Here is a 144,179-nt window from a genome sequence, read left to right on the forward strand (position 1 = left end):
TTGGGAGATGGATCAGAGATTGAAGTGTACGATTCACGAAGCTAATATCACTTTAATGGATGGACAACACCGCGAATGGTTTGTAGCATCGCTAATGCTGCATTTGAGGAATGTGTTGTTGCAACATAGGTTAATGAATTAGGCAGAAGCCTTGGAGATCACGATGAGGATGCACAAAACCCTGATGCAGCATCCTAACTTGGGAGTTCAGCAGATCAACACGGTGTTGAAAAACTTATGCCTTAAGATGCAGAGTCTAAAACATGATAGGACAACTCACTCGAAAGTGCGAAAAGAGGTATGGTGCATAAAATGCAAGGGTCAGGGTCATGATAAGGACCACTGCCCTGTGTTCGTGAATTACCTCGTTGGAGGAGGACTGATGCCGTTAAGGCCGAAAGCGCAAGAAGGACCTAGCGCAGCACCTGCTTTGCGGTGCATGATTTGTCAAATAGGAGGAAAGCATGCTACAGACAACTGCCTCTTGTTACAGAAGTACACGTAGAATTCACAACAATCGTTTTGTAAATTTTGTAGATCGGTTGGACATGATGAGTGAACTTGTAGAATCTATGATCTAATGATGGATAGAAATCCCACCTATAGAGTTCTGGCCGAAACACGGCCCCTAGACCAAAACATAGGAGTGGCTCGAACAGGATTTCAGGGGTGCGAACGAGGCAGAGGTGGAGGACCTGGAAGAGGTTGCAAACAACTGATATGCTACAATTGCGTAATGCTAGGACATTATGCCCGTGATTGTATGAATCCAACATGCCCGTCATTCCTGTATTGTACCTTGTTTGATCATGAGACGGAGGATTTTCCTACGCTGATAGCTAGGATACACGACAAGGGAGCACTACCACCTCCCCTGACTTAGAACCTACAAATGATGAGGTTTGAGCCGCACGAGGAAGATCCAAATGTGAACAATGTGCTTCAAAATGGAATCGTGATGGGAGATGATAAAGGAAAATAGCCTGAAGATAATACTCAAGTTTGCAAGGCTCCAACAAAAGAAGAAGAGTTTGATTTGGAGCGCGCTAAGGAAACCTTCATGGAAGCTAAGAAGAGCTTCACTGATGCTTCCACTTCAGGAAGAAAAGATAGACCAGAACCGGAAATGGACCCATCTATGCTTATGACATTCTTGGAAACATGCATGAAGCTACTCCGCAATAGTAAGGCTGTAAAGGGACTACGTGAACTCATTAACAAATGCACCAGGACCATGCCAGGAGAACCACACATAGTCAAGAAGATTGGAAAGCATGTGATGAGGACGGGAAGAGAAATGAGGCTAACCGCACTGATTGGAGAATATGAGATGGACCAAGTAATTATGGACTTAGGATCGGATGTGAATGTTCTGCCGAAGTAGACATGGGAATGCATGGGGAGGCCTACGCTGCAATGGTCTCCTATTCAACTGCAAATGGCAAACCAACAGAAGATAGTACCTATGGGGATATTGTAGGGAATCAATGTGGATATTGAGGGCGCGAGCACACTAGTAGACTTTGAAGTGATAGAGATTTTTGATGACAAAAATCCCTACCCTGCACTCTTAGGAATGGATTGGGCCACTGACATGAACAGGGTGATTAATATGAATAAGCTCAAGATGATTTTTGAGAAGAAGTATTTGCGCATAGTTATGCCCTTGGACCCTGCGGAAGGATCGTGCTACACAGAGCCAGTGCGTGACTATGAAAGTGATGATGATTTGGACTGCATCTACAAAACCATTGTGTGAGAGTAATATTGGGTAAATCCCACCGTGGACAGACAGATCTCATGGGAGCATGAAATCTCCTATACTTCAGATTCAGATGAGGAGATAGAGTGATGGAAGAACTGGTTACATGAGGTAACCATGCTGAACTGTAATATGATGACAAGATCACTGCACTGAGTATCGACAGAAGTGAGGGATCTGCCTACTTATGATGGGTTAAGTGAGGTAGATACTTTCCTAGATAAGTTTGAAAGGGAGGTGTCGAAAAAGCAATTTTTCCAAGCCTTGAATTGGGTACTGTGCACTACACCCACAAGGTGGTGGGGTACGCATAAGGGAAGCTTTGAAGACTTGCGCACATGTAGGATAATGATGCACACATGGTTTGGGAAACCTATAGTGCGATTGGCAGATAATTACAATGGATGAGATGGTCTGAGAAGATCTATCCAGGTGGGTACAGGCATATGGTAAACAACCTACGTGCATGCACATGAGCTTCGCGTTGGGAAATATGGGCAATAAGCATGTGTTGGGGGGGGGGGAATTGCGCGAATGGTTCCTCAAGTTGGAATGACATGGTGTAGAAAGAATGAGCGTGCACAAGGTTATCCACGTAGAAGCATTTAATGAGGTGCGCTAAGCAATGAACAAGGTATATAATGCACAACAAAGTGATTGGGATGTATGCATACCAGCAGTTTTATGGGCTTATAGGGCAGTGGGCAAGAAACTGATGGAACAAACGCCTTCTAGGCTGACCTATGGAGTGGAAGCCGTAATGCCGATGGAATAAATCATGCCTACTCTACACTTAGCAATGCTCACAGGTATGATGGACTATGGACCCTTGGAGGAAAGACTCGCGCGGTTGGAGGAACTCGAGGAAGAATGATTTTTGGCTAGCTTTCACCAATAGGTACAAAAGCAACATGAAAAGGCATGACACGATCGACATATTAAGTTGCACACCTTCAAGGTGAACGATTTGATGTTACTGTATGATAGTAAGTTTGATAAATTCCTAGGAAAATTTAGAATGCATTGGCTAGGACCGTATGCTTTAAGGAAGTCATAGATGGAGGTGTGGTGTAGTTGGTAAAGTTAAATGGAGAAACTTTTCCAGGAAGAGTGAATGGTAGCCTATTGAAGCCATACACAGGTGGCCCAGCTACCTGACTAGCCCACTGAAGCATAGTCTTAGTGCTCTAGGTAGTTGAAAGGAGGCACGGGACTATAAACAGATGTAGGGAATGAAGGAGCAGATACAAGGAAATAGTTCAGATACAACAGTCTCTGAACAGTGCATGCAGGAGATACAACAAGCAGCTACTCAGTGCACTGCTGATCTTGCAGCAGTTCGGACATAGTTGGGAGGTCTTCATGTGAATATCTCCACACCAACAAAGTGACTCGAGGGCAAGTCACGATATTTGTGTTGGGGGCCTGTTGGGCGAGAGACCCCCCAAGGTAAGTTTTGGGGCTTAAAGCCTAGATTTTGACCAAATCCGATGAAAAGACTCCATTTTTTGTGGGCGTAAAGTGTGAATATTGTAAATGAGTCATAGGGTTGTACACCCTCATTTTTGTAATGTAATGTCGGCTTTAGAAATCAACCCATGGTCTGCGGACCATGGGATTGTATAAATAGAGTGAGGCTCTAAGTTGGAAAAGAAAATCAATGAAGTAAGTAAGATCTAATGATGAAGAATTGAGTCTTATCTAAGTGTATATTCGAGTCTTTGGGTTGTAGAGTAGGAGAAGGCTCTATAGCTGAGTGCGCAGCTACAGAGGCCTAGTAGTCTGCAGATGAGTGCATAGACCCCTGAATCTGAGTGCGCAGGGTGAGTCGATTCTATATAGAGATGTTATCTTCGTGTAAACGGATACTTTATCTTATATTCACTTTATGAACACATTCATATAAGTTCGCACATCATATAAACAATAGAAATGCAATTTATATATGATACATTCAATGCACAAAATAGGAAAAAGATACACATAAGTGATGTAAAAACTTCTCTTTATTACTTCTCCAAAGGTTACAGACTCGACTCGCCCTGCGCACTCAGCTGTAGCGGCCTGCACACTCAGTTGTGGACTACTAGGCCTTTGTAAGCTCAACTATAGAGCCTTCTCCTACTCTATGACCCAAAGACTCGACTCTACACTTAGATAAGACCCAATTCTTCATCATTAGATATTACTTACTTCATTGATTTTCTTTTACAACTTAGAGCCTCGATCTATTTATACAATCCGATGGTCTGTGGACCATGGGTAGATTTCTAAAGTTGACATTACATTACAAAAATGAGGGTAGACAACCCTATGACTCATTTACAATCTTCGCGCTTTGTAGCCATAAAACGCCAAGTCTTTACATCGGATTTGGTCAAAATCTGGGCTTTAAGCCCCAAAAACTACCTTGGGGGGTCCCATGCCCAACAAGTGCTCTTCACATTAACATATCATACGAATTTACTAAGCAATACAAATTGAGGACATGAAAGGGAGGGATGAGGAAGAGATGATGGATGAAATGACGCAGTGATCGATATGGTAAGTATGTGAAGTGGTGCTTACATACTCTATCATCATGAAGCCAATAATTATAGGTGGTTTCCTTTATCATTTCATTGAAGTAATGAATTAATCCTACAAATAGAATTCTAGGAGAAGACACTATAAAGACTACCTTTATTAATATATCATAAGGATCTACTTTTAACATGGTCTTGTAATCATAGTATATGTGTAATGAATGGAAGGGAAACAAAGGGATATTGATTTATGAAAGATGAAATGCATGAAATGCATGGAATGAGAAATGGTTAATCACTAATTTTCCTAAACCTTATAATGAATTAGAGAATCTTAAGACAAATTTACCTCAAGTTTTACCTTTGTTGATGATGTGCTCAGTGTTGTAAGATGAAGTGAATGGTGGAATGGCGTGAGCTGATGTGACTACTGATCTGATCTGAGAGGAAGTGCTAGAGCTACAACGGAGGCTGATTTGGATCTGCTGAAGGAAGTTGAGATGAGGGCTGACTTGAAGGTCCGCTTCTCCCACATGTCTAAGGAGTTGTACGTACCCAGACAACTGAGGGAAGGTGACTGCTACTGTAAATTGATAGCCGGGCCGCTATATGGCAGCATTTACTAAAATTGATATACTGATGCAAATGAAAATGGAAATTTTGATACAAAGATCCAAACTACTACAAATCTATGTTGAGATCACAAAACCATATAGTCTTAAACCACTACACACCCATGTGAAATATTGCATATGTGAATAAATGGTGTTGATGTCGAACATAAGTAAGAATCATTGGATTACCGACCATTGAGGAGGGTATTTAACCAATGCGAGATATCCCACCTTTGATGTAAATGGGAATAAAGGCACTAGGTACATTATACCAACCATGAATGGATTTCTTGAAGTCAAATGGACAACACAATTCATCCACCAAGAAACATTAATGTATTTCCTTAGTAGATGACAATGATACATGCCATTAAGGCATGTAGGTTTCCAGATCCCTTATCTAACCCTAACCTTGGTCCCAAATAATTTTTTGATGTCGATGGGACAATACTTGTTGGAAGGTGGGCCTTAAGGGATCCCACATCATACAACACGAGTACAAGACATAATGACTTTAAAGATACATGATTTGAAGAACTCATACAAATTTACAAACTTTATTGGGAACCTTTCCCACCAGTTACCTAGATTTCAAGAAAATTCCATGTCGAGTTGTACCAGACAAACTGGTTTTCACAAAAGGACTTATTTGCTTTACTATTTTCATTTATTTATTTATTACAATACCAACTTTCCTAATGTACTAGAGAAACAGTGTACTCCTTCAAGTGAAAGAGAAATTCCAATGAAGCCATGTGCGGATCAAGTATCAAAATATATTCATGCCCAAGTTTAACGTATAAACTTTAGAAGGTACATGAGCATGAAAAATCAATAGTTTTCAAAGATGTGATAAACAAAGTATTTGAAGATGAGAGTGGTACTTTGACTGGATTGTGATCTGGAACCAATGCTCGATGTGATCATGATGGTATTGGCCAATTTCTTCATTTGGACCACTCTAAAAATCCTCCTTCATCATGCTAAGCAAAATTGGATAATTAGTCTCTGGAAAGCATACAAGACTTGCTACTGGGCATGTGTGGTGAAGTAAAATTATAAGTGCCGACAAAAGTGAATTCCTCTAGCCAGATAATGGGTCTAGCCACAACAGATACATTCTATGGAATATTTCCTTAGGTTAGAACCAATTAAGAGGGCCTACCTCTTAGTTTGCTTATCCTGTTTGATGATGTCCTTGCTTGCTCGCTCAAGTTATTCATCGCTTCCTTCTTCAAGCACCTGAAACAAGTAAAAAACAACAAACAACAAACATGATCATAGACAAATTGTAATTCAACCTGCTTAACAAGTCAAGAAACATTAAGCCATGAATATGTAAGATGAAAAATCATGTAGGAAATCAATCGATAGTTGCATATATTAGTATCAAAGAGAGATTACAACCATTTGTCTTGATGTTGTAGTCCTCCTATCACAAGACCAAGTTCCCACACACTTCTTCTAGCATTCCATGATGGCCTCAATCAACAATAGTAAAAACTACAACTAGTAATAGCTTGATGTGTACTCCAAGCCAAATAGCATTAGCACACCAATCAACACTAACACTTCAAGACTAACACTAGCTTGTGCTTGGGAAAAATGGAGGTTTATATAGGATGAATGGATGGGAGATGGATCCTTTTCTCATGGGAGAAGGGCTTATCCCTTGAGGTAGTTTCATCATTATAGGGGAAAGGAGCCCAAACAGACATCCTTGACCCTATCCCGCCAAACCATTTATGTTAGGGTCCAAACCTAACCCCCTTATTTATGTAATAGGGTCAAGTCATAGTTATAATTAGTTAAAGAGTCAATAAATCCCATATTAATAATTGTAAGTGGTGGACCGACATTTAAAGAAAGGGACCACAGTTAATTGCAAACAGGCGATGGTATTAGAGAGATGGTATTAAGAGAACCATGGTTCTGATCCATGGTATTGCATGTACGAATCCTATATAAAGGATAGATACTCCCCATTAAGGAGCGTCATGCTTATTTTGTAATCGAGCACTACTCTATTGGAGGTTGCCCCCTGGAAGAGGCAAGTGAACATTCCTTTCATCTCTGAATAATAAAATACATGTTGTTATTTCTCATTTTGTTCTGTGTTTTGCGTTGTGTTTCTTCGTATATTTGGTATTTTGGCATCTTCTCATAGGTCAAGAGCATAACAAGTGGTATTAGAGGGCTTTCCAGGGCTGGTGGTATCTCCATTTTTAGCAGAAATGTTTTTGGCTAGAGACGTGTTCTAACGTCTTTAAACCACGGGATCTGTCATTGAGTGCATAAACCTGCGGATTTGAGGAGGTAGGCATGCAGGAAATACAAGAGGTGGTCACACTTGTTGGACTCCTTTGTAACCCCTGTGGGTACCCCTTCGAGTAGTAGCGCATTAGATAGAATCACACACGGAATGTCTTCCATGTACCCTTTGGGTATATCGAAAGCCCCCTAGGCTCACCTGAAACCTTGCCGTAGATCAACCTTCAGTTTTCTTGCTACTAAAGTACATCGAGAACAACGCTTGGGGGGAATACTCACATGTACGATAGGGTGGTCGGGTAGTACGGTTAAGGGTATGGTTGATCCTCCTTAGTTAGTGGCCTAAAAGATTGGGCCGAGTACTACTGTTAGACCCTTATGTATATTGTGATCTCTAGCACCTGACACTCCTTTAGACCATAGTTTCCTCATCTCTTTGAAGATTTCCCATCATCTTCTTTGCCAGATTAGATCTAGTAGTTGGGGTTCTCTCGCCGCCGCAACAATCAGATCCACCAGTTCAGGTTCTACCACCATAGTACCATTCAGATCTAGCAGTTGGGGTTTTGTCACCGTCGCAGTCCAACTCACATTCAGTAGTTGAGGGTTTCGCAGATAGATCTGACCATTTGTGCAGGGAGGCTTGTGGCTCCTATACCCTGGGGTGATTCTCGCAGGACATTGGGCAGGATTAAATTTTCTGGAAATTGGCCACTGCAGTATTGATAAGCAGGGAGTAAAACTCCTTTAGGAGTAAAAAAAAAGAAAAAAAAATCACCAACATTCCCTACAGGGACGCTTATAAGAGACTTAGCCCATAAGAATCAGGATGATGAGTTGGGCGAGGTGGTGCCATTCACTTGTCAGCTTCAATTTTTGGGTGGTCCCAATTTTTTTCAAAGTGATGACAAGTGACCCGGATCTATGTATGGTAGAAACTAGAGCTCAAGCCATGGTCAATGAGAAGATGGAGACCATTGAAAAATGGTTGGAGGCTTTAACGACGCAGATCTAGACATTAACAGACACAACCACAAAGGGAAATTCGATGTTACAATCAAAGGAATATGGTTTTAATGAAGACCTTGAAGGAGAATGTAGCCATCATCTCCACTTCCATGGAAATCACCAACATTCCCACCCTCGACCACTCAAGCTGGACATGTACAAATTTGATGTCTCTAATACGGAGATATGGGTAGCACAAATGGACCAATATTTCACTCTAAATAAAGTTGTAGATGATGACACTAAACTACGTGTGGGAGGCCTTTACTTGGACAAAGAAAGATGGAAATGGTGGTAGTGGCATCAGAAATGCTATCCAAGGAAAATTACTTGGCCGGTGTTCCAAAAATCCATTTGTGACCGCTTTGACCGCGAATCTAATTTTTTTGGTCATTTTACTAAGCTTAGACAGACATGCACAGTAAACAACTATATTACAGCCTTTGAGACATTGGCCTTCCGCACAGAAGGTATGGGAGATGAATTCTACTAGTTTATAAGTGGTCTCAAAGAAGTCATCTAAGCCCATGTCTGGATTCACCACCCATCCACATGGATGGAAGCTTCCATAAAGGCTATCAAAGTGGAATGTGATTTAGTGTCCCAGTCGCCTCATCTAGATTTCATAGCCAAGGGATGCCCCACCCAAGCTCAGGGCACTACCCAAACACTTAAGGTTCAAAAGGTGTCCCCCGTAGAAATGGTTGAAAGAAGAAAGCAAGGATTGTGTTACTACTGTGATGAAAAATACTCCTCGGGACATAAATGCAAGGAACCCAAATTATTTCAAATTGATGCTACTGATCATAGTTCATTTGAGGAAGCCCCACCCTTTGAGGTACCAGAGGAGGAAGATGAGGACAACCAACAAGACAATGAGCTCCCAGTGACACCAGAAGAACCAATTATTTCGCTCCATGCTTTGGTAGGAATTTTTCTCCCCAAACTCTCAAAACTAGAGGTTTTATTAAACATCGCCCTGTAGTAGTATTGATTGATAGTGGTAGCACACATAACTTTATCCATCAGAGAGTCGCTGAAGCTGTTCATTGTTTTGTTAGAGTAGTCTCTAATTTCCAGGTCCAGATTACTGATGGGGGGACAATGAAATGTGAAGGCCATTGTGAAAATCTTAAACTTCATATGGGAGATTACCACCTAGAGACCCACATGTTTTCCATCAACATGGGTCGTTGTGACATTGTCTTGGGTGTTGAATGGCTCCACACAATAGGTCCAATCACAATGGATTTCAAGGATTTATATATGAGCTTTAAGTAGAATGACCACATTCATACCCTCCGCGGACTCTAGGCAAGTACACCTTCTATCATCAACTTGCATAAAATGGAAAAGTTGTTAAAAAAAGGACATCATGGAGTTATCACCCAATTTAATGCCATCCAGGCCATCGAGCCCACTACTCTTCATATTCATCTTGAGATGCAATAGGTCTTAAAGAACCACCCACACGTCTTTGATAAGCCTAACGAGCTTCCACCCTCTAGAGGGGAACATGATCATAGCATCACTTTGGTCCCAGGGGCACAACCACCGAATGTGCGGCCATATAGATACCCTTTCACCCAAAAGAATGAAATTGAAAAAATCATCAAGGAACTCCTGAAAGCTGGTGTCATTCATCCTAGCATCAATCCTTATTCATCACCTGTGGTCATGGTGCTCAAGAAAGATGGGGAATGATGCATGTGTCCAGACTTCAGGGCCCTCAACAAGCTCACAGTCAAAGATAAATTCGCTATCCTGATTGTTGATGATTTGTTGGATGAACTAAATGGCGCTCAATCATTTACTAAGCTAGATCTTCGCTCGGGCTATCACCAAATACACATGAAAGAAGTAGACATTCCCAAGACTACTTTCCGAGCTCATGAAGGCCATTATGAATTCTTGGTCATGCCATTTGGTCTTTGTAATTCCCCATCCACTTTTCAGAGCCTCATGAATCACCTGCTCAAACCATATCTCAGAAAATTTGTACTAGTTTCCTTTGATGACATTCTTATCCACAACCTCACCTGGGAAAAACATCTTCAGCATGTAGACCTGCTCTTGCAACTGCTTCGGAAGCATAAATTATTTGTCAAATTGTCCAAGTTCTCTTTTTTCATGGAAGAAGTCGAGTATTTGGGCCACATTGTGGGGCGTGCAGGTGTCAGGGTGGATCCCAAAAAGATCTAGGCAATGCATGATTGGCCTCAACCAAAGACCTTGAAGAGTTTGAGAGGATTCTTGGGTCTCACCGGCTACTATCGCAAATTTGTCCACAATTATGGTCGCATTGCTAGACCCCTCACTCACCTTCTCAAGAAAAATTCATTCCTCTGGATGGATGAATCACAACAGGTGTTTATGGCTCTCAAATAGGCCATGTGTTCCACTCCCATATTTGCACTACCCGACTTCACCAAATCTTTTATGATTGAATGTGATGCTTTAGGTACAGGTATTGGAGCTGTCTTAATGCAGGAAGGTCAACCCTTGGTTTTCACCAGCCACCAACTAAGTGGGAAACATCTGGGACAATCTAGCTATGAGAAGGAGATGATGGCCATCTTACATGCAGTGAATACCTGGTGACCATACATATTTGGGCAGCGTTTCCAAATCAACACAGAGCATCAAAGCCTCAAATATTTTTTGGAGCAAAAAACTATGCTCGCCATAGTAAAATAAATGGCTAGCCAAAATGCTGGGGTATGATTATGCGATAATGTACAAGAAAGGGTGTGACAATGTAGTAGTGGATGCTTTATCATGCCAATTTGAGGAGGACAACACCCTTCTAGCAATCTCTCTTCCCATTCTAGATTGGATTGAAGAAGCTAGCAAGGAATGGTTTTCACATCCTTCGCTCTCCCAACTCATTAATAACTTGCGAGCAGATCCTAATTCCACAGTGGGATACTCTTGGAACGATGAGATTCTTCACTACAAGGATAGAGTAGTGATATCACCAACATCCACCCTCAAAACATGCATTTTGGCAGAGTTGCACTCATCTCCCACTGCAGGCCATGCAAGCTTTCAGAAGACTTATGCTCGCACTCATCATTCCTTCTTTTGGACAGGCATGAAAACTGACATTCTTACTTTTTTAGCTAAATTTGATGTGTGTCAATGCCACAAAGGAGAAATAGTCAAGTCCCTAGGCAATTTACAACCATTGCCCATCCCTGCCTCAATCTGGACAAATGTTTCTATGGATTTAATTACTGGTCTTCCAAAGGCAGGCAACAAGTCAGTCATCATGGTGGTTGTAGAAATAATTTCTAATTATGCTCATTTTGTGCCCTACCCCACCCATTTACCCCCACTTTGGTGGCTCAATATTTCATGGACAAGATCTTCAAACTGCATGGCATGCCCACTTCCATTGTGTACGATCGTGACCTAATATTCACTAGTAACTTTTGGAAATAAATTCTCAAGCTACAAGGCACCCAAATCCAAATAAGTACATCCTATCATCCCCAAATTGATGGTGAAACTGAAGCAATCAACAAGTGTCTAGAGACCTACCTTAGGTGCTTCACTTCAGAAAAGCAACATCAATGGGTACAATGGTTACCTCTAATTGAATGGTGGTATAATAAAAACTATGATGCCGCCACCAAGATGACTCCATATGAAGTAGTTTATGGTCAACTCCCCCCATTCACCTACTTCTTATATCCTTTGATGCTCGAAGGTGCAAGTAGTGGATCAACTCCTATAGAACCATGCAACCATGCTAACCCGTCTCAAAGATAATCTCCATCAAGCTCAAATCACATGAAGCAACATGCAGACCAACATCGTTCAAAGCGCACATTTCAAGAAGGGGATTAGGTATTCTTGAGGCTACAACCCTACAAGTAAACATCACTCAAAGACAAGGGCCATCATAAATTATCTCCAAAATTCTACGGACCTTATCAAATACTTCAGCGCATGGGAGAATTAACCTACAAGCTAGCCTTGCCACCCACTGCAAAAATCCATCCCATCTTCCATGTATCATGCCTCAATAAAGTGGTGGGGAAGAATTTCATAATTCAAACTAGTCTACCTGAATTGGATGAAGAAGGTTCAATCTAGATCCAACCTGAACAGGTCCCTGATGCACGAGAATGACATCTACATGGCCGCATGATCAAGGAAGTCCTCGTCAAGTGGAAAGACACCTCTCCAGAAGATGTGACCTGGGAACCAGCTACTATTCTTTAGTAGTTTCTACAGCTTCAGCCTTGAGGACAAGGTTGTTTTTATGGGGGAGGGCATGTTAGGGTCCAACCCTAACCCCGTTATTTATGTAATAGGGTCGAGTCATAGTTCTAGTTAGTTAAAGAGTCAATAGAGCCCATATTATTAATTGTAAGTGGTTGACCCACATTTAAAGAAAGGGTGCACAGTTAATTGCAAATAGGCCATGGTATTAGATAGATGGTATTAAGAGAACCATGGTACTAACCCATGGTATTGCATGTATGAATCCTATATAAAGGATAGAGACTCCCCATTAAGGAGTGTCGTGTCTTATTTTGTAATCGTGCCCTGCTCTATTGGAGGTTTCCCCCTCGAAGAGGAAAGAAAACATTGCTTTCATCTTTGAATAATAAAATACATGTTGTTATTTCTCATTTTTTTCTATGTTCTAGGTTGTGTTTCTTCATATATTTGGTATTATGGCATATTCTCGCAGATCAAGAGCATAACAATTTACTAGACTTCTGTTACGAAGCTTCTAGAGCTGGAAGCTTCGGCTCCTAATTTGAAAAACTTTCCATAATAGGACCGAAATGACTGGAACACAGCTTAGTCACTCTAGTCGACGCTATGGATAGTGCTAATCTCTGCACATCGATGTGGGGGAGACAAAGGTCTTTAGTGTCGGTCTTGTAAACTGGGAAAAACAAGATTTTCAGGGGAAATAGTGCAATAGGGAATTGATATGCTCATGAAGAGGGACACAATGGGAGTTTCTTCGTGAAGGAAAAGCATGTGGGGTTCACTGTAGAGGTCCTCTTGGATCAAGGGATGGGGAGTACAAAGACAGTGACCAAATGTTGTGTAACAGACCCCATTAAGCGTGAAGGTCAAGCTAGAGTGAGGGATGAAATGCTTTATTAATCATTGCGAAGAACCGTAGTATGTTGTCGGAAAACCTATAAGCAAGTAAAGATACATATACATAACTGAGAACTTTGTCAAATGATACATGAATTGTGGCATGGGCACAACCACCTAGAGAATGATCATGTAAATGCATCCAGGTATGGACACAACCATCCGTCAAAGAGGATCATAATGAAACCAAGGTATGGCCGCATCCAACCGATAATGAGAAGGATCACCTATGATAACTCATGGTCTGGTCGCAACCAGCCATCTGAAAGGGACATGCATATCATCATAACCATGTCACACCACTTCACAACCTAAACTTTTGTGATCTAAGTCCAGGGTCTTACTCTCCAACACAACCCGATCAAAGTACAAATTCTAACATGTGAATAGATGTGTTGACGTCGAACATGCTATAAAGTTGCTTGATTACCAGTCGATATTGTAAACTGTTAACAAGCGCGAGAGAAACCTCCAATAATGACAATGGTCCTGAAGGTACTATCAGCACAATCCATGGAATGTGAATAGAGGAACTAAATTCGAACACTCGTGAAATCACTCGATGGAAAGCCAATGATGTGAACTTGTCGTCAAGTTCGAAGAACTTGCCATTAGGGCATGTAAGCTCTAAGGTATCGGAAAGGAGTCTCTCGGTCCACATCCCAAATAATGAGTTGAAGTCGACACAAAGTGACCGCATCGAAGGAGGGCCATAATGAATCCCACATCTTCAATACGAGATGAAAGGATGCAAAATGATTTTGATTGATATAGAGAATCAGAGGTAAGTGTAACTGCAGAAGGACAACTCTTGAACATATTGATGACACAACTGGAAGTTTGGCAGCTTTTGGATCCATGGGATCGGTGATCATGATGATGTGGCAGAGATCAAATGGAAGGAAAAAATAAATGACCCAAACCCAGGAAGGTCAACGATACAAATGAGGATGCCCCAACCCGACACGAAGAAAAGAGTGTCATGTTCAAGAGTGAGCTACTAACACAACTGATAGATTTCCAAATGTTCCCACACCATTTCTGGCAGGTACCCCAATTATTTTTTAATCGCAAGCTTGAATGGGATAGCATATGTTTGCACTGTAAGTTCATCCTTCAGACGAATCCAACCTAGTAAGTTTAATGAGCCCTAGGAAGGATAAGCTCACGTTCATCATGGTGATGAATCCAATGTTGTTTAATATTTCAACGAGTCTGACAATGGTGTAACTCGGTATCTTTTTCATGTTTAGAGAGTTTGAAAAAGACACATAAAAGAAAACTCCACATGGTCCCTCTTCGTACGTTTGTGTCTCTCGAGCCCGAAAAGGTATAAAACGATACTTGAGAGAACCACTTGACCATGTCAGTCAAGGAGTACCTTTTTCGTAAATAGTGCATCCCAACCCGAAAAAGGCGTAAACATATACTGGTCACATGACATTTCACATCCATTAACAAGTTCAAAACGACAAGGGCTCAACTATCTTATCATTTTTTAAGGGTCGAAAAAGAGCTTGAAAGTGGACCCCCCATTTTATTCTCTTTTACGAGTCAAAAGGGAAAAATACTTGGAAATATTTTCATATGAGTTTTACGAGTCGAGAAAAGAGATAAAAGGTGACTCATCCTGGAGGAACGAGTGGTACAAATGGTAGCAATTGGTTCCGGTAATGGTGGAACTGCTCAAAACATGTAACAATCAAGAGGTTGGCTAATAAAACCACTCATCATTGTGGTCCCTCAGGAAAGGAAAAACAACCAAGTGAAAGCATATGACTAGCCAAAGAGATGGCGGTGATGGAATGAAAAAACCAAGGCTCATCTAGCAGAAATCAGTTGATAAAAATGACAATCACGAGATGTAAATCCAGCATGGGTTCATTTTTACACAAGCTTGAACCATGGAGAACTTTGCTTGGATTCAGTTTCATGTTTACACAAGCTTGAAACAAAAAAATATTCTTGCTATAAGTTTGCATGCCCCCAACATAATGGCTCAAACGAGGCACATGCCCCCCAAGCTTCATTTCGGCCAACTAGGTGGATGGAATGAAGGTTCACTTTCGAGGTCCTAGAAAGACTCGACTGGGATTTTACGAGATATTAATCAAAGACTCGATTTTTGAAAAGGGAGTTGCTTCATTTATTAACGAGGTTGACACAGTAAAAGGACTATCCTTGGACCCTTGTTTCATTTTTCAATGAGCTTGATAGAGGACAAAGAACTATTCTCACATCTTCTTTCATTTTTTAATGAGGTTGACACAAGACCAAGAACTATCCTCATGACCCTTGTTTCATTTTTTAATGAGCTTGACGCAAGACAAGGAACTATGCTCATGACCCTGTTCATGAACCATATGAGAACATGGCTCCCAAGAGATCTTCACTAGATGGAAGAACAACGCTCTGGGAGGAATACATGCCAATTGGTACCATAGACAGATCGGGTTCAAATGCCCCCAGTACATAATGTACAATACCATCTGTGTGATCATCAGCAGATGGAGAGACAGAACGGGTAGACACATAATTGACCTATGGCAGGGAAGTTACTGCTTGCAAACAAGAGCTGATAGGGGATAATGGTTGCAAAGGAGGTGTCTGGTGACCAATGAATGGCAATTGATCAATGGTCACGATTCTCCGTTCGTTCAGAAAACAAACCACACAAAAAAGTGAAGAAACAAGAGCTCCCATGACATAAACATAGTCACGTCCAAGGAGAAGATTGAAATCTAACATACCTTGGACTACTTTCACATCTATATAGACGGTCTTTCCTCCCAAAGTAATAGGGACCTTTGGAAGGATCCCTAAAGGGTTGACTGGTTGCTCCGTTGAAAGCCAATAGATTTTGGGTGACAGGCACAATCTATGGGGAACCCAAAGCTTGCCAAGTAGTAGAAGACATGATGCTAACATATGCGCCTTCATCTAATATTGTTAAATTTGGAAACTAGGGAAAAACTTTATGTGGGTCATCTTATTCACGGCTGATAATATTTTTATTAGATTCCTCTCGTCGAGAGGTGTAGGATTGATATAAAGATCATTCGATTCCGATAAGTATTCATGGAGATATGAATTTATTTTGATTATGGAATTATTATCAAGCCGACCTACAACTCATGTAGGCTTAGAAGCCGAACAGTCGCATCTATTCAAACACCAATGTTGTGTATAAATATAAGAGGACTTTTCTTCATTTGGACTCACTCATCTCATCACATCTCTCTCTCTCTACTGCACAGAAATGAGTCTCTTCTCTACTGCGCAGAAAAGGGTCTCTCTCTCACACATGTGAAGCCAGAAGCTGTTGAACCTGAAGTTGCAATTGCAGATCCAAAGTTTGACTAGCATTGACCATCAGATATCCTCCTTAGAACTGCGTTGTAGGTCCATCTGGATCTCCTCTGAAAGCCGCAACTTTTGGTGGTGGAATGAAGTCAATTCAACAGATGGTTTGCAAGATATCGACTGCCTTAGTTTGAAACCGAAAGCTACTGAAACTGAAGTTGCAACTGCAGAAGTAAATATTGATCTGCGTGGACAAGAAGATCTCCTCATCTAAAATACATTGTAGGTTCATCTTAACCTCGTCTAAAAGCCACAACTTTTGGTGGTGGAATCAAGTCAATCCGAAGGACGGTTTGCAAGATATCGACTACCCTAGTTTGAAGCCGAAAGCTGCTGAAACTGAAGCTGCAACTGCAGAAGTAAAGATTGACCTACGTGGACTAGAAGATCTCCTCATCTGAATTGCACTGTAGGTTCATCTGAACCTCCTCTAGAAGCTACAAATTTTGGTGGTGGAATCAAGTCGATCCGACAGTTGGTTTGTGAGATATTGTCTGCCGTAGTTTGATGATGAAGCCACTGATGCTAATGCTGTTGATCTAGGGTTTGCTACTACTGATATGAATCAGATTTATTGTACTATTTCTCTCTGTTGAATTATTGAAGATAAAAGAAGATTTGATCAAAGGGTTTCCCCACACATTGTGGGGTTTGTCCCTGGCTAGTCACCACATCTCGTGTCTCTTGTCTTGGCTTGTTTTCTGTCGATCGTTTAATGTTCTATCTGCACTTTACTTTATGTACATGTGATTGCTAATCTGTGGAATATAATAAGAAAAAAAAGTAAATTATTATAAGCATAGAACATACCATAACTTAACAAATATAGTGCCATGTACTACCATATTATAGGCTTGTATTGTGATCTGGAAAGGCACATAAGATGAGAGGCGGAAAGCAGTCCATGGATCCCCATCGCAAGAGATGACAAAAATACTTGGTGGGGTTATCATATGATTGCCCCCATGCTATACAGGAATAGAAGAAGGACTCTCCTAACCAACCAGGATGGGAGGGTCACTCTTCGATTCATGAGAATCTGAGGAGACAAGAAGAACATGATAAGTATGATCACCACTCTCTCTGGGAACAAAGTGAACAACTGAAGGTGGAGCCAAGTCGACACTCTTTTCGATGAATGGTTGGTCAGGAATAGGCACAAGAGAGTCTCAGTCAGGAAGAGCAGCAGGGGTAAGAGATGAATCCAAGTCAATCTCTTTACCAAGTAGGAGAGGGTTAGAAGAAATCGTCTGATAACCAACACTAAGTTGGGGTTGAGGAGTTGTCAGGTTTTCCAAAACGTTGGAAGCTTTATCCATAAGAGGACAAAAGGTGAAGAAGATGCTCTCCTTCACATAACTTACAGGGGAATATAATATTTCCTTTCTTCTTATCATCATTAGCTGAACGCGTAGCATCGACATGATCTCCAGAGGTTGACAGGGATGGTCAGTTCAGGTCTTGAGACCATACCTCTAAGACTCTGGGAATGTGAGGACAGTCTCGAAGGAGATGGTCACCCTTACACAACTTACAAGGAAATATAACCTTCTATGGAGGATCAGAAGGTTTGTCTACATGAGGTGCACTTGGATTAACAACCACATGGTTTGACTCTCGCTTATCTGACTTCTTCTTCTTCTTCTTAGCCTCCTGGTTACTAGACTTGAAACTTTCACTAGGCGTAGTAGAGGAGGATGGTGAAGGAATAGGGGAAGAAAGCAAGGGGTCAACCTTAGAATCATCGTGATGTGATTCAAATGAAGGAGATGTTTGGACAGGAGTCGAGACACTCGGGACCATCGAGGTTGAAAACAACCACACAGGTAAACCAATGGTTAACTTAGGGAGGGACAACGTTGCCATATAAGGAGCACCAACATTTCCAAAAGAAGGAAAAGGACCAGGATTCCCATCCGAGGGGAACCCTTGACTGGTGGACTCTGGAAATGTTGCCATTGGAATCGACCCTAAATAATTACTAAGGGAGATAACTTTTACCAGGAATATTTCACGGTAAGCTAATTTTAGAACACTAAAACAAAACTTTTCCTTTTCATATTTTAAGAGTTGAGAAAAGGATGAAAAGCTACTCTAGTCGCTTTTGAAATTAACGAGCTCAAAAGGACAAGTGCTCGATGATCTTTTCAAACTTAAAGAGTTAGTAAAGATCACAAATGACTACTCGGGATAATCTAGGCAAAATGATTACCATGTAATCGTGAACTGCAGAATACCCCCTGGCGAACCAAGAAGTAAGGGCATGCAATCTCCCCGAATGTTGTGTTTGGTGTATCACGTTTACAAGGCAGCAGACTCGTCTTCCAACAGATAAAGGATTACAAACCTAGAGGGTCTCTTGTTATACTCGATAGTACAGGGAGCAAAACTCCATACTAGCGTTGTCTTATGTCGAAGCTAACGATAGCTACTAGGTTTAAAGACATCAGAACACGTCTGTTTTGAAGAATTTAACATCTATGGATAAATACTAATTCCCTAGATAAGTAGTTGTATCTAGAACAATAGTTTTAAATGTTTTAGACTTTTCCTATAAGTAATAGATAAGATAAGGAGATAGAAGGCCTACGTGTAGTTTTGCTTTCCTCTCGTCTCCCGAGTATCAATTCCGTCGCTCCTTCCTATACTTAATCCACTTGAGAAGTAACCTGTAAAAAAAATAGAAGACAAATAACCGATCAAAGCATATGATCTATTGAATATAAGTGAATGGAATCAGATACAATTCACACACATAAGAATTATGAAATAATACAAACATATGGGAAAAGGGTTCAAACAGTTTATTAGATAGAAGAAGGAATTACAACCATTGGTGTCTGATTCAAAGCCATCCCTCCAGCTTGGATCCCATCCACATCACATCAAAAGCATGACAAACTTGTAGCATCACAATACTTGATTCAAAGCCAAATATCATAACAACATTATCTCCTTAAAATTCAACATAGTCCAGCTCCTGATCACTTAGATGAGTGGTCAAATTAGAGGAAGATGAAGGAGGTTTCATTATTAATGGTGGCAATGAATGACCTTCCATACTTACAATTAGTTCCATGGACGAAGGGATGAGAGGATAGGATGCCCCTTAACTCATTCCTCATCCATTTTTGAGCTCATAGGAGTTGATAAGTCAGGGAAACTTCTAGATGACTCCAAAAGATAAGAATATTCCCCAAACCCTATGTGAATTTCCCTCATTCTCGCCGAGTGCAGGTGAAAGGAAACCTAAGTTCTCTGTAGAGCACCCTGGCAGTGGACTTAACTTCTCTACAACACACCTTCATAAGGGCCTACTTGCGGTGGTCCTTCTAGAGGCTATTTCTGGATGTCTTCAAGTCATGAAATTGTCTAGGAAGGAGGCATTCAAAAGGGTGACCTGTTTTAGAGAATGAAACAACTAAAATTAGGGTTTGATGAGCCCTAAAACACTGATCTGAATGTTGGGATTTGATGTGCCCAAATAGATTTGTAACAGCTGCCCCCTAAAGCATGAAGTTAGAAAAATGCCAATGTCGAATGAAATGCTTTACGATGTGATGAGGAGCTATCAAAGTGGAAGGTGACCTGCATCAATTATAACACATATCATGATATCTGATTTTACATGAATTGTTGAGGGAAGGCATACCCATGCTCAACTTATAAACTTTCATTACATGTACATAAATAGTCGTCTACAAATATAGACCCATGATCGGAATGATCATAAATGTAAAGCCATTGTACATATGATTTAGTACTCCTGAAATTGCAGCCTGAATGGATGAAACTAGATCCGAGGTCTTCAATCTCGTTCAACCATTCGCTCAAGTACGAGTCTTAACCATGTGAATATGTGATCTGAAGTCGAACATGGGAAGACACCATCTGATTACCAACCAATGATGTAAGTTGTTAACCGATGCGAGAGAAATCACCGATAATGATAATGGTCCTCAAGGTAATGCAATACATTTTGCATGGTGTGAATGGATGATTTGATGTCATGCACCATACAAAGTCTTTTGGTCGAAGGCCATTGATGTATGCCTGTTGCTGGAAGAGAGAAACCTGCCATTGATGCATGCAAGCTTCAAGGTACTGAATGGGTGTTTCTAAGTCAACTTCTTGGATAATGTGTTGATGTTGACAAGAAGCGATTTGTCGCAGGAGGGTTTTGATGTATCCCACATCAATGACAAGAAATGAGTGTAGTGATTTTAGAGATGGAATTTGACTGACCACACAAGGTTCAGGAATGGCGATCATGAAAATGAAGGCTTATGGTATTGCAAAAGATGAATTTTGACTCGATGACTTCTCTTGAACATGTTGGCGACACTAAAGTGAATTGGTAGCATTGACCCAAAACAAAGTGATGGATGGTATGATAGACCAATAGTGTGATAAACACCAAGCTAACAACCCAACCCATATAGTCATGGTGATGGAGTGAAAGTGTCATGTTCAGAGCAACTTGCTACCATAAAGTGGTTTCCCCTTTTCCCCTTTCCCCTTTTCCCATTTTCTGCAGTCATTGCTGACTAATACCTCTTTATTTTTATCAAGCTTGAGGAGGATAACATATGCTTGTTGTATAATTTCACCCTTCGCGTGAATCCATCGCTATTTGATATTTTAACGAGCCTAGAGAAGGTGAAACTTGGTCTTGTCTAGATGGACAAGTTTGTCATTATTTGATGTTTTAACGAGTTTAACAACAAGGATAACTAGGCCCTTTTCATGTTTAGAGAGTTTTAAAAGGGACAAAAAGAAAACTCCACAAGTTCTTTTTCGTAAATTAATCTCTCAAGCCTGAAAAAGCATAAAATAATACAAGAGAGATATCAATTCCAATCCGTTAACGAACTGGAAAGGACAAGCGCTCATAGATCTTTTCATATTTAGAGAGTCTGAAAAGAGCTTAAAGAGGAATCCACCTTGAGGAACAAGTGGTGTCTAGGATAGCAACTGGTTCCGGTGATGTTGGAACTTCTTGTAGGAATTTACAGGGTAAGTTCCTCAGAAAGAACACCAAAAGGACACCGCTCACAACCAGATCACAGATCAATACACCAGTATTTTTGACGTGGTTAAAACCCTCAAAGAGGGAAATAGTCCACGGCCTGTGCCAACGTGGCTACTACAGGCAATTTATTAATCAAAGAATGAAAATTTACATAAGCTTCTCTCATGCACGGATTGCTCGAACAATGACCCTCCATGCACTTTAAATAGAACTCATGGACTAATCGGGTGTCAAGCCATGGATCAAGTGTCGGTAATACCGAGGAGAGAGTGAACCGTCGGATCACTACATATCGTGACTGTCGGATTGTAAGTTACAAAATGTACAACGGTAAAGAAACACACTTTACCTAACTCTATACCTAACTCTACTCTAGACCAAGTTGAACTTAACTATATCCTATGTGTCGGAATATCCTAACATCCCCCCTTAAGAACAACTTGGGATAGGATTGAAGGATTTACAAATATGACACAATAGGAGAAGGAAGGAGGCACTAGAGCCTATCGCCCCTTAGTGATAGCTTCCTGAACTCCAAGCATATATCGAAGTTTAGTGAACTTCGCCTCTGTGAGAGCCTTTGTGAATATGTCTGCAACCTGATCATCTGTTGAACAATATTGCACTTCAAGAACATGGTCATGAATGAGCTTTCTGATGAAGTGCATGTGTAGTTCAATGTGTTTGCTGCACTGATGCTGGACTGGATCTTTGCATAGCTGAATGGCACTTTGATTATCACACCAAAGTGTGGTTGGATGCTGCTGCTCAAAGCCAAACTCTGATAGGATCTGACGAAGCCACAAGGCTTCCTTACTAGCTTCCACGGCACCACGATACTCTGCTTCTGCTGATGAAAGAGAAATGGCAGCCTGTTTCTTACAAACCCATGTAATAGGTCCTGAACCAAGAGTGAAGACATAACCGGCAGTAGACTTCCGATCATCAGGGTCACCAATCCAATCAGAATCAGTGAAACCAACTAATAGAGGAGCTGCTTTGGCACTGTAATGAATCCCAAACTGTACTGTACCTTGAACATAACGAAGTATTCTTTTAGCTGCTTTCCAATGACTTTCACGGGGGTTTTGCATAAAACGAGCAACAAGGCCAACAGCAAAGGAAAGGTCAGGACGAGTATGGGTTAAATACAAGAGTTTTCCTACAAGTTGACGGTATAAGGTAGCATCAACTTCAGGAGAAGTACAAGAGACTGAAAGTTTGACTCCAGACTGAAAGGGAGAAGGGGATGGATTACAGTCTTCCATGTGAAAATGACGAAGAATATCACAAGCATACTTGGACTGGGAAAGGGAAATACCCTCCTTGGATTGCAAGACTTGAAGACCGAGAAAATAGTGTAAGTGTCCTAAGTCTGTCATTTCAAATTTCTTTTTAAGGCTGGACTTCACATGGTTTATAAGGTTGGGATCACTACCAGTAAGAATAAGATCATCAACATAACGAACAAGGATGATAAGAGAGTTGCCCACTTTCTTGGTGTAGACAGTATTGTCAGAATAACACCTAGAAAAGCCAGATTCTAAAAGAAAGCTATCCATTTTGGCATACCAAGCCCGAGAAGCTTGCTTGAGACCATAAAGAGATTTCTTAAGTCGACATACAAGGCTGGAGTCTGTTTGGATGAAGCCAATGGGTTGTTCCATATAGATTTCTTCATGCAAGTCCCCATGCAAGAAGGCAGATTTAACATCCATCTGATGGACTTCCCATTTTAAAGAGGCAGCAAGGGAAAGAACAAGGCGGAGAGAGTTCATTTTGGCAACAGGGGAGAAGGTTTCAGTGTAGTCAATGCCTTCAACCTGTGAAAATCCCTTAGCAACAAGATGAGATTTATGTCTATCAACTTTCCCATCTGGTCCATACTTGGTTCTGTAAACCCATTTACATCTAACAAGTTTGCGTCCCTTTGGTAGAGGAACAAGATCCCATGTATCATTTGTCAACAATGAATGATATTCTTCATTCATAGCTGCTTCCCAATGTGGATGGCCTGAAGCTTCGGCAAAAGTGTCAGGATCATGATTTATAGGAGCTTGAGCCAGTAAAGAAGAGGCTCTTTCAAACTGAGAACGTGTACGTCGCTGATCTGTAGGATCACCGGCAAGATCACCTGCTGCATCCCGAGTAGCACGGACCCATCTTGGAAGTTGAGGATCCTGAGAAGGTGGGGGAGGATTTTCATCCTCACTTTCATCATCTGAAGAAGAAATGTTTTCAAAAGTAGAAGAGATAGGAAGAGGTGGCACATCCGCCGGACTAGGCTCGCAGGTCAATTTATTTTCATCAAATTTTACATCTCTTCTAATGATAACATTTTTGGACTTAAATGGAATAAGTCTATAACCTTTTACATCTTCAGAATATCCAACAAAAGTACATTTCTCACTCTTAGGTTCTAAAGCTTTATGCTTTTCATCTGGAATATGGGCCCATGCTTCACTTCCAAAAACACGAAAGTGACTTACATCTGGTTTAATGGAACTCCAAGCTTCTTCTGGAGTGAGATTCTTTAGAACCTTAGTAGGAGTGCGATTTATTATATAATTTGCACAATTAATTGCTTCGGCCCAAAAACTAAGACTGAGTCCTTTAGATTGCAACATACAATTAGCCATTTCCTTTAAGGTGCGATTTTTCCTTTCGGCTACACCATTTTCTTGTGGAGTGTATGGAACAGTATGTTGCATTTGAATTCCATTTTTGGTGCAAAAGTTGATGAATGTGTTTTTAACATATTCTCCACCATTATCAGTTCTTAGCTTAAGAATTTGATGTCCAGATTTTTTTTCAACAAAGGCTTTGAAGGCCAAAAATGTGTTAAATACTTCGCTCTTGAGTTTTAAGAAGTATACCCAAGTGCGTCTGGAGAAATCATCAATGAAAGTTAAGAAATACTTGCAGCCAGAGAATGAAGCAACAGGAAGTGGACCACATAAATCACTGTGCACAAGCTGTAAAGGGGCTGAGGCGTGCCAAGAGGCACGTTTTTCAAAACTGTCTCGATGATGTTTTCCGAGTACACATCCGGAACAAACACCATCTCTGCAAGATACCATAGGAAGACCTGTCACCATATTTTCTTTACATAGATGTTGAAGGGAGCGATAGTTTAAGTGACCAAATCGCTCATGCCAAAGTTTTCTCACTTCATCATTATGAGCAACAAATACTGAGGGAAGATTGGATGACCCAAAGTTGTGAAACTTATACAACCTTGTGGAATCATCAGCAATACCAGTAGCTAGAATCTGTTTAGGATCTCTTAGATCCTTGATTACAACATCATGAGGTGAAAATTCAACAATTTTACCTTCACCTGAATGAGTTATCTGATATACAGATAGAAGGTTGCAGGATAAGGTTGGAACACATAATACATCATTAAACTGACCATTGTCTAGATGAACAGTTCCAGTCCCTACAACATTAAGAGATCTATCATCACCAACATATATATTTTTGGTGTTACAATCATTTAAAGAAGAAAACATGGCTTGGTTTTTGGCCATGTGATAAGAGGCTCCAGAATCAATGAGCCACTCATGAGAATGAGAAGAGGAAGATACATTTAATGCATAACCAGACTGAGATGATTGACAACGACATGCAGAAAGTGCCATTCCTGAAGATGAAGTTGAAGTTGAAGTTGAAGAATGCTCCACATGGATGTTATGTTTCTTCATTGCGGCTTCCAAGGTTTCCATCTTCTTAAAGCATTTAGATTCTAAGTGGCCATCTCGATTACAAAAGTTACAATGTTTATCAGTCTTCTTCCATTTGTTTTTATTGGTCTTATCATTTTGCTGAAATGATCATTCATTTTGAGGCTGAGTTTGCTTAGGACCCTTGTTTGCTTTAGGACCATTCTTTTTAGGATATGACTTCTTAGGATTCTTTGAATTTGGTTGCTGCTGGGCGGCTAACGCTTTCTTGGAAGAGTTTCCAAGATTAAGAAGACCAAGGTGTAAGAGTTTTTCTTGTTCTCTTATTAAAGAATCACAAAAAGAGTCAAAGGAAGGGGCCTTGTAGTCTTTTCCCTGACAAATGAAAGCTTCCCTTGTAGAATGGAAGGTGGAAACAAATACAGAGTAGGTTGGTCCCAACTTAGTAAGGATGGAATAAATAAGGTTACTATCTTCTTTCTTAACCTTAACACCTTCCAAGAGATATCTAAGGGTCTTGAATTTGGACAAGAAATCTTCAATGCAAGAAAAATTATTAGGATCCAATGTAAGCAACTCATTTTCAAGTTGATGGGCTCTAATTTCATTTTTAATCCCAAAAACTTTAGTGATTTGTTCCAATGCTTCATGAGGAGTCTCAAGTTCTGCAATATGGAATCTAAGATTAGGAGAAATAGACATCCCTATCAAACCACGTGCTTGATCTTGTCTATTTTCCCATTTTGCAGCCTTGTCTTCATCTTTTGGTTTCTTCTCTTGGTCTGTGGCTATTTTGTAGAGACCTTTACTTCTAAGTAAATCTTCCATGTAGGATATCCATTGGAAGTAGTTAGTGCTGTCAAGAATGACTTGCCATGGACTTTCCATTTTTTTTTTTTTAAACTGAAGCTGAAGATGCTGAAAGTAAGTGTTCCAATGGATAGATCTCGAAAAACTAGGCTGTTTTAAAAAAAACGGCTCTGAAAAAGGCTTCCGGATGAAGAAGTTATGGCTTTTTGAAACAAATTTGTTGAAGTTGTTGGCAAAGTGCACGAATGTGCGGGAATGAAATAATCCGCCCCCACAAAATGGAGACTTGAACCCAAGACCTCTACTCTCTTAAAATAGCTTTGAACCAATTGATCTATACAAAAAATTTGAGAGAGAGAGAGAGAGAGAGAGGGGGGGGGGGGCCTTGGTTTGCGTGCTTGCCTTGAGAAAGCTCTTTTTCCCTACAAAACACAAAACACAAAACCCAACACGGACATGCAAAGAAAACGAACCTTATGGCTCGATGTTAGCTTTAGCCAAAAAACTAGATATTTAAAAAAAATGAACCTTGCGGCTCAAAGTTAGCTTTAGCCGAAAAACTAAATATTTTTCTCAATGTTTCTGATTTTCCGAGATCACACTAAGGTGCAGGAAAAAGAGCATACGCATGAGAAAAATCCTTCCTTTCTGTTTCTGATTTGCCCAGATCACACAGAGTCATAGGGCAAAGAGCATACGCAAAAATTAAAGGTATAGATCCGGTTAAAAGAAAACTAAATAAACCGAAACTGAAATAAGCAGAGAGAAAATAACAGTGAACTGCAAATAAAGACTGTATACCTCTAGATCTTAAAAATGACGCAGCTAGGGCTACCGGAAACCTTTTCGCGTGAAACGAAAGGGGTTCCTCACTGGAACAGATGCTCCAAACACAACAGAGTAGTCCTCTCGGTCCGAAAGCAGTCAGAAACAACAAATCTAGGAAACGGCAGTCGGATGCAGTTCTACCGGCTTCAGATTTGGATCACCAACGGACGCGGCCCTCAAATAGCTCTGATACCATGTAGGAATTTACAGGGTAAGTTCCTCAGAAAGAACACCAAAAGGACACCGCTCACAACCAGATCATAGATCAATACACCAGTATTTTTGACGTGGTTAAAACCCTCAAAGAGGGAAACAGTCCACGGCCTGTGCCAACGTGGCTACTACAGGCAATTTATTAATCAAAGAATGAAAATTTACATAAGCTTCTCTCATGCACGGATTTCCCGAACAATGACCCTCCATGCGCTTTAAATAGAACTCATGGACCAATAGGGTGTCAAGCCTCGGATCAAGTGTCGGTAATACCGAGGAGAGAGTGAACCGTCGGATCACTACATATCGTGACCGTCGGATTGTAAGTTACAAAATGTACAACGGTAAAGAAACACACTTTACCTAACTCTATACCTAACTCTACACTAGACCAAGTTGAACTTAACTATATGCTATGTGTCGGAATATCCTAACACTTCTCAAAACATGTTCATTTATGTGAAGAGGCTGGCTAATAAGACCACTCATTGTAACTGTTCCTCAAAAAGGGTAAAACAACCAAGTGAAAGCGTATGATCGGCCAAAGGTATGATGGTGATGGGATGAAAACAAACAAGGCTCATCCGACAAAAGAAGTTGATAGAATGGCAATCACGAGGGTTAAAAATGGAAATGGGTTCATTTTTAGACAAGATTGAACCATAGGGAACTATGCTTGGATTCAATTTCATGTTTACACAAGCTTGAAACGAAAACTATGCTTGAATTTAGTTTCATTTTTACACAAGGTTGAAATGAAGAACTATGCTTGATATTGGTTTACATTCCCCCAGCATGATGAAAGGGAGAGTCTCCTGTAACTAGATGGAAGTCACTGCGATGAATCAGGACGGTTATTCAACACCTTTTTGGCTTCGTGCAGACAGGGACAAAGATGAATGGGGTGATTCCCTTCACATAACCTACAAGGAAACTTAACTTTACCACTAGGTGCATGTCCCCCAAGCTTCATTACATTCACCTAAGTAGACTACTTATGGCTATCAGGTGGATGGAATGAAGGTTTGCTTACGAGATCAAGTGAAAGACTCGACTGGGATTTTATGAGATCTAATCGAAGTCTTGAATTGGTGGACCTTGTTTCATTTTTTAATGAGCTTGACACAAGACAAGGAACTCTGCTCAAATTCCTTGTTTCATTTTTTAATAAGCTTGACACAAGGCAAGGAACTATGCTCATATCCTTGGTTTCATTTTTTAATGAGGTTGACACGAGACCAGGAACTGTCCTCGTACTCCTTGTTTCATATTTTAACGAGGTTGATACAAGACAATGAACTATCCTCGGGGGAAATATTTCATTTTTTCAATGAGGTTGACACAGTGAAAGAACTATCCTAATATTCCTTTGTTTCATTTTTTAACGAAGTTGACACAAGACAACAAACTATCCTAATATTCTTTGTTTTCTTTTTCTTGTTTCTTTTCCTGCAACTAATTCTTATACAAGACCTTTTCATTGAATATTACATCTCTGCTCCTAATGATTTTGTGATTTTCATAATCATATAAGCGATAACCAAAATCATTAACACCATATCCAATAAAGGTACATTTCTTTGATTTTGCTTCAAGCTTTGTTCTATTTTCTTTGTTAATGTGGAAAAAAGCTTCAAAACCAAAAGTCTTTAAGAATGAGTAGTTTACCTTTTTACCTGTCGATGCCTCCTCTGGAATACCACCATCCAAGGAACTTGAAGGCCCTCTGTTTATTAGATAAACAACAGTGTCTACAACATCTGCCCAAAATTGTAAAGGCAATCCTGCATGCAATCGGATGCACCTTGCACGCTCCATGATTGTCTTGTTCATCCTTTCTGACACACCATTTTCTTGTGGTGTTCCTGGGAATTTCTTCTCTCTACGAATTCCATTCTCTAAATGGTACCTATCAAACTCTTTGCTGCAATGTTCACCTCCATTATCTGATCTGAGACACTTCAACCTTTTCCCTGTCTCATTTTCAACCAAAGCTTTCCATTTTTTGAAAGTATCAAATACATCAGATTTATTTTTAATACAATAAATCCAGTTTTTTCTGGTTTCATCATCAATAAAAGTAACATAATAACAAGAGCCACCAAGAGATGATACCTGAGCAGGTCCCCATACATCTGTATGCACAAGCTCTAATTTTTCGCTCTTCTTTTCTTTCCCAACTCTAAGGAATCTAACTCTCTTCTATTTTCCATAAACACAATTCTCATAGAATTTTAAATCAACATGCTTCAAACCTGGTAACAAATTTCTTGAGTGAAGAATCTGCATCCCCTTCTCACTGATGTGCCCGAGCCTATGATGCCACAATGTCGTATCTTCTCCTGTAGAGGTTAAAGCATTAACATAATTAGAAATACCATTGCATAAATACAACGTACCAACCTTTCCTCCTTTCACTATTACCAGGGATCCTTTAGTGACCTTCCAGGTTTTATCTGTGAAAGTAGTTATGCGACCTTCACCTCCCAACTGCCCTGTTAAAATCAGGTTTTTCTTCAAATCTGGAACATGCCTTACCTTTTTCAATAACCACTGATTTTCATTTTGTTTTTTTATGAAAACTGTACCCATTCCAACGATTTTACAAGGTTTATCATCACCCAATCGAACTTGTCCAAAAATATCCTTGAACATAATCATGAAAATGTTTCTTATCAGGTGTGGCATGGAATGAGGCCCCTGAATCTATCACCCAGGCATCAATAATATTTTCTAATGAAAGAATCAAAGCATCTTGCAACACATCACTTGTTACATTTGCTTCATGATTAGTTTCTTGCTGTGCATCTCCTTGTTTTCCCTTCCGAGACTTGCAGTCTTTCTTTAGGTGTCCCTTCTTCCTACATTTCCAGCACACTATCACTGATCTGGACTTGGATCTGCCTTTTCTTGACTTATTGCGATATCCTGGGCTCTTTCCTCTTTCCATTTTTCTTCCCCTAGTCTCTAGAGTCAAAGCATTACCTGATGTCTCACCGGAGCTTTTCCGTCGCATTCCCTTGCTAAGGATTGCACCAACAACATCATCAAACTTTAAAGTACTAGATCCAGAGGCAGAGTTACTAACGGCCATAACTAAACCATTCCAAATTTCTAGCAATGAGCATAGAAATAATAGAGCCCTAACTTCATCATCAAAATTTACCCCTAAAGAACTTAACTGACTTGTAACTGTATTAAAATCATTTAAATGATCTGCAACAGATCCACCTTCTGACATCTTCATATTAAATAAACGCTTCATAAGAAATACCTTATTTGAGGCCAAGGGTTTTTCATATAGTTTGGCCAATGCCGACATTAAACCCTGTGTTATCGTTTCCTTTGAAATATTAAATGCTACCGATGCTGCTAGGCACAGCCATATTTTTCCAAGCGCCTTTCTGTCTAGAATATCCCATACTATGTCTGTCATACTTGTCAGCTTCTTTGTCTTTCCTCTCAATGGTAAGTATAGATCTCTCTGATACAGATAATCTTCCATCTTCATCTTCCATAGCTGGTAGTTTTGGCCGTTGAATTTTTTGACCCTAAACCTACCATTTTCCGCCATTTCTCCCACTTGAACCAGGAACCCTTCTCTCCTGCGAGTTTATCAACCAAATAAACCTTCGGCTCTGATACCAGTTGTTAGAAAATTATATATTATGAAGAAATGGAGCACATAAAATATTGCAGAAATATATACACTAAAAATGCATAAAACAAGAGAGACACAAATATACGTGGTTCACCTAGTTTGGGCTACATCCATAGAGAAACAACCAGTCCTTCTTTTATTATATTATCTAGCAAACTGAAGAGATACAACCTACAGTAGATCTGCTGTAACACCCTCTTTGCTCTCAATCTCCTCTCTCTTCCTCACTCATAATACAGATATGCATAGACGCAATACAATTCCCTCATATATAGTGAGGGGTTGCCTTATAGGGAAAAAAACCCTAAATTAAACATAAGTTCTACCATCAGATCATCCGCCTAATGAACAGGCCAGATTGACTAAAAATTACTAGACTTTTACAAGGAAACTTTACATCTATTTTTGGCCCCCAAACCCCCCAGTCGGGGGGGATTAGCCCCCTCGAACCCCCGCAGGGGGGACAAGTCGCCCCCGCACCCTCCCGTGTGGAGGGGTGTGCAGTCTTCCTGGGGTATACATCCAGCTGAAACCTTTGAATACAGAAGATAATCAGGCTCCACACCCAACAAAACAGACCCCTCCATTTGTGAACTTGCCTGAGACATTGCGAGTATTGATAGAGAGTGTTACGTCATCACCCCCTGAAGTTATCAATACACAACAAGTGGTATAAGAGCCGGCATAATAGATGGAGAAACAAGCCAAAGAAGCTTCCCCAGAAGTAGCCGAAGTATTGGCAAAGGTCCCTAAGTCCTCGAGAATGCCGAGACCAAAGCCAACCCCAACCAAGGAGACCATGGAACATAAGAAGGGCAAGCAACTTGTCATCCTAGTGCATGCATCGTCGAGACAAAACCCAAAAAAGTCCACTGCCCAAGAGAAAGGCAAGGCTATAAACCTAGAGGCAGGAGAGGACGATATCGAAGACATCCCCATGGACGATGAGGATGTGGGAGTGGAAATAGAGGAGGTTGAAGTCCAGGGTGTAGACCCTATTAAACGATCGCCGAAATATGTCCCTCTGCACAAGCCTAAGTCTAAGGTCCCCAAGGACATTTATGAAAGTAAGACCCCCTGCAAACCCCATTGCTACTAGATGAGATCACTTTTGACGGTTTGCATTTGGCACGAGTGCCGATTTTGAAGCTCAAAGACTGGGACTTGGTGGACCATGAGAAGTTCCCACACCTCACAATCAAATAGTTGATGCGCTGTGTCATAGGCGCACAGATGGGGATGACTACACTAGAGCCACAGAAGTGGCTCAGTGGAGTAGAGAAGGCATGATTACTCAAGTTTCTTTTGGTGTTGTACTATAACCGCACCCCTATGACAGTTTTAGTCATCAAGTAGCTACTATGCTTGGTGCATGATGGGTGTCGGTGGCTGGAGGATTTGATACCCATCACCGATCTGCTGATTCACCGCATCACACGCCTACCATATACGGGTGAAAATCTAACGATGATTTTTGGTGGCAAGGGTGGTGAACTAGTGCTCATGGAATCAATGAAAGAGAATTTTAAATTGGTGAAAAATTCCTGTGGGTACGCAATCTCCAGCATTTGTGACCCCACTTTGAACGTGGCAACAAAGATCCTACAGGGAAGGTGATGCGAAAGTGTTGCATCGACAAGGTTCGGGGACCTATCGTCACGCTCACACAATAGTGCGCAGAAAGAGTCCAGTTTAACTGGTCAGACTACCTTCACGGCGAGTTCCTGGCCAACTATCACGATGCGCACAAGAAAAGAAAGACGTTCCACTACACGTGGCTCTTTCTCTCAATTGTGCTTGTAGCATGGGAGCTACTGGAAGAAATCCAATTCCCCTCGATTGTGTCGGACCTCCCTGAAGCAGTGAAGTATGATTTGCTGTGGGCAACCAAGGACGTAGATCGCGTTCAAGACAACACAATCTTCTGGATCTTGATGGAAATGAATATTAGGATGGTCATAAATCACAAGCCATGATTTTCACCCACAGTATATTCTAACATGTAGAGCCTACAACATATTCTAACATGTAGAGCTATGCCGACTTCAAAGCGAATTTCCATCAAATCTCAATCAGGGCGCGGAAAGACCCTGTGCAGAAGTAGTACGACTTGCCGTACCCGACCATAGATGATGCCATTGATGCGATGTTGGATAAATGGCTGGTAGAGTAGCACACATCCATAGACTTGTCAATGGGTGGTGTTAGGGCCTAAATCTACCTCAGGCTGAGAAAGGAAGAATCTAGGGTAACATCAAACCACACTTAACCTAGTAGCTAGCCCTACTAAGTTGGGAGAGGGCTCTCTCCTTGTCAATCTCAGAAGAATATGATCAATAGAGCTTGAGATGACTAATTTAAAGATTGATTTTAGGCTAGGTATATGCTCAGAGGAGTTTGATTGAATTTAATTTTGTTTTGCTGGCTCAAATGTGAAAGGCAGATTTGGGTCTGGGGAATGGACATAGTCTTGCAGAGATCTCTATGGGGCAAGGTAGGCAGTTTAGTACTTCAAATTGGGTGAGATGGAGAGCCTTAAGACTGGTGAGGAGTTGGAGAGGGCATGAAGGTCTCGGGGATCGTCTTCAAATAGCTAAAAACATAAATAACTAAACAAACCCTAGGTAGAGCACTGCAACATCAATGAATTCTACCTTTATCCTTGTTTCATTTAGTTAAGATGAACAGAGAGATATAATGGCATACATAAACACATGTAAAATTGAAATTATAGAAGGAAAAACAATACCAAAGAAAGTTTCCACAAGAATCCCACAAAGTGTTGCAAACCCTAGTCTATTCCTTTGCCAAACTGTAGAAATGAATGTACAATAATGCTCAAAGCATTCACAAGAGTCCAAACTTTACAAATGACTGAAAAACTACTAGATATAGGCATGAAACAACTCATGCTAGGCTTTAGGGGTCGATTTCATGAGTTTACGAGCTGTTTCAACAATATCTAAACTAAGAATTGAAAAGTAGGCAGTGGAACAACATGCCTCTAAAACCTAGGAAACTGATTCATTCAGTTGCAAACTACTTTTTCATGATGAATCTACCTCTATGAGTGAAAATTTAGCATAATTACATCAAAATCCATAAATTCACATTAAATTACATCATGAGTTTGACTATTAGAAAGAGAAAAGTCAAATTGTTAAGAAACTAGGTGAGAAACAGAGTTTTTTGGCCAAAATGAGCAAATTTCACCCTATGCGCCACACTGATTTCCCTATGCAAAGAGCCTTTTTGCAGCTAAGATTAGAGGCCTTCCCGTGCACCAAATTTGCTCCAAGTGGGCTTGTTGGAAAGGGTTGTTTGTCAAATTTCCAGAACAAGTAGAATTTCTGAATTTGGCCTCAATTTTCCCCTCCAAAAGTGAGTTCTCCCAACACTGCTTCCTGTGTGTCCAAAAAGGGGCAGAAAGGTCATTTTTGTGTTGTTTTTGACCTTTTTGGAAGCTCAAAACCTGTCAAAATTTCTTGGCCATGTGAGGGAATTCATATTTTTCCATGAGAAATCCAAAAATGCAAGCCATTTTTCAAAATTCTTATCCAACTCAATGCGTAGCTGTGGAGTGATAAAAAGGTGTCTTTTGAACTCCTAATTACCTTCACATTAATTATCAACCCAGAGACGACTTTTTATTTCAAGAGTGTACTCAGTTTGAGGCGGCTATTTACTCAAGAGTAATGTTTTGTAGTATAGTGATTAAAATGTAAAAGTAAATGAGAGCTGGAACAAAATCTAATTGGAGCAACAAGAAACTGAAATGTTCTAAACTGAATCATTCACTCAAACAACCATCAATTGAGGATACAACAACAATAACTCATTCCTCTAGAGATTGATGCAATTGAAATCAAACTGGAACAAGACAATCAATCTGGGAACGAGGAAGCAATAACCAATGTTCTCTACAGTTGACAGTCCTGCTTTAAAGCAATCAAAAGGAAATCGAACTTGAACTAAAGCTGCCATTGAAAGTAAACTAGGAAAACTCTTAAAAGCAAACTAGTGCAATTAATCAATAGAAATGAAAAACAAAGTAAATGGTTGCATGTCTACTACTTAACTAATTCAAAAGGCTAAATCACACCAAGCATTGCATCAGTCGAAGGTTCGGTAGCAATAACCCATCCTTTTCATAACTGATGAGAACAAATCTGAGGTCTGGGAGCTAGGTAGTAGATGCTGGGGCTCACTACAGCCTGAGATCGTCCTTGATGAATATAAATGAAATGGCAAGTAAAGGAAATAACAATGAAATAGAACAACACATCAGCCAAGGGTTTGGTGGCAATAACCTATCCCTTTCATAACTGATGGGAGCAGATCAGAGGTCTAGGAGCCAAATAGCAGAAGCTGACACTCACTACAGTCTGAGTCTGTCCTTAAGAAATGGCAAGTAAATGAAACAACAAATCAGCAATCTTGAAATAGACCAGCAATTGAAATGAAAAAACAATTCAGAAACGGAACATCAACTAAATATGAATGTACAACAATCCAAATCAAGCACGCAACACACTTATCATTAAAAGGGACAGTAATCCAAGCTTCGATAAAATATGCATGAATCACAGTTATAAAGTAACAGCAATTGTAACGGAACAACAATCCCAAATAAACAACAGTCACAATTTAAGAATACATCATATAGTTGTACCGATTTAGGAACATACAGCGCGGTTAATCTGTAATCGAATGACAATCTGTAAGGAACAACAATGTTATATCAATTATCAAAAGGAACAGCAATGCGATACAAAGTTAAAATGATAACATAGCATTCCTGTTGCAGATAACGATAGTATCCAATCAAGTATATCTAATAGCGCTGATATGTAAAACAGTAAAGTGCGCCAGATTACTGCACAGAGTAAAAGAAAGAAATCAAACCACACATGAAGCATAAAGATATAATACAGCAGCAGCGTACTCCACCAGAGGCTGGGCCCTTAGCCGCCAGCGGATGCTGCTGGGTTACTTCAGGATCAAAGATGAAATGGCAACTAGATTTATATTAAAATATCAAAGCAGAGTTACAGTGGATTACAACAAGAAATCTCTTAATCTCTCAGCCATTATCCATTCTCTCTGCCATCCTTAATTCTGAATCTCTAATTCATCCTCAATTCCATCATTCGAATCCCTCTGAAATCACCCCCAAATCATCCCATCTCTGATCTCTGTTTTCATTTAAATAGAGAGAGATATCAGAGAGCAGTTACAATAGAGATAACTACAACATGATTTCTATTACAAAATTAGATTGTTTCCAACCAATTGATAAAAAAGAAGATATATTTCCATCCAGCTTTCAACAAGAGCAAGACGAATTTGGCTTTGCAGCTGAGATTTGGAGGACAGCCGCAACAACAAATCTGAGAAAATCATGCTCAAAGAACCCTGCGTTTCTCTTAGTACAAGCCGAATTTAGGCAAACCGTTCTTCATTAAAGTTAATTGGTTCCGTTCTGGACAAAACCCATGTTCCAGATTTTCCAGATTCTGCTTCATTTGCTCAGAATCTCAACCGCAAAACCGTCACTTCTTATTCCAGCGAATTTCTGAGTTGGCACTTTTAATGATCAAGTCTTCAATCTGGAAATTATCTTGGATGCTAAAAATGGTGAATAATGTTACAACTGATTTATTAAAACTATCATTGATCAAATCATGCATAATCATCAATTTATTAGAAATAAAGGAGAATAAATAATATTCATCCATAAGAGCATAAATCATTTATAAAATGGATTTAAATGATAAATTATAATAGATGATATAATAGAGAAGAGTAAAAATAGATGAAATAAGTGTTACAAAGTGGTCGTATTCATGGCCCAACATACCCCCACACTCAATATGTTGCATGTCCTCATGCAACGAAAACTGAGTATATATTGCATGTCCTCATGCAACCCAAAGACAAAAACCCATGTGTTAACCAAGCAATAAAAAATATGTTCATCTCAGCTCATGAAATGGATAGAACAAATGAATTCTTCCTTAATTAATGAATATTCACTTTTAGTAATCTTGATGAAGGCATAACAATTTTTACATTGACATTCAACTATATGTGTATATGAAGTTGCAACAAAATATGATATAAGTAACAACAAACTTCATTAACCATTTTCTCAAAAACTACAAACCAGCTTTTGTTGAAATTTGGCAAGTAAATTTATAATATATGAATGCCTTTATGATCCAAAAAATCAGACTGTTTTGATGTACGGATCATGAGATATAAACAAAATGGTTGTAGGTGAGAGTGCATGATTTCCGAAATTTTATGAACCAATTTATCTTGAAATTATCTAGGTATGTGTATTTTAATAGTATGTCTATGTTTCCTAGAGATCACAAGCATTGAGTTCATAGTTTTAAAAATATTATGGAAATCAATTTCTACATTGAAATTGTATGCCTTAAATGAGAAAGAAAATAGAAAACATCCATCATGCGTAGCAATTCCTCCCCCTCTTTGAAAAATTAGCATGCCCTCATGCGATGCTAGAAAACAAATAGAGGTGGTTGCTACTATCTGTTGAATTCTATGCTTGGTGTAAAACAACATGGAATAAGGGAGGTGTTGAGAATGAATAAGAATAGCAATGGACGATAAAGAATATGAATGACGTGGTCATAAGAAAGAAATGAAGGAACACTCCCCCACACTCGAAAATGATATGCTGCTGAAAAAGGGGAAGTGGTAAAGATGTGGAATGAAGTATGATAAATAATGCTCAAAATGGATTTTTATTAAATTCTCCTAAATTCGTAATAAATTAGAAAATTATGCTATTTTACCTCGAGTTTTACCTCCAAAAAGAAAAATGTGAAATGACATATATGGATTGGTAGTTGTTGAAGCTGAGTTGGTGCGGAAAGTGATGAAAAGGTGGAATCCAGGTAAGCACACCATGTCTGAATAATTGTTCATGTTTGCGAGCCTCTTCTATTAAGTGCAATAGTGTGGCCATGCTACGAATAGAATTCTACCCATACTTGTTGTTCTCATGTAAACAAAGCACTATTTTGCATACAATGTTCTTGAATCCATAGTGTTAGCTTTGAATAGAAACAGATAAGATGCATGCAAAATTTCAATTAGAAAAACTTATGTATACATGCAATACTAATATGTTGTCAAATCAACAAGGTATGGCAAAGTGTAGTGATCATATTGCATGCAATCCCATAATGCATACATTCTCCCCTCCAATTGGAAAATGGGTTCCATAACCATAAAGCATATGAAAGGGGTGGTGCTGACGGCAAGGCAATGGAATGAACAATATTTCAGTAAATGAAGCAGAGTACACTTATGAATGATAGGATGGTGAAAGTTATGGTTATATTGAGAGAAAAGTGTGTAAAGAGAGTTATGAATAAGAGATAGGATGCTTTGGATTGATGATAGTTTATGCAAAATGAAAAAGGATAACAATATGCTAAAAAGATGCTTTGTTGACAGTATTCTAGCTGAAAATGATGTGATTGATAATAAAACAATTTCGCATGCATAAAGGTTCAAAACAGGGAAAAAGTTAAGGAAATAACTTCTCTTATAAAAAGAAAAAATAAGAAAATGGTATTATAATAATAATTGATGATAAGATATAACTTCAATACCATAAGCAGAGCCGCTGCTGCCAGCAGGCGTTCATAGTCTCAGCAGGGTTGCTTTTTAACCCATATGAGCCAGAATCCTCAATTTATAACTAGAGAGTTTCAGTGCTGTTCTACAGAAGAGATCAGTGTGTTGGTGTGGTAACCAGATAACCACATTGCCATTCACTAGGATGTAGCAAAAGTGATCAGGTCGGCTCGTGATGAGACCTCCTGTTCCAAGGATAATTTGGCTATCCAATGGATCATAACCCTGGTGTGGTGGCCATAATGGGAATGTCACTTTGTTACAGCCTTATGAACATGGTAGGCTGGCTCGTAATGAGACCCCCTATCCTCCATCTGTGAACAAAATTTTGTTGTTATTACATATTTTTATGATAAAATGAGGGAGGCTCAGTACTCCTTAAGAGTAGAGATGGTGGAAGAAGTTGAACATGTCAATAGAAAAATATACCCATAATCCCATTTATTACAGACAGAGAAGATTATAACCAGGAAGGGTGGAACCAGCATGGTATTAAGATGATCAATCAATATCATGTTCAATAGAAAACAATGCAGTAAAATAATTGTGTCCCTTTTGAAAATAAGCTATCATCAAGGAGTTGTCCTGTTAAAGATCATAATGTGAATGATATTAACTCGCTTCAATAGAATCCATAATTCTTGTCCTTATAAAAGTAGTGTACTTCATGCCATAAAAGGGAATTAGTAAAATGTGGTTGAGATGAATTAGGAATAATTCCACAAGAGGAATGAAGGGTTTCTCTCGAAAATGATCCCAAAGTGTTGCTCTTTTGAATGAACAGCAAAAACATTCAAAAAGTGGTGTTCCGTGTAGGGAACAACAAAGAAAATGCACGCCAAAAAAACAAAAATACACACAAAAAATGTGAAAATGCAAATGTCGTTCCTTTGGAAAAAGGAACAACAAAAACTAAAAGTGTTGTTCCTTTAGAAAAGGAACAGCAAAAACGCAAGTGCCGTTCCTTTGGAAAAGGAACAGAGTGTCGTTCCTTTGGAAAAGGAACAGCAAAAACACAAGTGCCGTTCCTTTGGAAAAGGAACAACAAAAATGAAAAGTGTCGTTCCTTTGGAAAAGGAAGAGCAAAAACGCAAGTGTCGTTCCTTTGGAGAAATGTTCTGAAGTCGATCCATGTGAGAAATGTTCTGAAGTCGAACATGGAAAGACATCACTTGATTACCAGTCAATGATGTAAACTGTTAACAAGCGCGATAGGAATCACCGATAATGATAATGACCCTCAAGGTACTGCAGTACAATTCACATGATGTGAATAAAGGACTTGGCGTCGAACACCACACAAAATCTTTCGGTCGAAGGCCATTGATGTAAACCTGTCGCTGGAAGTGAGAAACTTGCCCTTGAGGCATGCAAGCTTCAAAGCACTGAATGGGGTGTTCCTAGATCAACTTCTTGGATAATGAGCTGATGTCGACAAGAAGTGATCCGTCACAGGAGGGCCTTAATGAATCCCACATCAATGACACGGAACAGAGCAAATTATTTTAATGGAGGTGAAAACGATCTGGTGATATAAGGTTCAGGGTGGCGGTCATGAAAGAATGGAGTATAATGTATGGTAGTGGGTGAGACATAGGTGAATTCTCTGAATGACTTCTCTTGAACATATCGGTGACACTGATGTGATGGATTGGTAGCACTAACCCCAAATGTGGATGGTATGGCGTGACCATGTGTTATAGACATTTTTGTGCCTTACAGCTCCAAGCATGAAATGTCCATAAACTAAAGGCTCCTAAGTCTTTAAAAGTGTTGTTACAACTCCTAAAGGAACAAGGTCAACAAATTACAGCTTCTCCCAGAAGTTCTCCACCAGACACTACTCAAAATTGGTCAAAACTAGATCAGGGCACCCTCAACACAGAGGTTTTGACATTCAGCGCAGGTTGTACACACGGGAATTGCGTTTCAGTGCACCTAAATACACTGTGAGGGTGCGCTGATCAGGAAAAGACAAGTGGCGGAGACAGTTTGCGAGGTGGATGATAATGGAATCTTCTAGAAACTTCTCATGGGACACTTTCCTCTCAAAATCGCCCAAGGATGAGTAAGATATCAATGAGATCTCCAAGTGGCATCAAGAACTATCAGAGAGAAGACACTAGTCAAAAACCCAGAGCTGACTCACACCTCTACAAATATCTATATATAGATCTCTCATCCTAGAGATCCAGAGGTTGGGGGCTGGAATTTTGTTATTGCAAAGAATTGCTGTTGGTTTGAGATTGGAATCATTGGGTGCTTAATGCTTTGGAGGGAAGGTGAAGATAGGAATTTCATTTGCTGGGAAGGAGATGCTGGATTGGAGCCCTCTGGGTTGTATCTCTTCCTGAACCTTGTTATTCATCAATAAATCTATCTTGGTTTCTCCTATATACTGATGTATCTTTGATGTATGATTGCATTAGTATGTTTAGTTTATTTCTAATCCTGAACTAGTTATGAATATGAATCTATGTCTTGTGTAGTGTTCTCTTCTTGTGATCTTGCAGAAACCTGTTGAAGCTGGGCGAGTGAGAAGGCAAGTAGCTGGGAACTCTCAAAGAGAAGAGAAACCGGATCGAGGGACAAACGAAAGACACCGATTAGTCCATCCATCTCTCTTCATTCTTAATTCATAAAGGAAGAATACTAGAGTAGCTGTTTCTGTTTGTTGCTAAGGCACTGTCACACCTTAGGTGGATAGGATCGTCCTGCATAAGCATTTTTCCCCACAACAAATTGGCGGCTCCACTAGGGAGATCTGTTTAGTCATTTTATTTGTGTTTCTATCATTGTTTGTTTCATAGACTCAACAGCAACAATCGAACTGCATCTGCTATTCTCAGATGCGAAGTAGACAGTCGCTGCTTTGATCCAATCACTGGATTTGTCTATGATTTGAACAATGGACTCACAAATGATTTGATGATCCTTTGTGATAGATCTTAGTACCCCCTCAAAGCATCCCTTTGATTGCACCTTGCTTGTTGCTTTGATTTGGCCTGAAACTTTAGATTAAATAGCAATCTGTGACCCAGAACCAGTGAGAAACTCTCGTTTCTCCTTCAGCGCGACCCCTGTGAAGAGGTTCTGCATTTCAACGCAGGTCCCGTGAAGGCTACCTGCGCTGAATGTCAAAACCCTTATGTTGAGGTTGCGCTGATCCAGTTAGGCCTTGTGCAGCTGGGGTTCTCTGCTCTGTTTTGCCTTGTTTTGATCTCTGATTTTTGCAGCCTGTAACCAGCATAGGTACCAGTCTGATAACTCCTTTTCCCTGCTTAAATTCCACCTCCTTTTGTACAAAAAGACTGTGAGTGTTTTTATGTGTTTTTGGCATCATTTGCAGTTTTCCTTTGCAAGAGTGAAATAATCGTCCTGTAGCCCTTGATTCAGATCTGTTGATTGTGATCTTAGGAGAGAGTTCATTGGCTGTTTGCAGTTGATTATACATTTACTCTTGCTTATTGGTATGAGTTTGTCCCTTTTAACTGTCAAAACAAGTATTCATTTCGAAAATCGTTAAGTGTTGTAATCTCTTCTACCCTCTCTGATTTCGGAAAAGTAAACTTGTTTGTATTGGTCATTTAAAAGCAAATTCAAAGTTGTACAAAAAGCTTTCTTTGTAGGCATCAATACTAAGAAAGCGGAAAACAAACACCTGCATTGTGCATTTGCATCTTGATAGTTTGCATGTTTGATTTAGGAAAAGTGCATTAGAGTGTGCTGATTGCTCTTTGAGAAAAGATGGTGTCTTTCTTTTCCCTTAGTAGCTAGGATTTTCAAAGTTGAAAAGATATAAAGCTTGCTTATCATCTTTAGACTGCATTTAGGAATTGTATCATACATCTCGTGGTGAACCTCAAAAGGCAAACTTCTAAAAAGATCAACCTAAAATAAATTGAATGAACTTAACAACGCTTTGCAACATAACGCACAACATAGAGGTCTAGGCTAGAGACGTGTTCCGGCGTCGTAAAGCCTGGTGACTGTCGATCTCGTGGATGGTGGGTGATTCCTCCTGAGGGATGATAGCACCAGTACGGATTGTGCTCCCACGTACCGTCGCGTATATATTGGGAGACCCCTATAGGCATAAAACCTTTATCCTTAGGAAGCCGTGTCGGCCGCCCTACTGATCACAATGCACTGAACACAGCATTCAGGAAGATCGACCGCCCGTACCCTAAAATGTATTCTGCGGTTTTGCGAAAAGTTTGGCACACCCTCTATCTAGAACTCCAGAGCAGTTCCTTTTGGCCTTTTTTAGACTCTATAACGGAAAAAGTCCATCCGAGCATTTGTCACTTCGGGCTCGTTAAAACATCGAAGGAGACTAGAGTCATCTTTTGCTTTTTCTCGACTCTTTAAAATTGAAAAAGCAGGTTGTGTCTAAGCGTCGTTAAAATTTATTTTAAACGGAATAATCATCACCATTCCCTCGTTGATCTTCGAAGTTAGTCTCTTTTCATCGTAAGTTCTTGTAGAATCGCTAGAAAATCTTTTGGATAGACTAGATATGTCTGAACAACCGTCGACATCCAGGACTGTGTCATCCGACACAGCAGCGGCAGAGCCTCCTGCTGCTACCCCAACGATGTTCGATGGTATACCATCTTTCCCGGCAAGTTATCAACAACAAGCCGGAGTCCCATCAGGGATTGCTTCGGTGACATGGTTAGTTCCTATTTCTTCATCCGGATTATCATCTGGTATTTCTTATGTTGAAACTCAACAAATTGATCCAATGTGTCTTCAAAGGCCAATGTGCCCTTTAAGTACTGGATTGCCACCATATGGAGGGCAGTATGCCTTTTCATTTTTCCCTCCTGGAGAACAACCATATGGGAGTTTACAACAAAGTTCAGGTCAAACTGGAATTACATCCAGCGGTTGGGTACCAATACTGCCTCAGCAACCAAGGGTTGTATATTCAATGCAACCAGTCCACCCTGTGTCGAATATTCCCACTATACCTACTATGGTTACTGCGTCGCAAGTACAAGCGCTACCTGTTGTATGTCAACCCCAACATCCTCAGGTTGCAATACAACAGCCTCTTGTCTCAACGACTCAATCACAACCTCAGGTTAGTGCCTCCTTATCTGGAGCGACTCAGGATCAAACAAGTACTGTGACTCCTCATCTTGGTCAATCATCCAGTATTGGTCAACAGCAAATGGTTCAACAACCAGAGTTGGTTCAAACTCAACAACCCCCATTCCAGCAATCATATCAAGGAACTGAGCAACAAGTCTTTGTAAGTAATGGGCAATCGCATTTCCAAAGCGGTAATCAACAACCATATTATAATGGTTATGCCCATCAACCTTGTCAAAGTTGCCAGCATCAAATACATTATGCTGGTATGCAAAGACCCACTGCTCAGGCGATTCCATCTTATCCTGGGTATGCTTCGCCTAACCTGAATCAACAGTTGCCCTTTGTAGCAACTCTAGAATTACCAGGTCTAAACCGACTGACGAATGATCCAATTGCTTATGCCCCTTGGTGGCCAGCGATTCCGCATAAACTTCTGTCAGATATTCCTAAATTTAATGGAAATCCGGGTGAAGATCCGTCGAATCATGTGATGACATTTCATCTATGGTGTTCATCAAACACCCTAAACGATGATTCGATTAGGCTTCACCTTTTTCAGAGGACGTTAACTGGTCCAGCGGCAAAATGGTATATTGAATTGCCTAGAGCTTCGTTCAACAACTTCAGTACCTTAGCCACGACTTTCTTAACCCATTTTCAATTACCGATAAGGTATGAAACGGGAACAGAACTCCTAACCAACTTCAAACAGACAACGGCCACTCACATATCTGATCATATACATGAGTGGCGACGTCATCGTAGGATGGTAAAAATGTACGTTCCCGATCAGCTATTAGCTGAATGGTTTATCAAATCCTTACTTCCTACAATCACGGAAGATGTGGCAAAGGGGGGAGTCGTAACGGAAGAGCAAGTCATCGCTTGTGCGTAATATCTGGACTTGGTCTATACTCAGTCTGGCACGTTCTACGACAAAATACCTGATGCCCCTAGACCAGAATTCTCAATTCCTCCTCCTCCTAAATCAAACAATGACTCTCATGCCATCGATGGCGTGATTGGCGCGGCAGACACGAAATCGACAAAGGCTACATCTAAAAAGGCCCGTAAGATTTCCAGTCAAAATGAAAATGAGGAACTTCTTGCCTTGGAAGTAAATGCCATGTCGACCGACAAGGGCAAAAAACTGAAGCAACCAGGGGGCAAGAAGAAAAAGAAAGGGAGAAAAAAGAAGCACGATGAGTCATCTCCTGAAAAAGCTTCTACAAACCCTTCTAGGCAAAGGAAACCCCCTTTCGGGTGTCAAATATGCGATGAGGATCATTGGACGAATGAATGTCCATACAAAGCTGAGCTTAAAAGATTCTTTAAGAGTTCGAAAACCTCAGCAGTATTAACTGATCCATTTCCAAACCCGGGAACCAAACTGGTTGCTAATCAAAATTCTTCTCGATCCCAAGTTCTTATGTTGTCTGTCTCAAAGCAGCAAAATGATGCTTTGACAAGGAATAAAGATTACGAGAATCCACAGCTGTCGAATAACAAGGATAATGAACAACCTAGTAGTTCGACGACAACTTTGACCAAAGTTGTGCCACCCATCATTCCTGAACAAATGATAAAGTCGCCAAAGGGAATAGTACACAAATCGACATTTAATCCTCGTGCAAAAATAGCACAGAATTATAATATAATAGAGGACCTGGCCCAATCATCATCCGCTATGTCGACACTTGAGGTAATGCAAAATTGCCCCTCCCAAGAGCAAGCTTTATTATCAGCAATAGGTGGGATTGGCCCAAGGGATTCCAATCTTGTGGCCTTTGATCATAAAGGATATGACCCTCAGTTACCAGCTCAACTAGCTTTCCTTATTCAAGTGAAAGCCCTCCACAAAACTGTTCATCGAACAATTATTGATGAGGGGGCATCTACGTGTATTATGTCGATGAGTTGCTGGAAGAATTTAGGCTCACCACCCTTGTCGAGATCGTCAACGATGTTAAAAGAATTTGATGGACGATCATACACTCCATACGGGATTTTAAGTAACTTGCAAGTTGAACTAGGGGGCAAAACAGTAGGAATTGATGTTGAAGTAATTGATGGAAACCTCGATTACAACATCCTACTGGGAAGGCCCTGGATATATGCCATGGCCGCAGTTGTGTCGACCTACTTCAGGAAGATTGCATTTCCCTTTCAAGGAGGAATTACAGTCGTCGACCAACAAACTTTCCTCCCCGACAGTTCACAAGTTACGGGAAGCATTCCAATGATCCATGGAAGCAATCATTCGCTTCAAAATATTGGAGTAGGTCTCCTAAAAGACCCTGCCTTAATGGGTACTTTTTCCCTACCGCCTGCAAGTAATCTGGCGGAAGTGGCCACAGTGGAAACCTACAATATGAAATATTCTATATCTAATGGATTCAGAAGATTCCTAAACATTTTGTCAGCGTGGATCATCGCCCTGATAGAAATATTGTAAATACAGTGGGTTCCGAGGACGGTTCTAATCTCGTGTCTACCTCGTTAAAAAATGAAACAAGGAATCATGAGGATAGTTCTTTTACTGTGTCAACCTCATTAAAAAATGAAACAATCCCCTTTCCAAATCTCAATGGTAAACCTTCATTCCAACCACCAAGTTGAATGCAATGAAGCTTGGGGGGCATGCACCTCGATTTGCGTTATCATGCTGGGGGCATGCAAACTTATCGAGCAGTTTTAGCACACAGTTCATGCTCGTTAAAAAATAAACGCAAGATCCGAGCAGTTTTAGCGCATAGTTCATGCTCGTTAAAAAATAAACATAAGATCGAGCAAATGTTTCCACCCGCGTTTAAGCTCGTTAAAAAATTAACTATTCCGGTAAATAACCACCGTGAATGAAATATCATCAGCCGTTAAAGCCTTGGTCGTGTTTGCACCATCACCTCCACTTTTCCATTGGCCGATCGTTCACCTCCATATGATTGTTTACCCATTTTGAGGAACAGCTGCGAAGAGTGATTTCACTAGCCATCCTTGTGACACTGCCGTGATTGGAAAATTCCAACCCGTACCTGGAATCAGCTGTTAACCCGCTTTATCACTCGTTCCTCAAAAGACGAGTCTTCTTTAAGTTCTTTTCATCTGACTCGTAAAATATGAAAAGATTTCCAAGTTTTGGCCTTCCAGCTCGTTAAAGCGACCGGAAGTGCTATCCCTCCTCTAGATTTTAATCTTTTTGGACCTGAGGGATTATTGCACAAAAAGATCGAGCGTTTGTTTTGTTCGGCTCGTTAAAACTATCGAAAACTCTTCCCTTCTGTATTGTTTTATACTTTTTCGGACTTAAGGGATTAGATGACGAAAAAGGACTTTCGGAGTTGACTTTACGTACCTTTTCAAACTCTCTAAACATGAAAAGGACCGAGTTATCTTTGTCGTTAGACTCGTTAAAAGCATTAAATAGCGACAAACTTGTCTTTAGACGAGAACGAGTTTCACTATCGCTAGGCTCGTTAAAACATAGCGATGGGCTTGCCCGAAGGGCAAGTTATAGAACAAGCATATGTTATCCTCCTCAAGCTTGACAAAAATAAAGAGGTACTGGTCAGCAATGACTGGGGAAAAATTGGGAGAAACTCAAGAAAACTTTGATGGTAGCAAGTCGCTCTTGAACATGACACTTTTCCTCCGTACCACAATCGGGTTGGGTTGTTTCATTCACCGGTCACATCACCATGGTCTCGCCATGCCATCCATATTTGGGGTAATGCTACCGATCCATCGCATAAGTGTCGCCATATGTTCAAGAGAAGTCATTCAGAGAAGTCAACCGTGTCCCATCCACTGCCATACATTATCCTTCATCCTTTCATGACCGCCACCCTGAATCATATGTCATCAGATCGTTTTCACCTCCATCAAAATCATTAGCTCCGTTCCGTGTCATTGATGTGGGATGCATTAAGGCCCTCCTTTGACGGATCGCTTCTTGTCGACATCAGCTCATTATCCAAGAAGTTGATCTAGGAACAACCCCTTCAGTACTTTGAAGCTTGCATGCCTCAATGGCAAGTTTCTCACTTCCGATGACAGGTATACATCAATGACCTTCGACTGAAAGATTTTACATGGTGTTTGACGCCAAGTCCTTTATTCACGCCACGTGAATTGTATTGCAGTACCTTGAGGGTCATTATCATTATCGGTGATTCCTCTCGCGCTTGTTAACAGTTTACCTCATTGACCGGTAATCAAGCGATGTCTTTCCATGTTCGAATTTAGAACATTTCTCACATGGATCGACTTGTACTTAGAGTGAAGATCGAACGAGTTTGAAGACCCCGGATCTAGTTTCATCCATCCGTGCTGCGATGTATATTCAGGAAAGATAAAGACATTGACATGTACATCATTGCAGCAGATAATCATCCTACCCAAAGGATGATAATTTCATCAAAATTATCAGTCTACCATCAGACGATTGTCTGTTCTATGTACAGAAAATGAATTTATAAAGCTGAGCATGGGAATGCCCACCTCAGCTAGATCATGAAAGCAGTATGAAAAATAATGTATTGTATTGTATCTTATTACAGGTCTCCTCCCAGCATTGGAAGAACTTCGGATCCTCCTAATAAAGCATTTCACCCGATAAACGGCCTCATACTTTAGGGGGCAACTGTTATAGACATTTTTGTGCCTTACAGCTCCAAGCATGAAATGTCCATAAACTAAAGGCTCCTAAGCCCTTAAAAGTGTTGTTACAACTCCTAAAGGAACAAGGTCAACAAATTACAGCTTCTCCCAGAAGTTCTCCACCAGACACTACTCAAAATTGGTCAAAACTGGATCAGTGCACCCTCAACACAGAGGTTTTGACATTCAGCGCAGGTTGTACACACAGGAATTGTGTTTCAGTGCACCTAAATACACTGTGAGGGTGCGCTGATCAGGAAAAGACAAGTGGCGGAGACAGTTTGCGAGGTGGATGATCATGGAATCTTCTAGAAACTTCTCATGGGACACTTTCCTCTCAAAATCGCCCAAGGATGAGTAAGAGATCAATGAGACCTCCAAGTGGCATCAAGAACTATCAGAGAGAAGACACTAATCAAAAACCCAGAGCTGACTCACACCTCTACAAATACCTATATATAGATCTCTCATCCTAGAGATCCAGAGGTTGGGGGCTGGAATTTTGTTATTGCAAAGAATTGCTGTTGGTTTGAGATTGGAATCATTGGGTGCTTAATGCTTTGGAGGGAAGGTGAAGATAGGAATTTCATTTGCTGGGAAGGAGATGCTGGATTGGAGCCCTCTGGGTTGTGTCTCTTCCTGAACCTTGTTATTCATCAATAAAGCTATCTTGGTTTCTCCTATATACTGATGTATCTTTGATGTATGATTGCATTAGTATGTTTAGTTTATTTCTAATCCTGAACTAGTTATGAATATGAATCTATGTCTTGTGTAGTGTTCTCTTCTTGTGATCTTGCAGAAACCTATTGAAGCTGGGCGAGCGAGAAGGCAAGTAGCTAGGAACTCTCAAAGAGAAGAGAAACCGGATCGAGGGACAAACGGAAGACACCGGTTAGTCCATCCATCTCTCTTCATTCTTAATTCATAAAGGAAGAATACTAGAGTAGCTGTTTCTGTTTGTTGCTAAGGCACTGTCACACCTTAGGTGGATAGGATCGTCCTACATAGGCATTTTTCCCCACAACACCATGGTGATGTGACCGGTGAATGAAACAACCCAACCCGACTCGGACACGGAGCAGAAGTGTCATGTTCAAGAGTGACTTTCTACCAACAAAGTTTCTTTGAGTTTTCTTCCCAATTTTCCCCAGTCATTGCTGACCAGTACCTCTTTATTTTTGTCAAGCTTGAGGAGGATAACATATGCTTGTTCTATAATTTTCCCTTTGGGAAAACCCATCGCTATGTTTTAACGAGCCTAGCGATAGTGAAACTCGTTCTCGTCTATAGATAAGTTTGTCGCTATTAATCTTTTTAACGAGTTTAACGACAAAGATAACTCGTCCCTTTTCAATTTTAGAGAGTCTAAAAAGGAACGTAAAGGTAACTCCAAAATTCCTTTTTCGTCATCTAATCCCTTAAGTTCGAAAAAATATAAAACAATACAGAAGGGATGGATTTTGGATACTTTTAACAAGCCAAACAAAACAAGCGCTCGATCTTTTTGTGTAATAATCCCTCAAGTCCAAAAAGATTAAAATCTAGAGGAGGGATAGTACTTCCTGTCCCTTTAACGAGCTGGAGAGGCCAATGGCTCGGCAATCTTTTCATTTTTTACGAGTCAGTTGAAAAGAGCTTAAAGGAGACTCGTCTTTTGAGGAACGAGTGATAAAACGGGTAGCAGTTGATTCCAAGTAAGGTTTGGAATTTTCCAACCACGACAGTGTCACAAGGATGGCTAGTGAAATCACTCTTTGCAGTTGTTCCTCAAAATGGGTAAACAATCAAATGGAGGTGAATGATCGGCCAATGAAAAAGTGGAGGTGATAGTGCAAACACGACCAAGGCTTTAACGGCTGAAGTACTACATTCACAATGGTTATTTACCGGGGAATAGTTCATTTTTTAATGAGCTTAAACGTGGGTGGAAACATTTGCTCATGTCTTATGTTTATTTTTTAACGAGCTTGAACTATGTGCTAAAACTGCTCGATGCGAGTTTATTTTTTAACGAGATTGAACCCTGTAGTAACACTGCTCGTGATAAGTTTTCATGCCCCCAACATAATGACACAAATCTAGGTGCATGCCCCCCAAGCTTCATTGCATTCAACTCCGTGGTTGGAATGAAGGTTTACCTTTGAGATTTGGAAAGGGGATTTGTTTCATTTTTTAATGAGGTTGACACAGTAAAAGAACCATCCTCGAAATCCACCGTATTTACAGTATTTGATAGAAAATCAAAAACTGAAGGATGATGAAGGTCATCAGGAGTATCTTCTTCACAATCCGGAAGAAGGGAACGATGGTGGTAATCTTCCCATGGTGCCTCTCCTATCATCATTGATTGAATGATTCCTTCGTCTGTAGTATGTACATGCGACCAAGGATCTGAAGAGGTGCCATATTCCTTAGACCTATCTATCCAAACACTCGATGAGCATTGATTTGGGTTTGCCCGCCAAGCCAAGAAAATTGATTGCTACAATATTTCTAAAATGGCGATGATCCATGCTGACAAAATGTTTAGGAATCTTCTGAATCCATTAGATATAGAAGATTTCATATTGCAGGTTTCCACTGTGGCCACTTCTGCCAAATTACTTGGAGGCGGTAGGGCAAAAGTACCCATTTAGGCATGGTCTTTTAGGAGGCCTACTCCAATATTTTGAAGCGAATAATTGCTTCCATGGATCATTGGAATGCTTCCCGTAACTTGTGAACTGTTGGGGAGAAATGTTTGTTGGTTGACGATTGTAATTCCTCCTTGAAAGGGAAACACAATCTTCCTGAAGTAGGTCGACACAACTGCGGCCATGGCATATATCCAGGGCCTTCCTAGTAGGATGTTGTAATCGAGGTTTCCGTCGATTACTTCAACATCAATTTCTACTGTCTTGCCCCCCAGTTCAACTTGCAAGTTACTTAAAATATCGTATGGAGTGTATGATCGTCCATCAAATGCTTTTAACGTCGTTGACGATCTCGACAAGGGTGGTGAGCCTAAATTTTTCCAGCAACTCATCGACATAATACATGTAGATGCCCCCTCATCAATAATTGTTCGATGAACAGTTTTGTTGAGGGCTTTCATTTGAATAAGGAAAGCTAGTTGAGCTGGTAACTGAGGGTCATATCCTTTATGATCAAAGGCCACAAGATTGGAATCCATTGGGTCAATCCCACTTATTGCTGATAATAGATCCTGCTTTTGGGAGGGGAACTTTTGCGGTACCTCAAGTGTCGACATAGCGGACGACGATTGGGCCAGGTTCTCTACTATATTATAATTATGTGCTACTTTGGCACGAGGATTAAATGTCGATTTGTGTACTACTTCCTTCGGCGGATTTATCATTGGCTCAGGAATGATGGGAGGCACAACTTCGATCAAAGTTGTTGTCAAACTACTAGGTTGTTCATTGGCCTTGTTATTCGACGACTGTGGATTCCCGTAATCTTTATTCCTTGTCAAAGCATCATTTTCCTGCTTTGATATAGACAACATAAGCACTTGGGATCGGGAAGCATTTTGATTAGCAACCAGTTTGGTTCCCGGGTTTGGAAACGGATCAGTCAATACTGCTGAGGTTTTTGAACTCTTAAAGAGTTTTTTAACTTCAGCTTTATGTGGACAATCTCTAGTCCGATGATCCTCATTACATATATGACACCCCGCAGGGGGTTTCCTTTGCCCAGAAGGGTTTGCAGAAGCTTTATCGTGCTTCTTTTTTCTCCCTTTCTTTTTCTTCTTTCCCCCTAGTTGCTTCAGTTGTTTACCCTTGTCGGTCGACACGGCATTTACTTTCAAGGCAAGAAGTTCCTCATTTTCATTTTGACTGGAAATCTTACGGGCCCTTTTAGATGTAGCCTTTGTCGATTTCGTGTCTGTCGCGCCAATCACGCCATCGCCGACATGAGAGTCATTGTTCGATTTAGGAGGAGGGGGGACCAAAAATTTCGGTCTGGGCGCGTCAGGTATTTTATCATAGAGCATGCCAGACTGAGTGTAAATCAAGTCCAAATATTGCGCACGAGCAGTAACTTGCTCTTCGGTGACAACTCCCCCTTTTGCCACGTCTTCTGTAATGGAAGGTAACAAAGACTTAATAAACCATTTAGCTAAAAGCTGATCAGGAACATATGTTTTTACCATTCTACGACGACATCGCCACTCATGTATATGATCAGATATGTGAGTGGCCGTTGTTTGTTTGAAATTGGTAAGAAGTTCTGTTCCCGTTTCGTACCTTATCGGTAACTGAAAATGGATTAAAAAGGTTGTGGCTAGGGCACTGAAGTTGTCAAATGAAGCTCTAGGTAACTCGATATACCATTTTGCTGCCGGACCAGTTAACGTCCTCTGGAAAAGGAAAAGCCTAATCGAATCATCGTTTAGGGTTTTTGATGAACACCACAGATGAAATGTCATCACATGATTCGACGGGTCTTCACCCAGATTTCCATTAAATTTAGGAATATCTGACGGAAGTTTATGCGGAATTGCTGGCCACCAAGGGGCATAAGCAATTGGATCATTCGTCAGCCGATTTAGATCTGGTAATTCTAGAGTTGCTACAAAGGGCAACTGTTGATCCAAGTTAGGCGAAGCATACCCAGGATAAGATGGAATCTCCTGAGCAGTAGGTCTTTGCATACCAGCATAATGTATTTGATGCTGGCAAGTTTGACAAGGTTGATGGGCATAACCATTATAATATGGTTGTTGATAACCACTTTGGAAATGTGGTTGCCCATTACTTACAAAGATGTTGGGTCCCTATAATACTAGTGATTACCCCATTACTATTGTAGTTATACCCCTTATTTATATTTTTGTGCCCCTACTACCCCCATATTGTTATTTCTGTGCCCCATAGAATCCCTCTATTGTTATTTTTGTGGCTTTATATTATTATTGTTAGGTCCGCTGGATTATATTGTGACTCCTTAGACTCCTATATATAGAAAGGAGGTTTTGTCATTTGTATCATCCAAGAATTGTTCATTTATGTAATGTAAAGGAGGTTGCCCCCTCGAAGAGGCTGAATTCTAAGGCGTTGATCTATCTTTTCTATCTTCTCTTGAGCTGGTTTCATAACATTTGGCATCAGAGCTTTGGATTCTAGGGTTTTGCTGCTCCAAACAGGTCATCGTGGTATTTTCGCTATAACTTTTTTTCTGTGATGTTTCAGAAGTCGCAAAAAAAACCCATTTGAGAAGAATTGGCGCTAAACCTTGGGTCCGAATTTCAGATCTTTGCGCGTGATATTTTCGGAGATATGATCTAAGGAAGTTGGCCTTTTTGCAGACTTCGGAATTACATTCAAAACAGGTGACCTAGGGAAAATCGTCATAACTCTCTCTCTAAGGATCGGATTGAAATTTCGTAAAAAGTTACAGAAAGAGGACAGACTATAGGTTTTGGTATGTGTGTTTCAGATTCAGAGGTTGAAACAATGACTCGTGGCACATCGTACAAGTTAGCTCTACTGAACGAGTCTAAAAGCAAGTCACTGTGGGAGATTTCACATAACTCTTCCTTGGAGAATCCAATTGGGATCAGACTTGTGGCATTGGAAAGAGGACACAGAAGGCTACTAAAATTTGCAACCTCAGAATTGGATGATCTGAAATTACAGAGATACATCAGATTCAATATCAGGCTTCTATAAAGTGAAAAAAGGTGTGTAGTTTTTTTTTTTAATTTTTGTGTAAGCTTGGTTTAACGGAATTCAAAGGGCATAGTAAAGCATTATTATCGGTAAATGATGCCCCGAGGAAAGAAAATGAAAACACCTAGTAAGGAACCTGAAAGCTCTAGCATGACTCATGAAGAAGAGGAAGAAATGCTACATGATATATCAAAATTACAAGAACAAGTGCAACATATGTCACGCTCACAAAAGCTAACAGAAGCTAAGATAAATGGCGTGGAATCTAAGATAAATGGCGTGGAGTCTAAGATAAAGGGCATGGAAGCTAAGATGGATGATTTGAAGACATATTTGAAGACAAACATGGCAGATTTGAAGACAGATTTGAAGACAAATTTGACAATTTTTCTACAAGAAATACTTACTAATGGTGAAAAGGTTGTAAAGGAAACTCATGATGTGAAGAAAAGTAATGTTAATCATGATTCCATAGACTCTAATGTTGGATCGAAGACCCACCATATTCCAAAAATTGATATGAGGAAGTTTGATGGCAAGGATCCCGCTACATGGATATTACAGATGGAGCAGTTCTTCGATCTCAATAATGTGCAAAACACACAAAAGGTACGTATGGCAACTGTATATTTGGAACCAAATCAGTTTGTATGGTATCAATGGATTTGCTCTCGTAAAAAATTTATCACTTGGGAAATTTTTACGGAAGAATTGATAGCACATTATGAAGATACAAAAAGCAACACTTTTTTTAGCCAATTGATAAGACTCAAACAAAAGGGTTCAGTAATGGAGCACATTGAGGAGTTCCAAAAATTGAACATAAGGGTAAAAGATATTCCAGAGGAGCATAGGATTGATGTGTTCATAAGGTCTTTAAAGAACAATATCCAACATGATGTTCGCCTTTGGGAACCTGATTCATTAGAGAAGGCATTCAGGTTAGCAAGAAAAATGGAAAGTAAAATTATGGCAACTAGGAAGCATACCACTCACAACTATAAAGACGGAAGTGTTGTTGCCCCTAGTCTTCCACAACCTATAAGGTTGACACCACAACAATTGGAAGAAAAAAGAGCAAAAGGGCTTTGTTACAGTTGTGATAGCAAATACACTAAAGGTCATAAGTGTGCTGAGAAGAAATTATTCTATATAGATTGTGAAGAGGAAGAAGAAAAGGAGCAAGAAAGGTCAAAAGAAGAAGATATACCCCAGGAACAAAGCCTAGATGAAGAACAAATAAATCCAACCATATCTTGTAATGCATTGGCGGGAATTACCACTCCTCAAACCATCAAGATAGAAGGACAAATCAAGAAGAAAAAGGTAATAGTGTTGATTGATTCAGGAAGCGCCCACAATTTTATTCATTGTAGGGTAGCAAAAGAATTGAATTGCTTCCTATATCCAGCACCAGAGTGTCAAGTGATGATTGCAAATGGAGGAACAATAAATTTCTCTGGAAAGTGCCATTATATCAAGCTATCCATGGGAGAATATGTATTGACTAGCCCAATGCTTTCCATTCCAATGGGAGGTGCAGATGTTGTACTAGGAGTCCAATGGCTACAATCCTTGGGTACAATAGCTTTTAATTTTCAAGAAATTTTCATCAAATTTTCTACGGAAGGAAAGGAAGTTGAATTAAGGGGTATTGCAGGGAAACCAGGAAAGATAATCAGCTCTCATGGTATGACAAAGCTTCTAAAAAAGGAGCAAAGAGGTGTAATTGCACAATTATGCTCGCTAGATGTTTCCACATTGGAATCATCTATTTCTCCAGATCTCCAAAAAGTCTTGGACAATCATTCCAAGGTATTTGAGACTCCCAAGGGTCTCCCACCTATGCGTGATCATGATCATGCTATTCATCTGATTCCAGGAAGTGTTCCTCCAAACATCAGGCCGTACAGATATCCCTATGTCCAAAAGAGTGAAATTGAACGTATGGTTGCAGAAATGCTAGAGGCTGGTATAATTCAACCGAGTCAAAGTTCTTTCTCAGCTCCAGTAGTATTGGTGCACAAGAAGGATGGATCATGGCGCATGTGTCCAGATTATAGGGAGCTCAACAAGCTCACTATTAAAGATAAGTTCCCCATTCCTGTTATTGATGAATTACTGGATGAATTGCATGGATCAATTTACTTCACCAAGTTGGATCTTCGTTCGGGATATCATCAAATCAGAATGAAGATTGAAGACATTCCAAAAACGGCATTTAGAACTCATGAGGGTCATTATGAATTTTTGGTCATGCCTTTTGGCCTTACCAATGCACCTTCAACATTTCAAGGTTTGATGAATTCAATTTTCAAACCATTCCTTAGAAAATTTGTGTTAGTATTTTTTGATGATATACTAATCTACAGCAAGTCTTGGAAGGATCATGTTGAACATGTTGACAGGGTGCTACAACTATTGGAGGAGAAACAATTATATGCAAAAAAGATCCAAATGTTTCTTTGGAGTCCAGGAGGTGGAATATTTGGGTCATATTGTATCTCATGAAGGAGTTAAGGTAGACCCTAGCAAAATTAAAGCCATTAAGGAATGGAAAATCCCCACATCCATAAAGCATCTGCGAGGATTTCTTGGGTTGACAGGGTATTATCGCAAGTTTGTTAAGAATTATGGGAGAATAGCAGCACCTCTAACAACATTATTGAAGAAAGATTCATTTTCATGGACTCCGGAAGCAACAAAGGCCTTTGAACATCTTAAAGAGGCAATGTGCCAAGCACCGGTCTTAGCTACACTGGACTTCACAAAAACCTTTATTGTGGAATGTGATGCTTCAGGAAATGGAATTGGTGTTGTTCTAATGCAAGATGAAAGACCCATTGCTTTTGAAAGTCGTCCAATCAAGGGAAAGTTTTTAAGCAAAGCTATTTATGAGAAGGAAATGTTGGCAATACTCCATGCACTTAAGAAATGGCGACCCTACCTAATGGGAAGACACTTCAAGGTAAAAACAGATCATGATAGCCTTAAATACTTTTTAGAACAAAGATTATCCTCTGAAGAGCAACAAAAGTGGGTCACAAAGATGTTGGGTTATGACTTTGAAATCATCTACAAAAAAGGGAAGCAAAATGTGGTGGCAGATGCACTCTCAAGAAAGGATGAGGATGTGGAAGCATTGTTGTGTGCCATTTCTATTATCCAACCAGATTGGATAAACGAAGCAAGGGAGGAATGGAAGAATGACGAAGAAGTGTGGGCACTTATTCGAAAGCTACAACAAGATTCCAGTACTTCTGATACATTTAGCTGGCAAAATGATTCGTTATGGTACAAAGATCGCTTATACCTCTGTAAGAATTCCCAGCTAAAACAAAAGATTCTTATGGAATTGCACACTTCTCCCTTAGGAGGGCACTCAGGATTTTTAAAAACTTACCACAGGGTTAAGAAGGAATTTTTTTGGGATGGCCTTAAATAGATATTCAAAAGTTTGTGGCGGAATGTTTGGTTTGCCAGCAAAATAAAGTTGAAACAATTAAGACACCGGGTCTATTACAACCTTTATCCATTCCAAGCCAACGTTGGGAGGAGGTTTCAATGGATTTTATCACAGGTTTACCCAAGTCTGAGGGAAAGAGTGTCATCATGGTGGTAGTTGACAGACTTACCAAGTATGCACACTTTTGTGCATTATCACATCCATTTAAAGCCAGTACAGTTTCTACTGCATTTATGGAAACAGTTCAAAAGCTACATGGAAACCCAAAGATTATTGTAAGTGACAGAGATCCCATTTTCACTGGAAATTTTTGGACAGAATTATTTTCTTGTCTTGGTACTCAGTTAGCTCATAGCTCATCTTATCATCCTCAATCTGATGGGCAAACTGAGATAGTAAACAAATGTTTGGAAGGATATCTTCGTTGCTTTGTATCTGATAAAGAGACACAATGGGTCAAATGGTTGCCTCTGGCTGAATGGTGGTATAACACTTCCTTCCATACAACAACAAAAATGACCCCATTTATGGCACTTTATGGGTATCAAACACCATCCATCACATCATATTTAAGAGAAATTTCTAAGGTTCAGGAAGTGGAACATCACATCGAACATCAACAACAAGTCCTCCAACTCTTAAAGGATAACCTTGTGTTGGCACAAAATAGAATGAAACAACAGGCATATCAACATCGCAGTGGAAGAAGTTTTGATGTAGGTGATTGGGTATTCCTACGGCTACAACCATATAAGCAAATGTCCCTAAAGCAAGCTAAGAAGGATAATAAATTATCACCAAAGTATTATGGTCCGTACAAGGTGTTGCAAAAGATTGGTACTATGGCATACAAATTGGAGCTTCCTGCAGCTTCTCGATTGCACCCAGTCTTCCATGTTTCATGTTTAAAGAAGGTTATAGGTGACAAGATCCCAATTCAAACAATATTGCCAGAACTTGATGAGGAAGGAAAAATTATATTAGAACCGGAAGCAGTCACAGAAACAAGAACTCGACAGCTACGAAATCGATCAATTTCAGAGTATCTTATAAAGTGGAAGAACTTATCCGCTGAAGATTCCACATGGGAGGATGAGAATTTTATGCAGAAGTATCCAGAACTACTCAAGCGTTGAGGACAACACTTTTTTTGAAGGAGAGGGGCATGTTGGGTCCCTATAATACTAGTGATTACCCCATTACTATTGTAGTTATACCCCTTATTTATATTGTTGTGCCCCTACTACCCCCATATTGTTATTTCTGTGCCCCATAGAATCCCTCTATTGTTATTTTTGTGGCTCTATATTATTATTGTTAGGTCGGCTGGATTATATTGTGACTCCTTAGACTCCTATATATAGAAAGGAGGTTTTGTCATTTGTATCATCCAAGAATTGTTCATTTATGTAATGTAAAGGAGGTTTCCCCCTCGAAGAGGCTGAATTCTAAGGCATTGATCTATCTTTTCTATCTTCTCTTGAGCTGGTTTCATAACAAAAGACTTGTTGCTCAGGTTAGTGATATGATTGCTGGAATTGCAGTTGTTGAGATTGAACCAGCCATGGTTGTTGGACCATTTGCTGTTGCCCAATACTGGATGATTGACCAAGATGAGGAGTCATAGTACTTGTTTGAGCCTGAGTCGCTCCAGATAAGGAGGCACTAACCTGAGGTTGTGATTGAGTCGTTGAGACAAGAGGCAGTTGTATTGCAACCTGAGAAACTTGAGGCTGACATACAACAGGTAGCGCTTGTACTTGCGATGCAGTCACCATAGCAGGTATAGTGGGAATATTTGACACAGGGTGGACTGGTTGCATTGAATATACAACCCTTGGTTGTTGAGGCAGTATTGGTACCCAACCGCTGGATGTAATTCCAGTTTGACCTGAACTTTGTTGTAAACTCCCATATGGTTGTTCTCCGGGAGGGAACAATGAAAAGGCATACTGCCCTCCATATGGTGGAAATCCAGTACTTAAAGGGTAGATTGGCCTTTGAAGACACATTGGATCAATTTGTTGAGTTTCAACATAAGAAATACCAGATGATAATTCGGATGAAGAAATAGGGACTGACCATGTCGTCGCAACAGTCCCTGATTGGACTCCGGCTTGTTGTTGATAACTTGTCGGGACAGATGGTATACCGGCGAACATTGTTGGAGTAGTAGTAGGAGGTTCTGCTGCTGTTGTGTCGGATGACACAGTCCTAGATGTCGACGGTTGTTCAGACATATCTAGTCTATCCAAAAGATTTCCTAGCAATTCTACAAGAACTTGCGATGAAGGGAGACTAACTTCGAAGACCAACGAGGGAAAGGTGATGATTATTCCATTTAAAATAAATTTTAGACGCTTTGACACAACTTGTTTTTTCAATTTTTAAGAGTCGAGAAAAAAAAAAAGATCACTCTAGTCTCCTTCGATTTTTAATGAGCCTGAAGTGACAAGTGCTCAGATGGACCTTTTCTGTTAAGGAGTGTGAAAAGGAACGAAAGGGAATGCTCTGGAAATCTAGGTAGAGGGAGTACCAAACCAATCACAAAACTGCATAATACTTTTTACGGTATGGCAGTCAATCTTCCCGAATGATGTGTTCAGTGCATTTCGATTGATAGGGCGGCAGACACAACTTCCTATGGATAAAGGATTAAGCCTATAGGGGTCTCCCAAAATATACTCGACGGTATGTGGGAGCACAAGTCCGTACTGGCACTTATCGTCTCAAAGTGGAGGAATCACCCAACCATCAGCGAGAACAACAGTTACCAGGCTTTACGACGCCAGAATACGTCTCTAGCCTAGACTTCTAAATGTTGTGCATTAAGTTCTAAAGCGTTGTTAGATTCATTGAATTTATTTTAAGTTGATCTTGTTTATGAAGTTTGCCTTTTGGGTTCACCACGAGATGTAGATGTAATTCCTAAAATGCAATCTAAGATGATAAACAAACTTTTTATCTCTTTTATGCAATGAAAATCCTAACTACTAGGGAAAATAAAGACAGAATCTTTTCACAAAGAGCAAAGAGCACACTGTAAATGCACTTTCCTAAATCAAGCCAAACAGACTGTCTATATGCAAATGCACATGCATATATTTGTTTTCGACTTTCTTAGTATATGGATGCTAAAAAGAAAGTTGATGCACAAATCTGAATTTCTTTTCAAGCGACAAATATAAACAAGCTTCTTTTCGAAATCAAAAAATAGAGATGATTACGACACCTTACGATTTTGAAATGAATACTCGTTTTTGACACTAGAAAATCACAAATCTAGACCAAAAGCAATAGTAACAGGATAATCAACCATCAACAACAATCAAACTCTTTCCAACGATTGAAATCGACACTTACGACAGATTCAAATCAAAGGACGACAGTACGATTACGCTACTTTTGCTAAGGAGAACTGTAAATGACTCAACAAACACACAAAAACATCTATAGTTCTTTTGTACAAAGGAGGAGGAATAACAACAAGGAAAAGGGGTTTCAAACAGACATATACTGATCAGAGGCAGCAAAATTCAAAGATAGAACTGGAAAGAATGAAGCACAAGAACCACAGCTGCACAGGGCTAGTCTGATCAGTGCACCTGTAACACAGAGAATCTGAAATGCAGTGCAGGTTGCCCTTTCGGGAAGTGTGCTGAAATTCAAGATCTCTTAACAATACCTGCACTGGGCCAGAAACGAGACTCTGTCCGGGTTCTGGGTCACAGTTTGCAGTTCAGTCTTTGGTTTTTGGCCGAGTAAAAAGCAATCAGTAATTCAACAATCAGAGGTCGATCTAAGGAGGATCTAAGAGCTATCACAAGGGCAATCAGATAGTTTGTGAATTAGTTGTTTAAATCATAAACAGATCCAGTGAATGGATTGAAGCAGCAGATGTCTACTTTGCATTTGTTATGGCAAATGCAGTTCGAATGCCACTTATAAGCTTATGAAACAAACAAACAAAGAATGATAAACAAACAAACTAATTAGCTCCCCAGCGGAGTCGCCATTTTGTTATAGGGAAAAGTGTCTATTTAGAACTGCTCTATCCCACTAAGGTGTGACAGCTGCCTTAGAAACAAACAGAGAAAAACTACTTTTGTATTTCCTTTATGAACTATAGATAAAGAGGAATAGAAAGAACCAACCTGTGTCTTGCGCTAGTCCTTTGATCCAATCCTTCTCTTCTTGGATAGTCTCTAGCTACCTGCTCCCTTACTTGCCCAGCTTCACAAAGTACCTGTAAGATCACAGAAGAAGAAAACTATACAAAGACATGGATCTATATTCATAAACAACTTAGGATCAGATTTAAGTTAACCATACAAATGTAACAAGCATCAATGATACAAAAGCATGGATGAAAACTCAAATAGCTTTTATTGATAAACAAGAAAAGATACAGGAGGAGTTACAACCAGTGGTTCCTGAACCAGCATCATCCTCCCAGCAAAGAAGCCCCTCTTCACCTCAAACAAAGCATATATCACCCAACAATCTGATGTTTGTCTCAAAAAACCAACAACAATTCCTTACAATATGCAAAATTCCAGCCTCTAAACCCCGGATCTCTGGGATGAGAGATCTATATATAGATATTTGCAGAGGTGTGAGTCAGCTCTGGGTTTTTGATTAGTGTCTTCTCTCTGATAGTTCTTGATGCCACTTGGAGATCTCATTGAGCTCTTACTCATCCTTGGGCGATTTTGAGAGGCAAGTGTCCCAGGAGAAGTTTTTGGAAGATTCCATGATCATCCACCTCGCAAACTGTCTCCGCCACTTGTCTTTTCTCGTCCATCGCACCCCATAGAAGGGCTTTTTGAAATGCAACACACTTCCCATGTGTACAAGGTGCAATGCATCGCACTCTGGCCATGGAGCAAGTGCAATGATCCAGTTTTGACCAGTTCTGAGTAGTTTTTCATGGAGAACTTCTGGGAGAAGCTGTAATCTATTGACCTTGTTCTTTTAGGGGTTATAACAACACTTTTAGGGACTTAGGAGCCCTTGGTTTATGGAAATTTCATGCTTCGTGTTGTAGGGCCCAAAAATGTGTATAACACTATAGGAGTTGTAGGCCTGCACGTCACAAGTTGGTACAGCATCTACCAGCTTGGTTATCAACATGTCAGAGGCTGCCGATATGCTACGCACGAAGGCTTCCAGTGAACTATTGTTGCTAGATGGAGCATTGACAACAAAAAATGAGGCTGATAGGCCCATAGTCAGCGCCTTGAAGGGAGTAGGATTGAACTTGGTAGCGTTCCCGCGTGAAGCACTCCACTCCTTGCAAGATGGATTAATTGTTGAGATGAGGGCCCATGAGCATCATGCCCTCCAAGTGATCAGTGAGCATAGAATAAACAATGAGTAGATGGCCTTACAGAAGAATTCTTCCATCGCCGCTGAGGCTGAGACAACCAACCAGAATAAGAAGATCATATAGGTCATAGAGGAGACCTGTAGAATGGTCCCTGAATTGGCTATTTCGGAGGAGGAGCTAGTCAAGGTCCGCATTCGTAAATTGGCCACGGGGGTGCGTGACACTCGGACGAAGATGGCGTGGGTTCAGTTGGAGCTGAACTTGCAGAATACAAAGATCCAGTTGAGGGCTCAGTTGTTACAGATCCATTTAGGCACATCAAATCCCAACATTTAGATCAGTGTTTTAGGTCTCATCAAACCCTAATTTCAGTTGCTACATGCCCTAAACAAGTCACCCCTTTGAATTCCTCCTTCCCAAAAAGTTTCATGACCTAAGACATCCATAAATGGTCTCTAAAGGGACTAGTGTAGGTAGATACACTGCTTTGCAGAGCACCTAAGCCCTCTTTACGTTGCGTTGGGCAAATTTGAGTGAAATTCAATTGGGGTTTGGGGAATATTCTTCTCTTGGAGTCATCTAGAAGCTTCCCTCAGCTACCTACTCCTATGAGCTCAAAAATGGATGAGGAATGAGTTAACGCGCATCCTATCCTCTCATCCCTTCCTCCATGGAACTAATTCTAAGTATGGAAGGCCATTCAATGCCACCATTTATGAAAAAAACTACTTCTTCTTCCTGTAAATTGACCACTCATCTAAGTGATCAAGGGCTGGCTGGACTATGTTGAATTGTAAGGAGATAATGCTGCTATGAGATTTGGCTTTGAAGCAAGTATTGTGATGCTACAAGTTTGTCATGCTTTTGATGTGATGTGGATAGGGATCCAAGTTGGAGGAATGGCTTTGAATCAAACACCAATGGTTGTAATTCCTTCTTCTATCTAATAAAGTTTTCGAAACTTTTTTCCATATGTTTATGTTGTTTCATAATGCTTATATTTGTGAATTGTATCTGATCCCTTTCACTTATATTCAATAGATCGTATCCTTTGATCGGTTTTTGTCTTCTGTTGTGTTTATAGGGTACTTCTCAAGCGGATTAAGTACGGGAAGGAGTAACATAATCAATACAAGGGAGACGAGAGGAAAGCAGAACTACAGGTAGACCTTATATCTTATCATCTTATTTATTGCTTATAGGAAAAGTCTAAAACAATTTAAACTGTTGTTCTAGATACAACTACTTATCTAGGGAATTAGTGTTTATCCGTAGACACTAAATTCTCTAAAACAAATTGGCGACTCTGTTGGGGAAACTACCTTTCCTTGTAGCTTATTCACCTCCTAATACACTCTTGTAGACCCTGCTTGTGTTCATTGACTGTATTTCATCTCTTTTGCATTTAATTTTGGTCGAAACTTGAGGTTAGATGACTCTTGAGTGGCCTCTTAGAAATCAGCGCAAGCTTGGTTAGAGGACAGTGCTCTCTAGAGCAACCTTTAGTGAGAGACAGTGCTTTGCAGCACATTTAGGCCCTCTTTGACATGTGCTGATCAAACTTAGGCCAAATTCCCACCTTTTGAAAGTGATGTTTCCAACTTTTCTCTGTTTGTTTACTTGCTGATTGATTAATGAATGTTATGTCTCAGAGAACAAATTTCTATCTCCTTGTCTAGCCTTACTTTGACCTGATTGATTAATCTTTCTTAAATGTTTTCTTTGTCATTATCAGTCTATAGTAAAAGTTAGAATATAGTTTATTAATCTTTGTTCGAAAGAAAGTGTCGTAAAGTTTTCTTTTCCTTCGAAACAGAATTGTCGTCAAAGTCTTTGTTCTTATGAAATATTGATTGATTGTATGTGCATATTTCCTTTTGTTCATATTCACATTAAGGAAATTGAAAAGAAATACATGGATGTTGCATTGAGAAATTTTGTGTGTGCTCATAGGGATAGCTAGGGAATTTGTATTAGATGTGCTCTTTGCTCTTTGTTAAAGATTTGATTACTCTATCCCTACTAGCTAAGGTTTCCATTGTTCAATTGAATGAAAATAATGCTTATCATATTAGTTGCATTTTAGGAATTGCAAATATACATCACGTGGGAACCTTGAAAGGAAAATTTTAAAGAAGATCAACTTAAAATTTATCTAAATTTACCTAATGGAGCATTGTCACCTAACGAAAAACATTTAGACGTCTAGGCTAGAGACATGTTCCAGCATCGTAAAATAAAGCAGTTGTCGCTAACTTTTCTGCAATACATCCTGAGTGCGATACCTCATTCCATGTACGTGTGTATATCATAGCTCATCCATGTACCTTCAGGTATATAGGGCGGTATTACAATATGTAAAGTATATGGGAATGCTCTCACTGTGAGGTTTTGCATTAGACAACGCTTATACGGACTTGGCCTCCATGTAACTTCAGGTATATATGGGAGGACAACTCTAGGTTGCCATCCATCCTTAGGTAACCAAGTCGGCCACCTTGTAAAATGTAATATCCTGAACACAACATTCGGGGAGATTGCCTGCCCGTAGTTCTTGGTTCGCCAGGAGATATTCTGCAGTTCACAGTTGCTTGGTAAACTTTTTGCCTAGATTATCCCTCTTTTGTTTGGTTATGTTACTTTGATTCAAATAAAATCAATTGACCATGGATAACATCCTCCATGCTCACTCCTTAGTTGATCTTAGGTTGAAACATATGGCGAATCCTAGTCCTTTTCCTCCTTTCAGAAATTATATTGGTGCTCCATATATGGCTACATTGTTCATTCCACGATTTACCATTGTCTTGCCAGTATGGTTGTTTTCAACCTCCTTGGTTCAAAATGTCATGATTTCTTTGCAATGGAGTACTCCTTCAACTAGACAAAATTAACCTCCAGTTGATCCAAAAGTTGACCCTTTTCCTTCTTCCTCTTTGCCTGGTGAAAGTATTGGTACTAGTAACTAGGTGGCTAAGTAGAAGAAGAAAGGGAAGAAGAAGAAGAAGAAAATTTTGCAGAGGAGCAACCAAGCAACCATTTCTTTGAATGCAACATCTAATGAGAAACTGTCCGTCAAGCCTCACAAAGTTCGATATCAATGCAAACTTTGTGCAGGAGACCATCTTCTTCGAAATTGTCCTGATATTCCTCAAATCTTAGAAGAATGGTCTTCCCGTTCACATCATCCTGTGTCATCAACTTCTGTAGATCATACTAGTGGCACACCATCAACTATTAGTAGTAAAGTTCATGGAAAAAAGGGTAAAGTTAAGTTTCCCTGTGGGTTATGTGAAGGGAATCACCCCATTCACCGTTGTACCTATCTGGATGAAGCCAAAAAGGTGTTGGATAACCGTCCTGCGTCACTGTAGTGATTTCCATCTGGTTACAGGAAACTCTTCCTCAATACTTCACTAGTTGATGAATTGAATGACCAAAATCAACCATCAGTCAAACCCACTCTCTCTAAAAGTGAATCCTATGAGTCTATACCCAACCCAAATCAACAGGTTGAGGTAACAGTTGACCCGATTTCACCTTCAACTAGTGATACCTTTCTTGAAGAGAGTGAATATGATACCACTAAGCTTCTTTTTGTTTCTTTATATTGTAAGGAGCTTGGGGGCATTCCTCCTGTTCCAACAAGATAGGAGGAAAATCCTCCCGCTCTCGTAACTCAAGGGGTTAATTCTCCCATTTCTACGCTACCCCCTCTAAGTAGTCTGGTTACTTCCTTTGATTGGAATCGACTGGCAGGTTTTCGTCTTACTTCTTATGTGCTTTTCCAGATCATAGTATAGGTTTGTAATATGATTGTATCTAGCACTATTATCGATGAAGGCGCATCAGTGAGTATCCTTTCCTCTACTTCTTGGCAAGCGCTTGGTTCGCCGCCACTTGTGCAAGTTACCCAAAATTTGTTGGCTTTTAACAGAGGAACCAGTCAACCATTAGGGATCCTCCCTTAGTTTCCTATTACTTTGGGAGGAAATTTGTTTTATCTGAATGTGATGGTAGTCCCAAGCCCTTTAGACTACAATTTACTTCTTGGGTGTGACTATGTTTATGGCATGGGAGCTATTGTTTCAACACTCTTTTGAGTGATGTGTTTCTTGTATGAAGGCAGAATTTTCATCGTTGAGTAGCTTTCATTTCCCAGTCCAAATATGTCTCCTAGTCAACCATCTTCCCTAAATGGTCCTTTTGTATCAATGGTATCATCCCCGCCATGGATTAATTATTTGGCAACCAGTTCCACGCCTACATCAACTAACGATCAATTAAGTGATATTGTACATCATGTACTGGGGGCATTGGAACCAGATCTCTCCTTCATGACCTCTTATGAGCTGTGATCGAAGGTCCATGAGGACAGTTCCTGGTCTTGTGTCAACCTCGTTAAAAAATGAAACAAGTCCATGAGGAAAGTTCTTTGTCTTGTGTCAACCTCATTAGAAAATGAAACAAAGGATATGAGGATAGTTCTTTTACTATGTCAACCTCATTAAAAAATGAAACAGGTCCATGAGGATAGTTCCTGGTCTTGTGTCATCCTCGTTAAAAAATGAGATAAGGGTCTTCGAGGATAGTTCCTTGTCTTGTGTCAACCTCATTAAAAAAAGAAAAAAAGTGTGTGAGGATAGTTCTTTTACTGTGTCAACCTCATTAAAAAAATGAAACAGGTCCATGAGGATAGTTCATTGTCTTGTGTCAACCTCATTTAAAAATGAAACCAAGGATATGAGGATAGTTCCTTGTCTTGTGTCAACCTCATTAAAAAATGAAACAAGGAATATGAGGATAGTTCTTTTACTGTGTCAACCTCATTAAAAATGAAACATCTCCCATGAGGATAGTTCCTAGTCTTGTGTCAACCTCGTTAAAAAATGAAACAAGGAATCTGAGCAGCGTTCCTTGTCTTGTGTCGAGCTCATTAAAAAATGAAACAAGGTCCCAAGTTCCAAGTCAAGTCTTTGAGTAGATCTTGTAAAATCCTAGTCGAGTCTTTCACTTGATCTCGTAAACGAACCTTCATTCCATCCACCTGATAGCCATGAGTAGTCTACGTAGGTGAATGTAATGAAGCTTGGTGGACATGCACCTAGTGGTAAAGTTAAGTTTCCGTATAGGTTATGTGAAGGGAATCAACCCATTCACCTTTGTCCCTATCTGGAAAAATCCAGGAAGGTGTTGGATAACCATCCTACTTCACCGCAGCAACTTCCATCTGGTTACAGGAGACTCTCCCTTTCAGCATGCTGGGGGCATGTAAACTAATCTCAAGCATAGTTTTTCGTTTTAAGCTTGCATAAAAATGAAATTGAATCCAAGCATAGGTTTATCGTTTCAAGCTTGTGTAAACATGAAATTGAATCCAAGCATAGTTCCCTACGGCTCAAGCTTGTCTAAAAATGAACCCATTTCCATTTTAACCCTCGTGATTTCCATTCTATCAGCCTCTTTTTTCATATGAGCCTTGGTTGTTTTCATCCCATCACCACCATCCCTTTGGCCAATCATACGCTTTCACTTGATTTTTTTACCCTTTTTGAGGAACAATTGCAATGAGTGGTCTTATTAGCCAGCCTCTTCACATAAATAAACATGTTTTGAGAAGTTCCAACATCACCGGAACTAGTTGCTATCCTAGACACCACACATTCCTCAAAATGGAGTCCTCTTTAAGCTCTTTTCAGACTGTCTAAATATGAAAATATTGTCAAGCGCTTGTCCTTTCCAGCTCGTTAACGGATTGGAAATGACATCTCTCTTGTATTATTTTACGCTTTTTCGGGCTTGAGAGATTAATTTATGAAAAAGAACTTGTGGAGTTTTCTTTTTGTCCCTTTTCAAACTCTCCAAACATGAAAAGGACTTATTTATCTTTGTTGATAAACTCATTAAAAAATCAAAATAGCGACAAACTTGTCCATCTAGACAAGACCGAGCTTCACCTTTGCTAGACTTGTTAAAACATCAAATAGCGATGGATTCGCCCGAAGGGTGAAATTATACAACAAGCATATGTTATCCTCCTCAATCTTGATAAAAATAAAGAGGTACTGGTTAGTAATGACTAGGGAAAATGGGAAAAAGTGAAAACCACTTTATGGTAGTAGGTCGCTCTTGAACATGACACTTTCACTCCATCACCGTGACTATTTGGGTTGGGTTATTAGCTTGATGGTTATCACACCGTTGGTCTATCATACCATGCATCATTTTTTTTTGGGTCAATGCTACGAATTCACTTTAGTGTCACCGACATGTTCAAGAGAAGTCATCCGGTCAAAATTCATCTTTTCCAATACTATAAGCCTTCATTTTCATGACCTCCATTCCTAAACCTTGTGTCGTCAGTCAAATTCCATCTCTAAAATCACTACACTCGTTTCGTGTCGTTGATGTGGGATACATCAAGGCTCTCCTGCAATGAGTCGCTTCTTGTCAACATCAGCACAGTATCCAAGAAGTTGACTTAGAAACACTCATTCAGTACCTTGAGGGTTGCATGAATCAATGGCAGGTTTCTCGCTTCCGGTGATAGGCATACATCAATGGCCTTCGACCGAAAGACTTTGTATGGTATTAGAAATCAAATCATCCATTCACACCATGCAAAATGTGCTATGGTACCTTGAGGATCATTATCATTATTGGTGATTTCTCTCGCATTTGTTAACAACTTACATCATTGGCTAGTAATCAGATGGTGTCTTCCCATGTTTCACTTCAAATCACATATTCACATGGTTAGACTCGTACTTGAGTGAACGGTTGAACAAGATTTAAGACCCTGGATCTAGTTTCATCCATCTCGGCTGCGATTTTAGGAGTACTAAATCATATGTACAATAGCTTTACATTGATAGTGATTTTGATCATGGGTCTATATTTGTAGACAACTATTTATGTACATGTAATGAAAGTTTATAAGCTGAGCATGGGTATGCCTTCCCTCAGCAATTCATGTAAAATAAAATATCATGATATATGTATTGTAATTGATGGGGGTCACCTTCCACTTTGATACCTCCTCATCACATTGTAAATAATTTCATTCGACATGGGAATTTTTCTGAGTTCATGCTTTAGGGGGTAGTTGTTATAGATCCATTTGGGCACATCAAATCCCAACATTTAGATTAGTGTTTTAGGGCTCATAAAACCCTAATTTTAGTTGCTACATGCCGTAAACAAGTCACCCCTTTGAATGCCTCCTTCCCAGAAAGTTTCATGACCTAAGACTTCCAGAAATGGTCTCTAAAGGGACCAGCGCATGTAGATCCACTGCCAGGGTGCTCTGCAGTGCAGGTAGATACACTATCAGGATGCTCTATAGAGAACCTAAGCCATCTTTAGGTTGCATTGGGTGAATTTGAGCGAAATTCAATTGGGGTTTGGGGAATACTCTTATCTCTTGGAGTCATCTAGAAGCTTCCCTCAGTTATCTACTACTATGAGCTCAAAAATTGACGAGGAATGAGTTAAGGTGCATACTATCCTCTCATCCCTTCCTCCATGGAACTAATTCTAAGTATGGAAGGCCATTCAATGCCACCATTTATGACAAAACCTCCTTCTTCTTCCTATAAATTGACCACTCATCTAAGTGATCAAGGGTTGGCTGGACTATGTTGAATTGTAAGGAGATAATGCTACTATGAGATTTGGCTTTGAAGCAAGTATTGTGATGATACAAGTTTGTCATGCTTTTGATGTGATGTGGATAGGGATCCAAGCTGGAGGAATGGCTTTGAATCAGACACCAATGGTTGTAATTCCTTCTTCTATCTAATAAAGTTTTTTAACCTTTTTCCCATATGTTTATGTTGTTTCATAATGCTTATATGTGTGAATTGTATCTGATTCATTTCACTTATATTCAGCAGATCGTATGCTTTGATCAGTTTTTGTCTTCTGTTGTGTTTACAGGGTACTTCTCAAGTGGATTAAGTATGGGAAGGAGCGACGGAATTGATATAAGGGAGGCAAGAGGAAATTGAAACTACAGGTAGGCCTTCAATCTTCTCATCTTATCTATTTCTTATAGGAAAAATCTAAAACACTTTAAACTATTGTTCTAGATACAACGACTTATCTAGGAAATTAGTATTTATCCATAGATACTAAATTCTCCAAAACATTAGCCTTCGACACCAATGGAGGTAAAGGAACAACGGGTGGATGCTATCACAGAAGTAGTCACGATAATGGAAAGTGCAGCAGCAGACTGCACACAGTTGTTTGAAAAGTCATTTGAGGTCCTAATTGACTTGCAGGAGGACCCAAACATCCAGAGGCTTGAGATGGAAGAACACAAACTCCAACACTGCTATGACAAAGTTATGGACATAGCGCGAACTGTCACGTTGACACAGAGGTTAGCCAAGCTGTAGGAAGCCAAGCAGCTGAAGGAACAGGTGGACGCAACACTGCACAAGGAAGTAGTGTTGAAGGCACAACTAAAGCCCTAGCTGGAGGAAGCTTATGTAATGACAGGAAATATTGAAGGAAAACTTGCAAATCTACAAGATACATAACAACATCTTTAGGCTGACAGCGCATGGGTAGTAACTAAGAAAACAGTTGACGATGTGAAGCAGGCAACAACTCAGTGCACAACTGAAGTTGTGGTCATCAGGGTCGAGCTATACGGGCTTTACGCAAAGATCTTCACACCTACCGAGTGACTCGAGGGCGAGCCATGATGTTTGTGTTGGGGGCCTGTTGGGAACGAGATCCCCCAAGGGTTATTTTGGGGCTAAAAGCCCATGTTTTTGTAATATTATTGTAAAGACTTTACATTTTGTGGTCGCGGAGCGTGAAGGTATTCTATGTCACAAAGGGTAGTCTGCCCTTAGTTTTGTAAAGTAAGGTCGGTTGTAAGAGATCTACCCATGGTCCACGGACCATGAGATTGCATAAAAGGAGCTAAGCTCTAAGTAGTTAAGAGGATAACACAAGGAAGAGATTCATAGCTTTAGATCAATAATTCTAAGTCTTGGGTTGTAGCGTTGGTAGATGCTTTGTAGCTGAGTGTGCAGAGGCCTAGGGTAGAAGTCCACAATTGAGTGCGCGGACCCCTGCAATTGTGTGCACAGGGTGAAGAAAGTCTTTAATACTTGGAAGATATTAATAAAAGGAGTTATTTTTCAGTTTCTGTGTATTTGTTCTGTTAATGGGTTTGGATATGCTATGTATGAATTTCCTTTATTATGCTTATATGATGCATGAATGGATGCAATTACATTGAATAATTGAACGCAATCACGAATATCTTCTTACGCAGTGATAACTTTAAGTATTTGACAAGATAAGAAAATCACTTAGGATAATTGAGGAATCTGCATGGCATGTTTCTATAGCAGCGCGAAAGTACCTAAGCTACAGGTTAGAGCTGCGCGAAGGTCGATCGTGTACTTTTGCGAAGGTATTAAAAGACAAAATAAAGGGTTTGTCTTACAAGCCCTAGAGCGAGATCACCTGCTTGAAGGTGGGGATAAAAGAGATCAAACGACATCACAACCATCTCAAGGGTGCGGAAACTTGGTTCCAGCATCCCCCCATACTGCTTTGGGTGAGACTTTGGTCTGCGCTCCGCGGTTTGATGTCGAAAGGGCTAGTAGTGTAGGGATTTGTTTGGCTAATTAACAATGAACCTGGATCAGGCACCCTCAAGCCAACAAATGATTCCATTGTCGAGATCAGAATCTTCATAAGAGATGTGTGATGTCGTATAGCTGGAATCCAACTAAGAAGGAGATTAGGGAATGGTTGGATAGAAAGATCCATGAATTCACGGCACAAAAGAATAGAAACCCACGATTGAGAAAGGAGCAGTGGTTGGACCAATACCTATATATAGAGATCCATGAGATCTTTTTCTACTACTTCCCTATTGAGTTATATGAGTGGATTGTGTTAGCGCTCGAATTTGGCCTCAGGCTGAAGAAGGCAAAATCCAAGGCAACATCAAACCACTTAGCCTCGTAGCTAGCCCTACGAGGACAGGAGAGGGCTCTCTCCGGGTCTATCTCGGCAAAAGGTCTTCAAAGGGCTGAGATGACCAATAAAGAACACTGATTTTAGGCTAGTAAACTGATAGGGAAAGTTTGATTTCAAATTTTTAGGGTTTTGTTGGAAAACTGAGCACGACAATTTTGGGTGCGGGGATGAGACACAGTTTTTGCAGAGGTCTTTTTGGGGCAAGGTAGGAGATTGTCTTGATGCCTTTGAAATAAGTGAATGGATAGGAATGACCGGTGAGGAGCTAAAGAGAGCAAGAAACCTTCGAGAGTTCTCCTTAGACAGATGAAAACATAGATATTAAGCAAACTTAAAGGCAGAGCATAGAAACCATGAATTCTACCTTAACACTTCATTTACTTAATTTGCAGAAAAGAGGAGTAGGAAAATGATACACATAACAAACTTACAAGTACATGAGAGAAACACACCATCAACACAAATGACCACAGGAATCCCAAATAGCGCTGCAAAACCCTGGTCTTTCTTTTGCCAAAATTGCAGAGATACAAAGAGTAATACAGTCTAAGCTTATCCCTCAAGAGTCCAACCTCTCCAACCATGAAAATAATTTACAAAATACATAATATAGACCATCCCAACCCATTCCCTAGCCTCTAGGGGTTGAGCTCATCATTCTAGGAGCTGTTTCAACCAATTCTAAACAAAGCACTAAAATCTAGGCAGTCAAAACAACTTGCCTCTATAAGCTAGGAAACCAATTCATCCATTAAATTTTTGCTATTTTATCAATAAATCTTCTAGAATAGGTAAATAAGTGTCATTTCAACATAAAATTACATTAATTACATCAAGGAGGGTGAAAAATCCCACCAAAAAGTCAAAACTAGTCAATGCTGCGTTTTCCTAAGCTGAAGGTGCAAAACTGGCAAATTTTCCCAACGCGTAGCGCGCCTTTCAGGCCACTTTTGAGGCACGTCCCGACATCCAAATGAGGCACAAGTGGGCTTGTTGGAAAGGTCTGGATGTCTAATCTCCATCCCAAGTAGAATTTCTCAATTTGGTGGCCATTTTCCCCTCAAAAATTGCAATCTCCCAAGACTGCTTCCTGTGTGTCCAAAAAGTGGCAGAAGGTCATTTTTTGCTTGTTTTTTGACCTTTTGGGGGCTCAAATCTCCATGAAATGTCTTGGCAGTGGATGAGAAAGTGTAATTTGTCATGAAAAATCCAAAATGCTGAGTTTTTTTGAAATGGACCTTCCCAACTTAAGGGTAGTGCGCGGCGCGCTACGCGTTGAGCCAAAACCCTGACGCGTAGCGCGCCTGAGCCCTACACATAGCGCGACTTTCAGATGATTTTTGGAGGCCTTCCCGGTGTCAAAATTGGGCACAGGATAGCTAGTGGGAAAGGTATTGGAGTCTACTTTCTAAAAAAATTCGAATTTTTTAATTTGGAGTTCATTTATCCTGTCAAAAATTAAATCTCCCAAGACTGGTAAAAATGTGCCAAATGAGGCTGCCTCAAGGCAGAGTGCTGTTGCAGTCAACTTTTGAATGCCTTCCTGAACTCCAAATTGAGCTAATGATATCTCATTGGAAAGATATTTGTGTCTAATTATCATTTGACTCATCAAGAAAATAATTTGGCCAACCAAGCTAGGATAACACTTGATTTTCCTAAGGTCACTTCAGAGGTGCATTCGATTCTCCTGAGGCAATTGCATTTTTGATATTTCTCTAAAACCATGACACCTGTGTAAAAAGTGAAGGAGGTGTTTCTTCCTTGGCATGTTTTGGACAAAAGCCTCTCTCCGTTTTCCCCAATTCATATTTTATTTCTCAAAAACATCATTTGATTAAAACTTACCTCGATGTGTGGAACAAGAGATTTTGTCGAAATGAAGCAAAATGAAGGGGATAGGGGGCTTCAAAATTCTTGAGGAAATTTTGGGGAGTAGGGGGGGATGTTAGGAAGTAGGGGAAAATGGAATATCAGAGATTGAGTGAGGGGAAGGGGTCCAAAAGGGAAAAACACAGGCCCAACCTAGAAAATTGCCAGGTTGTAGCAAGAAACTAGGGTTTGTGAAAAAATGAGGAATTTGGGGAATCTGAGTGATGGGAAGTGTTTAATAAGGTACATGAAGGATAGGGGAAGGTGTATGAACATCTGGATACAAGTTTTTGACCCTCCAAGAGAATTTACCTCCAAAACCCTAGGAGAGGGAAATGGACCTTACCAAGGCGCAACTGAAGCATGAACAAGGTGTAAAATGACTCATTAGACACTGACATGATAATGAAAACCCTATGAATGATGATAAACTCAGCAGAATGATGACATGGACCGAAATTTGGACAACTTTAGAAGGAGTGAAAGCAAACCCTAGACCTAATACCTAGTGACCAAATTTTGCTTGAAGACTCACTGAAATGACAAAATTTGACCTTGACACCCTGAGACCACTTTGTAAGAGCATATTTGATCACTGGAGGAAGACTGGAAAGACTGACACTAACAGATTGCAAAGCTAGCAGATAGCCAAGGAAGGTGGAAACTTGATGCTCCTATTGTGTGGACCCCAGAGCTAGTAAGAAGGTTGGAAGCATCGGAGGATAAGATCACCTACACTGTCGATCATTGGCTCGATTCCATCATAGGAGGATTTGTGACTGAATTCATGGTCGACACCTCAGTCAGCCATAGTGAGGTAGAGCGACGCTTTTTCAAAGGACTGCGAGGTAAGTATGTAAAATCTTTGAATACTTGAATTAAAATGTTGTTGCGCAAAAAATTGGTTATGCAGCTACCTTGATGTTCAGGATTATGCGCAGCGGAAAAAATTATAGGAATGAAGAAAATAAGGGTCCAGAGTACAGCCCATTGATTTCACCTCTGCAAAGAGACAAAGAAGGGATAGCAAAGGTTTTTTGTGAAGTGCTATCTAGTTAATAAGACAAGGATTCCTGAAAATACCACCTCCAACCACACCACGTCTGACTTCACCACCATCGCCTCCAACTTTGCCCGTACCACCTCCACCTCCACTACGGTTCAGTATGGCAAACACAGTGAAGTTGCCTTTATTCAGAGGCTTGGGAAATGAGGACCCGGACCAATTCTGGTTCATTGTGAGGGCTGTATGGGAAGCTCAGGGTGTTACAGATGATCATATAAAGAAGGTGACACTAGTTAGTGCTTTGCAAGATCGCGCGCTAACCTGGTATATTAACTACTCTAAGGATAACTCGAATGTTGGAGTATCAGACATCCAGGCAACACTAAATAGGGAATTTAGTAGGCCTAAATCTGAGGCGCAATCGATTGTGGGATTCAAAGAGATTGCGATGCAACCAGAAGAGACGCCTTGGGAACTAGATCAGAGGCTAAAATGTATAATCCACGAAGCCAACATGAATTTGAGAGATGGAAAACATCACGAGTGGTTTGTGGCTTCGCTACTGTTAGCCTTGGAGGCAAATGGCCCAAAAATGGATCCAAATATGCCATAAAGTCTCCAAGTGTGCTTAAAAATCGTGCCAATGGATCCATTTATGATCTCGACATTTTCAATTTTGGCTCAAAGATCATCTAATGATCAAAATCGGTGCAAGAGGAAAGCCCTTGGAAGGGCTGAAAATCACCATCGGGAGGCAAAAAACCAAAGGAGAACAATGAAAAACCCATAGGCACAGGCTTGAACAGGGAGTTGTATAGCCATCGTTAGATCTGGCCAATCAATGGCCAAGATCTAGGTGGTAAATCGCATATCAGTCGGGCAGAGGTGACAGGCTTAAAGTGGGCGCATGACACCACCGATCAGCGATCGCCGATGATTGGATCGACGCTGCCAGGGAGCTATGTTCACCAGGCCTTATATATATATATATATATATATATATATATATATATATATATATATATATATATATATATATATATATATATATATATATATATATATATATATATATATATATCTATATATATATATATATAAGGCTCGGGGAATGAGCGATCAGCGATTGTGATTGGATTGCATCGGTGTACTACCATGGGGCGGGACTTCCACACATACATACGGGTGATCCGACAGGCCGGACCCTATGGCGCTACAAATCATATTATATAAAATTTTAGGTCTGCGCCCAAGCATTTTTCAATGTTTTTAATGTATTTTCGTGGTTTCAATGAAATACAAAGGAAGCTTGGCTAGTACGATTGTGACGAGCCCCGGATATAGTTAGTATTCTCCATCTATCCATTAAATCTATAAACTATTGAGAATTAGTGGTTTAAAGCCTTGTGTTGTTGAGAGTGTTCAAGCATACCTTGCATGGGAATAGAGCTAAAATGGTCATCTAACTTGATCAAAACCATCATCCATTCCAATAGTTCTGGGAATAATATTGAAGATTATATGTTACTAGGAATCTCCGTGCTGCTACCTGGGAGAGTTTCCTGGAGTGCTAACATAATTGGTGCCATTACCGGGGAGAGGAAATTGAATCTCAGCTTCCCTGGGAAACAACACAGATCTAGGTTTGATGATAGACAAAGTCTGGGTACATTTTTGGTTGTAATCATCTATCTGGCGACTCTACTAGAGACCGAACCTCTTGGCGACTCCACTTCATAGTTCTGGCTTAGTTTGTGAGGCATACTTGGAGAAACCCTCAGAAGTCACAAGCCGACCCAGTACCTGACCCTGAAAACATCATCAAAGAAAGAAAGGTATTGCAGAAAGGAGCATCAAGTTCAGGTAAACCTAAACAATATTCTATGTCTCTTCAAGAAAATCCTGCAATAGAACAAATACATGTTGAGAGTATAGATTCTAATACTAGCAGTGAAGAAAAACTCTGAGAAAGTCATAAAGCTCCTTATTCTTTAGGTTCTCCTTTTGTTGTAAACCCAATGGAAACCTCACCTCCTATCTATCATACTCCTTTAGTCTTATCAGTCACTCATCAACCCTCTGTCATTTAGACTTCTAGTACTCTTTTAGCCACCATAGCTATGGCAAGTCCGCAAGCACCTACCAAAATGGAAAGAATCATAGCTGCTAGGTATGGGCCTCTAATACTGCCCACTCCTTTAAATGCCATGCCTACTGGAGAATATCAGAAATATAGGCCTAAATTCACTGGGACTGAAAGTGTTACTACTGAAGAACATCTTGAGTCATTCTATAGCTATGCTGATAATTTGGACATTAGTGAGGATGATGTGTGGATGAGAGTGTTTGTCCAAAGCCTAGATGGAGAGGCTAGAAAATGGTTCAAAGAACTAACCCTAAGATCTATAACAGATATTGAATCTTTAGATGATGCATTTCTAAAGCATTGGGGGAATAAAAAGGACCTACTCTACTACCACACTGAGTTTGGCAACTTAAAGAGAGAAAATGGTGAATTGTTGTCTGATTTTAATAAGAGGTTTAACCGTATGTACAACAAGATACCAGCTGAAGTAAAACCCACTACTACCTCTACTAAACTCACCTATGCCAGTGCTTTTGACTCTGACTTCTGTTTACTGTTGAGGGAGAGGTAATGTACTTGTTTAGCTGATATGCAAGATGTAGCCCTCGAAGTAGAATCAAACATCATGGCTACGGAAAAGCTCATAGGTAACGCTGATAGAAGGAGACAGAGGGGTGAGCCTTCATCATCTTCAGATCCCAAGATCGATAAAATGGCCAAGATGATAGAGTCATTAACCTCTGAAGTTTCCAAATTAAAGGTTGAGTAGCACCTAGGGAAAGGGAGAGATCCTAATACCTTTTCTCCTAGAAATCCAAATCCGAATCCATATAGAAGAACTAATAAGCAGTTGCAGATTTTGCAAAGAAACAAAGATGCTAATAAAGACCAAAGGGTGAAGGCTCCTTTCCAAAATGCAATCATGGAAGAAGAGTAGTTTGAAGAAGATGATGAGATCCATTGTCTGGAAGACAAAGGAAATGCTTCCTTTTTGACCTCAGCTACCTATGAAAGGTCATTATGAAATGACCAGATCAGCCAATAATGGGATGGTAAAGTTATTCTACAAACTGTAGATCAGCAAAGATATAATCTGAGGTCAAAGATAAATAATTCCAAGGAAAATCCTATTCAAAAAGCTGTTGTCCTTGCAGTACAGCAAGCTAATAAGCAAAAACAACCCACATGTGATCCCATCGTCCTTCAAGCTCCAGCTCATGAGGTAAGAGGTCTTGAAAAGTCTTCTTCTCATTTCAATTAGAAATTCAGAAGCTAAAGATACCCATGCCACTGATTGAACTATTGAAGAATGAATCCTTCAAAAGATCCATCCTTGAGGCCCTTGAGCCTAAAGCCATCCAAGCCTCCACTGATTGTGTGAATTTTCAATATGACAAGCCAACTGTTATTCTCAACCCATTGATTGAAAATTGTGAAGATAGCTCCCCGTCATTCTATGTATTTCTGACTATTCATGATAAAATCCTTCACAACTACCTTCTGGACACTAGAGCTAGCCATAATCTAATGGCCAAGGCTATCCTGGATGAGTTGAGACTTGACATCACAAAGCCTTATCGTGACCTGTTCTCTTTTGACTCTAGAAAAGTGAAATGTCTGTGATTAATCAAGGACCTAGCCATCACTTTGTCTCAGCTTCCTATGATAAGCATGATGATGGATATTGTGGTGGAAGATATACCCACCAAGTTCAGTATGTTACTTTCTACAGGTTGGATCAAGAGAATAGGTGGATCGTTGCTAAATGATCTGTCTTTTGCTACCATCCCAGTCTTCGGAGGAGAGAGCAAGAGATTATACAGAGAGGCGCAGTTGGCTTATATAATAAGCAATGAAAGGAATCCCACCAATCATCCCATTTATGCTGTTGACACCGATTTTGGAGCATGTATTCTCCATATTGAAGAATATCAGTTGGCCTCCACGCAGCTCAAGAAACTAGTTTTCCAGATCGCAGAGGAAGAAAAACCACAGGTTTGGGATATGTTTTTTGACGGGGCTTTCTCTAAACAAGTTGCAGGGGCAGGTGTGGTCCTTGTGTCCCCAACACAGGAATATATTCATTTATCATTCAAATTAACCTTTTAGGTCACAAAGAACATCGCAGAGTACGAGGCTTTGATTCTGGGTTTAAACGCTGCTAAAAAAATGGGTATCAAAGGCCTTAAAGTGTTTGGAGACACAGATCTCATTATTCAGTAGGTAAATAAAACTTTTCACGTGAAGCATCCAAGGCTAAAGGCATACAGAGATGAGGTTTGGAGGCTCAAGGATTCTTTCAATAATTTCAGTATTTGTTATATTCCAAGAATGAAGAATTAGCTTGCCGACTCCCTTGCTGTCTCTGCTAGCATATTTATTCCTTCGTTGCCTCAAAAATTGACATATGAAGTTTAGATAAGATACAGACCGTCTCTACCTGAAAATGTAAAATATTGGAGGCTTTTTGAGGATGATGAGGAAATTAACCAGTTTTTGCAAGTCGTTGGGGAATTTTTTGAAACGCGCATCGACCAGGAAAACAAAACCATGGAAGAATGTAGCCAGTCCAAGCTTAAAAGTGAAATCGGCCAAAAAAGCATCATCCAGCTGCCCAGTAATCACATACCAAAGGGATTGGTGCCTCTAGAGAGGCTTTTCAATCATAATGATGTGCCCTATAATGCAGCCAAAACAGAGAATGAGTCTGTTGTCTGTAAACACAATATAGGCAGCCCAGCCTGTCCAAAAAACATAAATATGTCCACGCATTTATCCTCTACCCAGAATTTCGACTATTGTACCCTCATGAAGCAATTCGCTGACATTTTTTCCTGGGAATACAACGATATTAAAACCTATGATGCAGACATCATTCAACATAAGATCCTGCTAGAAAAGAACACCATCCCTTTTAAGCAAAAATTAAAACCTATCAGCCTTCTCTTATTTCCTTTTATTGACAAAGAAATCAAGAAGCCGTTGGCTGCCAAAATCATCATTCCCCTAAGGTATTCAAAGTGGATAGCCAACCTTGTGGTGGTAAGGAAGAAAAATGGAGAAATCAGGCTTTGTGTCGACTTTAGGAATCTGAACAAGTGCTCTAGAAAGGATAACTATCCCCTGCCTAAGATGGAACACTTGTTGCAAAGATTTTTAGTGGCTAAAGTCATGTCTTTCTTAGATGGATTTTCAGGTTACAGTCAGATAGTTGTACATCCCGAAGATCAGGAAAAGACCACCTTCACTACTCCTTGGGGCACTTTCATGTACTCCAAGATGCCTTTTGGACTGATGAATGTTGGGGCTACCTTTCAGAGGGCCATGGACATAGCCTTTGTGGGAGAAAAGGACAAGTTTGTCCTTATTTATCTTGATGACATAACAGTCTTCTCTAGAAGCCACAAAGACCATTTACAACATTTAAAGAAGGTCTTCCTAAAGTGCAGACAGTTTGGAATTTCAATAAACCCAAAGAAATCACAGTTTTCTCTAGAAGAAGGAAAACTTTTGGGAGATATTGCTTCAGCTGAAGGTGTGAAGATTGATCCAGCAAGGGTTCAAGCCATTCATATATTGTCCATCCCAAGGTCAAAAAGGGACATTAAATCTTTCTTGGGTAAGATTAACTTCATAAGGAGGTTCATTCCAAACTTTGCAGAGCTTGTAAAGCACATCACTTCCATGTTGAAGAAAGGAGCAGAAATAAAATGGACAGAGGCTTCAAGAAGCTATTTTGAAGCCATCAAGCAAGCTATCATGGAAGCTCCCACTTTAATCAACCTAGATTACACCAAGGAGTTTTGCATCTTCTCTTTTGTCTCTTATGATACACTTGCAGTAGGTCTGTTGCAGAAGAATGATGAAGGCATAGAGCACCCTGTGGCCTTTTTCAGCAAAACTCTAAGGGATGTTGAACTAAGGTATGAACTTATTGAAAAACAAGTGTATGCTCTCATTAAATATTTAAAAGCATTTAGAATTTATATTGTGCATTCCAAAGTAGTTTCATATGTACCTTCAGCCTTAGTAAAGGATATCTTAACTTAGCCAAATATTAATGGAAAGAGGGAAAAATAGATTGCAAAATTCATAGAATTTAACATGGAGGTGAAGCCCACTAAGCTTGTCAAAGGCCAGGGCTTGGCTAAACTTATGGCTGAAGAAAATTGCAGCTTGTTAGATATAAATTCCATGAGTTTGAATTTAGATGATCAGGTAGAGGAAGCAGTAGAAGACCGAGGGAAAAATTAGTCTTTGGCCGAAAATATGGCCACATGTGAATGGTATTACATCATAGTTCATTTTTTGCAAAATCTAGAAGTCCCTTCGGGGCTTAGCTCAAGTCAACCTCGTGCCATCAAACTAAGATCATCAAAATTCTGCATTAATAAGAATCTTCTTTATTGGAAAGACCCATCAAGAATCCTCTTGAGGTGTCTGGATAAAGAACAATCTATGGAGGTCATACACCAACTCCATTCTAGCATTTGTGGAGGGCATCACTATTGGAAAACCACAACTCACAAAATCTTGAGGGCTGGATATTATTGGCCTACTTTGTTCTCGGATGTGTTTTCCTTTGTAAAAGCTTGTGACAAGTGCTAGAGGTTTGCAGGAAGACAACAACTAAAATCTCTACCTTTAAAGTCAATACATGTAAATGGTCCTTTCCAGTAGTGGGGGTTGGAATTTATAGGGGAGATCAACCCACATTCCAGTGGCCAACAAAAATGGATCTTAGTATCCACTGATTATTTCACCAAGTGGATTGAGGCTATACCCACTAAGAATGCCAATTATCAAGTTGTCATAAAATTCTTAAATGAGAATATTTTCACTAGATTTGGTTGCCCAACCAAACTAGTCACTCATAGCGTAACAGCTTTCAAAGAAAAAGAATTGGTGGGCATGACTGAATCCATAGGTGTCCAAGTGGTGCATTCTACCTCATATTATCCTCAAGGAAATGGCCTAGTAGAATCATCTAACAAAAGTCTGATAAGGGTCATCAAAAAGTTGTTAGAGGACAACAAAAAGAGCTAGGATGCCAAGCTGAAATTTGCACTATGGACTGACAGAGTTACCATCAAAAAATCCATAGGGAATTCTCCATTCAAACTAGTTTATGGTGCTGATGTTGTTTTCCCTATCCCGCTGATTCTCCCTATGGCTAAATTCCTGGAAGAAGAGCAAGAGGAAGATAATGACATGGTAAGAAGAATGAGTAATCTGGTTGAACTACAATAGATAAGAGAGTAGCTAGTTGAGAAATTAAAGGCTCATCAGAAGGCAATCAAAGAAACCTATGATAGGAAGGCAAAAGTGGACAATTTCCAAGTTGGTGATTGGGTGCTTAAATGGGATGCATTTAAGGAAAAGAGAGGTAATCATGGAAATTTTGACTCTTTATGGACAGGTCCTTTTGTCATTGCTCAAGTTCAGCAGAACAATACATTCATTCTGCACAGTCTGGAAGGAGGAGATACTTTGGTAGCCTAGTAAATGGGTGGTTCTTGAAACTTTATTTCATTTAAGGCCTTAAAGCCCCGGTATTGTAAATATGTTTTTCTTTCAGTTTTTATTTTTTTTTCTAAAAAGACTCCATGCCCAATGCAACACTAGGAGGAAGATTTAATTTTGGTTTTACAAGAAAGGCATTGATCTACGGTTCTTGAAACCTCACAAGGAGGATTTCATCCCTAGAAGGAGCCAATGTTAGCTTTGGTGGCAAATGGCCCAAAAATGGATCCAAATATTCCCCAAAGTCTCTGAGTGTGCTTAAAAATTGTGCCAATGGGTCCATTTATGACCTCAACATTTTCAATTTTGGCTCAAAGATCATCTAATGATCAAAATCAATGCAAGAGGAAAGCCCTTGGAAGGGCTGAAAATCACTATCGGGAGGCAAAAAAGCCAAATGAGAACAGTGAAAAACCCACAGGCGCAAGCTTGAATAGGGCATTGCACAACCATCATTAGATCTGGCCAATCAATGGCCAATATCTAGGCGGTAAATCGCATATCGGCCGGGCAGAGGTGATAGGCTTAAAGCGGGCGCACGACACTGCCAGTCAGTGATCGCCGATGATCGGATCAGTGGGGAGCTATGTTATATCTATATACATACATACATACATACATACATATATATATATATATATATATATATATATATATATATACATATATATATATATATATATATATATATATATATATATATATATATGTATACATATATATATATATATATATATATGTATACATATATATATATATATGTATATATATATATATATATATATATATATATATGTATATATGTATATATATATATATATGTATATATGTATATATATATATATATATATGTATACATATATATACATATATATGTATATATATATATACATATATATATATAGATATGTATACATATATATATATATATGTATATATATATATATATATATATATATATATATATATATATATATATATATAAGGCTCAGGAGATGAGCGATTAGCGATGGCAATCAGATCGAATTGTTGTATTGCATCGGTGTACTACCATGGGGCAGGACCTCCAAACATACATACAGGCGACCCAATGGGCCGAACCCGACGGTGCTACAAATCATATTATATAAAATTTCAGGTCCTTGCCCAAGCATTTTTCAATGTTTTTTACGTATTTTCGTGGTTTCAACGAAATACAAAGGAAGCTTGGCTAGTGCGATTGTGATGAGCCCCAGACCCGAAAGGGTCCAGGAAGTGGAATATATGATATTTGAAGTCCGCCAAGGCCGTTTTCTCATAAATTTTCAATGATTCAACATATTTTCAATATAAAGGAAAAATCAAAACAGGTAGGATTTCGAGCGGGCCGTGGGCAGTAAGTGGTTTAGATCGAGCTCCGCCTGATGCCATACAGTGGCTGCCATGTGTCCAAGACAAGGAGAGAAAAAACCGCCCTCATCGGGCGATTAACTCTATTACAAAGGAGGTGCCTGAAATGAATCATCACCGTTGGATCTGGGACTCCCAGATCGACGGTGGAAATGTTTTGTCATTGCAAAGGCAGACCCAAGAGGGGAATAAGCCATTTCTAAGGATTTCTTAACTCTGAAAGGGATAGAAGTAGGCAGCATTTTCATAGTGTCACTACGCTTTTTGTTTTAAACAGAAAACAACCATGTAATGATAGAAAGGGGCCATTTAGAGGGATATACGGGCCCAAAGACCCATTGCACCATATAACAAGAGCCCAGGAGACATATTGCCGGGAAATAAGAGTCTGAAAAGGGAAAGAGAAGAGCCATTCCACCACATAGACAGTGAAACACAAAAGCATCATGGAGTACACGCAGCTAGCCTGAAACAAAATCGGCCATGAAGCATCAACAAACATCGCAACTCATCCATAATAGCAGAATCAATTGTGGGGCATCTCTGGCATGAGAGAAATCTGAGACAATGCAAAAAACCACCCAAAATATCTGAATATGGTTAGTCTTCTATTAGAAGAAGAAACCGTCGAGCCATGCTTGCCTTCAAGGAATCAAAGCAGTTAACAATGCATATCGAATAGATTAAGACTCTGATCCTTCTAGAGAGCTTAGGAACATTGTAAAGGGCCTATAAAAGGCAGAAAACTAAATGTAATAGGGGTTCAAATTTCAGATATTATTCCTCCACTGTTCCTTCAAGCTTCTCATCTTCATTCTAGAAATACAAGCCTCTTTTGCCATTATATGTTTAACATCCATTCTCTTTGTTGTTCTATGCTTGCACTTGAACAATTTTTTCATGGTTCCTTTGTGTCTAAGGCCAGATAACTGTCATCTTATCTCTGCTTTGATAACTTTGATTTGCAAGCTTCTTTTCTGCCTGTAGTTAACCATTCATATGTGGTCATATATGCATCTGCCAGTACAGTCAGTATTCTCTTTTGCTGCCTATAGCTAGTCATTCATTTATGTTTATATATGAAATCTGCTGATACAGTTAGTACTCTCCATCTATCCATTAAATCTATAAACTATTGAGCATTAGTGGTTTAAAGACTATTATCGGGAAATCTAGTGTCCACTCGGAGTTGCTAGTCCCACTAAGACTGGTAGCTATCTTAGAAACAAACAAACTAAAACTACTTTCGTTTTCCTTTATGAGAAGTAGATAAGAGTGGAATGAAGGAAATCAACCTCAGTCTTGTGCTTGGTTCCTTGCTCGGTTCCTCTCCCTTCTCACAGATCCTTACCACTTCTCCTTCATCTACCTAGCTTCAAAGAGCACCTATGGAATCAAAGCAGCATAATACTATTGAAGAATAGAGATCTACAATCATAAACAATATAGGACCAGATATATATTGACCACACAAATGCATATATCATCAAACATACAAGAATGTGGAGGAAAACTTGAATAGCTTTATTAATATCAAGAATAGCAAAGAGGATTACAACCAATTGTTCTGACCCAGTGTCATCCTCCAGCATGAAAGCCCTTCTTTCACCTCATGAAAGGCTTAGATCACCCAACACTATGATATTCCAAAAAGAAACCAACAACACTTCCTTACAAGATACAAAATTCTAGCCTCTGGATCTCTGGGATGAGGGATCCATATATAGATGATTGTAGGGGGTGAGTCAACTTCTGGGATTTTGATTAGTGTCCTCTCTCTGATAGTTCTTGATTCAACTTGGAGATTGATGATCTCTTACTCATCCCTGGGCGAATTCAGAGAGGCAAGTGCCATAGGAGAAGTTTCTAGAAGATTCTATGATCATCCACCTCGCAAACTGTCTCTACCATTTGTCCACTCTCGCCCATCGCACCCTACAGAAGGGTTTTTCAGTATGCATCACACCCTTTACGCTGGGCAGGTGGGATGCATCGCACCCTTAGCACTGAGCAACTTGTATGGTCTAGTTTTGACCAGTTCTGAGCAGTTTCTTGTGGAGAACTTCTGGGAGATGATGTAATCAGCTGACCTTGTTCCTTTAGGGTATGAAACAAAACTTTTAGGGACTTAGGAGCCCTTGGTTTATGGACATGTTTGATTGGGGTTGCAGTGCCCAAAAATTTCTATAACAGTTGCCCCCTAAAGCATGAGGTCATTAATCTTTTGATGTCAGGTGAAATGTTTTATCATGAGGATCCAAAGTTTTTCGAGCTGGAAGGTGACCTGTAATAAGATACAATACAATACATTATCTTCATAATATTTTTCATGATCTAGCCGAGGTGGGAATTCCCATGCTCAAATTTATAAATTCATTTTCATGTACATAAGGCAGACAATATTCTGTGCAGGAGACCGATGATTCTGATAGAGTCATCATCCTTTGATTCAGAAGATCATCTGTGCAGCAAAAATGTACATTTGATGTCTTTATTTTCCTGAATATATCGCAGCCCGGATGGATGAAACTAGATTTGGGATCTTCAAACTCATTCAATCTTCACTTGTAGTACAAGTAGATCCATGTGAAAGATGTTTCTGGATTCGAACATGGAAAATCATCGCCTGATTACCAACCAATGATGTAATTTGTTAACAGGCGTGAGAGGAATCGCCGATAATGATGAAGACCCTCAAGGTACTACAATACAATTCACATGGTGTGAATAAGAGACTTGGCGTCGAACACCGCGCAAAATCTTTCGGTCGAAGGCCATTGATGTAAACCTGTCACCGGAAGTGAGAAACTTTCCATTGAGGCATGTAAGCTTCTAAGTACGGAAAGGGTTGTTCCTAAGTCGACTTCTTGGATAATGAGCTGATGTCGACAAGAAGTGACCCGCCATAGGAGGGCCTTAATGAATCCCACATCTACGACACGGAATGGAGTAAATGATTTTGGAGGTGAAAACGATTTGATGATACAGGGTTCAGGGTGGCGGTCATGAAAGAATGGAGCGTGAATGTATTGCAGCGGATGGGACACAGGTGAATTCTCTCAGCGACTTCTCTTGAACATATCGATGACACTGACATGGATTGGTAGCATTAACCCCAAATATGGATGGTGTGATGGACCAATGGTGATACGACCAGTGAACGGAACAACCCAACCCGACTTGGATGCGGAGTGAAAGTGTCATGTTCAAGAGCGACTTGCTACCAATAAAGTTTCTTCAAGTTTTCTTCCCAATTTTTCCCCAGTCATTGCTGACTAGTACCTCTTTATTTTTTTCAAGCTTGAGGAGGATGACATATGCTTGTTCTATAATTTTCCCTTCGGGCAAACCCGTTGCTATATTTTAATGAGCTTAGCGACAGTGAAACTCGTTCTTGTCTGTATGGACAAGTTTGTCGCTATTCGGTTTTAACGAGTTTAATGACAAAGATAACTCGGTCCTTTTCAATTTTAGAGAGTCTGAAAGGGATGTAAAGGAAACTCCAATAATCCTTTTTTATCATATAATCCCTTAAGTCCGAAAAAGTATAAAATAATACGAAAGGGATGAATTCTCGATAATTTTAACGAGCCGAACAAGACAAGCGCTTAATCTTTTTGTGTAATAATCCTTCAGGTCCAAAAAGATTAAAATCTAGAGGAGGGATAGCACTTCCGGTCACTTTAACGAGCTAGAGAGGCCAATCGCTCGGCAACCTTTTCATATTTTACGAGTCAAGTGAAAAGAGCTTAAAGGAGACTCGTTTTTTAGGAATGAGTGATAATTTCAGGTAGCATCTTGTTCCAGCTAAGGTTTGGAATTTTCCAGTCATGGCAGTGTCACAAGGATGGCTAATAGGATCACTCTTCGTAGCTGTTCCTCAAAAAGGGGCAAACAATCAAATGGAGGTGAATGATCGGCTAAAAAAGAGTGGAGGTGATGATGAGAACACGACCACGGCTCAAAATCTGATGATAAGGCATTCACGTTGGTTATTTACCGGAAATTGGTTCATTTTTTAATGAGCTTAAACTTTGGGGGAACGTTTGCTCATTGCTTATGTTTAATTTTTAATGAGCTTGAACTCCACATAAAAATTGCTCGTGATAATGGTCATCAATTTAATTTCACCATTAATCACTTTGTTCCTTCAAAGGTTGTACCACCTGTTCAATTGCTTCATCAAACTGATTAGGAATGAACAATATATGTTTCAAACTAATATTTTACTCAAATTACGTGAAAAGTAATTTAAAAGTGGTTTTTTACCCCTCATTTTACTATTTCATTTGAAATTTGGTTTGTTGGAGCTCTGGAGGTGCTTTTCCCCCTTGATTTTCACCAGTTGATTTTAGGAGATTCTATGGATGATTCTTGGCGCTGTCTGGACCAGGTAGGAGCTAAACCTGAGCTCTTCAGTTGCATTCCTTCCTTTTTAAATTCTGTGCATGTTTGCCTGTTTTTCTGAGTCTCTGGGGTTTGAAAAATTCGCCCTGGCTCCATCACACCCTTCCTATATTGAAATGTGCGATGAATACTGGCTTGGCCATTGGCCAGTCAGTATGCATCCCACCCAATACACTGCTGGGGGTGCGATGGGCGCGAAAAGGGAAATTTTTGCACTGTTTTCTCATGGGAATTTTGCCTGTTTTTTTCCAAATCAGGATCCTGACTCTTCTCTTGCTTGTTTTGCAGAGATTTATCAGAGCAAAATGGCTATTACATGGTGAGAACGTGAGCATGAAGAAGAGGACATGCTTGCTTTACATGATCCGGTTACGGTAACTTCACTGCGGAATTGTGGGCTTTTCAAGTTTTTCCGCATCTCTAGCATGAGGCAACAAATCAACTTGTTGCAATATCTTCTCGATGCATGGGATCCTACCAACCATGTGTTTCAGATTAGAGGCAAATCTATCCCCTTGACTGTCGTGGACATCTATTTTTTGACTGGTTTATCGAGGCGTGGTGCCCCTCTTTGACTATCAGGTTCCGCCCGTGGGGGCGAATCCGTGAGAGATTATATTCGCTAGTATTCCAGAGAGGGATCTCAGCTGAGTAGGGATGGCAAGATCAACATCCGAGATGTCAATGACGGGTCCTTGAGGACCATTCTGTTCACTTTTTCTAGACTGGCTGGTAGTGCGGCTCCTCACGTGGCTAACAGGTCCTATATGCAGTACGCCTTGGAATGCCTTGAACCAAAGTTGTTCAACTGGTGTGACGTAGTACTCCCTATGATGAAAGAACAACTGACCAAAGTAAAAAATGGAAAATTGAAGAACTTCGGCTATGGTTCTATTTTGACCGCTTTTACCTTGGAAAAGATCCCAGTGATGCAGCCGCAGTACATCTCACTTGGCTTACCTCCACCGACTGAGCCACGGATGCAGAGATGGGTCAACCTTATGGCCCAACATGCTGGTCAGTCCCAGGTTTCCTTTTCTCATACCTTTTTCGAGTGGTTCAACCGTCAAGAGATGGTTTTTTCCCAGTATCCATATGCTGGTATGGATTTCCGGGGTGACCCGGATTTGGTGTTGCCAGCTGGTGAGCAGTGGGGTGCTATCGGTAAATTCTCTGACCATATCTCTGTTCATTGTTTCTTTTTATAATTTTCATGTGCCTTCTTCTATCAGGACTAATCAAAACTCATGTGCTCATGCAGATATTTGACTAGTTCGGCCAGTAGTACGTCTGAGAGTACCAACTGCTGCTCCAGCAGGAGAGGCTGTGGGGAGGGCTATCCTTCGCAACCTTAATGTGGTCGAGACTCTTTCAACATTGCAGGATCAGGTTGAGGGCCTCACTCTTGGTATTCCAGACGTGAGGACCGATGAGCTGCCCCTGAGGTTGCAGCGATATACTACTAGTGTGCTGGGTCAATGGACTAGGCTTTTACACATGATTGCATAGGTGGTGACTTGTTATCACCAACATCATTAGACTAGGGTGCCCCATAGCATTTTGAGTTTTGGGTCGTTTGACCAATTTTGTCTTGGTTACAGAACATTATGTATGAACCATAAATAGTTATATATATATTTTTGATTTTCGGAGCTTTATTTTGGTTGAGTTACGTGATCTTGATGCAAATATTTGATGAAATTCTTCTTTTATAAATGTTGCAAATGTCTATCTAACACATAATTTGCCAATGAGTCTGTTAATGTGTTTAAGTTTCTGGAAATATGCTAATATTGAATAGAATCAAACTACCTTTCCAAAATCTTGACCCTTAAGAACATGCGTGTTGTTGAGGTAAATCCCCTCTGCGAACAGAGGCGATCCCTACTAGCCAAGACCGGGTCTAGCAACAATCAAACAATGCTATCACGCAAGTTCCTAATTTCAGATTAAAGGTGGATGATGAGAACCTACTTGGATACCAACGCTAATATTCGTAGAAGAGATGTCGCTCTCGTTCCTTTGCTTCAGCCGGTCACGATCCCCACGATCTCCGTGATTGGACACCTGCACATGCAAAGAACAACACAAATACAAGCATAAAATCCAATAGATGCAATTATATATCAGTTAGAAAAGATATAACTCAACATCAATCATTACAAAGGACAATGAGAGTGGAACCATAATGATAGTCATCTATTATTAATAAACAACAAAGAAGAATACAACCATAGTTCTCACGTCAAATCCTCCTTTGGTTGGGTGATCAGCTACACAAGTCTTGCAAAGCTTGTTGGGATGGGAAACAAGCTTCTCTCTCCTTGGTGATAAGAATATCCTCACTTAGATTTGGCTTTATGGATGCAAAGAAGGCTCTTACAACTTCAACCTCTTGAACTCCTGGAACTTTTACTATCACTAGCACTATGCTGGAACTAGCTTGCTCAAGGCATTGAGACAAGCTTTTATAGATAGAGGGGAAGGAGATAAGATCAATCACAATTTCAATGGTATTGGCTTTATCCACTTAGAAGCTTCCATGAAAGGTGGCAAACCACTTCCTTTCTATGGAGATTCGAAGCCAAACCATCCTAACTCAACAAGGATTCAGTTGGTTAATGGGTTAAGGAGAACCTTCGGAAGCTTGTTTGTTAAAAACTTTACCCAATTTGGTTGGCGCGAGTGCGACTCTGAGACAGAGCGCCAATGGCATGCCCTCTTTAGAGGATTTCCCCCATTGGCGCAAGAAGTACACTGTGGAACCACGCCAATGCAAAAATAGGTCTTTTTATGGGTATTCTATAGGAGATGTCTTCAGGGCATATGAAGCTCATACTTAGAGGAATATGATGCAAGTGGTTTCAGGTCATGTCACTTCTCTTAGGTCCCAGAATGAGTCCTCCAATGTATGGGAGAGGGGTAATAGGGACGGTGACAAACGATGAAAAATTACTGTGTAACAGATGCCCCCTAAAGCATGAGGCCTGAGGGAGAGAGAGGGGTGAAATGCTTTACAAGAACATGCGTAACTGAAAACACTGCCGCCGGGGAACCTGCGTAAAGAAGTACAACGGATATCTCAAGTACATGATATATGTGGTATGGGTGCAACCATCCATAACAGAGCACATAATAATCTAGATCCAAGGCATGGGCGCAGCCATCCGGTGAGGATCGACGAAGAGACTCAGGCATGGTCGCAGCCATCCAGTGAATGAGTCATGTAATGATCATAATAAGCCACAAATCGCAGCCTGGATTCCAATAAACAAAATCCAGGGTCTTCCTCTCCATCTCGACCCAAACAGAGTACAAGTTCAAGCATGTGAATACATGAGTTGGAGTCGAACATGCATGAACATCGTCTGATTACCAGCCTATAGTGAAAACTGTTAACAGACGCAAGAGGTACCACCAATAATGACAATGGCCCTCAAGGTACTATAGGTACAATCTACGACGTGTGAATTAGTGAGCTGGCGTTGAACACTCGTAGAATCATCCGATCAGAGGCCAATGATGAAAACCTCTCGTCGAACACGAAGAACCTGCCATTGAGGCATGCAAGCTCCAAGGCACCGGAAGGGAGTCTCTAGATCAGCTTCCTGGATAATGAGCTGAAGTCGACAAGAAGTGACCTTGATCAAAGGTGGGCCATAGTGTTTCCCACATCATTGACATGAGATAGAGGAAGGATGTTGTGGTGAATCATAGTTATGTGAGGTATCGGATGGAGGTTGTAATTCTGCAGAGGTCAACTTCTCTTGAACATATCGGTGGCATGATAGTGGACTTGGCAGTATTCGACATCAATGGATCAAAGGTCATGGTGACAAGGCAATGAGTAGATGAGAGGTCAAACAGGATCACCCAAGACCCACGGAAGCAAGTGAAAAGCGAGATGAGATGTCCCCACCTAGACACGAAAGCAGGCAAGTGCCATGTTCAAGAGCGACATACTGCCGACACGACAATAATTATGGTTCCATTTTCCCCACCATTTCTGGCGAGTACCCCAGTTATTTTTAACAAGCTTGACGGGGATAACATATGCTTGTGAGTCATCATTACGACAGAATCCGATGTCATTAAGGTTTAACGAGCCTGACAAAGGAAGAACTCGGCGTCTTTTCCAGTTTAGAGAGTCTGAAAAGACAGCAGAAAAGTGAACTCCAGGGGGGTCCTTTTTCGTAAAGTTGTGTCTCGCGAGCCCGAAAAAGTATAAAACAATGCCCGAAAGAACTGCCTGATCATTACGATCGAGGAGTACTTTTCATATGTAGTGACATCGACCTGAAAAAGTAAAAAAGCGATCAATATCACGTCATTTCGTAACCATTAACGAACCTGAAACGACAAGGGTCCGACGTTCTTTTAATTTTTTACACGGTCGAAAAAGAGTTTAAAGACGACTGCCTCTTATTTACGTTTAACGAGTCAAGAGGGATAACTCGATGATCTTTTCATGTTTAGCGAGTCAGAAAAGAGCTGAAAGATGACTCCACAGTGACTTTTTCGTGTATTTACCGAGTCCGAAAAAGTATAAAATACAACTCGTTTCACCATCGAAGTTGCGTAAAAGACCTGTCGTTGCACAAGAAGCAAGCGTAAAATCCATTTTCGACCAAAAATATATTAAAATATTCAAAAAATAACTTTTTAAACCTAATTATAAGTCAAAAAGGTTATAAATATGGTGAAAATGGTAAAAAATAGAATTACTTTTACTTTTTTACCTCTTGAATAGTAGTAGTGGTCTGTTTGGGGAGTGAACTTCAGGCGGTGATTACATCCAATCCGTGCAACCATTCGGGATTTCGTCAGTTCCAGGTAAGAGGCGCTTCCCTTAACTCCATTTCCATACCTTTTTTATGCATTTTGTTCCCTGATTGAGCCTCTGCAAGGAGGATTTCAAAATTTAGGGCCGCGCCCCGTTGGCGCGGGTATCCGGCACGGACCTGCGCTAATGGGGTGATTTTCCTAAAGGGGTCGCGCCATTGGCACGACTGTTTTAGAAACAGTTGCGCCAACCGTGCGACCTAATTTTTATGTTGAAATTTCCCATCGCATTTGAAATTTGTCTGGTCTGTAAGCTTACCAGTGTTCTAATAATGATTTATTCATCCTTCTGGGTGCAGGAAACAAGCAAAAATGGTGGTGGAATGGAAAGAACAGGAACATGATGCCGTAGATGCCTTGGCTATAGAGGATGAGGGATGCATGAACGCTTTAAGGGACTGTTGTCTCAAGAAATTCTTCCTCACATCTTATCTGTGAGCTCAGCCCGAGTTATTGCAGTTCATAGTTGATGCTTGGGATGTTGATGACCAAGCATTTCGCTTACGGGACCAAACCTTAAAGCTGGACGTGTCTGATGTGTATTTCATTACCGAGATGTCACGGAGAGGGGCGAGTCCCATCTTGATCGGAAGTAGACCTTTCGGGGAGAAGATGGGTGAGGTGACGGCCCGAGTGTGTCGAGGGGCACAATTTGGGAAAAACAGTGCTAAGGTGGATATTGCCACCATTCTGGACTTGGTTCTCAAGGTGATATTGTTCACCATCACTCGTGCAGCCTGGGTACAAGTGCCCCATGAGGCGAGCAAGAATCATTTGCTACTAGCAACAGAATGCCTCAGCCCCACCATTTTTGACTGGGCTACAACAGTGACCACCAATATCAAAAGCCAGCTTACAAAGTGTAAGCGAAAAGGAGTGAAACAGTTCGGGTACGGCTCAATTGTGGTGTCGTTCTTCTTGGAACGATTACCCCTCTTTCAGATTCAGGGAGCTATAGTGGCTGATCCATTGCCAAGAGAGCCTAGGATGGCTCGCTGGGCAGCACTGATGCCTAGAGGACGAGGGGGCCAGCAGATGTCCTGGCGGCCCGAGTTCTTTATATGGCTTCGCTGTCAGTTGATTATGGTGGAGGATTGGCCATACACGGGGACTAATTTCATCGGGGATCCAGAACTCCCACTGCCAGAGGGAGAGGAGTGGGACGAGGAGCTGGGTATGATCTCTTTGTTTTTTGATGTTTTATGTATTTTTTTTTTTTGTCAATACATGCATGTTCTGATGACAGTTGTACGTATATGCAGATGTTGGCCCAAAGCGACCAGCTGGCTTGTCTCCTGTAGCGCGGAGGGTCCAGCCCGCAGCTGATCCTCAAGCAGAGGGTGCCGTGGGGGAAGAGCTGGTGCAGAATCTCCTGTGACCTTTGCATACCAGAGGCACACAGTGGGGGTGTCGACTCACATCCATCGTCTGTTGAGACGATTGGTGTGCGCGGTGACGTGCTATCATGAGCACCATCGCGATTAGACTTCTAGGCTTCTTTTATGCATATTTTTGAGGGACATGTCGTCCCGAGATGTATCAGGATGAACATGTATTATTTTTTGAACTATATAATGCACACGGTGCAAACATTGTGACACACACACACACACACACACACACACACACACACACACACACACATATATATATATATACACATATGCCTATGGTTTATTATTGTGTTTTTATGTGCTTGCTTGTATGATGTTTTGATTATAAATTACGCAAATGTCTATCTAATACATGATTAGCCAATGCATCAGATAATGTGTTTAATCGTCGTGGAATATGCTGATATATGATAAAGTCAAAATTCCTTTCTAACAATTTAACACTTAAGTATAATCTTAAAATGTGACGGTCTCTGACAGAATATCACCCATTGAGCTGATGAACGACAAGTTGAGAGTCCAGGTTAACAACCAATGTACGAATATTGAGATTAATTTCCTCGGCTAATAATTCAATAACAGCACTATATTCAGCAACATTGTTTGTAGTACAGCCTAAACACACACCTTGAAGATCTATCAACTCACCGTGAGGATCGTAGATCACCCACGCCGCAGAGGACAAATTGCGAGTGCTGTGGCAGGCACCATCAGTGAAACCAACATAAGGTGCACTCGACATCTGCACAAGAAGCAAAAACACAATAAGGGGCAATCACGCCTTCACACCAAGCCAAAAACATGAAAACACACACACACACACACACACACACACACATGTATAAATCGAAGTGCATGAAATCATGCATAGTACGTTTTCAAGTATAGCCCATTGCAGGGCTTATCAAGAGGATTACCTTCGTAGTCAACTAGCTCATATGCCCCCTTCTGTAACACTTTCTTTACAATATAAGGGCCTAGCCACATGGGCTCGAGTTTGCCTGCCCCCAGCTTGTCATTTGCTTGGTCGTATAGCAGGACTAGATCTCCCTCAACAAAGGAACGAGGATGGATGGTATGGTCGAAGTGAGTTTTAACTCTCTTCTTTTGAGCTTCGATAGCTAGAGAGGCTAGGCGACGGGTCTCGTCCAACCGTTCTAGGTAAAGAATCTGTTCCTCTACTGGAGTAGTGTTGGGAAGCAACTCGACGGCTATTTTTAACGAAGGGATTTCACATTCTATAGGAAGGGTAGCCTCCAGTCCGTAAACTAGTTGAAATGGAGTGAAACCGGTGGCATCCTTCACAGAGGTTCGGTAGGCCCACAAGGCGGGAAACAAAATCAGATGCCAATTAGACTTATGCATGTCAACAGTACGTTGAAGCATCGTAACCAAAATTTTGTTAACGAATTCAACTTGTCCGTTGGACTGAGGATAGTACGGGGTCGAACTATCATGCCGTAAGCCTAGTTGGGTAGTTAGTTCGGTCATCATGTGATTACGGAAATGCTTTTCGTGATCTGTGATGATGGCTTGTGGAACTCCGAACTGTGTAATAGGTTGAACAAAAACTGCGCTGCTGTGTGACCATCTTCAGTTAATGTGGGCATCGCCTCGACCCATTTCGTAAAGTAATCGACGACAACGATAATAAACCCATGCCCCCCGGCCGAGCGAGGCTTACAGGTCGTATAATCAATGCCCCATTTTGCAAAAGGGCCAACGGTGACTACATGGTGCAGTAGAGCTGGTGGCGCACGCATCTTGCGCTGGTATATCTGGCATGCATGACACGAACGCACGGCAAGAATGCAATCCTTAAAAATGGAGGGCCATAAATAACCAGTGCGAAGGATTTTTTGAGCTGTGGCATATCTGGACATGTGACCACCACAGGTGCCAGAGTGGCAGTCATTCAGGACTCTCTCAGCTTCCTCGATGGTTAGACATCGGTGGAGGACAGAGTCAACTCCGATAAGTTACAGGGTTTCCCCGATGATACGATAGGGTTGAGACCGATGACAGATCTACCACCGAGCATCTTTGGATACAGTGGGGCGGAAAGAGGACGTCTACAAATATACAATAATATCCCCATACCAGGGATCGAGGGTGCTGATCAGAAAAAGAGTTTCATCCGGGATATGATCCTCTGAGTGAGGGGGTGCAGAAGGAGACGACAAAGAGCAAAGTAACTCAGCAAAGATCAGGGACTTCTTAGACTTGGCAGCAGTAAATTCCAAGTCAAACTCTTGGAGGATGACGATCCACTTTGAGTATTTGCCCCCCAGCAACTGACGTGACAAAATGTATGTCATCGGGTTGCAATCCGAAATCACGGTCGTGGTGCGCAACAAAATATAATGCCAGAAGCGTTGGACGGCACAAACAGTGGCCAATGCCAACTTCTCGACGTAAGCATATTGAGTTTCTGTATCCAAGAGGTTGCGGCTGAGGTAATATATGACGTGCTCATTGTCATCATCATCGTCTTGCATGAGAACCATGCCGATAGAGGTATCGGCAGCGGCCAGATACAGAGTATAATCATGGTGGTAATTTGGAGGGTGCAATAGTGGAGCAGAAACAAGGAGACCCTTGAGACGCTCAAAAGACTCCTGAGCGATAGCATCCCAATGAAAGGGTGTATCTCGCTTCAATAACCGTGTAAAACCTTTAGCCACCTCAGCATAGTTCGGAACGAATCATCTTAGGAAATTTTCTTTGCCCTGCAAGCTCTGCAACTGCTGCAAAGAAGCGGGGGGAGGAAGATTCAGAATAGCCTCGACTTTGAGGGGATCCAGACGAATGCCCTCTCGGGAGACGATAAAACTGAGAAGTCGGCCTGATTCAATGCTGAAGACACATTTATGAGGATTGAGCCTGATATGGTAGTGTCGACAACAGAGAAAGATTTCACGAAGATGGGAAGGATGGTCCTGGCGTTTGACTGAATGAGCTGGTAGATCATCCAGATATGGCTGTACAATGTGACGGATGTCATGAAAAGCATAGGACATTGCACGTTGGAAGCTAGCACCGGCATTCTTTAAATCGAAAGGGAGCTTCTTGTAAGAAAAAGTGCCCCAAGGACAGATAAAGGCTGTCTTATGCTGATCAGCGGGCGTGATATTGATATGGTTATACCCATAAAAACCGTCCATAAACGAATAGATTTCGCTTCCTGCACACTCATCAATGAGCTGATCGATGAAGGGTGTGGGGAAGTTATCCTTAGGACAAGCGTGGTTAATGTCACGATAATCAACACAGACTCGAATGGTACCCTGCTTTTTGTTCACAAGGACTATATTAGAAACCCAATCCGTAAGTGGAATGGGGTAAATGAAACCAGCCTTGAGAAGCTTTTCAACTTCCGCTTTAATGGCTGCAGCCTTTTGGGGGTGCACGGGGCGTAGGAGTTGACGAACGAGCTTAGCACCCGGATACGTAGGTATCTCATGCACCACTATACTAGGGTCAATGCCGAGCATCTCTTCGTAGGACCAAGCGAAGACATCACGAAATTCGTGAAATAGATCGGTGTAGAGTTGAACTTCCTCTGGAGTGCAAGTAACTCCAATGTGAATATGCTCGACAATCCCTGGTTTCACAGAGATGTCGATGGGTTGGGTCTGTGTAATGTTTCCCATATTGCCTTCAGAAGGCACTTGATAAATTTGAATAGGTGTTTTAAGGGGCTAAAATGGGATACAAGAAGCAAACCGTTCGAGACAGGCGATCATTTCCTGATGGGCAGGGAGGAATGAGGAACGGTGGCGATAATCAGATCAAGGAGGTTCCTCAAGAGACATGGTCTCTATAATGGCTTCATCGGAAGGAAATATTTCCTTTAATGGATCTGAAGTAGCATCATCTCCAAGCCAAGGGGAATGAACATACGAGTCGGGAACGCTGCTCGGAGGAGGAGGTTCGGGCGGGGGGGCCGATGCAGCAACGATTTCAATGTAGTTGAGCTCAGCGGGACTCAACGGCATCGTATCACCCCAAGATTCTATCCGATTAGTAGGAGGAAGGACCCACGGATCAGAGCGCACGGAGATCATATTAATAGGGGCGAGATTAGGAGGTGGGAGGGAAAAGACACCCATCAGGGCGGGATCTTTAAAGAGTCCAACTCCCACACTCTCACATGATTTGGAGGTATGCTCCACGAAAGGCATGTTGCCTTCGGAATAGGAGGCGAAGAACGATAGCTGGTCCACGGTGACAATCTTCCCCTGATGAGGGAAACAAATGACACGGAAAAGAGAGGAAGCCACGGCTTGCATGGCGTATGTCCAGCTACGTCCGAGGAGGAGGTTGTAGGTAAGATTAGCATCGAAAACTTTGACCTCCACTTCGACCATCTTCCCTTCCAAAGAGATGGGCAACCATTGGAGGATACCATAAGGACAGGACTCTCTTCCGTGAAAGGCTTCCAATGTTGTAGGAGACTGGCTCAGCGTTGGAGAACCAATAGCTTTCCAACAAGTAACAGACATGATGAAAGTTGAAGCACCTTCATCAATGACTATACGATGAATCGTTTTAGTATTAATAATGACCTGTATGATGAAACTGATTTGGTGAGGCAGTCTCAGCGTATGGCCCTCGAGGTCAAAAGAAATCATATCCGAGTCAGTCGGGTCTATGCCACTGATTGCTGACAGCAAGGACTTCCTCTGGGAGGGGCATCTCTAGAGCACTTCTAAGGCAGACATAGCAGACGGAGCCTAAGCTAAGTCCTCAATGATGTTGTAGTGCTGGGCAGCACGAGCATTAGGGTTGTAAGAAGACTTCCGGAGTACACCTTTTGGAGGGGGTCGGATAGTCGTCTCAGTGCTAGGTCTCTCGATGTGGAGTGGACCAGAACTGGATGGAGGAGTGCTGGAGGAGACCTCAGGCTCTTTCCCGACATGAGATGGATATTCTTTTGCTTGAGTAGTGATGTGGACGGGAATCGTCCCAGCCATAAATACTTGAGAGCTGAATGAAGAAGAGGGTTGCGATGGATCTGCCACCATTTGAGTTTGCTGTGAAGGGAAAGGTTCTTTAAGCACAACAGGAGTCCCAGGAGCACCTTTCAACAATCGACTAACTTCAGACCACCTGGGGCAGTCTTTAGTATAGTGATCCTCATCACAGATAAGATAGGGATACTTAGGTTTACGTTTGGCTCCTTCCTCGGGTGGAGGTTTAGGGGAGTCCTATCTGGGCTGTTCGGATTTATTCTTGGCTTTTCCTTTCTTTTTCCCTTTCCAGGATTTATCTGCCGTGGTGGACTGGACGGCGTTAACCTCGGAAGTGTTTCCAGAATTAGATTGACCCTGAGAAGTGTTTTCGCTAGAAGCATTTGGTTTGTGCTTCCTAGGGTTCGCGGATGATTTCTTTGAAGATGCGTTTACAGAGCCAATAACACTGTCAATAGATGGTTTTGGCGGAGCTTTGGATGTTCCGGGTCTCGGGGCATCTGGAAAATAATCATATAAAGTACCTGATTGAGAATAAACTAAGTCGAGGTACTGGGCACGTGCGATAGCTTGCTCTTCAGTTACATAAGCTCCCATAGCAAATCTCGCGCGATCGCAGGGACGAAGGAGGTTGTGAACCAATCGGTTAGGAGTTGATCAGAAATCCAGAACTTGATCAAATGACGATGCCATCTCCATTCATGTATATGATCGGATATATGTGTGGCCTTGTCCTGTTTGAGAGACGTAAGGAGATGCGTCCCTGTCTCATACCGAATGGGTAACTGAAAATGAGTTGGGAATGCCATAGCCAACGAGTTGAAATCTTGAAATGTTCCACGATTCAACTCAATATACCACTTAGCGGCCGAGAAGGTGAGCGTCCTTTGGAAGAGGCGGAGCCTGTTACACTAAAAAATGTCACCTTGACTACTTACAGTTAGTATGGCTCAAATCAACAGTCATGCTACCCTCTTAGGCAAGTCTCATGCCTCTGTTATCCATCTCAAACTCAAAGAAGAGAGAAAGTCTTGTAAAAACTATGTTTATCTCTGGGGTCGCAGGTTCTCTCTAGCCTTACCTGCGGGGACGCTGACCATGTTCACAAAATCTGCGTCCATGGACGCTCTGTATGTTAAGGGACAGGTGCGTCCCTCTGTAAAAGGCAAAATGCGCGAGTTTTATCTTGAAAAAGTTACTTGTGGTTACTTCTAGAACATTCTAGAGGTCGGTTTGATGAAATGGATGCGCCTCCAGTTGGTTCATGTATCTCTATTAAGGGGGAACTTATCCCATCAATAAGGGAGCTATCCCACCCATAGAGGGGGATGATCCCATTGATAGTGGACCTGAATAACCTCTTTACAGCACTATAAATAAAGGCATTGAGCCACAAGGAGAGGAGGTTGGAGCTATACATTTTCTTTGGGTAAATGCTGCAGGATTTAGGTCTTCCATTAGAGCCTTTGTGAGGAGAGATTGTCTTCACTTGATTCTACTTGGGAGAGGGTGAGCTTTGTCAAAGTAGAGGAAAACCCTTGATGGACCCTGGGAGGAACTTGCACAACACCAAGGCCAGGTTGTAAGAGTTTCTTTGTTTCGTTATTAATACAAACTGGTTTATTTTTCTCAATAGCTTGTGTTAATGAGTTATTTCATGTGTTCCTTGGTCTGCATGTTGAATATATGTTTTATTATATGAAATGCAAGTGCTTGGTAATTGTTTGATTGTTTGTGGTTGCAGGAATTGACTTGAAGGAGGAGCTCATCCGGATCGTCAAGAACGGACTTCAACAACAGCGTTTTGGAATAAGGTAAGCCTAAACACTTGTAGTTTTCATGTTGTAAAAGGTGTATTTAGAGAAAGATCACTCCATTTTGTCTTGTTTGTCATTAGAACGTCTTAGACTTCTAGGAAGGTCAGTCGTGTCCGCACCCTTGACAGATTCCGTGTGACAAATTGGCGACTCCACTGGGGAATCCATTAATGAGAGAGTCTTTTCCTTTATATGAACTTTGCTTTGAGAAAATCATTTTTATTTTCTGGTTTTTGACTGTGAGAATTAGTATTTGGGTGGCTTAGCTGTAGATTTAGTTGGCTTTAGTTTTTCTTCCTTTTTCCAGAAGGACGCAGTCTCTGTGTGCTGCACAGTGCGTCCTTGGACGCGCTGTTGTCGACTGCACAGTGCGGGGCCGCACCTGTGACAACGGGTGGCCTGCGTCTTCCTGTAAAAGTTAAGAAAATTCCATTTTTGCTTTAAATTACTTTTAGATTTTGTTTTTCCTTAGTGTTTTCTGCCCAGATCCTTTAGTACCCTGTCAAGAATTCTCACCTGAACTAGTTTTGTGAGCTTTGAGTGTTTTAGTGGTTTTCAACGAAGTTTAGACCTAGGGTTTGATTTTTGGAAAGGCTTTGTAGTGACTTTGATAGTAGAAAGTTGTCCAGCCTTAGATATCTCTGGTTAGTCAACCTTCTTAGAAGTTGAGCCTGTCGTAAAGTCTCCTTGTTTGAGCAACTTGCCATTTGAGTTGTTTTGGGTCAAATTTCGAATTACTTGTTTATAAAGTATTGATTTCCATTTTACAAAAAGAACAAAAAGATTAGAGTTTTGTTTTGGCTAGTTTTTGATTCTGCAATAAGCTAGTCCTTGATTTGATTGTGATCAAGTAAAACACCTTAGAAATAATCATTGTTAGTTTTGGCCTCGTTAAGATTGCTTAGAGTAAATTTGCTTTTAGTTTGCTTATGAGTGCATTTTCATAGATTTTAAGAGTTGTTAAGATTGATTTTTGGTTACATTAGATTTACTTGCTTTATTAAAAGAAAAATACAAAAACATCTTCTTAAAAAGTCTTGTTTCAAGTAGCTTTTTGTTTTCAAAAGAAGAAAAGAGTTTTTTTCGTGTATGTAAAGAGAAGTTATGTTTTTATGCTTGGAAAAGAAAAACGAATTGTTTCTTTGATTGTCTTCAATTAAGAAGTTGCTTTTATAAAGATTGCATTCTCTCAACTTTTTAGTTAAGCAATTCATCGAAAAAGTAAAGTAGTGGATAAATCATTCTAGGTGCATTTTGTAGTGGTTTCGAGTCGAGTCAACACACCACTAGTTTCACTTCCATCACCTTTTGACTTAAGAAACAACCTTAAAAGTAACGCTTAAATTAAAATCAATCTAGTAATCTTTATTTTTCTAGGGCTCTGAAGCACCAACATAGCTTAGGCTAGGGTCTTGGAGTAGGTGAGTACTTAACTCTCCAAGACTACAAAACCAAACAGATAGTCTATCTTGAGTAGAACAAATCCAATTGTTTCAGTTACATTCTGGGAAAGCTCCTCTTAAAGGAGAAACACGAGCTCGTGTCCGAACCAGTGAGGGGATCATTCCTCCCTCGTTGGGAACGACGCCAGGCAGTACGTATTACAAACGGTAAACCTCGGATTAACCATTGTCGAGGAGCCAGGGGTCACTTATCGGTAAACCTTGGATTGTTGTCAAGGAGCCGGTAAGGGGATTGGAGCTTGCTACTCTGCCCTTGCGTGCTGTCGGAGTTTAGACTGTTCCCCCAGGTGTAATTGTTGTGATTGGTAACCTTAGTGGCCATAATATCTAGGATTCTACCCAAGGTGACGGTGGAGGGAAGGTCCCACTGTACCTGGAGCAGACGTCGGTTATACTCACTTGGATTTTCTGGGGGGTTCGCTTCACTTCGAGACGGTTAAAGTGGAGGAACTTGGTCCAGTCTATTCATTAAGCAGGTTGCCGGGGTAACTGTTCCACCCACTATTTCTGTACTGAATCCTGCGAGGTTGGGCCTAATCACCAACTAGCGTTTTTGGTCCGGAAGACTACTGTTTGTGTGTGGTTTGACGCTCTAGATTATTTAGGCGTGTGCTTCAAATTTGATTGGTTCTTTAGAAGACTTTAGGTGGTTTGATTTGAAATTTTTTACTTTGATTTCGTGTGTTGTAGTTAAAATCTTTAATTGTGGCGGAATTACCGAGACAGTCCCGTAGACTTCGGGGCAAGTCTCCTGAGATTGTTACCGGAATAGATTTGTTAAGAAAACTCCGTAAATCGCGGGGTGAATCTCCTGAAGACATTCCGGGTCATTTAGAAGGGTTAAAGGTCCTTGTAACTCCTCCTAGTGGCAGTAGAGTAGGATCACCTGAAGAAGGAGAATCTTCCTTGGTAGTCCATCCAGATTAGAAACAGGTTACAATCCCGAAGCTGTTACAGTTTCCGAGCTTGCTGGTAGTTTTTCATCTGCCAGTGAAACAGGCGAAGAACCTGAAATTTCAGAACCTGTTACTCCAACTCCTAGTGTTCCTGATTCACCAAGAATAGAAAGAATTATCACCGAAAATCTTCCTGTTGGATTAATTGCTATAGAAGAACTTGTTCCAGAGGAAGAAATAGGCGTTTCTGATTCTGAAGATCTAATTACCCTTGATCTAAGGGAGCGTGAATCCATCTTTTACAGTCCTCCTAGAAGTGAATCTTGGTACCTTGCATTAACCAATTTTTTAGACAACTCAGTAGGTTTTTCTACACCTCGTACTCCGGTTCCACCCAGAGGAATTCATTCTCCTGTAAATATGTCTGGTCAGTCATCTGTGTTTTCACAAAGTCCTGAATCATTTTTACATGGCGGTCCTTCTGTTCCTACTGGGTATCAATCACTTTCTGGTACCTTTGCGGGAGCATCTCCTCAACCCATTGATCATGGGTTATTAGTTGGAAACAGTGGTAATGTACCATTGAGTATAGGTGAAGTTTATATGATGTCAGGTTCAACTCCCATTAACCAACCTCAAGGTGGCCAATTACCGCCTGGGGGGCAACCTTCGTTAATGCCTGGGGGGCAACCTCAAGGTACTTCATTCGTGACTGGGGGGCAACCTCAAGGGTATCAACCCCAAGGGTATCAACCCCAGCCTCAATATGTACCCCAAAGTCAACCTCAGTATCAGTATCAACCTCAAGGATGGCAACCTCAAGGATGGCAACCCCAAGGGTATCAACCCCAAGGGTATCAACCTCAAGGATACCAACCTCAAGGTCAAGGTCAACCCCAGTATTCGTATTTACCTCAAGGTTATCAACCTACGGGTCAATACCCTGGTCAAGGTTATCAACCACCTCAAGGGCAATCATATGGGACTGCACCTTACAGTTATCAACCCTATCCTCAATACGGCTATGGATCTCAGTATCCTCAACCTGTTACGAGTCAATACCCTGGAATGTTAACATGGGATCCGTCACAGGGTCAACAGATGTCGCAACCAAGTATACAGTCGGTACCTCAAGCAGGACAACCTGCAGTTCCTGGTCCACCCCAGCAACCGCAACCTGTCCAGCCAAGTGTTCAGACCCCTGTAACTTCTGTAGTTACTCAGCCGCCAATTGCACCTAGTACTCCATCTCACACGGCTGCAGCAACTACCGCTTCATCTACCATGCTTACTTCTGGAGTATCGGCAGCTCCGGTTTCTACTGTCCCTGTAACCACTCCTCAGACATCTGTACCGTTGTCTGGACCCACGGTTCAAACCACAGTCCAGATGCCTGCAGGCCAACCTGGTACAAGTACGGTTGTTACTACTCAACCTCAATTTGTTCAACCTCCGTACCAGGGACAGTATCAACCTGGGCAAGCTGCCCAACAACCGGTTTACCAGTATCAACCGTATCCTGGGTACACTTATCAACCACCTCAGCAACCCCAGTACGGTCCGGTTAATCCTGGTTTTCCAGGAGGATATAATATCCCAAATGCGACTCCTGTTCCTAGTTATCCTGGATATCCTCCTCCTGGGGCTGGTATTGTGACTCAGAGTTTTAGAGATCCTAACCGGCAGTTACCGTTTATTGCGACTTTAGATTTACCCGACTTGACGCGCCTAACGAACGATCCAATTCAATATCTTCCGTTCTGGCCGCCAATGCCAAATAAGTTGCCCAGCGATATACCCAAGTTCGAAGGTAAGTCTGGAGAGGATCCGTCTAATCACGTGATGACTTACCACCTCTGGTGTGCATCAAATTCCATCTCAGATGATTCTATCCGCTTACGTCTTTTCCAGCGTACACTCATTGGTCTCGCAGCCAAGTGGTACATTGAGTTACCACGGGCTTCTTTTTACAACTTTAGCCAGTTAGCTACTTCATTCTTAACTCATTTTCAGTTACCAGTCAGATACGATAATGGTACAGAATTATTAACTTCGCTAAAACAATCGACATCCACGTACATTTCTGATCACATCCATGAGTGGAGACGTCGAAGAAGATTAGTGAAAGTTTTTATCCCGGACCAAATCTTAGCTGAATGGTTTGTCAAATCATTATTACCAAGAATTACTGAAGATGTAGCTAAGGCCGGAGTAGTTACTGAGGAGCAAGTCATTGCTCAGGCACAATACCTTGACTTAGTTTACACTCAGTCGGGTACGTTACACGAGAAAATTCCGGATCTTCCAAAGTCAAACCAAATCGCTGCTGCTCCTTCGGGATCTCATGCCGCTGATGGTATGATCGGTATCGTGACTACGAAGAGTAAGAAGAAGTCTTCCAAGACCTCCAATACTCCAATTATCACTTTGCCTGATTCTCCGACAGGAGAGTCTTCTCCTCCTGAACTTACCGCCGACATTCACGCTGTAGAGTCATCTACGGCCAAATCCAAAAACGGTGGAAAGAAGAAAGGAAAGAAGAAGGCTAAAGCAGACAAGGCTCCAAAGGAGAAAACGGAAAAGTCGGAAACCAATGACGAAAAGCGCAAACCTCGTTATCCTTGTCTCATTTGTGAAGAAGATCATTTTACGAGAGACTGCCCTCATCGGGCCGAGGTAGTGAAAATAGTTAAAGGTTCTCCCACTCCTGCTGTGTTAAAGAATCCATTTCCCGAGCAGGAAAATAAGATGATAGGTTCTTCTTCGAATGCCAGTGAAGAACCCATTTTGATGATGTCTCATGTCAGGATTGCGACTCGATCGCAAGATTATGGTAGTAAGGCTCCTGTTGATGGTAAAGAAGCAGAATCTTCTCACTCTAACCCATCAACCTCAACTCCTGGTTCCGATCCACTACAGATCGAAAAACCTAACCCAGACTTAGTGATTAAGCCGCCCGCCAAGGGTGTACTTCGAAGGTCTGCTTTCAATCCACATGCGAGAGCAGCCCAGAATTACAACATTGTTGAAGACTTAGCTGTTTCACCTTCAGCAATGTCGGCACTCGAAGTGCTGCAATCATGTCCAGCGCAACGAAAATTGCTTTTGTCGGCTATTGGAGCTGTCGATGTTCAGGACCCGAACCTAATGATCTTTGATCTAGAAAGTAGTACACCGCGTCTCCCCCATCAAATGGCTTTCCAAATTCCAGTGATAGTCAAAAACAGGCCTATTCATCGGACTGTGATTGATGAGGGAGCTTCTACGTGTATTATGTCGATTCAATGTTGGAGATCGCTTGGTTCTCCTTCGTTGAACCAATCCCCCACCATCCTTAAGGCCTTTGATGGCCGTGGGTTCCGTCCGTTTGGTATTCTACAAGAATTGCCTATAGGGGTCGAAGGTAAAACCGTTAGTCTGGATGTGGAAGTGGTTGATGCCCCTCTAGACTACAACCTTCTTTTGGGTCGAAGTTGGTCATATGCTATGACAGCGGTCGTTTCATCGGTCTTCAGAGTCATTAAGTTTCCACATAACGGTAAGATCGTGACTATTGATCAGCTGACATACTTTTCATCCGACCCAACCTCTTTAGAAACTATCCAGCATGTTGGTAAAACGACAATCCCTTATAGGGACATTGGTGTAGGTTTAGTTAAGGATTCCGGTTTACTGGGAACTTTTCCTCTCCCTCCACTCAATGCAGACCCTTCGTTCGCAACAATTCATATGATCACGTCAGAAAACATTATTTATGATGATCCTTGGTATGTTCCCTCTGACTCTGAGCTAGACTCACTCGGTGATGTTATGCCGTTGAGTCCGTATGAGATTGCTTATGAAGCTCTTATGTCTTTTACCGACTTTCATTCAACCGACCAAATGAATGTGGTCAGTGAAGAGTCACTTTTCACCTCACCCTTAGAACGGATAACGTTTCCCGAAGAAGTGTCATCTGACGAACAACTTCGCGAAATCCTAAGTGTAGATGATCTACCATGGGAAGATCTCCATCACAGATCTTCGTTTTTACCTAAGGATGATGCATTTGAAAATGATTTTTCATCTATCTTTACCGCTGAATATGTCAAAGACGCTCAGGATCCAACGAAACATTCTGATTCAGAGCTGAATTTAGGGAATATTTCTCGTACTATTCCCATTGATATTTCAGTGAAGCCCGGAATCGAGGAGAACATTCATATAGGTGCCGCATGTACTGAAGAAGAAATCCAAACTTACAAGGCCCTATTCCAAGAATTCCGCGACGTGTTTGCCTGGTCCTACGAAGAAATGCCAGGAATCGATCCTGCCATTGTTGTTCATGAAATCAAAACCTACCCGGATGCTAAACCCATTCGGCAACGGTTGCGTCAGATTCACCCTCGAAAAGCAGCTGCAATCAAAGCCGAAGTCGAAAAGCTGTTGAAAGCAGGTTTCATTTATCCGATCCCGTTAACGGATTGGGTATCGAATATTGTTCCCGTCAATAAAAAACAAGGAACAATAAGAATCTGTATCGACTATAGGGATATCAATCGAGCTTGTCCAAAAGACAACTATCCTACGCCTTATATCGATCAAATTATTGATGATTGTGCCGGAAGTGAGATGTTTTCCTTCATGGATGGTTTCTCAGGTTATAATCAAATCAATATTCTACCTGCCGATCAACCAAAAACGGCATTCATTTGTCCATGGGGGACATTTGCTTATTGCAAATTACCTTTTGGCCTTAAGAATGCCGGTGCTACTTTTCAACGGGCCATGTCTTATGCATTTCATGACATCAAGCACATTGTGCAACCCTATCTCGATGATTTGCCTGCTCATTCTTTACACCGAGCTGATCACCTTGTCCATTTACGAGCAATCTTTATGAGGTGTAGGCATTATCGAATTCGGTTGAATCCCCACAAGTGTGTTTTCTGTATAGAAACAGGTCGATTGCTGGGATTTGTTGTTTCCAAAACCGGCATTCGCGTCGATCCCTCGAAAGTCGAGGCTATCATCCAATTGCCTCCTCCTTCGAGTTTGCGCCAACTCCAAAGTTTGCAAGGGAAAGCAAACTTTTTACGCCGATTCATCCCTAACTACGCCGAGGTCACTAAAGGTTTTACACGGTTGTTGAAACAGAACGTACAATTCTTTTGGGACGAGATTGCTCAACAATCTTTTGATGCATTGAAACACGCGTTGACCCATGCACCGTTATTGCATCCTCCCAACTACAACCAGGACTACTTCTTATACCTCGCAGCTTCGCATTCCACCATTGGAATGGTGTTAGTTCAAGAAGATGAATTCAAGGCAGAGCATGTGATATATTACCTTAGCAGAACCTTAAATCCAACTGAGTTAAAATATTCACATGTGGAGAAATTGGCCCTGGCAGCCGTTCAAGCTGTCCAGCGTTTTCGTCACTACATTCTTCTCCGCAAAACTACTGTTATTTCGGATTGCAACCCTATGATTTATATCTTGACAAAACAACTGCTAGGGGGCAAGTACTCTAAATGGATCGTCATCCTGCAAGAGTTCGACTTGGAGTTTGAGAAGTCCAAGTCTAAGAAATCTTTAGTCTTCGCGGAATTAATGTGTGATTTCCCGAGTGCTGACACAGAGACTGTGGCAGAGGAGTCCATTGCGGACGAATCTTTGTTTCTTATTAGCACTGTAGATCCGTGGTATGGGGATATAATCATCTATCTCCAAACCCAAACCTTTCGGCCTGAAGCTTCCAAGGAAAACCGTCGAAAAATTCGGTTTCAATCCCAGCAATACAGAATTATTGGAGATACACTTTATCGCCTGGGGGCAGACTTAGTTTTTCGACGTTGTTTAACTCACGATGAGGCTGAGAGAGTTTTGAATGATTGTCACTCTGGAGCATGTGGCGGTCATATGTCTGGGTATGCCACAGCTCAGAAGGTGTTGCGCGCTGGCTATTTCTGGCCGTCTATGTTTAAAGATTGTATCCTTGCCGTCAGAAAATGCCACAACTGTCAAGTGTTTGATCGCAAGATGCGCGCTCCACCTGCTCCTCTCCACCCTATAATTGCCGCTGGTCCATTCGCCAAATGGGGCATTGACTTTATTACTTGTAACCCTCACTCGGCCGGGGGGCATGCGTATATCATCCTTGCGGTTGATTATTTTACTAAGTGGGCCGAGGCGATGCCTACATTCGACGCAAGCGGCAAGACAGCTGCACTTTTCGTATTCAATCATATCATAACTAGGTTTGGTGTCCCACAAGCAATCATTACGGACCATGGAAGCCATTTTCGAAATGTCATGATGACTGAGCTTACAAGCCAGCTTGGTTTGCGCCACGATAGCTCTACTCCTTATTATCCGCAAGCCAACGGTTTGGTTGAGTCAATCAACAAAGTTCTAGTCATCATGATTCGACGGATCATTGGTATCCATCGAACGAATTGGCATAACATGTTATTTTCGGCGCTATGGGCATATCGAACTTCAGTGAAAAATTCAACAGGTTTCACCCCTTTTCAGCTAGTTTATGGCTTAGAAGCTGTGTTACCTATTGAGTGCGAAATCCCATCACTTCAAATGGCTGTCGAATTACTTCCAGCTACTTCCGAAGAGGAGAAACGGTTGTTATACTTGGCTAAATTAGATGAGACTCGACGTGACGCTACTTTAGCCATCGAGACTCACGCGAAACGAATGAAAGCCCAGTACGATAAAAATGTAACTCCTCGAAGTTTTTCAGAAGGAGACCTAGTACTATTATATGATCAAGCGAACGATAAGCTAGGTGCTGGAAAATTCGTTCCCATGTGGCATGGGCCCTACATTGTAAAGCGAAAGCTAGCAAAAGGGGCTTATGAGTTAGTTGATTTTGATGGGGACTCTTTGGGCAAACCCAGAAATGGACTTTACCTAAAGAGGTATTATGCTTAAAATGATGGATGGAGAATTTTTTAGATAGGTTAGATTTCCTTTCTAGCTAGCAAGTGTGTTAGTTTAGTCAGTGTGCTTAGTTTAGCGAGTGTGGTTTTCGTCATTATCCTGGCTTATCTTGGTTTTACTCTTGATATTGTAGATGTCGACGCCTCTCCAAACATACATTGGATTTGCTGATGGTGCTTGTCGTAGTACACGGAATATCTCTTCCGCAGCTTGGGTTATCTATTCACCCTCTGACGAGTTAGTTTCTATGCATGGGGTAAGCCTCGGTCAAACAACGAATAACATTGCAGAATACAGTGCAGTGGTTGAATTATTATCCGAATCTATTTCATTTGGAATTCGACGTTTGATTGTGAGGTTAGATTCTGAACTTGTTGTATTACAGCTTAATAGAGTTTATGCCATTAGAAATCCTGTGTTGTTAAGGTTGTTTTTGAGAGTGCGTCTCTTGGAACGTGAATTTGATTACATTGAATATCAACATATTCCAAGGTCTTTGAATACATTAGCAGATGCAATTGCTTCTCGAGTGTTGGACAGACATTTATAATAATCATGCAAGTAAATTTAAAGACATTTCATCATACATGTTAAACAAGATAAGCCGGTAATAGTGATATATAGAGATAGAAGTGTGTCCAAAAATATATACATCGTCTTCGATCATAGGTTTAACACACCTTATGATCGGCAAAATGATAGTACAAAAAGTCAAAAATGTCACATGTGACTACAAAAGTGACTAGTCAATCACTGGTGGTGCTCTCTGTACGACACCACTGCGCGGGCTACCTTGCGCAGAAATCTCCTAAACGGTCCAGGGACCGCGACTACAAAACGTTGAAGCCTGATAGGAATGTCGTCCATAGTAGTCTCAGGTATATCTGCCGTGAGACGCTCTAGATCATGCTCCAACTCAGCTAGTACGTCCGCAGCCGCGTCCTGTGGAGCCGGTGCCGGTGCAGCTGGATGTCGTCTGTCGTAAGGCCGGAGATTGGCTGGACGCTGTGGTCCAACATCTGCATTTTTAAAATTTTACTGTTACTTTGAGACGATATATATGAAAAATAAAAAAATACATAATTAGAAAACTTGTGAAAATGAAAGTACCTCTGTCATCCCATTGTTCTCCCTGTGGAAGAACCATGTCCGGATCACCTCTGAAATCCATTCCGGCATATGGAAAGTCTTGTATCACAAAAAGCTGGCCCTCTAGCCAGTCGAAGTAACTGTCCGAGAATCGAACCACTGCAGTACCCTCGTCAGGATGCCGGGCCATCACCGCAACCCATCGAACAAGCTTTGGCTCCCGAGGACCCAAGTCATCAACAGTGAGTTGCTGAGGGATCAGCATAGGAACTCTCTCCAAGGCAAAGCTCACGACTATAGGCCCATATCCAAAAGTTTTTAGTCGTCCGTTCTTTGCCTTGGTTAGTTGGCTCTTCATATGAGCCGACACAGCTTCGCACCAGTTGAAGATGGTGCCTTGGTAACAGTCAACTGCCATCCGCATTTGGGATCCGGAGGCAATGTGCAAGGCGGCCGCGCCACAAATCCTGGTGACCGTAAATGCAATAACTCTAAGTTCCGCCAGAGCGATGTGTTTTATCTCCACGCCTTTTTTATGGCGAGTCCCTGGTCTGCACCACTCCTCGCGGAGATCATCAAGGGATTGGCCACCCGGCCTGGTCCCCGCAAGGTTGAGTTGCTCACCTCTGTTTGGCAAGCCAGTGAGAAAGTATACATCCGAGGGCTCTATCTCGAGCTGGTGCCCTCCAATGTAAAAACATTGATCCTGAACGTTCCATCGCTCAACCAGCCATTCCAAAAATCTTACCTGGCCCCTCATGCCCGGTATGGTCCAATATTTGTACAATCCACATGTTCTTAAGGCATCCAGAGAGGGTTGGTGGTTAATCGCAGCTTCATCGTCCTCTACGTGCTCTCTCTCTCTCCAGTCTAACATGTTTTAGGTCCTGCACATCAAAAGAGTCAATTAGAAATTAATTTGAGCAAATTTGGTGGTTTTTTGAGAGAGTTGGGGTTTTGAAATGCGCCCTTTGCGGAAGACGCACCCCGGCTTTGTAGCACAGGGCGTCCGGACGCAGCTCGCCTGAAGGCGGACTGCGTCCCCCGACCTTTTTCCCGTGTGAGAAAAAGTCGGGGGACGCAGGTCACCCGAAGGGCACCTGCGTCCGCCGAGGGGCGCATTTTGAACCCAAAACCCCCCCAAAAAATGAAACAGAGACCAAAAACAAAAAACTAAACGGATAAAAATGAAGAGTGGGATGTGTAAAATACCTCGGTGAAGCGGCGTTCGATTCCGACGGTCAGATTTTCCGCGGCAACCACGGGAAGTTTCTTGTCAAAAGCTCCTTTTTCAACCTCAACAGTGAAACGGTAAAAATGACATGGTAAAAGGTCTTTTTATAGGTTTTTTGGATGAATTAGTTCATTTTTTACCATGAAAAGATGTTTTCGAATGTATTTTTGCCTATTTTAAACAGGTATGAGTAATGTGTCGCTTTTGTGCAGGACGAAGGGATTTCGAGGGAAATTGTAATTTTTCACAAACAAAATTTCAGAGTCATCTTTTAAGCCCTTTTCTGACTCCTAAAACATGAAAAGATCGCCGAGTGTTTCTTTTTCACTCGTTAAAACGGAATTAAAAGACGGTCCCCTTTTAGCTCTTTTCTGACCGCAAAATCAGGAAAAGATTGCCGGGTTTTTGTCGTTTCAAACTCGATAAGGAACTAAAACGACGTGTCTTTGATCACTTTTTACTTTTCAGGTCAACGACACTATTATGAAAGTACTCCTTGGTCGCAAGATCAAGCGGTTCCCCCAGGTATTATTTTATACTTTTTCGGGCTTGAGGGACACAAACTTACGAAAAAGTTCAACGTGGAGTTTCCTTAAAGTTTTTCAGACTCTCTAAAAATGAAAAACGCCGAGTTTCTCCTATACTGGGCTCGTTAAACTTTTACAGTAAAGGACCTGTTCAATTACAAACAGGAACGAACCACTCCTTCCTAGGGTTCGAATTTAAACTAGGTTGGACTCGTCCGAAGGATGAGCTTATAACCGAGCATATGTTATCCTCCTCAAGCTTGTTAAAAATAAAGAGGTACTTGCCAGAAATGGTGGGGGAAAAGAGAGAAGAATGAACCTATTTGTCACCTTTTGTCTCAAACGAAACTTTATTACCACTCTTGAGCACGACACTTTTTCATTTCACCTGGGTTGGGAAATCTTTTACCTCACAGTTGACCAAATCACTTTGAAAATCTTTAACCGGGTTCAGGGATCAACTTTGAGTTATTCGTCACCAAACCATCTGTTGTGTCGTTATGTGTTCAAGAGGTCTGCAAGCAAAACTTTCATCTGCAAAATACTTGTCATCCATTTGACCATCCCTGAGTCAGTCCTTACAGCAACATTTCTTCAACTTGAACAATGATTTCGTGTTGCGGGCTTGCCTGCAACGGGTCGCTTTCTATCGACATCGACACATTATCTAGAAAGATGACTTAGGAATCGACAGTACCTTGAAGTCTGCATGCATCAATGGCAGGTTTCTCGCCTTTGACGTCAGTTTACATCATTGACTTTCGATCAGAGGATTCCGTGAAGTGTTCGACATCAAAACATCTATTCACATTTCACGGGTTGTGCTTGGTACTTTGAGGACCATTGACATTACTGGTGGTTTCTCTCACGCTTGTTAACAGTTTACATCATTGACTGGTAATCAAGTGGTTTCTACCATGTTCGACATCGAATCATTTAATCACATGGCTAGAATCGTACCAATTCGGGAAGTAGAAGTGAAGACCCTGGATCTAGTTTCTACCATCCAGGCTGCGAGGAGTTTTGTATTCATTGTCTATGTAGACTTATCATAAACAGATGGCTGCGTCCATACTGTATCTACAAAAGTCTATAAAAATAATGTACTGCAAGATCATTCCTGTATCAGAATAGTTAGTCCATTAGTTAAAGTTTTGAATCTGAGTATGGGAATGCCTACCTCAGTGATGATATAATCTTATCCATGTATTTTGTGTTGAAAATTGCAGGTTCCAACCAGGCCATCCACAAGGCAATCCTTGAAATGATAAAGCGCTTCACCCTTCCTAGAATTACAAAACCCTATTCTATTCCAGGCTTCGCACTTTAGGGGGCAATCTGTTACACTAAAAAATGTCACCTTGACTACTTACAGTTAGTATGGCTCAAATCAACAGTCATGCTACCCTCTTAGGCAAGTCTCATGCCTCTGTTATCCATCTCAAACTCAAAGAAGAGAGAAAGTCTTGTAAAAACTATGTTTATCTCTGGGGTCGCAGGTTCTCTCTAGCCTTACCTGCGGGGACGCTGACCATGTTCACAAAATCTGCGTCCATGGACGCTCTGTATGTTAAGGGACAGGTGCGTCCCTCTGTAAAAGGCAAAATGCGCGAGTTTTATCTTGAAAAAGTTACTTGTGGTTACTTCTAGAACATTCTAGAGGTCGGTTTGATGAAATGGATGCGCCTCCAGTTGGTTCATGTATCTCTATTAAGGGGGAACTTATCCCATCAATAAGGGAGCTATCCCACCCATAGAGGGGGATGATCCCATTGATAGTGGACCTGAATAACCTCTTTACAGCACTATAAATAAAGGCATTGAGCCACAAGGAGAGGAGGTTGGAGCTATACATTTTCTTTGGGTAAATGCTGCAGGATTTAGGTCTTCCATTAGAGCCTTTGTGAGGAGAGATTGTCTTCACTTGATTCTACTTGGGAGAGGGTGAGCTTTGTCAAAGTAGAGGAAAACCCTTGATGGACCCTGGGAGGAACTTGCACAACACCAAGGCCAGGTTGTAAGAGTTTCTTTGTTTCGTTATTAATACAAACTGGTTTATTTTTCTCAATAGCTTGTGTTAATGAGTTATTTCATGTGTTCCTTGGTCTGCATGTTGAATATATGTTTTATTATATGAAATGCAAGTGCTTGGTAATTGTTTGATTGTTTGTGGTTGCAGGAATTGACTTGAAGGAGGAGCTCATCCGGATCGTCAAGAACGGACTTCAACAACAGCGTTTTGGAATAAGGTAAGCCTAAACACTTGTAGTTTTCATGTTGTAAAAGGTGTATTTAGAGAAAGATCACTCCATTTTGTCTTGTTTGTCATTAGAACGTCTTAGACTTCTAGGAAGGTCAGTCGTGTCCGCACCCTTGACAGATTCCGTGTGACAAATGAATCTGCCGTCCACAAACAATCAAGTCAATTCCAAGTCAATTCTCTCTTCAAGTCCACCACGGCATGTGAACTTATAACAAGCATAGTTTTTCGTTTCAAGCTTGCATAAACATGAAACTGAATCCGAGCATAGTTCCTTGTCTTGTGTCAAGCTCGTTAAAAAATGAAACAAGGGTAGGTTAAGTAGGTAGATTGTAGAAAGTAGTTATGAGCATAGTTCCTCGTCTTGTGTAAAGCTCACTAAAAAATGAAACAACTCCCACGAGTCTTTCCAAGATCTTGAAAGTAAAGCTTCATTCCATCCACCTCATTGAATGCAATGAAGCTTGGGGGGCATGTACCTTGATTTGCATCATTATGCTGGGGGCATGTGAACTTATAACAAGCATAGTTTTTCGTTTCAAGCTTGCATAAACATGAAACTGAATCCGAGCATAGTTCTTTTCCTGTGTCAAGCTCGTTAAAAAATGAAACAAATCCTCCTCTAATTGAGTCGCGAGTTTGACTAGACCTCATAGATGTTAGGTTGTACGTTTAGGTTAGTTATTTCAGTTTTTGCATAATTTTCTTACAATTTTAGGTCGAGTCTTTCAAATGATCTCGTTCTTGAACCTTCATTTCATCCACCTTAGTTGAATGAAATGAAGCTGGGGGGCATGCGCTCTGACAGTTATGCTTAGGGGGCATCAAGCACAGTTTTATCTCTGTTTCAAGCTTGTGTAAAAATGAAACTAATTTGAAGCATAGTTTTTATCTGTTTCAAGCTTTTGTAAAAATGAAACCTATCTCGAGTCAATTTCAGTTATTTTCAAGACTCGTTAAACTCATGAAAATACCGAGGTTATTTTGCTATATTTCATTCTCGTAAAACAAATGAAAATGTCGAGTTCTTTCCGTCTTTTCCTGCTCGTAAATTAAATTGAAAGTCGGCCATATGAGTACATTTTTATCATTTTTTCGAACTCATTAAAACATACGAAAAAGTGAAAACCATGAGTACATTTTTATCATTTTTTCGAACTCGTTAAAACTTACGAAAAAGTGACACCTTGGAGTTCTCTTTTAAGCCCTTTTCAGACTCCTAAAATATGAAAAGATTGCCGAGCTTTTCTTTTACACTCGTTAAAACGGAACTAAAAGACGGTCCCCTTATAGCTCTTTTCTGACCGTAAAAACAGGAAAAGATTGCCGGGTTTTTGTCGTTTCAAACTCGATACGGAAATAAAACGACGTGTCCTTGACCGCTTTTTATTTTTCAGGTCAGTGGCACTAATTATGAAAGTACTCCTTGGTCGCAAGATCAAGCGGTTCCCCCAGGTATTATTTTATACTTTTTCGGGCTTGAGGGACACAAATCTACGAAAAAGTTCAACTTGGAGTCTTCTTAAGTTTTTCAGACTCTCTAAAATTGAAAAACGCCGAGTTTCTCCTATACTGGGCTCGTTAAACATTTTACAGTAGAGGACCTGTTCAATTACAAACAGGAACGAACCACTCCTTCCTAGGGTTCGAATTTAAACTAGGTTGGACTCGTCCGAAGGATGAGCTTATAATCAAGCATATGTTATCCTCCTCAAGCTTGTTAAAAATAAAGAGGTACTTGCCAGAAATGGTGGGGGAAAAGAGAGAAGAATGAACCTGTTTGTCACCTTTTGTCTCAGAAGAAACTTTATTACCGCTCTTGAACACGACACTTTTTCATTCACCTGGGTTGGGAAATCTTTTACCTCACAGTTGACCAAACCACTTTGAAAGTCTTTAACCGGGTTCCGGGGATTAACTTTGAGTTATTCGTCACCAAGCCATCTGTTGTGTCGTTATGTGTTCGAGAGGTCTGCAAGCAAAAACTTTCATCTGCAAAATACTTGTCATCCATTTGACCATCCCTGAGTCAGTCCTTACAGCAACGTTTCTTCAACCTGAACAATGCTTTCGTGTTGCGGGCTTGCCTGCAACGGGTCGCTTTCTATCGACATCGACACATTATCTAGAAAGATGACTTAGGAATCGACAGCACCTTGAAGTCTGCATGCATCAATGGCAGGTTTCTCGCCTTTGACGTCAGTTTACATCATTGACTTTCGATCAAAGGATTCCGTGAAGTGTTCGACATCAAAACATCTATTCACATTTCACGGGTTGTGCTTGGTACTTTGAGAACCATTGACATTACTGGTGGTTTCTCTCACGCTTGTTAACAGTTTACATCATCGACTGGTAATCAAGAGGTTTCTAACATGTTCGACATCGAATCATTTAATCACATGGCTAGAATCGTACCAATTCGGGAAGTAGAAGTGAAGACCCTGGATCTAGTTTCTACCATCCAGGCTGCGAGGAGTTTTGTATTCATTATCTATGTAGACTAATCATAAACAGATGGCTGCGTCCATACTGTGTCTACAAAAGTCTATAAAAATGATGTACCGCAAGATCATTCCTGTATCAGAGTAGTTAGTCCATTAGTTAAAGTTTTGAATCTGAGTATGGGAATGCCTACCTCAGTGATGATATAATCTTATACATGTATTTTGTGTTGAAAATTGCAGGTTCCAACCAAGTCATCCACAAGACAATCCTTGAAATGATAAAGCGCTTCACCCTTCCTAGAATTACAAAACCCTAATCTATTCCAGGCTTCGCACTTTAGGGGGCAATCTGTTACACTAAAAAATGTCACCATGACTACTTACAGTTAGTATGGCTCAAATCAACAGTCATGCTACCCTCTTAGGCAAGTCTTATGCCTCTGCTATCCATCTCAAACTCAAAGAAGAGAGAAAGTCTTGTAAAAAATATGTTTATCTCTGGGGTCGCAGGTTCTCTCTAGCCTTACCTGCGGGGACGCTCACCATGTTCACAAAAGTTGCGTCCATGGACGCTCTGTATGTTAAGGGACAGGTGCGTCCTTCTGTAAAAGGCAAAATGCGCGAGTTTCATCTAAAAAGAGTTACTTGTGGTTACTTCTAGAACCTTCTAGAGGTCGGTTTGATGAAATGGATGCGCCTCCAGTTGGTTCATGTATCTCTATTAAGGGGGAACTTATCCCATCAATAAGGGAGCTATCCCACCCAAAGAGGGGGATTATCCCATTGATGGTGGACCTGAATAACCTCTTTACAGCACTATAAATAAAGACATTGAGCCAGAGGGAGGGGAGGTTGGAGCTATACATTTTCTTTGGGTAAATGCTGCAGGATTTAGGTCTTCCATTAGAGCCTTTGTGAGGAGAGATTGTCTTTACTTGATTCTACTTGGAAGAGGGTGAGCTTTGTCAAAGTAGAGGAAAACCCTTGATGGACCCTGGGAGGAACTTGCACAACACCAAGGCCAGGTTGTAAGAGTTTCTTTGTTTCGTTATTAATACAAACTGGTTTATTTTTCTCAATAGCTTGTGTTAATGAGTTATTTCATGTGTTCCTTGGTCTGCATGTTGAATATATGTTTTATTATATGAAATGCAAGTGCTTGGTAATTGTTTGATTGTTTGTGGTTGCAGGAATTGACTTGAAGAGAGAAAGTCCAGTCCAGTCCAGTCCAGGAATCTGTTTGTGGTTTCCAGGATTTATCTGCCGTGGTGGACTGGACGGCGTTAACCTCGGAAGTGTTTCCAGAATTAGATTGACCCTGAGAAGTGTTTTCGCTAGAAGCATTTGGTTTTTGCTTCCCAGGGTTCGCGGATGATTTCTTTGAAGATGCGTTTACAGAGCCAATAACACTGTCAATAGATGGTTTTGGCGGAGCTTTGGATGTTCCGGGTCTCAGGGCATCTGGAAAATAATCATATAAAGTACCTGATTGAGAATAAACTAAGTCGAGGTACTGGGCACGTGCGATAGCTTGCTCTTCAGTTACATAAGCTCCCATAGCAAATCTCGCGCGATCGCAGGGACGAAGGAGGTTGTGAACCAATCGGTTAGGAGTTGATCAGAAATCCAGAACTTGATCAAATGACGATGCCATCTCCATTTATGTATATGATCGGATATATGTGTGGCCTTGTCCTGTTTGAGAGACGTAAGGAGATGCGTCCCTGTCTCATACCGAATGGGTAACTGAAAATGAGTTGGGAATGCCATAGCCAACGAGTTGAAATCTTGAAATGTTCCACGATTCAACTCAATATACCACTTAGCGGCCGAGAAGGTGAGCGTCCTTTGGAAGAGGCGGAGCCGGATGGAATCATCAAGCCACGAGTTGGATGAGCACCAAAGGTGATAGGTCATGATGTGGGATTGAGGGTCCTCGCCAGCTTTGCCATCGAATTTCGGGCAATCACCGGGTATCTTGGTCGGAACTGGTGGCCAATATGGATTATGAAGAATGGGATCATTTGTCAATTTGGACACATCTGGCAGTTCCAATGTCGCTAAGAAAGGTAACTGAGGATTGAAGGACATCTGTGGCCGCGGAAGAGAGGTAGTACCAGGGTTCCAACCAGGTGGTGGTTGCCCCCATGGACTTTGTCTGGATGGGCCTGGCCCATAAGGGTTCTGCCCATAGGGATTTTTTCCATGGGGGTTCTATCCATAAGGATTCTATCCATAAGCAGACAACTGACCCTAGATCTGCCCCCCAGCACCCCATGGATTAGCAACTTGACTTGCAGGTGCAACATACTGTTGCTGATAATTCTGATAAGGCGTGACCTGCATTTGTTGATAATTTTGATAAGGGGTGAACTGAGTTTGCCCCTGGGGTTGCTGGTAACGATACGGTTGCTGAGCTCCATACTGAGCCTGGAAAGTAGGCTGTGCCTGGTAAGAAGGTTGGCATTGCAATCCACCTTGCATTTGAAAACCAATTTGAGTCTGGGGCCCAGAAGGATGTCCTTGAACAGCTTGAGCTTGGACCATCTGGCTGGAAGGTTGTCCTGGTTGGGTTTGGGACGGACCTATTTGCCCAGAAGGACGAGCTTGCTGGGTATTAGGTTGTCCTTGTGCAACCGAGGGTTGTCCTTTCGGAACAGATGGTTGAGCGGGCTGGACGGCCGGTTGACCTTGAGGTTGACTAGCTTGTCTAGAAGGATGACTAGGCTAGGCAGTGGGTTGGCCCTGCTGTACATAAGGCTGACCCCCTTGCCCAGAAGGGTACCCCCGTTGGACTACCGGTTGACCTTGTTGAATATAAGTTTGTCCTGCTTGTCGAGAGGGATAACCTTGCTAGACACCAGGTTGACCTTGTTGGATGTAAGGTTTTCCTGGTTGTCCAGACGGGTAACCTTGCTGGGTACTGTTGTGGTCACTAACAACCCCCCCTCTTTGCTTGATATTAGCAATAACGTCGAGCAAAGGGAGGACCCTGAACAAAAAATCCCAAAAAATATTTTGTTAAATTTTCGTATTTTTCTCCCTAAGGCTTAAATCGCATCGCAAAGAAAGGCCGAAGCATTGCTTAAAGTGCGAAAAGTAAAACTGCGAGAGAGCGACGCGAAGTTCATCGCGTCGCATGCATCTCAAACGTGCTCTAAAAAGAGGACCTCCAAGAAGCGCCGATCGCCGATATGCGACATCGCACATCGCAAACATCACGCTATGGCACCATGAACCATCGAATAAAATCCGCGATCTGCGATCTGCGATCACTGCGATCTGTGATCACTGCGATCTGTGATATCTGCGATCTGCGATATCAGTAAACTGCGATCTGCGATCTGCGATCTGAAAAGACTCATCACACGATAAACCCAAAGACCAAGCGCGCGCCTTAAAGGAAATTAATGACCGCATGCTTGAGTATCAAGGAATGATTGCATCGCATTTATCGAAGAGTCAAGTCATGATGCATGTCAGGATTATGCATTCATTAGAGTTTAATGCTGTTATGTCAATCTTTTCATTTCCCTTCTTCTTTGCGTAGACTGCAAGACACACAACTAATATAAATCTATATGCAGGAAGCATCTGAGAGAAAGGGGAAAGCGCCAATCAAATAGCAGAGAGAAGATGCCTCTGCAAACGAATGCCGCATGCAGCAGGACCGCGGATTCCAGACTATCAGACAACCGGCACTGATGAAATTAGACTATCTAGGACTCAGAGTCAAAGGCGCACAAAAGCAGCGTGTTCACAAAAGATATTGAGGCTCAGACTGGGTAAAGCAAAAAGAGAAACGCAAGAGAAGGAGGACGCTCCAGAAAAGCCTGGAATAAAGAGTGGAAACAATTCTCGAAACAGGGGATTGTCCATATAGCGTGACTCCTAACCCACTCAGTCATTCGCATGACCGGAAACCAAAACAGCAACAGCAAAATCAGTTCGAGAAGAACCTGGGTTGTGCTAAGTATACACGCGGCGAATACACCCAGCTAGAGAAAGGTTTTCGAAAATATCTTCTGGTCTGTCAGAAGGAGGTGCCAGCTCTTGTCATTTCCACTTTTATCTCCCGAGTAAAAGAAGAAGGCAGCTAGCCGACTCTTCCCAGGAAAGCGTTGCGCAGTTGACAACACTAAAGAGAATATACAGAAACGGTTAGAAATTAGATTTGAAGTTTTAGAAATAAATTTGCTTTTAGTGAAGGGCGGTCATTTGAAGCCGATTCCCTAGATTCATGTAATTAATATCAACTAGATAGTAGTATTTAACCCTTCTCATGGCATTTGGAGAAGGGTCCGGAAATCTGTCAAAAAACTTATCCTCAGAACATGCACTTCTGCACCCTCAGAGGAGGTTTTTGATGAATGGATGGATCGAGATTTATTTATGTTTGCATTTTAATGTCTGTTACTGATGTTGCACTTCTGTACTCTTAGCAGATATTAGAAACAAGTAGAAGTAAATCATTATTGCTTGAAGTTTATTAGTGAAATCAATCATAAATGGTACTTTTATCTCTTGACTAAATTCTGCTAGTATCCCCAAAGTGATATACAGCTGAGTTCTTTATATGTTACTGTATGAATGTCTTTATTACCATTTGGCACTTCTATACGGTGGAGTCATTTATTTATGCTTGACATATAGAAAACTGATTATGCGATATGCTGTTCACAACTACTCTGCCTAACTTCTTATGCAGAATGGTTTATCTTTATCGATTTATATTCTGATAACAGTTGAATGATCTTTATTACCAGCTGTTGTTAGAAATCTTTCTAGATCGCATAACAAAAGAGAACACCCCGGGTTAGCGTAGATTAGATGTATTGTTTTCTCTTCATTAGATCACATTAGTATAGAAGTAATTTAGCTGTTAGAATTAAGACTAGTTCAGAGAAACCTTTTAGATTAATATCATCAAACTCTACACACACACGCACACCCTTCACATTGGGAAACTGGTCCCATTACCCCCAGTCGGACCCGCTACTCCAAACGGGCAAGGAGCCGCCAACCAGGTTCCGGACCGGGTGGGTATCCCCCTTGTTGTTGACCCGACTTCGGGGCCCTCAACATTTCTGGCGCTAGAAGGAGGGCACGAGCTATGAATGGCGCATAATTCAAAATCCAAATACCATTCTGAGAGCAAATCACCCTCACCAACTTCCCCGACTTCTCCAGTACGACTAAACTCGGAACTAGAAGTCGCTCGGACATCCACCGCTGCTATACACCCCGATACATCAGACCGTCCTATTATCGATCCCCCTGAAGTTCAAACTTTGATCCGTAAACTCCAGGGATTCTCTATCTTCACCCATAAGTCTGATAAATCTAAAGGCAGCTTGACTTCGCAATACAACCCTGCTCATCCCCTGACCCGATTGAAGAGTGAAAAGTTTGGCATCCAGCCAACTGAAACCCCTCTCCCTACTAGGAAAAGAGCAAGGAAAGCACTTCCAGAGTCTGACAGAGAGACTCTTTCATCCACTTCGTCCATCTCAACTCCCTCTCCGCGAAGTCTACCACCCACGTCGTCACCTCAAAACACTCATCCATCTCCTACAACCCTTCCTCCGCAATCGTCGAAGGTCGTAACATCTCCATCTTCTCAACATCAAAGATCATCTTCTGCACTTTTGTTAACTAGTCACTCAGCGATGGCCCAATCTCCATGGAACAATCCTGGGGCGGTTTTAATGCCACCACCCCTAAGTCCAATACCTGCCCATCCTGAGAAATGGCTGCCGAAATTCAATCCGGAAACAGGAATGCTAGCTGAAGAACATATCAATAATTTCATGCTTTCTGTTAATCTCAACGGAGTTACCAACGAAGATGCCGTGGTCCGACTTTTCCCCTATACAATGCAAGGGACAGCCGGGTCATGGTACTTTTCGCTGCCCTCCGGATCTATCACCAGCTGGGACATTTTTCAAAATCAATTTCTCACCAAATTCGGTGATGATAGATCGACAGCGACACTAATCAATGATTTATCCAATCTCAAAGCTGAGGCTAGAGAACCCATTAAAGATTTTAACTTACGGTTCAACAAGATCCTCAACAAAATCCCCGCTGCTTCTCAACCCAGCGAGGAAGTAAGATGCGAATGGTACATCACGGCCTTACCTTCAAACTTGGCCATCTTCGTAGATAGGGCGAGCAAGACAACCTTAGTCTAAAATTTGGCTGAGGCGTTGGCAGTTGAAAGACGCGTAGTAGGCCTAGAAAAGAGATCTACAATCGAAGAGCGTAAATCTAAGAAAATCTCTTTCAAAGAAGACACCAAGAAGAAGCAAACGAAAGATCATTTTGACATGGAAGGATTACAAAAGGTATTAAAGGCCATGTCCAATGAGATGATTGATATAAGGAAACAAGTAGCAGAATCGTCCCCAAGAAAGCCTTTTAGGAGTTTTAAGAGAAATCCTCCTATGGAGATGAAGCCACCCAACGTGGTCTCAAACGTGGAATCTGAAGAAGAAGAAAAAGAGAGCACCATCGAAACGCAGACCGACGATGAAGAAGTGGTGGAACTGCAAGGAATGTGGGATTTCATCCTCCCACAAGAGGAAGATCAAGAAGCACTTCCGGTTAGCACACGAAGTAGAAACCAGCTTGATCCTCCCCAGAATATCCCAAAACAGAAGGGCGCAAGCCCTGTAGCAAAAGAAAGGGTCGCACCAAAGAAAACAACTGCTAAAGCGACCTCTTTTAGCCCAGTCCAATCAGAGCAAACGCCTCCATCAAAGACACTAATAGTGTCGGATGAAATGGAGTATAACATCATCGATGACATGAAAAAGACTAGGGCTAATATCACCCTGTACGAGTTGAGCAAATTGAAACACCAACAGAAAATCATGATGAAAGAGTTACACGCCATACCTACTACGCCTTTACCTACAGCCGTAGCTTCCCATAATATAGGAAGACCTCCAATCAACACGATCAATAAAATCGATCCAAATGACATCGCTTTGATTGGAGGGAGATCTAGATCTCATACTCCTCCTTTCCTCCTCACTTATGAAATCTTTAACAGAAACGTGCACAACTGCTTGGTTGATTCTGGTGCTTCAACCAATATTCTACCCAAGTCAATATGTGCCAAACTCAACGTTCAACTGCAAAAATCCGCAGTGCGCATAGTTCAACTTGATCGATCACAAGTCGAAGTGATAGGCGAACTGAATCAAGTAACCATAAGACTGCCGTCTAACCCCAAGGTATGCCAAGTTATCGACATCCTAGTGGCTGACATCCCTGAATTTTATGGCCTGATTCTTAGCAGGGACTGGTCCGAGAAACTCCATGGATACTTTTCAACCGACTGGTCGCACATTTGGTTACCCTTCAACGGGAAACCAAATCAAATAAAGGTTGAACGAGAATTGCACCAAAAATACATAGTGACGGATTTGGAAGGAGAGAATGAAGCCATAGCATACAACAGCAGCATCATAGGCAACTACTCGGTAGACTCTTTCCTCGGAAATTTCAATGCTCACATATCACCATATTTAGAAAATTCAGTTTTGTCCCAAGTAGAAAAAATTTCCCAGACTGATGATTCAAAATGTGTTAGTTTCTTAGATAACCCTGTAAATACTTCTTTATTTTGGAAATTATATTTTGATGGCTCTAAATCCAACGAGGGAGGGGGAGCAGGATGCATTTTGATTAGCCCTGACGGAAATAAGACCATGCTCACATGCAGACTAGAGTTCGATTGCACGAACAATATAGCGGAATACGAAGCCTTGGTGCAAGGCCTATACAAAGCAATCAGCTGCAACGTCAAATATCTTCAAGTCTTTGGAGATTCCGAGATCGTCGTCAAACAGGTACGTAACACCATACACTGCCTGTCTAGTCATTTAAAGCACTATCAATATTTAGTACAAGATCTCACTGCACATTTTACAACATTCAATATTTCGTCAATCCCGAGACTTCACAACGCAAGCGCAGACCTGTTAGCTAACGTAGCCTCCAGACTCATTCCCTCCGAAGACTTTAGTCCAGATAGGTTTTCGATAGAATTGATTTTTAAACCATCTATCCCTGACAACATCACTAACTGGAGAGTATTCAACGACGACCCAGACATCGTAAGTTTCCTCACCTCCGAAGGATCCTACTCAAACCAGATAATCGACGAAGACTGTCATGACCACCAGATACAACAAAATAGCACTGATAATGCTATACCCAAATCGGTGGTCAAACTAGAAGACTTATACGACTTGAAAAGTCGGTTCAAAAGGTCAGCTAATGCCAAACTTTACAGTTCGACTCTGAACTATGAATCAGTGAACCTAGGAACCGATGAGAAGCCGCAAAACGTTAATCTAGGCCAAGGCCTGGCTCCTGAAGAAAAATCATCATATATCCGTCTTCTACGACAGTACAAAAACGTCTTCGCCTGGAACTACGATGAGCTGAAGACCTACAACACTTCTATCATTCAACACACTATCCCCATGATTCACAACGAGAAACCTGTCCAGCAGAAGCTCAGGAAAATCCACCCCAACTTAGAAAGTCAGATAAAAACTGAGCTGAATAAATTGTTGAGAGCCAGAATAATCTTCCCGGTCAAACATTCCAAATGGGTATCTAATATGGTACCCGTTAGGAAGAAAAACGGAGATATTAGAATCTGCATCGACTTCCGGAACCTCAACAAAGCCTGTCAGAAAGACAATTTTCCCCTCCCACCGATGGAGCAAATATTACAGGCAGTCGCAGGCTCAGAGTTAATGTCTTTCCTGGACGGATTTTCAGGATATAACCAAGTGTTGGTACACCCAGATGATCAGTTAAAAACCACCTTCTGAACTAAATGGGGTACCTACGCGTATCGGAAAATGCCGTTCGGTCTGATCAACACCGGCGCTACTTTTCAAAGGGCTATGGACATCGCTTTTAAAGGTTTAGTCAACAAATCGGTAGTGATTTACCTGGATGATATAACTGTGTACTCCAAAAACTGAAATGACCACCTCAAAGATTTGAAGCAAATCTTTCAAAGATGTTTAAGGTATGGGATCTCGCTTAACCCGAAGAAATCTTTTTTCGCGTTGAGTGAAGGAAAATTGCTAGGATTCATAGTGTCCAAGTCTGGCATTCACATTGAACCTGACAGAATCAAAGAAATTTCCGAGATATCCATGCCCCATAACAAAAAGACCATGCAATCTTTCCTAGGACAGATCAATTTTGTCAAAAGATTTGTCCTAGATTTTTCACGTATTATTTCTCCTTTACAAAAAATGATAAAAAAGAATTCAAACTTTAAATGGGGTCTAGACGAGCACGAAGCATTTAACTTAATCAAACAATCCATCATCAATGCTCCATCTCTAGCAACCCCAAACTTTTCAGAGCCTTTCGTCTTATACACGTTTTCCTCAGAGAATTCTTATGCTGCAATCTTGACTCAAGCGAATCAAGAAAAGGTAGAAGCTCCGATCGCATTCTTTAGCTCAAACTTACAAGGTGCTGAGCTGAAATATTCGGACGTAGAGAAACATGCATATGCCGTTTTTAAAGCGATTAAATATTTCAGACCATTCTTGCTAAAAGCCCATACCAAGGTCATAGTACCGTTCCCAGCGGTAAGAAATCTCCTGATACAGAAGGATGTGGGCGAAAAAAGAGCGAATTGGATCACCGCCTTGCAAGAATATGACCTGGAGATCAAGCCGACACACATCGTTCGGGGCCAAGGCTTCTGCAAGATGTTAGCTGGAGCATCGCAAATCCCCGAAAAATCGTCTGAAGAGGTACACGCGTATGAGGTAAGCCTAAACGACGCAAAATCATTATATGCTGACATCATTTATTTCCTAAAGAACGGGCATGCTCGATTTCACCTAGATCACATCAAGAAGAGAGCCCTGAGATTAAAAGCCAAACAATACCAACTCGTGAATGATGTCCTGTTTAAAAGAAATTATGATTCTGTCCTTCTTAGCTGTCTTGAGAAAACTGAAGCCGAAAAGGTTTTGCAGGAACTCCACGATGGACCAGCGAGTGGACACTATGCTAGGGAAGCCACCGCGCACAAAATCTTGCGTGCAGGATACTACTGGCCCACGTTGTTCAAAGACTCATACAATCACGTAAGAAAATGCCAAGTCTGCCAGACTGCTGCAGGAAAACAAAAGAAGTCATCCATGCCACTGCAGTCGGTTAACATCGAACAGCCGTTCAACCAATGGGGCCTAGACATAATAGGTGAGATCGTTCCTCACTCCTCTAAACAGCATAGGTATATCCTCACGGCAACTGACTATTTTACTAAATGGGTAGAGGCAGTTCCTCTCAAGACAGCTAACTCTGAAAATATTATTGAATTCATAGATCAGTTTATCATTACTAGGTTTGGATTGCCAACGGCCTTAATATTCGATAATGCTTCATATTTTTCTGGAAATACCATGACTGAGTTCGTGCTCAAAAGAGGGTTCAAACTGAAGTATTCTGCCAACTACTATCCGCAAGGTAATGGTTTGGCTGAATCAACGAACAAGAACCTAATCAGGATTATCAAAAAGACAGTCAACCAAAGCCAAAAGAATTGGCATAAAGCGCTAGTAAACGCCCTATGGGCAGACAGAATTACAAAGAAAGCCTCTATCGGCACTTCTCCCTTTAATTTAGTTTACGGGAGAGAAGCAGTTCTTCCTACTCACTTAGTCATTCCATCCTTGTCCTTAGTACAATACATTGATGAAGTATCCACTTCTCCCTTACAACTAAGGCAAACGGAAATAATCAAGCTAGAAGAACAACGAGAACAGGCCAAGAAAACCCACGCTCACCACCAAGCGCTGATAAAATCCTCTTTTGATTCGAACATAATGACCAGAAAAAACTTTCAGATGGGAGATTTAGTTTTAAAGTGGGATAAGGCACATGAAGAAAAGGGCAAGCATACGAAATTCCAGAAGCTATGGCTTGGTCCTTTTAAGATTGTAGAGGTCGTAGGCCCGTCGACTTTTGTGTTGCAGGACTTGACAGGCAGAAGAGATTCTCTGCCTGTAAATGGACAAATCCTCAAAATGTATTTTCCATAGAAGGTTATCCTTCTAATTTTTGTAGGATAATTTTAGTTTTATTTTAGTTTTATTTTTCATAAATAAGGTTGGTTGTGAGTGATCATAAATTGTATTTATGAAGAATATGCCATTTCTCTATTAGATTTTGATTTTACTTGTATAAATAGTAAAAATTTTCGAAAAATCTGACTTTTATTATTGACAGATAGAGTTAACTTTAGCCTGAATATGATGTTAGTTTCAACTTCACAAAGAAATCTGGGATGAAAGTAACTTTTGGCAAAAAATTGTTTTATGCCAACGCAATGAAAAGTATCATCAATAGCAAAATAAATATTCTCTGCAAAACTGCTGTTCTTAAACTCTATTATTGTCGTCCAGAGCTTTCTTAAGGAAAAACAATGACTTCCTCCCTGTTAAGGAAAATCGCAGCGTCTAGAGAAACAATCCAAGAAAACACTATATCTCAAAGAATAAGAGGTCTCATCACGAGCCGGCTTATCATGATCATAGATATTATAACTTGCTGACTTTGCCACTACTGTCTATCAAAACAGGGCAACGACTCAAGATTGTTGCAATCAAAAGACAAGGGGTCTCATCACGAGCCAACTTGTTCAGCAAAAGTGTAAATCAAGTGAATGACTGTGTCATAATTTGGCCACCAAACCAAGACATTGTTCTTTAGAGAATAAAAAAATCAAAAAAGAAAGAGAAGTGTCAAAAGGATTTTTCTCTGGAATGTTGTAATTAACCTCAAGCAGGAAAAAGGATCATTGCTGGATAATATGGTAACTCTGTCGAGGCTATGGACGCTTGCGGGCAGCAGAGGCTCTACCTACGACAAATGAGCATACTTTACAAAGCCAGTACGCAGAGAAGACCTTATTTTGTCTTTGAAAAAACTGAGTAATGTCTAGGTGTGAATACAAGAAATAACCCAGAGGAAGAAAACGATCGGAATGAAATAAAAAGTTGTGAACGAAACATCATTGACAGGATAAGGGGTAATACTCTATCCGTCCATAACAAAATTTAGACATAAGAAAATTTTTTCTGTTTTGGAAGTGAAAATGCAATAGAACAAGCAGAGATAACTGGTTCTTTAGAGTGAATCGCCATTGTTGTGGTCACCAACAACCCCCCCTCTTTGCTTGATATTAGCAATAACGTCGAGCAAAGGGAGGACCCTGAACAAAAAATCCCAAAAAGTATTTTGTTAAATTTTCGTATTTTTCTCCCTAAGGCTTAAATCGCATCGCAAAGAAAGGACGAAGCATTGCTTAAAGTGCGAAAAGTAAAACTGCGAGAGAGCGACGTGAAGTTCATCGCATCGCATGCATCTCAAACGCGCTCTAAAAAGAGGACCTCCAAGAAGCGCCGATCGCCGATATGCGACATCGCACATCGCAAACATCACGCTATGGCACCATGAACCATCGAATAAAATCCGTGACCTGCGATCTGCGATCACTGCGATCTGTGATCACTGCGATCTGTGATATCTGCGATCTGCGATATCAGTAAATTGCAATCTGCGATCTGCGATCTGAAAAGACTCATCACACGATAAACCCAAAGACCAAGCGCGCGCCTTAAAGGAAATTAATGACCGCATTCTTGAGTATCAAGGAATGATTGCATCGCATTTATCGAAGAGTCAAGTCATGATGCATGTCAGGATTATGCATTCATTAGAGTTTAATGTTGTTATGTCAATCTTTTCATTTCCCTTCTTCTTTGCGTAGACTGCAAGACACGCAACTAATATAAATCTATATGCAGGAAACATCTGAGAGAAAGGGGAAAGCACCAATCAAATAGCAGAGAGAAGATGCCTCCGCAAACGAATGCCGCATGCAGCAGGACCGCGGATTCCAGACTATCAGACAACCGGCACTGATGAAATTAGACTATCTAGGACTCAGAGTCAAAGGCGCACAAAAGCAGCGTGTTCACAAAAGATATTGAGGCTCAGACTAGGTAAAGCAAAAAGAGAAACGCAAGAGAAGGAGGACGCTCCAGAAAATCCTGGAACAAAGAGTGGAAACAATTCTCGAAACAGGGGATTGTCCATACAGCGCGACTCCTAACCCACTCAGTCATTCGCACGACCGGAAACCAAAACAGCAACAGCAAAATTAGTTCGAGAAGAACCTGGGTTGTGCTAAGTATACACGCGGCGAATACACCCAGCTAGAGAAAGGTTTTCGAAAATATCTTCTGGTCTATCAGAAGGAGGTGCCACTCTTGTCATTTCCACTTTTATCTCCCGAGTAAAAGAAGAAGGCAGCCAGCCGACTCTTCCCAGGAAAGCGTTGCACAGTTGACAGCACTAAAGAGAATATACAGAAACGGTCAGAAATTAGATTTAAAGTTTTAGAAATAAATTTGCTTTTAGTGAAGGGCGGTCATTTGAAGACGATTCCCTAGATTCGTGTAATTAATATCAACTAGCTAGTAGTATTTAACCCTTCTCATGGCATTTGGAGAAGGGTCCGGAAATCTGTCAAAAAACTTATCCTCAGAACATGCACTTATGCACCCTCAGAGGAGGTTTTTGATGAATGGATGGATCGAGATTTATTTATGTTTGCATTTTAATGTCTGTTACTGATGTTGCACTTCTGTAGTCTTAGCAGATATTAGAAACAAGTAGAAGTAAATCATTATTGCTTGAAGTTTATTAGTGAAATCAGTCATAAATGGTACTTTTATCTCTTGACTAAATTCTGCTAGTATCCCCAAAGTGATATACAGCTGAGTTCTTTATATGTTACTATATGAATGTCTGTATTACCATTTGGCACTTCTGTACGGTGGAGTCATTTATTTATGCTTGACATATAGAAAACTGATTATGCGATATGCTGTTCACAACTACTCTGCCTAACTTCTTATGCAGAATGGTTTATCTTTATCGATTTATATTCTGATAACAGTTGAATGATCTTTATTACCAGCTGTTGTTAGAAATCTTTCTAGATCGCATAACAAAAGAGAACACCCCGGGTTAGCGTAGATTAGATGTATTGTTTTCTCTTCATTAGATCACATTAGTATAGAAGTAATTTAGCTGTTAGAATTAAGACTAGTTCAGAGAAACCTTTTAGATTAATATCATCAAACTCTACACACACACGCACACCCTTCACATTGGGAAACTGGTCCCATTAACCCCAGTCAGACCCGCTACTCCAAACGGGCAAGGAGCCGCCAACCAGGTTCCGGACCGGGTGGGTATCCCCCTTTTTGTTGACCCGACTTCGGGGCCCTCAACAGGTACCAGGTTGCCCTGGATAACCAGAAGGTTGAGTTCGATAAGTAAAAGATGGACCACCAGCGGCCGAAGGTTATCCCTGATAGGGTTGTCCTTGTGGGCCCTCAGGTTGTCTTGGGTAAGACTGGCCATAATATTGTTTCCCCTAGGGGGTTTGCATATAAGATGGCTGGCTTTGGTTAAGCGGTCCCTGAAGCTGTGCAGGCATTGCTTGGCCCCCATGGTAAGTGTTGGTGCCCCAAGCAATGGATAATGGTACCGAAACCTCAACAACATGTTGAGTAGGCAAGGGTCTGGAAAGATAAAAGAACTGACCAATAGAATCGTAATAATAGAATGGACCTTGCGCGTTCGAATCCTGAACAGCTTTCCCATACTCATCATATGGCCCCCCTCCTGGGACAGGACCAGAAGAAGGTGGTGCACTTTGTGCAGGATGAACAACTTTGGGTGTGTGTGCCAGCTGGCCGCTACTCACTTGACTGTGAGGGGGACCATTACCAGTAGTCCGGGCTGAAGATGCTGTAACGGCACTAACAACCAGAGTTGAATGTGCTACACAAACAGTTGGATTCATTAGAACTGAAGTGACGGGTGTAATGTGGACTTGTGAAACAAAAGATCCCGTAGTGGGAGTGATACGGAGGTCCCACATAGTACTTGAAGCGGGGATCCTGGCACTTATATTATCCCTCAACGACTTATAGCGTGAGGGTACCGGAGAAGTGGTCGAGATAGGAGTGTCGATATTCGACAAAACGGGTGTCTCACTCACTCTAGGAGATGTCTCATCCATGTGAGAGGTAGACATTGGAGACAAAACCCCAGGAGGGGTAAAAGGAATATCGTCTTCTTCAGGCTCCCAAATGGGGTTCCAATGAATTTCGTAATCCTCGTCGTTCGGAGCACGAGAGTTGATCAGTTGGATACTCGGGATAACAGGAAGAGTATCACTCACAACCGGTACCTTAGGAGCAACGGAAGACGGAGACCCTTGATCACTTGGAACGGGAGATGGGATCGATGGTTCAGCCAGGATGACAAACTTCAAAACAAAACCTAAGGGAATATAATGATAAAGGACCCTACTCAAACTAACGCACACAAGATCTAACCAGGTAATGTTAATCGCGGCCAAATAAATTTTAAGACGCAAGGACACAACTTGACCTTTTCATGTTTTAAGAGTCGAGAAAGGACAAAAAGATGACTCTAGTCTCCTTCGAATGTTTAGTGAGCCCGAAGTGACAAATGCTCAGATGAGCCTTTTCATTTAAGGAGTCTGAAAAGGATCAAAAGTGACTACTCTGGAGAACTAGGCAAAAGGGTTTACCAAACAAATTTGTAAAACTGCATATACACCTTGGCAGTCATATGAAAACCAAGGACTTCCCGTATGGCAATCAATCTTCCCGAGTGTTGTGTTCGGTGCGTTATGGCTCGTAAGGCGGCATACAAGGCTTCCTGTGGATCAAGGATGATAACCTAGTGGGGTCTCCCCATATACTCGATGGTACGTGGTAGCTCAAGTCCGTGCTAGACCACTTGTTGCGTCACGAAAGGAGGAATCACCCAACCTTAAGTGAAACAAAAGTGACTAGGTTTAACGACGCCGGAGAACGTCTCTAGCCTGGACCTCTAAACAGTGAGCGTTATGTTCCAATGCATTTTTAAGTTCATTCAGTTCATTTTACGGTTGATCTTCGATTAGGTTTCGATTTCCAGTTCCTACCGTATGTAATCTCTCACAATTCCCTAAATGCAAGCTATATGCCAAAGAATATCATTTCGTTCGATGAACACTAACTACGAGAGAGTTGAGAATTTTCCAATAAAAAAAAATGACCATAAACAATCAAGAACCACTCTAATGCAGCTAATGGCAATAAATGAAACTTTTTTTTTTTAAGATCACTAATCAATGAAAAGCTCTAATTTCCATTAACTAATTCAACGCAAAAGAGACTGTTCGTTTTCTTTTCAATGGCAAAGTGCACTAAACAAATTTTGAGAGATAATAACACCGAGTAAAAGAGATGAATTTCACTCAATGAGAACGCAATTAAATCCCCAAAACACCAAGGTAGTCCTTCAAACCAAAAAGAAAACACAAAGACCTCTATGAGCTATGTGATCTAAGCCCAAACGAAGCCAAGCGAAATCCAAGCGGAAAAGAAGAAAATCACTTGAATAACAATAAAAAACTTTGACAACTACTGAGCAAATGCAAAAGAGTAATCACAAAGTCGACTGGACGATCAAAGAACCCAAGACTCCTACGGAAGGCTCAATGCACAAAGCCACTAGATGCCCTAGGGCTGAAATGTGAAATCGATGGAAAGAGGAAAACACCTGAAGGATGGAGGTCGAAAACCAGTCAAACAAGGATCAAACACACACCAGTAATTGAAAAAGATGTAGCAAGATACAAATCCAAGCTCAGAGGGCTTGAAAACAAGCAAACTGGAAAAGTTGACAGGCCTGGCGCGACTTTCAGGCTGCAACTCACGCTTTTAAGGGATTGTTGTGGGTTGTCTTTGAGCAACATGCGCCAAATGGCGCGACTGTCAGGCAAAACAGCGCACTAATCAAGCTTGCTAGGTCAAAAATAAAAACAAGCAGTCCAGGGCTTGGTTAACAGTATCCAGGCAGACCAGGAGGCAAGAGACAGCAAGAAATCCAACCCAGAAAGCTATCTAAGCAATCAAACGAGAGAACCAAAGAGACAAGACAAAATCCCCAGTGGATTCGCCAAATTGTTGTCGAGGTAAATCCCCTCTGCGGACAGAGGCAATCCCTACTAGCCCAGACCGGGTCTAGCAACAATCAAACAATGCTATCACGCACGTTCCTAATTGCAGATTAAAGGTGGATGATGAGAACCTACTTGGATTCCAATGCTAATATTCGTAGAAGAGACGTCGCTCTCGTTCCTTTGCTTTGGCCGGTCACGATCCCCACGATCTCCGTGATTGGACACCTGCACATGCAAAGAACAACACAAATGCAAGCATAAAATCCAATAGATGCAATTATATATCAGTTAGAAAAGATATAACTCAACATCAATCATTACAAAGGAAAATGAGAGTGGAACCATAATGATAGTCATCTATTATTGATAAACAACAAAGAAGAATACAACCATAGTTCTGACGTCAAATCCTCCTTTGGCTGGGTGATCAGCTACACAAGTCTTGAAAAGCTTGTTGGGATGGGAAACAAGCCTCTCTCTCCTTGGTGACAAGAATCTCCTCACTTAGATTTGGATTTATGGATGCAAATAAGGCTCTTGCAACTTCAACCTCTTGAACTCCTGGAACTTTTATTATCACTAGCACTATGCTGGAACTAGTTTGCTCAAGGCATTGAGAGAAGCTTTTATAGATAGAGGGGAAGGAGATAAGATCAGTCACAATTTCAATGGGATTGGCTTTATCACTTAGAAGCTTCCATGAAAGGTGGCAAACCACTTCCTTTCTATGGAGATTCGAAGCCAAACCATCCTAACTCAACAAGGATTCAGTTGGTGAATGGGTTAAGGAGAACCTTCGGAAGCTTGTTTGTTAAAAACTTTACCCAATTCGGTTGGCGCGAGTGCGACTTTGAGATAGAGCGCCAATGGCGCGCCCTCTTTAGAGGATTTCCCCCATTGGCGCGAGCAGTACACTGTGGAACCACGCCAATGCAAAAAGAGGTCTTTTTATGGGTATTCTGCAGGAGATGTCTTTAGGGCATATGAAGCTCATACTTAGAGGAATATGATGCAAGTGGTTTCAGGTCATGTCACTTCTCACAGGTCCCGGAATGAGTCCTCCAGTGTATGGGACATGGGTAACAGGGACGGTGACAAACGGTGACAAATTACTGTGTAACAATGCGATAAATAGTTGGATTCCATACGGAGTAGATACCAGTGAGCTGTAGGATGACGATTTGTGAGTCTAGCCTGAAGACTAGTCGGCGTATGCCACGCGTAATGGCATCAGAGAGGAGCTGTATCAACATGCTGTATTCAGTAATATTGTTTTTTGACCAACCAATACATACCCCTCTGAAACTCACTAACTCGCCGCTTGGATCGAAGATGTCCCAGGCCGTAGAAGATAGGTTCCGTGAACTATAACTCGCTCCGTCGGCATATCCAACAAATGATCCCAATAGGTTTGACATCTGCAAAAAATGTAAAAGTGGATCACTTAACCAAAAATATTACCCTTAGTGAAAACAAAAATGTAACAAAAGCATAGGGGTTACTATCTTGAGTTAAGCATAGTAACGCTTAAGGTACAACCTGTTGCGAGGTTACGCCAGTGGAATCCCATCATAATCTACTAACTCGTAGGCTCCTTTTACTAATACACGTTTAACAATATAGGGGCCCATCCATAAGGACTTGAACTTACCTGCTCCCAATTTATCGGATTCCTGGTCGTAGAGTAAGACCAGGTCACCTTCTGAGAAGACACGGGGTTTGACATTCTTATCGAACTGTGCCTTGACTTGTTTCGTATGGGATTTGTTAGCCAAAGTGGCATCATGACGAGTTTCTTCCAATTGGATTAGTTCCAAGAAACGAGCCACTTCTTCTGAAGTTTTGGGGAGAAGGTCGACTGTGAGTTTGAGGGACGAGATTTCACACTGAACTGGTAAGATTGTTTCCAGGCCATACACCAATTGAAAGGATGTAAACTCGGTCGCATTCCTCACCGATCTCTGGTATGCCCATAAGGCTGAGTACAGGATTAGGTGACAACTCCTTTTGTGGACTCCAATCATCCTTTGCAGCATTCGCTTCAGGACCTTGTTGATTGCCTCAACTTGTCTGTTAGCCTGAGGATAATACGGAGTAGAGCTGTCATGGGACAACCCTAACTTGCTATCCAGCTCAACCATCATGTGATTGCGAAAATGCGATCCATGATCTGTGACTATGGCTTGTGGAATGCCGAATCTGGAGAATACATGATTGAAAAAGAAGAGGGCAGTTGTTTCATCGTTGTTGTTTAATGTAGGCATCGCCTCTGCCCATTTGGTAAAATAATCTACTGCGACTATGATATACCCATGCCCCCCGGCTGAGGTGGGGTTACATGTCATGAAATCTATGCCCCATTTGGAAAATGGCCCAACAACAACTACTGGTTGCAGAGGTGAGGGTGGTATTCTGGTTTTTTGATCAAAGATTTGACATGCACGGCAACTTCTGACTGCGGTTATGAAATCTTTAAACATTGTTGGCCAGAAGTATCCTGCTCATAAAATATTTTGCGCCGTGGCGTAACCAGATTGATGCCCCCCACACGCGCCTGAATGGCAATCATTCAGGACTTTTTCGGCCTTCTCGTGGGTGAGGCACCTCCTCAGAACCGTATCGACACCACGACGGTACAGTGTATCACCGATGATCATGTAGTCTTTTGCTTGGTATCGAATGCGTCGTTGTTCCGAGCGGGAGGTTTTAGACCTATGTGTTTGGGTTTGGAAATAGATTATTATGTCTCCATACCACGTATTGCTTGAAGATATCAGAAACAAAGATTCGTCCACGATTGCTTCCCCTGATGTTACATCATTGGATGACAATGGGAGATCGCATAGTAACTCCACGAAAATCAGGGATTTCTTTGATTTGGATTTTATAAATTCCAGATCAAACTCTTATAGAATTGCTATCCATTTTGAATATTTGCCCCCCAGCAACTGTCATGACAATATATAAGTCATGGGGTTGCAATCTGACAAAATGGTAGTTTTTCGAAAGAGGATATAGTGTCAAAATCTCTGTATCGCTTGAACAGCTACAAGAGCTAGCTTTTCAACATAGGAGTACTTGATTTCTGTATCATTTAAGTTTCTACTTAAATAATATATAGGATGTTCAATTCCACTGTCTTCTTGAACTAAAATCATTGCGATGGTTGTATCTGCTGCAGCTAGATACAGGTTAAAGTCTTTTTGATAATCAAGAGCGTACATTAATGATACTTTTATTAGGGATTCTTTTAAAGCATCAAAGGAATCTTGTGTGACTTGATCCCAGACGAAGGGTACTTCTTTTTTCAATAGACGAGTATAACCTTTAGCAAGTTTAGCGTAATTTGGAATGAACCTCCTCAGAAAGCTTGCTTTCCCTTGGAGTTTCTGAATCTGAAGCAAATTTGAAGGTGGAGATAAATTAATGATTGCCTGAACCTTACATGGGTCAAGACGAATCCCATCCTTTGAGACCACAAGGCCAAGTAACCGACCAGAACTGACACAGAATACACATTTGTGTGGATTGAGTCGTATCTTGTAGTGTCGGCGTAGAAATATCGCTCTCAAATGTTTTGGATGATCAGTCCACTTTTGCAAATGTGTCGGGAGATCTTTAAGGTATGGTTGAACGATGTTTTTGATGTCATGGAAGGCATAATTCATTGCCCTCTGAAATGTTGCCCCTACGTTCTTTAAACCAAAGGGTAGCTTACGATATGAAAATGTGCCCCACAGACAAATAGATGCAGTCTTTGACTGGTCCTGTGGGTGGATATTTATTTGATTATACCCGGAAAATCCATCCATAAATGAGAAGATTTCACATCTGGCGCATTCATCAATTATCTGGTCAATGAAGGGTGTAGGGTAGTTGTCTTTCAGACAAGCTTGATTTACATCCCTATAATTGACGCACACTCTAATCGTTCCTTGTTTTTCATTACAGGAAAAATATTCGATACCCAATCGGTTAGAGGAACCGGGTAAATAAAACCAGCATGGAGAAGTTTTTCAACTTTTGCCTTGATGGCAGCGGCTTTGTTGGGGTGCACCTGCTGTAGCCGTTGTCGTACTGATTTGACATTTGGATACATCTTAATTTTGTGTTCAACTATGCTGAAGTCAATGCCTGGCATTTCATCATATGACCAAGCAAAGACATCTCTGAATTCACGAAAAAGAGCGTTATATATTTCCAGTTCTGAAGGAGAACAATATTTTCCGACATGAATATTCTCTACAACACCTGTTTTGGTCGAGATATTTATGGCGATAGTCTCTTCAATATTGGACAAGTTTCGCTCGGAATCCACTGTGTTTACAGTATTTGATAGAAAATCAGAAACTGAGGGATGATGAAGGTCATTAGGAGTATCTTCTTTGTAATCCAGAGGATGGGAACGATGTTAGTAATCTTCCCATGGTGCCCCGTCAATCATCATTGACTGAACAATTCCTTTGTCTGTATAATGTACTTACAACCAAGGATCTGAAGGGTTACCATATTCCTTAGACCTATCTATCCAAACGCTTGATGAGCGTTGATTTGGGTTTGCCTCCCATGCCGAAAACATTGATTGCTACAAGATTTCTATTGGGCTTGGAGGAAATACCTTCAGATGATCCGTTTTAATATCGTTTTCAGAGATCTTTTGAATAAAAGATATCATATTTCAAGTTCCCACTGTTTCCACTTCCGCCAGATTGATTGGAGGCGGTAGGGAAAAAGTCCCCATTAATATAGGGTCTTTTAGTAGGCCTACTCTGATATTTTGAAGCGAGTGAGGGCTTTCGTGGATCATCGGAATGCTTCCCGTAACTTGTGAACTGTTGGGGAGAAATGTCTGTTGGTCGACGATTGTAATTCCTCCTTGAAAGGGAAATGCAATCTTCCTAAAATAGGTCGACACAACGGCTGCCATAGCATATATCCAGGGCCTTCCCAGTAGGATGTTGTAATCGAGGTTTCCGTCAATTACCTCAACATCTATTTCTACTGTTTTCCCCCCAGTTCGACTTGCAAGTTACTTAAAATCATGTATGGGGTGTATGTTCGCCCATCAAATGTTTTAAATGTTGTCGAAGATCGCGACAAGGGTGGAGATCCTAAAGTTTTCCAGCAACTCATCAACATAATACATGTAGATGCACCCTCATCAATAATTGTGCGATGAACAATTTTGTTGAGGTCTTTCACTTGAATAAGGAAAGCTAGTTGAGCTGGTAACTGAGGTTCATATCCTTTGTGATTAAAGGACACAAGATTGGAATTCGTTGGGTCAATCCCACCTATCGCTGATAATAAAGCCTACTTTTGAGAGGGGAAATTTTGCAGTACCTCAAGTGTCGACATAGCAGACGGCGATTGGGCCAGATCCTCCACTATATTATAATGCTGTGCTGCTCTGGCACGAGGATTAAATGTCGATTTGTGTACTACTCCCTTTGGCAGCTTTATCGTTAGTTCAGGAATGATGGTGGCACAACTTCGGTCAAAGTTGTTGTCGAACTACTGGGTTGATTATTGGCCTTGTTGTCCGACAGCTGTGGATTCCCATAATCTTTATTCCTTGTTGATATCAAAGCATCGTTTCGGTGCTTTGAAACTGACAAAATTAGCACTTGGGACGGGGAAGCATTGTCACTAGCAACCATATTTATTCCTGGATTTGGAAACGGATCAGTCAATACTGCCGAGGTTTTTGAATTCTTGAAGAATTTTCTAAGCTCAGCTTTATACAGACACTCTCTCATCCAATGATCCTCATCACATATTATGCATGGACGATTTGGTTTCCTATCTCCAGAAGGGTTTGCAGAAGATTTTTCAGGGGACGACTCTTCCTATTTCTTCTTCTTCCCTTTCTTTTTCTTCTTGCCTCCTGGTTGCTTGGTTTCTTTGCCTTTGTTAGTCAATATGACATTTACTTCCGAGGCGACAAGTTCTTTGCATTTTGACCTGAAACTATATGGGCTTTCTTCGACTTAGCCTTTATGATTTTCGCGCTGGTCGTTCCTATCATGTCGTCCCCGACATGAGAGTCTTTGTTTGATTTAGGAGATGGAGGAATGAAAAATTATAGTCTAGGAGCATCAGGGATTTTTTCATAGAGCGTGCCAGACTGAGTATAGATTAAGTCTAAATATTGCACACGAGCAATTACTTGCTCTTTAGTGATGACTCCTCCCTTTGCCACATCTTCCATAATAGAAGGTAACAACGATTTAAAAAACCATTCAGCCAATAGCTGATCAGGAACATATGTTTTTACCATTCTACGACGACGTTGCCACTCATGAATATGATCGGATATGTGAGTGGCCATCGTTTGCTTGAAATTGGTAAGAAGCTCTGTTCCCATTTCGTACCTTATGGGTAACTGAAAATGGGTTTAAAAAGTTGTGGCTAGGGTGCTAAAGTTATCAAACGAAGCTCTAGGAAATTTGATATACCATTTTGCTGCCGGACCAGTTAACGTTCGCTGAAAAAGGCGAAGCTTGATCGAATCATCATTTAGAGTGTTAGATGAACACCACAGGTGAAAGGTCATCACATGATTCGATGGGCCTTCAACCATATTTCCATTAAATTTAGGAATATCTGAAGGAAGCTTATGAGGAATCGCTGGCCACCAAGGGGCGTAAGCGATTGGATTGTTTGTTAGCCGGTTTAGATCTGGTAACTCTAAAGTTTCCATGAAGGGAAACTGTTGATTTAGGTTCGGCGAAGAATACCCAGGATAAGATGGGATTGCCTGAGCAGTGGGTCTTTGCATACCAAAATAGTGCATTTGATGCTGATAGCTTTGATAAGGTTGATGGGCATAACCATTATGAAATGGTTGATGTTGTTCGTTTTGAATATACGGCTGCCCATTACTTGCAAAGACTTGGTGCTCAGATCCTTGGTAAACTTGTTGGAATTGTGGTTGTTGATATTGCACCAACCATGGTTGTGAAACCATGTGCTATTGCCCAATACTGGCTGTTTGACCGAGATGAGGGGTAATAATACCCGTTTGAGCCTGGGTCATTCCAGTTAAGGAGCCACTAACTGATGATTGTGGTGGCATCGCAGGGACAAGGAGCTGTTGGATTGCGACCTGAGAGAGTTGAGGTTGGCATACAACAGGTAGCGCTTGTACTTGTGACACCGTCACAATAGCTGGTGTAGTGGGGATATTTGACATAGGCATACTTTGTTGCATTGAGTATACAACTCTTGGTTGTTGAGGTAGTATTGGTATCCAACCACTGGATGTAATTCTAGCATAACCTAAATTCTGTTGCGAACTCTCGTATGTTTGACCTCCCGGAGGCGACAATGAAAGGGCATATTGCCTCCATACGACGGTAATCTGGTGCTTAAGTGAATTATTTGCCTTTGAGGACCGAACTGCCCAAATTGACATTGCGAAGGATCAATTTCCTGAGGCTCAACATAAGAGATTCCATATATTATTCCCGATGAACAAATTGGAATAGACCATACCATCGAAACAACCCCTGGATGGATCCCATCTAGTGATTGAGAGCTAGTTGCGACAGATGGTACGCCGGTGAAAATTGTCGGAGTAGCAGCAGGAAGTTCTGCCACTGCTATGTTAGATGACACAGTCCTAGATGTCGTGGTTGTTCAGACATATCTAGTCTATCCAAAAGGTTTCCTAGCGATTCTACAGGAACTTCCGATAACGGTAGACTAATTTCTAACGAAGAAGGATATAGAGTGACCCCTACTCCAAATTGCAATGGAGTACTAGATGGTGGATCCTCCACAATCTCTTCTATAGCAATCAAACCGGGTGGAAGAGGTAGACCGTCAGGTCCGTAAAATATTTATGGTGCCGAAGAAGGTATAGATTCTGCAGCGATTGATGTTTGGGGAACAACACCTTGCGAATCAGCTACCGATGGAGCTAGTTCAGGTATAGAAGTGTTTACCCTCACACTAGGATCAGTTCTACTGTCCTCTCATGGCTACAAAGCTTCTTCTGTAAAGGTAGGGGTACCAGAAATGTTTGGAGTAACCGGAGTCTCCGAGGGTGTCGAAACACTTTTTCCAACCCGACCA

This window comes from Pinus tabuliformis, chromosome 8 (genome assembly GCF_031772625.1).
Source record: "Pinus tabuliformis cultivar Carrire ecotype Pingquan chromosome 8, CPIR1, whole genome shotgun sequence".
NCBI lineage: Eukaryota > Viridiplantae > Streptophyta > Pinopsida > Pinales > Pinaceae > Pinus > Pinus tabuliformis.